Source organism: Argentina silus (genome assembly GCF_951799395.1).
Source record: "Argentina silus genome assembly, chromosome: 10".
Taxonomy (NCBI): Eukaryota; Metazoa; Chordata; class Actinopteri; order Argentiniformes; family Argentinidae; genus Argentina; species Argentina silus.
This window is the reverse complement of record NC_139664.1, coordinates 242,014-382,013: the sequence shown is the minus strand read 5'-3', so window position 1 is coordinate 382,013 and position 140,000 is coordinate 242,014. Positions and strand designations below refer to the sequence as shown.

Sequence of the window (140,000 nt, the reverse complement as noted above, 5' to 3'; positions counted from 1 at the left end):
GCCCACTGGCTCAGCTGATTGGGTGTCAGAGTGGTCGTAAGATGTGGGTTGATGACGTCATAGAGGAGTGGGTGGCAGTTTGTCCTGTGTGGTTTAAACTCTTTGGAAATCTCAGCAGTGTTTCACCTAGTTTCTTTGTGGTTAGAGAGCAACCATCTCCAAAGCAACCACCGGTGCTGCCAAAATAAATGTTTCTTCTGGAGCCAACAGACAGTCATGTTATTGATGAAATATCAGACTGGGTGTATGTTGTTATTTTCAGTAATATCATTGTGTTCTGGATCGTTTTTTTTGAAAACCTATTAGGAGAAAGACAACCCCCCCCAGGTCGGAAAAACCATATAATCTCTTTCCCTTACCAAGTTTCAAATCAAACCCGATCCTAAGTTAGATCTACAGTGACTTTGTTTGGTTAAGGGCTAGTAGTTGATTTGGATCTACAGTGAATATGTTGGGGCTCGGGGCTAGTGGTTGCTTTTAGTGGTTGCTTTTGATCAACGGTACAGTGAATATGTTGGGGCTAGTGGTTGATTTCAGAGTGGTTTTAGCTTTAGTACATCCAAACAACACCCTGTTGTCACTGCTCAGTAATGTTAGAATGCTGTGTTGTCATCGAGCGTGGGGAGGGAGAGGGAGTAGAAGGTCTGATCTCAAGGCTGAGGGAGCTCCTCAGACAGGAATAAGGTCAGGGTCATCACCGTCATACAGGGAAGCAGTCAGGGTCATCAGTGTGACGCAGAGCGGTGGTCATGGTCATATGAGATAATGAAACACACACACACACACACACACACAGGAGAGTGACCTTCAAACAGTTAATTGTTGAATGATACACTATCCTAATGATGTTATCTTTATCCCCTCCTGGCGGTTTGTCTCGATGGATCTCAGTGTGCTGTATGAGATCCCTGTGGGAGTCGTTGTTGCGTCAGCTGTTGTTGCTGAGTTCTCCCAGTCTTAATGTGTCTGTTACTACGCTCTCCTTGGGCTCAAAGGACTTATGGCCTTGGTTGGGCTAAGGCGGGTGTTCCCGAACCTTTTTGTCTTGCAACCCCAAAGTGACATCAATCTTTTCCTGTGACCCCAAAAACTTGATTGCGGGCTATGTCAACACATATCAATAGCGTCCAAGTCTAAATTGGTTGGATTTGAACCCCAAAACACTGAAGTATAGGCTGCAGGTGCAATGCACAGACAATGTTTGTCTTCATACGAAATACAAATGTTTGTGTCTTATTTACCAAATCATAGAGGTTAGTTTGATCTTCTCAGGGGACCTAACATGGGGTCCCGACCCCAAGTATGGGAACTGCTGGCCTAAGGGACTGTGCCTCCTGCCAGCAGACACTGGTACTGCATCTGAGATGACTTCCTCACACTTGAGGCCAGGAGAGGAGGTTGAGCCATAGAAATGGAGTGAGTAGAACAGACATGCCCATTCAAATCAACATTCCATGGTGGGTGTACAGAGCTTCAGTTGAGCCAGGATCTTTCTGGAGATCATTTGACCCCTTGAGGCGTCTTGTTTGGACCTCCAGAAAGGCCTGCAACCGGAATCCCTGATCTGATGAGAAAATCCTCTCGTATTCCAAGCAGAGCACGTCTGCCGAGCTGTCAGTGATGGTGTACGTATGGGACACGTCTGCCGAGCTGTCAGTGATGGTGTACGTCTGGGACATCGGTTCACCATCCATTTTCTTCCTGTTGCGTCGTTGGAGGATGCAGTTTTCCCCGCCCCCAACTCTATGGAGGATATCCAACAAGACAACATTGTTGACAGCGGCGTCTGTCTGCTGGAAGCCTATGAGTGTCCGGCCCTTTTAGACGTATCGTTCAATCACACAGATGGATGTGTTCTGGGTCACAGGGGTCATGGCTGCTGCTGGGGCATTCGAACGCCCTCTGCACTCCCGCTGTGACAACATCTGTGACTGAGCTGAGGGAAGTAAGGGCTTCTCATACAAAGAGCCTTTCTAAGCAGTCCAGGGATGAAGGCAGACATTAGCCTCTTGTTTGGATTGACTCCACCAATGGGGCGGGAGAATGAAATAAACGTTTTTTTGTGTGTCACACAGGCCTTTTGGGCTCGTCTTAACATGAGCATCTTAAAAATAATACGGCTACCTGGGTCCATGTATGCTTTTCTGCAGGTAACTCAAGTCCCATGGATTGCATCTTCATAACCAGAAATTCCTTCATGAGCAAACATCCGCCATGTTTTTTGCTTTGTTACACAGGTGAAATAGTTAAGCGAACATGGTTCTCCTGAAGTACGACCCCAGACCTCCCTCTAAAGAATGCAAAGGGCAAAGGTTGCATTGTTCAGTAGACTCTGGAATCTGGCATCTGGAACATCTTAAACAGGCGGACGGGGGGGTTTTAAACAGGCGGACGGGGGGGGGGGTGAACTTCCATCAGTCTGCCTTGGTTACAAAACACTGATAATAAATGAATCTACAGAGGAACTGGTTGGTCTTGCAGAACCCTTTGCCCTGTGCTCTATCTGCAGTAGTCAAGGAATTCTACGAGATGACAAATGTTTTAGAAGCCTCAGAGGAAAGCCTGGTCAACGTTTTCATCAAAACGCGCTTCCTATTGTCGTGTAATGACTTAAGATTTCAGTATTTTATTTATTTGTATTTCTTTGACTTCTAGACAATAACCCACATAATGTGTCCCCAGTGTTAGAAATATGGTGGGATTGACTGACACGTGCACATGAGCACACCAACAAATGCGTACTAGTATGTGTACAAAATGTCCCCAAGGGTTGAATAAATTAAGTGTGTGTGCTGCTGCTGGAACAGTGTCAGCCATTTTAGGGCTGGCGTTTCACGCAGAGCTGGTCACACTGGTATATCAGGTCACGCTGTAACAGCATTGCCACATTCTACACCACAGGTGTCTTGTAAGAACCTGCGGCACACACTACTCCCCCACCCCCCATGCTAGAAGGCAGTTTCCATGGAAGAGTACTTGCAGTTATGAAATGTAATTTTTCATGTGTCTTGGCTTTGTCATGCCCCCCCCCCCGCCCACAGTTTTTGCGCAAAGTTAAGTCTTGCTGTTCTGTTCTGGCCATGCTCTGGTGTCTGTAGGGCTTTCCTGTCAAACAGCAGATATGATGTCATACTACAGAAGGTAGTCTCTCTGTCCAGCCTCACTCATAATAGATGTCCATGCCTGTGTGTTCAGGGCAATGTGTTCAGTTGTTAGCGTTACGTTGTCTCAATAAAGTTGTCTGAAAATGCAACATTCTCTCTGTCTGTCCCTCGCTCTCTCTCTCTGTCTCTCTCTCTCTCTTTCTGTCTCTCTCTCTCTCCCTCCCTCCCTCTCTCTCTGTCTCTCTGTCTCTCTGTCCCCCCCCCCCCCAGGGTAGCAGCTCTGGGTCTGGCTGCGGGTGTTCTGCTGGTCCTGCTGCTGTTCTGTCTGTACCGGGTCCTCTGTCCCCGCAACTACGGCCAGAACGGGGTTTCCCACGGGCGGCGTCGCCGTGGAGACCTGCCGTGCGATGACTATGGCTATTCGCCGCCCATCAGCGAGATCTCCCCCCTTCTGCTGCGTGGACACAGCATGGTAAGCTAGCGTGTTTTGGTGTAAGCCACACACACACACACACACACACACACACTGACACACGCACATACACACACACTGACACACACACTCACCCTAGAATACATGCAGGCACACACACACACACTCTGACAGTCACTCACTGAATTCATGAATTCATGAAGTGAATTCAGTGTTTTATCAGTACTTTTTGCGCATTTTGACATGAATGAACGCAAGTCAGGTTTTGATGCAATCCAGCGCCACACTGTTTTAAAAATCCTGGGGTGAACCCTGGAAATGTAGTTGTTGATTGCTCCTACCATTACTTCTATGTACTGATCACTCACTCACCTTCCCCCACTCTCTCTGTTTCTCTCACTAGGACATTGAGTGTCTAGCCAGCGACGGCATGCTGTTAGCTAGTTGTTGTCTGGCTGGGCAGATCCGTGTGTGGGATGCCCAAACTGGAGACTGCCTAACTGTCATTCCTAAGCATGGGTAAGAGACACACTCCACACACACACACACTCTACACACACACACTCTACACACACTCTACACACTCTCTACACACACACTCTACACACACACACTCACACACACACACACATTACATTGGCTTCTTGGGAACAGGAAGCGACCATGGTATTGATCAGTTGATTGAAGTCTGGCCATGGTAAACCCCTTGTGAATAATTAACTAAAGAGTCATTGGAGAATAGATTTCCGAGGGAGCGCTGAGTATACTTGGACAATGAAGAGGCTGTCTTCAGTAAAGACCACCTTGTAGATATTAACAGTCTCTGAGTGTCCTTCTCTGACAGCATTGTTCTCTCAGTGTCTCTGTGCTTCAACTCACCAACTGCCAAAGTATTCCGGAACTCTCACCACCTAGAATGCCAAGTGTTCTCTGTGGTGTTTTACCTAGCAACAACACTCTGATTGGCTACAAAATGAAGCATCGTCATTTATGCATTTTTGGTGAATAATAAAGTCACCCTTTGTACTATAATGTTGACAATCTGGGCGACTTTATTCACCCTCGGCACTAAATGAGTTAAACATAAACATTAGTGTTCTATAACAGGCCAAACCCCCCCTCCCCCCCAAGATATGGCTTTCTCTTTCAGGACACTAAACTTTCTCTCCCTCTCTCTCTGCTCTTCCCCTTTCTCCCCCCCCCCCCCCCCCCCCATGTCCTTTCTTCCTCGTCTCTCTCCTTCAGGTTGCGACGGAGCAGCAGTAGCAGTGGCTGCTGGGAGCAGCGTGACGGCTGGGACGCGTCGGGCCTGGCGGAACCCGAGAACCTGGGGACGGAGGGTCGGGACGCCTCGGTGGGCGGGAACGCAGGCGACGCGCCCGAGGACGAGAGGTACCCCCTGCGCAGACGCACCGCCCCCTCCCGGCCGGCCCTCTTCAACGACCAGCCCGACCTCACCCCTCTCATCGACACCAACTTCGCCTCCCAGCCCCCCTCCCACCTCCTCACGCCGCTGAGGGCCGGGTTCGACTTCGGGGGGCTGGTGGAGAGGGCCTACCTAGAACACGAGCCCCCCTCCCCATCCACCTACCCCTCCTCCTCTTCCTCCTCTCCCCCTTCGGGGGCCCCGCCCCAGAGGAGACGCAGCCTGGGGGACATCACGGCCCCCCAGCTCCAGGAGAGGCCCTCCCCGTCGGGGCGCGGAGCCCCAGACTGGGACAGCTCTGTGTGGGCCATGGAGCTGAGGGGGAACCTCATAGCAGCCGGGAGGAGCAGCGGCAAGCTGGAGGTGAGATTTGAACGGTCTAATCTAGAAAGCAAGGCCCTAACCCTACCCCTTCTACCCCCTTTGGACAATTCTTGTAGATTAGAAAGGATCGGATAATATGAATGAATATGAATTATGTCAGCAATATGGTTAAGATCTCTGGTATGGTAATAACCCTCTGGCTAGGTGCTGTGCCCTGTATTGTGCTTACACCTGGGGGGGGGGTTATGTTTGCGTTTATACCGATGTTTGCACATATGTGGATAGCTCTGGGATGCAGTCGAGGGGTCTTTACGATGCAGTAATGAAGATGGAGTGTCTGGGATCACAGCCCTCGCCTTCCTCAACAACAGGTACAATTCACACACACACACACACACACTCTCACACACACACTCACTCTCTCTCACACTCACTCACTCACTCTTTTGGTATACAAGTATATTACCATCTTGAGCTAAATTTCACATCGCTTAATTTTCTTATGATCACAGGCATATTGTACAGTGTGTGTGTGTGTGTGTGTGTCTTCTGCTGTAGGATTGTGGCGGCCCGGTTGAACGGTTCTCTAGACTTCTTCACTGTTGACATCAACAAGCCTCTGGGTTTACTGCAGTACAGAGGTCAGTCTGAGACAAATTAAACGGTTTTCTATTTTGTCCTCAGGAGTCTGTGTGTCCTTTATAAAATGTTTTGGTATTTATGAAATATATGTACAGTGTCATCAGTAAGTATTCTACCCCTACACTTTCACATGTTGTTGTCTTGCAACCTGTAAGAATACATAAGTATTTTCACTTTGATATTTATAGGGTATTTTGTGTAGATTAGTGACCACAAAAAGAAATTGATTTAATCTATTTTAAAGTCAGGTTGTAACACAACAAAATATGGAAAAAGTCCAGGGGGGTGAATACTTACTGAAGGCCCTGTATATGTCTGAAATGAGAGTGTTGTGTGAATGAATGAATGTGTGAGTGAATGAATGAATGAAAGAAAACCTTTATTGCCCTGAACAATGACACCTCAAAACACAATGCCTCCAGTGACTCTAACGAGGGCCTTCTGTCTCAGGCCCCCCCGGGCGTGGCAGCATGCCCCCCTCGCCGTGCTACAGCAGCGAGGACGTGATCAGCTGTCAGCTGACCCGGTCGGTGCAGTGTGCCCACCAGAAGCCCATCACCGTCCTCCGGGCCGCGGCTGGCAGGGTGGTCACGGGCAGCCAGGACCACACAGTCAGGGTGAGACACGTGCACCATGCACCAACTGGGGTTTGATACCATGCAGCATGCACCAACTGTGATTACCAAAATGTTTGTGTATAGCAGTTAGTGTACTCCATGTATACTCTCTCTCTCTCTCTCTCTCTCTCTCTCTCTCTCTCTCTCTCTCTCTCTCATTTCTTGTCCCTGTCTCAGGTGTATCGTCTGGAAGACTCCTGCTGTCTCTTCACTCTCCAAGGCCACTCCGGGGGAATCACAGCCATCTACATTGACCAGGTGAGCCTACGTCAGGTTGTAACTAACCCTAACCCTCTCCAAGGCCACTCCGGGGGAATCACAGCCATCTACATTGACCAGGTGAGCCTACGTCAGGTTGTAACTAACCCTAACCCTCTCCAAGGCCACTCCGGGGAATCACAGCCATCTACATTGACCAGGTTAGCCTACGGCCCTCAGAGTAGTCACATGACTGATCTGGCTGAATTCCAAACAGAATCCCTGCACCCTTTTTCTCTTCCCTTGATGAACCAGTGTGTGTGTGCACGCGTGTTTCCGTGTGTGCGCGTGCGGGCGGGCGAGTGTGTGTGTGTGCGTGTGCCCGCCCGCCCGCCCTAGAAATCAGTACCAAAGTCCAATACAAACATTGTAACGCTGTGGTGTCTCTGGAGCAGACCATGGTGCTGGCCAGCGGGGGGCAGGATGGAGCCATCTGTCTGTGGGACGTGCTGACGGGCAGCCGTGTGAGCCACGTGTACGGTCACCGGGGCGACGTGACCTCGCTGGTGTGCACCACGTCATGCGTGATCAGCAGCGGCCTGGACGACCTCATCTGCATCTGGGACCGCAGCACATGCATCAAGCTGTACTCCATCCAGCAGGTGGGTGTTAAAGGGACACTGACGTGGGGTTTTTGTTGCCGTTGGTCGTCACCAGTCCACCGTAAGCGTATGGTATCCCAAAATATAGTTGTTTTGTGCATACGAGCCCCGTAGATGAATGACAACGAAGGGGCGTTTTAACACATGTGTGGGTGTGATGCATCAAGGTCAACCTCTTACAACAGCTTTGTTTTTGAGGGGAAATTGTCAATTTACTCATTCAATTCAATCTTCCACCACTCTCTATCGAATCATCCCCTAACCCACACTTCTCGTCCCTTATCTTCCACCCCACCCCCCTTCTTCATATTCCCCCAATCTATGAACCTAACCCCTCCCCTCCCCTCTCCAGGAGGTGGGCTGTGGGGCCAGTCTGGGCGTCATCTCCGAGTCCCTCCTGGTCACAGGGGGCCAGGGCTGCGTCTCCTTCTGGGACCTGAACTTTGGCGACCTGCTCCAGACGGTGTACCTGGGCCAGAGCAGCGACGGCCAGGGGGTCCGCCAGCTCCTGGTCCTGGACAACGCCGCCATCGTCTGCGACTTTGGCAGCGAGCTCAGCCTGGTCTACGTGCCCTCCGTGCTGGAGAAGCTGGACTGAGAGAGCGCCATCTGGTGGCTCGGAGGAGATAGATGTCAATTATAAGCACTGACGATGCTGATGCAAAATGCACTCGATGTGACTTTTCTTTTTTTTGCCCTTTCTGTACTCTACGCTGCAGTTTTTTTTGTGTGTGTGAGTGAGTGAATGAAAACAGATGTGATTGGCCCATTCCATTTGCGAAGAAGGCTGTTTCTATAGCAATTTCTTTTAAAAAATGTTTAAACCTCTAGCCTGGATGAATAGACAGACAGACGGACGAGTGGAGGATGAGGACTTGATCTGCTTTGAGGGTCTGTCTGATCCCAAGTACTGTATGACCCTTGACCTTTCCTTTGCTCAGGGGGAGGGGTTTGTGTCCGATGACTTTGCGTTGGATGACGTGGGGTACAGACAGCTTGCGCTTTTTTAGACAATTTTCTGGCCCTGCCCTCTATGCTGCTGTTATGGGTTGGGCTTCTTGATGACCTGCCCATCTGGCCAGCCAATCAGTCTAGCGTGGCTATGGCAGGCTCAAGGGGTCCCTGGGCTAAGCTAAGCGTGTGTGTGTGTGTGTGTGTGCGCGTGTTTTTCGTCTTTGGATATAAAAAAAAAAAAGTACCCTTTTTATGGTCAAACACTGCTGACAAACATCCATGATTGTGTTTGAGTGTGTGTGTTTGTGTGAATGTGTGTGTGTTTGAGTGAGTGTGTGTGTTTGCGTGAGTGTGTGTGTGTGTGTGTGTGATAGAGGGAGAATTGGATACGATTACTGTAATAAACTAAACCTCCAGAGGGGGTTGTTTTTATATGTTTAAATCTATTATTTATTAGTGATACATTTTTAAATAACAATTTGTTTGAGAATTGCTAATTTTGGCTCTTACATGATAATACAATGTGGAGATGATGTCATAAATGTAAGATGATTTTTTTTTTTTTTTTAAAAACATTGGTTATGATACGATATTAATATTTGTAATATGACTTTTTTGAACTGAAAACAGTGAGGTGTTTTGTTTAATTAATTGGGGATGGTGAGGGGAGGGAGTCCTTCCTTTTACCCCAGCCCCGGGGTAGAGATACTCCAGTTTTGGGGTTACCGTTGCTGTAAGAGACTTCTGGTCCACAAGAGCCCCTATAACTTCTATAACCTCTGTAGGGTCGCCTCCATATTCAAACGTTTCTGCTTGATTTTGGATTTGCATTTTAAGTAGCGGTAGCTCTGTGCAGACAGTTGAGTTTACATGGGCTCCACTCTTTCCCTGTTCACTGTTCCCCCTGGACACACTTGTCAGACATTACTGAAGACTTTACTGTTCAATTGTAAAGTTTTGTATTGATGAGGCGAAAGGTGCCTTTTATTAAGAAGGTTTACCGTGTTTTTTTTTTTGGGGGGGGGGGGTTTGTTTGTTTTATAACAAAAAAAGCTCGACAAGTAACCGGTGTTACCTTTGCTTTATCGAATGTGATACAGACCCAAAGTGACAGTTGTGTGTGTTGGTCTTCTGCTTACGTCTTTCGTTATCTTCATTATCCTTGCTACCAGATTTCTTTCTGTAAGTTTTGTCTTTCTGTTTCTATTTTCGCCGTCTCTCTTGTGAGTTTGTGAGAATGCGGTCAGACACAAAAGGAAGGCATAGCTATCACCTAGATAGTAGCAAGGTAGGGGGGGGGGTGTTTGATTAGGATTGTACCCCCCAGGGTCCCTCTTTGGACCCTCTATTGGACGCTCTAGTGTCCCCGGAGAAGACCCACATCTGCCCCCCCCACCCCCCCCCGTTTAATAACATCTGCCCCCCCCACCCCCCCCGTTTAATAGGCCCTTTCTCTAACACACACGTCCTGAGAGAATGTAGCACTGTGGAGAGATATGTAAACAAACACACGTTCACCGGTACAACAACACAGAGAGAATGTACAGGCCGTGACCTTGGATTCTACCCAGCTACTCACAACAGACGCCCCCACAGCAGAATGTAGATCCGCGAGAGCCCGGAAGAGCAAACCAACCCACTCAACGCTTCAGCCTGCAGATATCATACAGTAATTGAACACTAACTCGTGCACTAACTCTTAACCCTCTTCAAATGCACATGCTCCCACACGCCAGGCACACAGAGACGGCCACATGCTCCCACACGCCAGGCACACAGAGACGGCCACATGTACCAGACGGCCACATGTACTATATGTGTTGCATACATGCTGAAAATACACCAGTTTGATGTCTAGAAACGCACACATCACGTGAAGGCAGGGGTGCACAGTTCCTGTCGTTTAAGGGTTGTCGTGTCTGTCGGTTATTTTTGAATCTCAGTGACATGGATTTATCAGTTTAGCAAACGAGAGAGAACACCATTAGCTGCTTCGTTTGAGTTGTGCACCTCTGCGCTATTTTAACGGTTCTAATTTATTAGCTTTGTGGATGTAAATAATAGGTGAGAAAGCTTTAGAGGAGGAATACAAATTGTGTAGCTGAAGTTTTTTTAATTTTTAGTTTTTTTTAACTTTTTTCCCCTCTTGTTTTGGCAATGTGAATTTCATTTATTGGAGTGGGAGTGGGAGTGGGGGGGGGGGGGATTGGTTGGTAATTTATGGCTTGAATATTTGGTCTCTGAGGAATGTTGTTATGTAGAACATCAGCAGTGGACTAATCTACTGTATACCAATCAAGCTACATAGCCTTTATCGGGCAATGAAGATGATGGTTCTGGCCCAATCATCTTAAAAGCCTGTTTTAACACGAGTTTTCCTCCATACTGCTTCATACGTTCCAGCCTCCACCCTGCTGTATGGGTGGTAATGGAGATGAGGAGGGTATTTATAGGATTTGGACATGACCCTTATCCCTGTGACCCTTTTCCATTGGTCCTTACAGAGAACAGGAGGGAGGGGCAGAGAAAATGAGGGTTTAATATTGTTTTTATGAAACGATTGGCTTGTCCTGCCTCCCTCACCTTGAACCTCCTTCCTTCATCGCTGGCTACACCGGTGTACGCAGGCTGTAGTGGAGGTTACTAATGTTCTGTACTATTTTCCTATTTTTAACACAGGAGCAAAACTTTGTACTAATTTCCAAATAAAGAGGCTTTGATACCTTGACACATGGTCTGCTGGTTTCCTTACTTACGATGTTGTGTGTTACAAAGACAGTGGGGTAAAAAAAAAAGAAATAGAAAAAGAATTACACACGAAAAACATTTCTGGTAGTCTAATTTTTATTTAAGATATATTTACAGTGTTAAAGACAAAGAAAATTTACTTGTTAAGACGTGCTGATTCAAATTCTGCTGTGTGTATGGTAACCATAGCAATGAGCGACACTAACGATTCAGGAATTCCGGTAGATCCGCCCCCTCCCCTTTGGCCTCATGTCTGCATCATCTTAGTGTAATCATATTATACAGTCACCATCGTCATCGTCCACATGGGGAGCCCAAACCAACCCCATGCCCATCCCCAGGCCACCAGCCAGCTGTGAGGGGCAGGGACACTGTGCTGCTAGGACAGAAGTCAGGAGTGCATGCTTGGATTGTGGTGCTGGGTGGCCAGATCTCGGGCAGGCAGGCAGGGAGTAGAAGAACGGACCTATCTGCCACAGGTAGAAAGAATAGAGAGAGGTCGACAGAGGTGCACAGTGATTTGGTCCCAGAAGCACAGGCCACCAGTGAGGGGCGGAAGGACCTCCTGAAGTGCGAGTCCCTTTTAAGCGACAGAAAAAGGCCCAGTTCCAAACCAACCCCTAGCCCTTACCACTACGCACCTCTTGGTAATCAATAGGTGTCAATCGTGTGTGTGTGTGTGTGTGTGTGCGCGCCACATTTCTTCTACCTTCCAGTCCCTTCAGTTCAAAGCAGCACTAAGAAATACCAGCGCTACGGGTCAGTTTGGCGCTAGGCTATAAAGTGAGGAAGGAAACCATAAAAGGAAATTAGCGTGTCTCAGCTCTTGTTGAGGCTCCAGAGGGGGTCCAGGCTGCTGAGGGGGTCGTCGCCCCCCTCCTCGCGGGGCCCCTGGAGACCCTGGCCCTCTGCCGGCTGCAGAAAGCTCTGCTTGGTGACCCGATGCTTCCCCTTACCGCCCCCACCCTCCATGGAGAAGGCCTCGGGCGTCAGAGAGGCCAACAGCTCCAGAGAGGAAGGGGCCGGGGCTGAGAGGGAAGGGGCGGCATCGGGGGCGGGGTCTGGGGGGTCCATGTGGTTGTTGGTTGTCGGGGGAGACGAAGGGGTTGGAGCATCCACGCCATTGGCCGGTGGGGACTGGACCTTCGCAGGGGAGGAGGAGGGGGAGAAGAGTGGCTGAGGCTCACTGGAAGGTGAGGGGTCCTGGGGGGGTGCAGTGGCTGGCTCTGGCGCCCCCTGGAGGGGTAGGTCGGTCGGGACAGCGAAGACATGGTCCTCCGCACCAGAGGGGGCGCCTTCGAGGCCGGGATCCATGGCTGGATCGGTGGCGCTGGGAGGCCTGATGCTGAGTTTGGCGATTGTGGCCTGGATGGAGCTGATGGGCATGTCTCCGCCAAGAACGATGTCTAACTGGGACTCCTGCCGTGAGTAAGGCTAGAGAGGAGGGGAGGGGGGAGGGCAGGGGAGGGGAGGGCAGTCGGAGAGGACGGCCGTCAAACAGGAAGAGAGACAATGGCGCAGTACATTGTAAACAGAGATTTAAAGACAGATGGTAGATGTTATACCTGATCTGACCACGAACCCAGCACTCCCTTTACCAGAACCAGGCATGCACAAAGTAGATGGGTAAAACATTAGACCCCAACCAACCACACAAACATTACACCCAACCAACCCAAAAGACACCCAGAGAAGAGTTTCCCTGAAAGCCTTGTAGTACTAAGATCATCACTGTATGATATATAGCCCAGACTTTGCCAAATGATAGCTTTGACCTGACTATGTGCTGCTAGCCTAAGCCATTTCAGTGACAGATGTTGGGCAAACCTTGGTGGCTGCATTGTTGGTGGTCTTGCTGCAGGGGGCGGTAGTGATGCCATGGCGCTGAAGGACCTGCTCAGCGTGTTTCAGAACCGTCTCGTAACAGAACTTCAGATGCAGCTGTGGAAACACAAGGCAACCAATGAGAGGGAGGAAACTTTATTAAAAAATAAATAATAATAAATAAAAAAGGTCAAATTCATGCATCTGCCTTCCATCAGTGTGTGCCATTTAAATGGAGAGTCTGACTTAGTGAAACACTGTGTGTGTGTGTCACCTTCTCTTGCAGCATGTTCTTCCTCTGCTGCCTCATCTTCTTCACCAGCAGAGGCAGATCAGGAATGCCATTACCTGCCTCCAGCTCCTGCACTGCTGCGTACAGCAGACAGAGGGCGCCAGTACGCCCGACACCAGAGCTGAGAGACAAAGGGAAGAGCAAGATTAATGACCCGAGTCGCACACTGAAACCTTTCACATATATTTTGGTACGGGTACCCACACCATAGTACGCGCACACACAGGCACTCACGCACGGTTGACACATTCCAACAACCCTGACCCCAACAGACAACAAACAAAACAGGCTTACCTGCAGTGAACTACAATTGGTGTGTGTAAGGGCCTCTGGTGCAGGTAGTGTCCATGAACCTCCTGGATGAAGCGGATGAGGTTGCTCTTGCTGTCAGGAAGACTCCTGCTCAGAGAGAGGGTGAGGGTTAGGGTGAAAGGAGGCAGAGTTAGCTGGTTGTTGAGTCCCATAGCTGCTCACAGCTCGGACGAGAAAGCTGTGAATTGTGGATGTATAAGATAAGGTGTATCTCAACATTCTACTATGGCTTCTTCTACTCTGTGTAAATCATGGCCTTGCTGTAAAGGAGACTCTGTGTGTGCGCATGTGTGTCTGTGTCCATGCCTCTGTGTGTGTGTGTCTATGCCTGTGTGTGTGTGTGTGTGCGTGTGTACTCACATCTCAGGCCAGGAGGTGAACTGCAAATGGATGACGGTGCGTTTGAGGCTCTGGTCGTGGTACTGGAGACCAATCATACGCTCCACGTGGGTGGGCGTGGTCTTCTGTGTGGTCAGGGTGAGCGTGATTGGTCCCTGGGTAAGCTGCTGGCCACGCTCCGTTGGAAAATACCGCATCACTTTCCCCTATGAAACCATGACAACTTCATCTACAATATATATATTTAACCCTAACCCTATGAAACCATGACAACTTAATCTACAATTTTTTTTTTTTTTTTTTTAAATCAACTGACAGTCCTAGTATCATCATTTAAGACAAAGCTTCAATCTTGCATGATCTATCGATGGACAAGCTGTTTTTCCACACTTTTCTGTCAATAGCTAGTTAGCTGGCAATAATAATAATAATAATAATAGCTAATAATGTGGACAAACGGCCAGAATAAATCAAACATCTGTTTGTGTTTTCTTTTCACAACTTGTTTTCAAATCAAATTTAAAGTGAGCTCATTAAGATTCTGCATTTGCTTTCCTGTCTTGGAAGAAACAAGTGGTATACCGTAATAAGTAATAATACTGCAATAAGACTATGAATATCCTTTATGAATATCCTTTATGAATAACCTTTATGAATAACCTTTATGAATATCCTTTGTGAATACAGAGTGCCACATTTACGGCCCCTGGGTGTACGTTCTCTTACGTACCTTGTCGAGCTCTTGCTCCGTCACCAGCATGACGATCAACGACACCTTCTGCTCGTACACCATGAGCCAGAAGTCCGCCGCCGTGCCCGTGAGCGGCGCCTGCGTGGCGATGAGGCGCGGGCAGTAGGGCGACAGCTCCTCCACGTAGCTGGCGTTGATGTAGTCGTCTTTGCCCGACCGCAACACCACGCGGTTGACGTCGTACGGCATGACGTCCTGGTGGCGGTTCTTCATGGTGTAACAGCGGGCGATGGCGATGGACAGCTGGCGGGTGTCTTTCTCCTGCTGCTCCTGGAGCTCCTTCCAGCGGGCGTCCAGCACCGAGAGGCCCCCCTCGTCCATAGACGGCCGCTCCAGGGTCTCCACGGCCGCCCGGAAGCGCTCCAGCTCGCCGCAGAGGCTGGCGACGCGCCCTGGGGCCTGGTAGGGGTCGCCCTGGATGAGCCGCACGCCCTGGGTGCTCTTCTTGCGTCGCTCCCCGTCCTGTGGGTCTGCTTTGGTGGGTTGGAGGACGTTGGCGGGTGCCTTGGGGCCTCCTGGCTGGCTCTCCGGGCTGGAGGAGAGAAGGTCGTCCGTGCTGGAGTTCTGGCGCTGGAATAGGGAGGTTGAGGGGGAGGAGGAGGGGGAGGGGAGAGGAGGGGGACCCCCGGCGCCTCCTGGTGTGGGGGCCGGGGAGGGCCTCTGGGGGGCCAGGCCGAGGGAGGACGGGCCAGGGGAAGGAGAGGGGGATGGCGAGGGGGAGGGAGGGATGGCGTTGGGCGATGGGGCCATTGGAGGAGGTCCAGACTGGGGTGGGATCATGTGCTGGGGAGGGCCCCCCGGCGGACCCCCTGGGGGGGCCATGGAAGTGGGCTGTGGTGGGGCTCCGGGAGGGACATTCGCCCCTGGAGGGGAGGGGTACATGGTGGCAGCTGGGGGCTGCTGTGCATGGGTCATGGGGAGGGGAGCCTGTGGTTGTTGGGTGGCTACAGGCTGGGGAGCCAGGGGCTGTTGGGGCATCATAGGGGCCCCCCCTGGGTAGCACACAGCCCCTGGGTGGGGTGGCTGGGACTGGGTGGGCATCCGCATGGGCTGCTGGGGCAGGTGTGGCTGGGCAGGGTGGGGCATAGCGGGCTGACTGGGGTGGGGGTGGCGCTGGGGTGAAAGGGCATTGGGGGGCATCTGGGGCAGGTGAGCCGGAGGTACATGGTGGGGCTGTGAGACTGGGGGCATTTGTTGGTGAAGGTTAGGGGGCATGGGCTGGCTGGTCGGGGGCATCTGCTGCTGCTGCTGAGGGCCAGGGGGCATTTGCGGTTGGCATTGGGGCATTTGCTGATGAGGGTGGCGAGGGGGCATTTGCTGGGCGTTGGGGTGCATCTGCTGCTGATGCGGTGGCAGCATCTGCGGGTGAGGGTGCCTCGGGGGAATGTGTTGGTTGGCAGGGTGCATGTAGGGCTGGGAAACAGGGGGCATGGGTTGGGAGGTGGGGGGCATGTGCGGGTGGGGCATCTGGCCCTGGGGTCCCCTTGGCATGGAGCCAGGCATCATATGGGGGGGCTGTTGTTGGGGCAGGTATCCCTGTTGAGGCTGGTAGCCCTGGGGCATCTGGGGCTGTGGTTGGTAGCCATGTGGGGGCTGGGGCTGGCCAGGAAACGGCTGCTGATACTGGGGTGGCATGAGTGGCCTGGGCTGGTGGGGGGGCATGCTGTACTGTGGGTACCCCGGCTGGACATGGTGAGGCGGCCGTGGTCCGGGCAGAGCCCTGGGGTTGGGCTGGTAACTTGGGGGCTGCTGCTGCTGTTGCCCCCCTGGGGGGTGGGGGTACTGTTGATGGAGGACCTGTGGATGCCCTTGCATCGGCACCCCGGGCTGGGGCATGTACTGGGGATGGTAGGGGGGCACCGCGTAGCCGGCGGACACGGTGGGCTGCACAGGGTGGCGCGGGGCAGGGCTGTAACTCGGGATGGGGGTCTGGATACTATCCACAGTGGTGGTGGAGGGGCGGACAGGGACGGGGGCCACACCTCCCGGTTGAGGGGCTTGAGGCAGGGGTGGGCCGTAGCCCGAGGCAGGAGGCTGGTGTGGCATCTGAGGGTGGGGTCCATGTGGGAAACCCTGGGTAGGGAGTGGGCCGGGGTACTGGGGTATTCTGGAGAGGATTTCCGGCTGGGGCAGATTAGGGGGGAACCGGGGGGCATAAAGGGGCGCCCCGGGGGCAGCGGGCCAGGGTAGGGAGTTGGCACCGGGCGGGAGGTAGGCCTCCGGGCCGGGCAGGCGGGCGGAGGTGGGGAGGTCTGGAGGGAGGCTGCGGAGCTCCTCGGGCAGGTCCCCTCCCAGGCTGAGGATGGCAGCGTTGATCTGGGCCAGCTCTGCATCCTCCAGGCTGGAGCAGGCAGAGTCCACGTCTGAGCCTTTATTCTGCAGGGAGGGCTTGGCTGCAGTGGGCCGCGGAGGGGGCTTCTTCTGGGTCTCCCTGAGGGGGTGGAGGGACACAGTGAGAGGGTTTAAGGACAGGATTTAATCTCTCTTGAAAAAGAAATGATCTCGATGAGACTAACATGGACAAATAAAGATTCAATAAAAAAAGGAGGTGTGTGTTTCCCTGCCAGAGAATAAAGTCTCTAGCCCCCCTTTGTTCTCTAGCCCCCCTTTGTTCTCTAGCCCATCAATCCTCTCTTTTCCTCTCCAGCCCACCCAGCCAATCCCTCCCTCCCTCCCTTTATGCCCTCCGGGGTTCACCCCTAACCTGCCCCAGACGGAAATCCTGGCCAGAATACCCCAGTACCCCGGCCCCCTCCCTCACCTGTCCAGTACAGCCTTCCTCTCCTCCTCCCTGCTCCGGCACAAGGCCGTGGCTCTCTCCAGCAGCCGTGAGGCCTTGGCCTCCAGGTCCTCGTAGAACTCCTTCCCCTCCTGGGACTTCTTCATCAGGTCCTCGTACGCCTCGTACGACGCCACCAGCGTCTGCACCGTGCTGTTCCACCTGAGAGAGGGATGGAGAGAGGGATGGAGAGAGAGGAGGGAAGGAGGAAGGGAAGAGAGAGAGTGGAATGGTAAGACTTCAGGAAATAATGATCCTTTCCCTCCAAAATACTGACTTGCACTTCTACATTCCGAGTCCGATTTCAATCTCATCGCACTGCTCAACCATAGGGAGAGCCAATGAGGGTTCAAATTGGAACCAGGTCAACATCCTTGCCAATCCTGTGGCCCACTTGTACTGGTGTTACACTCAAACCATCCCCCCCCCCCCCACGGTCCCTTCGCTTACTTGTGCTCCGTCTCAGTGAGGCCCTTCCTGACAGAGGCGTACTGCACGTTGGCCTCGGTCAGGGCCTTCAGGATGTTTTCCTGGGCGGACATGTTCTGATCGATGTAAACCTTCACCTGCTCGTACTTCTTCAGCTGCTCCTCAAACAACCTCTGGAGGGAGGGAGGGAGGGAGGGAGGGAAGAAATGAAGGAGAGAACAACGTTTCAACTCACGTCCATTCAATGCCCGATTTGGTTTGCTTCCATTTTGGTGGCTCACCAGGTATTAAAGGGATAGTTCACCCAGTCATCGGTTGGGCTTACGTAGCTAAAGGATATGATTTGTGGCCACTTTAAATGGATTAATTCAGGCAATGCTAAATGATATGCTATTGAGTCCTGTTGTTTTGGGGCTGTCGTGGGCCTATATATGCCATTTAGCTGACGCTTTTATCCAAAGCGACTTACATTGCAGTGAGTTCATACATTTCAGTATATATGGTCCCAGCAGGAATCAAACCCACAACCTAAGCGCTGTTAGCGCCATGCTCTACCAACTGAGCCACAGAGTGCCTCTGATGCTAACGTTAGCCGTTAGCCTGTACCTTCATGTCGGCCCGTTCTGTGGTGACCAGGGCGGAGGTGATGTCGTCTTGCTGGATCAGGTCCCGTAGCTGCTTCTCCAGAGAGCTCCTCTGGTCCCTCATCTCCTGCACCTTCCCCAGGATCCTCTTCATACACTGCAGCCCCGCCACTTCCTCTGTGAGAACAAAATTACTGGGTTTTTTATGTCTATGAGTCACAATGCATTTCTGTTTTGAAATGTTGCAGTATCTGTGCAGTACATAAGTGCCCACATACACTCAATCATGTTACATTTACATTTATGGCATTTAGCAGACGCCTTTATCCAAAGCGACTTACAACAAATACATTTGTTTCAGCAAGTGAATCATCTATCCATCAGTCATCATAAGATAAAGTCATCAATGCTCAGACCAGGGGCCATTGGCAGTCACAATGCTAGAAGAAGGATTTTTTTCTTTTTTTAACAGGAGAGAAACTTGTAGCCTGAAGAGACGGGCCTTCAATCTACGGCGGAATGTTCTACTCTCACAACAACGGCTATAGTCTCCTTTCCCTCGAACTCACACACACACACACACACACACACACACACACACACACACACACACACCTTCATTGAGCTGGGGCCTGGGCAGGGCCTCCCTCAGACTATCCAGCGGGCCCCCTAGAAGCCTGAGGTTACTGATGTGCAGGTTCATGGCCCTGTGCAGCTCCGTGTTGGTGAAGCTGGCCTTCTCGTGGGCCTCCATGTACTTCTCCAGGTCCCTGCGCAGCTCTGCCAGAGCCTGGGCCTGGGCCTGGGGGTGCAGCTCCGCCGTGGGGCCCACCGCCTCCTGCAGGGCGAGGATCCCAGCCGCGTCCTCGTCCAGCACGTCTCTGATCTCCCTCAGGGAGACCTCCACGTCAGTGAACACGCCAGACAGGACTGAGGGAGAGATGTTTACATTAACACCTTATAAAGATGTACCTGTGTGTGTGTGTGTGTGTGTGTGTGTGTAGCCAGTATGCCAGTGGAAGCTGTGCATGTGTGTGTAATTATTGTGTGCACATGAAACCAGTGGAGTCTATGTGGTGTTTAACGAGCAACAACACTTTGATTGGCTACAAGATGTAGCATCATCATTTATGCATTTTTGGTGAATAAAGTCACCCTTGGCAATCTGGAGTGTTGACAGTTTGGGCGACTTTATTGACCCTCTGCACTGAATGAGTTCAGTTTCACCTGCCGACCTGCACCTCACCTCACCAAACTACTGTATGGTGCATTTTCTTGTTTTTTTTTTTTTGTACAAAGAAGTATGCCACAGTCACTGACCCTGCATGGACTGGATGAGGCTCTTGACCGTGTCAGGTCGAACACTGAGAGCTGCACACTTCTCCATCAGCACAGGGGGGATGTGGCTGTACATGTCGAGGTTATCCACCGAGTCTGGCTCCAGGCCAAGAGAGTCCATAAACTGCCTGTTTTAACACACATTAACACACATTAACACACATGTAAACAGACCTATTGGTGACGACAAACGATGCCCTTAGCCTGCCGATCCAGGGTCAATGTTAATCTTTATTGGTAGTAATGCAGACAAGGGCCTGATGTTCGGGAGAGTTGTTGGCACACAGACATACAACCCCTATTACTCACTCTAGAGTCTCGTTCTTGCTGTCAATCTTGGCCATGATGTCCCGAAGCAACTTGGCCTTCTCTTCACTGCAGGAGAGGGAAGGAGGGAAGGGAGATGGAGGTCAGATATCAACATGACATTATCGTCTTTATGATACACTTGGTGCCAACATGGCGACAGTTTGTAGAACTCTGCATCTTTTGGCTCTGATATGAATAAGTGGACATTGCCCCCAAGACATATACTAGTATTGCTATAAGAACGCTAATGTCATGACACACTTGGTGCAAACATGGCAGACAGGACATGAATAAGTGGACATTGCCCCCCTACCTGTAGAGAGAGGAGGCCTCGTGGGCAGCCATGGGCACCAGCTTGGCAAACAGGTCTGGACCTGTGACACTGGGGTCGGTGGGGTTGACGGGCAAGGCCTTCACCAGGGGAGCACCTACGGTGGGTGGAGAGGGAGACGCAATGAAAAAGCTGTGCCTGTGTGTGTGTGTGTGTGTATGGTCAACATGTGAGTTTACCTTTGACAGAAGCAAGTGTGTGTGTGTGTGTGTGTGTGTGTGTGTGTGCATGCACATACATGTGTGACAGTGGGGTTAGAGGCAGCGGTCCAGGTGTGATTCTACCTTTGACAGAAGCGAGTGTCTCCAGAGAGGGAATTGTCTCATGGTAGATGAAGTCGTTGTCTTTCTTGGCAGAGTTGAACCTGCGGGAGACGTGAGTCGAGGTGATGAGTGTGTGAGAACAACTACATCTGTTACACACTTAAATCGTCAGGGTCAGGGTCAGGGGTCAGGGTTAGAGTACGGGTCAGGGACAGGGTTAGGGTCAAGGTTAGAGTCAGGGTCAGGGTCAGGGTTAAGGTCAGGGTACAGGTCAGGGTACGGGTTAGGGTACGGGTTAGGGTTAGGGTCAGGGTACGGGTCAGGGTACGGGTTAGAGTCAGAGTCAGGGTACGGGTCAGGGTCAGGGTCGAAGCGAACGTACAGTGAGAGACATAGCTACTTACTTTCCCCCGATGACGTCCATTGTGAATCTCAAGGCGTCCTGCACACTGTCTGGCTGTCCCTGCTCAAGACAGGAAGACAGAGAGTAAAGAGAAGAGAGGGGAGAACAAGGACAGAAGGAAATAAAGGATAAATCCACTGTGGTAAGCATGCAAACAGACACTTTGTTTAGGGTGAGGGTGAGGGTTCTGTAGTTAGATCGGGAGGTCACTATACCTTAGCCAACTTGATGGCTTCGTTCAGTTTGTCCAAGGAGCTCTGCAGGTAAGCCAACTGTTGCAAAGAGAAAACACACAGGATTAGAACACACAGTGGAGATGATTAGGAGATCAAATAAAAACTAAATTAAGGGGGGAGGAGGAGAAGAAGAAAGGGTCGGGGAGGTGGGGTTGTCTTACCCGCTCTCCATATTTCTGCTGCTCCTCTGCCTGCTTCCCCATGTGCAGCTGTGGAGGAAGAACAACAAACCCCAAAAAAAGGTAGAACGAAAAAAAAGAAAGAAAGAATTAATGAAGGGTCATTAAACATCAGAGCACATCCAAGATGTTGAAAACCCCTTCCTTTTCAGCAACACAAACGCTCACTGACACGATCCCAGTTCTCTCTCTCCCCCTCTCTCCCCCCCTCTCTCTCTCCCCCCCTCACACACTCACATGGGCGATAGCAGCAAAGTAGTAGATCTTCATTTGCACCAGTTTCTTCCAGTCCTTCTGGATCTTGCCCAGCATGGAGGCCGTGTCTGAGTTCTCCAGAGCCCTGCAAGCCTCCTTGTAGTAATCCACCACCTGAACAGGGTCACCAAACGCAGGGTCAGACACATGCAACTCTCAAACTGACGTACAGAGTTATACGTTGTTATACACAGACGCTTTATCTGCTATGTTGTTGTTTCTTTTTGTTTTTAAATATGATTTTATGGCATTTCTGCTTTATTGGGATAGAGACAGTAGAGACTGACAGGAAGGATGGGAGAGAGAGAGGAGGGATGACATGCAAGACGTGTCGAGGGTCGGAATGGAACCAGGAACCTTGCGATTATGTGGTATGGGTATTAGTGTGCTACGCCCCCATGTTGTTGTTCCTTAGCAACTGTCCGGTAGAACCATATGTCTCCTTCTGAGAAGTAACAGAACTAACGTAGTGAGGTGAGGGTTTACCTGAGAAGTAACAGAACTAACGTAGTGAGGTGAGGGTTTACCTGAGAAGTAACAGAACTAACGTAGTGAGGTGAGGGTTTACCTGAGAAGTAACAGAACTAACGTAGTGAGGTGAGGGTTTACCTGAGAAGTAACAGAACTAACGTAGTGAGGTGAGGGTTTACCTGAGAAGTAACAGAACTAACATAGTAAGGTGAGGGTTTACCTGAGAAGTAACAGAACTAACGTAGTGAGGTGAGGGTTTACCTGAGAAGTAACAGAACTAACGTAGTGAGGTGAGGGTTTACCTGAGAAGTAACAGAACTAACGTAGTAAGGTGAGGGTTTACCTGAGAAGTAACAGAACTAACGTAGTGAGGTGAGGGTTTACCTGAGAAGTAACAGAACTAACGTAGTGAGGTGAGGGTTTACCTGAGAAGTAACAGAACTAACGTAGTAAGGTGAGGGTTTACCTGAGAAGTAACAGAACTAACGTAGTGAGGTGAGGGTTTACCTGAGAAGTAACAGAACTAACGTAGTAAGGTGAGGGTTTACCTGAGAAGTAACAGAACTAACGTAGTAAGGTGAGGGTTTACCTGAGAAGTAACAGAACTAACGTAGTAAGGTGAGGGTTTACCTGAGAAGTAACAGAACTAACGTAGTAAGGTGAGGGTTTACCTGAGCGCTGATTCGGGCAACGAGGAAACTCTTCCTGTTGTCCAGCATGGACTTCTCCAGGAGACATTCCTGAGCCTGGCCCTGTGGAACCCAAAGGAAAACCATGAAGTGTGTGTGTGTGTGTGTGTGAGAGAGCGTGTGTGTGTGTGTGTGTGTGTGAGAGAGAGAGAGATCATGTGAGAGCATGTGTGTTCATAAGTATGAGTGTGTGTGTGTGTGTATGTGTGTGTGTGTGTGTGTGTGTGTGTGAGAGAGAGAGAGATCATGTGTGTTCATGAGTGTGTGTGTGTGTGTGTACACGTGTATGGATGTATGTGCAGGCGCGTGTGTGTGTGCGTGTGCGTATGTCTGATGGTTACCAGCATGAGGTTGATGTTCAGGTTAAGGATCTGGTGACTCATGTCCACACTGTAGTTGTGGCTGAAGTGATCCCTCAGGTAGGAGAAGGCCCCGGCTGAGCACTGGAAGTGGGTGCAGGACACCTTCATCCCCTACAGAGAGACATCGACAGGGGGTGTAGGGAGAACGAAGCATGGGAGGGAGGAGAGAGAGAGAGAGAGAGAGAGACAGACACACACACACACACACACACACACACACACACACACACACACACACACACACACACACACACACACACACACACACACACACACACACACACACACACACACAAAGTTTAGTTGCACTTCACAATTCAGGACAGCAACACAACAAAAATGTTGATCAGTAGAATATATAGTATAGGCCTTGGTTAGAGAAAGACAAATATATAGGGCTGTATATGTTTTTCGAGGGAGAGTAAGCCAGCGGTGCCTTTAAAGAGACTGATGCTACATAAGGAATAGGAATGTGAAGAGGAGAGAGCCAGTGTTGTCTGCTCACCTCTTCAGACACCCTGTTATCCATGGCCCCCAGCATGGAGTGGAGCGCCCCTGCAGAGGAAACAACAACAAGTGGGTCTACTTGGTGCAGGACGAGGTTTACGGTCAGTTCTGATCTGCGGTCAGTTTTGCATGTAACCAGCCAACAGTTCAACCAAGAACAAGGTAGGATACGGCTTATCCTGGATATTCTTTGGAACAACTTTTATCTTGAGGTACATTGTACAGTGTCATCACTTCATATGACTGTGTTATTACTTATTACCGTTAGGGACACATATTACAATGAACGCCACCCACCCAGGTTGTAGAGGATGCAAGCTTGCTCATAGCTGATGTCATCGTGGGTAACTGTCTTTCCAGAGAAGATCTCCGTCCTGGGTGAGAGAGATGGAACACTTGTCAGTACATTGTGTGTGTGTGTGTGTGTGTGTGTGTGTGTGTGGCAGGAAGAGTTAACAAAGGGGAGTGTGTGTACAATAAAGGTCTTGTGAGTGAGTGTTTTGTGTGTGCGCATGTCTGACGGTCACAGAGATAGCATTACTCTGTGTGTCTATGATAAAGATCTTGCGGATAGCGTGTGTGCGTGCGTCTGTGTGTGTGTGCGTGCGTGCGTCTGTGTGTGTGTGTGTGTGGTACCATGAGATGGGTACAGCTGCCTCCTGCCCAGGCCCCAGGGGCACGCGGCTCTGGAGGTAGTGCAGCTGACCAAAGTACTTCCTTAAAGTGCTGCAGCCCTCAAAGTCCCGCGTCACATTGACGGCACCCTGCCAGACGGAGAAACACAGATATAACAGGCTGCATGCAAATGTACCCGTCGTTCTGCTTGTTAATGTGGGTGTGTCTGAGGGTAAGATAGACGCTAGGGAAATTCACTTATCCGTCTATAATAATGATACTTTGAACAATGCCTATAGTTGTTTGGAAGTTGAGGGCCTAAAACATTTTTCTTTTATACAACAGTTTGTTCAGAACGAGCATTAAGATTGGCCGAGAGGTCGTTCAAAGCCGTGCTTTATTCCTATATCATATATAACATGTCACAGCCTGTGACGATGCCTACCTGTCTTAGTGTTTCCAGTTTCTTCAGCTGCTCATTGTAGTTGTCCGGATTCTCCCCATAGTTCTTCAGGATGAACTGAGGGAGGAGACACAGAGGAGGAGGAGGAGGAGGAGGAGGAGGGGGGGGGGAAAATTAGTGCACTGAACTAATCTGTTAAGTGTCTAAAGTCAAGTCTGTATCAGACCAGATTAATATTGTTCCATAACTGGGACATCTGATAACAGCAGTGTAAAAAAAATAATGTCAAATACAAACTGACAAACAGAATAACATAACAGACCAGAGACAAAGAGATGTTTTACTAAATGTCGCAGTTTTAACTGTACATTCATTCATCTCCAGGCCTGGGATGGATTTGGCCTCCTAATGACTCTGGATCTATCCCAGCATGCCCTGCTAAGGATCCATCTCCCGTCCTGATGAGACTCCCTAATGAGTCTCTCTACTTCTAGTCAGGAGGTAAACAACCCCAACCCTCCTGCTACAGACACACACAGAGACAGACAGACACACACACACACACACAGAGACAGACACACACACAGAGACAGACACACACACACACAGAGACAGACAGACACACACACAGAGACAGACAGACACACACACAGAGACAGACAGACACACACACAGAGACAGACAGACAGACACAAGCATTTAAAAACACATTTCTCTCACCAGCATATTATAATTATGCCAACCTGATAGTCACACGGCCGTAGCAATGTGCAGTGACAATGACACAGGGCTGAAACTGTCCTGACTCCTGTTACCAAACTCAAACCAAGCTAAGCTACACAATGAAACTCTGTCTATTCCTCTCCCATCCCATCCATCTCTTCCCTTTCCCTGTTCTTTTCCTCTCCATTGTTTTAATCTCTATTTGTACCTTCCAAGTTAATGTACAGTACCAGTCAAAAGTTTGGACACACCTTGCCAAGAGTGTGCAAAGCTGTCATCAAAGCAAAAGGCGGCTACTTTGAAGAATCTAAAATATAAAACATATTCTGGTTTGTTTAACACTTTTTTTGTTTACTACATAATTCCATATGTGTTCCTTCATAGTTTTGATGTCTTCAATATTAATCTATAATGTAGAAAATAATAAAAATAAAGAAAAACCATTGAATGAGAAGGTGTGTCCAAACTTGATCATAATAATAGTGAGGAGGAACTAGTGGTGGCTGGTGGAGGTAGAAATCGGAGGACGGTACTATACTCTCCCTCACTCTCAATTTGATATGTCAAATATGCTTTATCTGCATAATTGCTCATTGTAAAAATTTAGCCCAAACTATTTGTCTTAGTATCAACGTGAGAACTTCTGAAAATCTCTCTCTCCCTCCCTCTCCCTCCCTCCCTCTCTCTCCCTCTCTCCCTCTCTCTCTCTCTCTCTCTCTCTCTCTCTCTCTCTCTCTCCCTCTCTCTCTCTCTCTCTCTCTATTGATCTGGGCAGGTAGAACAATCTGGTAAGAGAGGAAGCAAGGATGGGCAAAGGTCATTTAGGAGGGGCATGAGAAAACAATCCATTAGATACTAGTGAGTGTGACACATTTATTACACAGGACATGGTCCTCTGTGGCTCAGTGGGTAGAGCATGGCGCTAACAACGCTTAGGTTGTGGGTTTGATTCCCACTGGGACCATATATACTGACATGTATGAACTCACTGCAATGTAAGTCGCTTCGGATAAAAGCATCAGCTAAATGGCATATATTCTATTCTATTATATTACATGGGTGTGTACAACATCGTCCTGTAAATACTATGTGGCCCTCAGAATGTGACCCTTATGCCTCAATGGCTCAGCTATTCTCTCATTAGGCTAATACTCAATCAGTAGGCACTCATTTCTGAATGGCCTCCTCCTTCCCCTCTCCACCTCCCTCCCTTCATACACGCAAATATACGATATTACTGAACAGCTGTCCAGTATGTCCATTGCCTGCATGTCCTATCAGGTCAGTAAACTCATAGGGGAGCAATGGGCATGAGGACGTTTTCTGAAGACTGAAGCAACTCTTGAATCTCTTCCTTCTAATAATCTCTGGGGTGGCGACTAGCGACTTCACTCGCTCTCCTAGTCTACACATCCCTTATATGTGGGTGGTAGGTAGGTAGAGCCCTGCGGAGGTCTCCTGCCCCCCTGCCCTGCTACCTCCTGAGCAAACTGCTCCAGGCAGGCGCATGTGACAATGACATCATTCATGCTTTCATCTGGCCTCCTCTGGCCTCCTCTGGCCTCCTCTGGCCTCCTCTGGCTTCCTTGGCCTCCTCTGGCCTCCTCTGGCCTCCTCTGGCTTCCTTGGCCTCCTCTGGCCTCCTCTGGCCTCCTCTGGCCTCCTCTGGCTTCCTTGGCCTCCCTGGTCCCTTCAGAGCAGAAAACAACCACTCGTATGCTGATGAGCTGCTCCGCGCCGCTCCTTTTACCAATCAACGCTGACAGCAAAAGATGTCGAGCTAATTGTTAACTTGGTAAGTTAGCCTGCTAGCTAGCTGTAAACAGCCCGGTTGTCGACTATGTTGACAGATAGCGAGCCAGCTAGCTACCTGTATCTGAAGTGAGGCTAGCTACCTGTATCTGAAGTGTGAGGCTAGCTACCTGTATCTGAAGTGAGGCTAGCTACCTGTATCTGAAGTGAGGCTAGCTACCTGTATCTGAAGTGAGGCTAGCTACCTGTATCTGAAGTGAGGCTAGCTACCTGTATCTGAAGTGAGGCTAGCTACCTGTATCTGAAGTGAGGCTAGCTACCTGTATCTGAAGTGAGGCTAGCTACCTGTATCTGAAGTGTGAGGCTAGCTACCTGTATCTGAAGTGAGGCTAGCTACCTGTATCTGAAGTGAGGCTAGCTACCTGTATCTGAAGTGTGAGGCTAGCTACCTGTATCTGAAGTGAGGCTAGCTAGCTGGTCGGATTCATGGGCTAATCAGGTTATCCAGTCTTCCGTGATCCTCGTCTAGTTGACTTCCGACCTCAGCCCTCCCCGCTGCCCCGCTCCGCTCCCCTCCCCGCTGCCCCGCTCCGCTCCCCACCCCGCTGCCCTGCTGCCCCGCTCCGCTCCCCACCCCGCTCGGCTCCGCTCCGCTCCCCTCCCCGCTGCCCTGCTGCTCCGCTCCCCACCCCGCTGCCCCGCTCCGCTCCCCTCCCCGCTGCCCTGCTGCTCCGCTCCGCTCCCCTCCCCGCTGCCCTGCTGCTCCGCTCCCCACCCCGCTGCTCCGCTCTCCGCTCCGCTCCCCTCCCCGCTCACCTGCCGCACGGACGGGCTGAACTGGAACTCCCCAGCCTCCTTCAGATCCAGCCAGATCATCGGCATACGGGGCACCGCCTCCATCGCGGTCAGCGACGACGCCGAGCCCGGACGAAAGTGACTTCTCTTCGGGTATCACCTCGGTGGTTGAAGGGCGGTGGATGTTATTGTTTTCTCCAAAATCCCCAAACTACTGTGTCACGTCCCCGTTTACACTTCTACAGGAAACTATGGATGCTGGGGACGTGACGTCAGAAGGAATGTTCCAGTGCGCAAGCGCTGCTGGGAAATGTAGTTCAACGCGACAGTTAAAACTCCAGTCATCTACGCGGGAAAAGTCCAATGATGTAAATATGTGATTTTGGTGTCATGTCAACATGTGGGTCAAGTTATAACAGATATGTCTATACAAATAGAGACACTTAAACAATTATAGGGCACTACAATGTATAATGTTACAAGTCAAATATGTGCAAAGACGTTTAAAAAAAGAAGTGGTTGTTGGAGAGGACTTGGACAGGGCTTTGCCTATGGTTGAAAACACCCTGACCAAGAAGGAAGGCCTGCGTGGTTTCTCTCTGGAGGATCCACTGGATGAGCTGGAGGGTTCACTCTCTCCCTGGGAGGTCGTCGAGGTGCCTGGATCTTTGTCCAATGCTGAATAAGAAGGAACATTTGGACGGTAATCATATTGGCCTTTGCAATAACTGTAATTTATGTCATACTCTATACAGTGCCCTGTGTAATTATTGGGAAGCATTGAAGTAGTTTCTTCTTTTGGCTCTATACTCAAACAGTAAGTATGAGGTGAAAGTATAGATTCTCAGCTTTTATTTGAGGGTATTTCTATACATATTGGTTTCACGATTTAGAAATGACAACACTTTTTATAAATAGTCCCCCTATTTCAGGGCAACAAACGTATTGTGGCAGATAAATATAATGTCCAAACTAAGCACTCATGCTTAGTATTTGGTCGCAAAGCCTTTGCATGCAATAACTGCCTGAAGTCTGAGATCCATTTGCCCCACCAGACCTTGGGTATCTTCTCTTCTCCACACCTGCAGTGACACCAATGGTGGTATGTCCGAAAAACCTTGTTAATACATATTATTACATAAATAACTTGTCAAAGTACCCTATTTTGACTCCCAACCTGCTTTACACACCAAGTATAACGATATAACACCAAGTATTCTAAATGTCAGTGTCTGACCATTCACCAACTTTAGTGGACTCGTTAGTGTGTCTACATGTGATAGAATGAGAAGTGGTGAGTGTCTTCTCTTTTCCCACAGTGCAACTGGCTACAGAGTTCAGCTGGCCGGGCTTCACAGTGGTGATGTGCAAAGACAGGACCAAGGCAGAGATGCTTCACAGGGCTTCACAGGGCTTCACAGGGCTTCACAGGGCTTCACAGTGGTGATGTGCAAAGACAGGACCAAGGCAGAGATGCTTCACAGGGCTTCACAGGGCTTCACAGGGCTTCACAGTGGTGATGTGCAAAGACAGGACCAAGGCAGAGATGCTTCACAGGGCTTCACAGGGCTTCACAGGGCTTCACAGTGGTGATGTGCAAAGACAGGACCAAGGCAGAGATGCAGCCCATGCTGGAGCTCTGTGCTCCGCTGAATGATGTATCTGAGCCGAGGAAGGCCGGTGTTCAGGTGTGGGCTGGCCGTCAGTTCACTAAGCTGGATGTGCTTCTTAAGCATGGCGACGCCTTTGGCTGCTGCATTCTGAGTCACGATGGGAGGAAGGGTGTTAATGGCATTGACGATAAGCCAATCCCCATCAGGCATGTCACCTCACCCTTCAATGGCCGGAAGTGCCCCAGCCTTCTCCACAAGCCCAAAGTGTTCTTCATTCAGGCATGTCGGGGTAGCAAACCGATGCTTGCAGCGAAGGCTGATTCGGGGGAGAGTGGGTGAGTGGGTCTAAGATTAGAGTGATGTGTATTTTATGTTCCTCAGAACAATAAATTGATAAAATAAAATGTTTTCAAAGTTTGGGTCAATTCGATTTCAATTCAGAAAGTGATTTGAATGTATAATAAAGAAATATAAAAAAAAACTTGTTTTAAAAAGCTTCTCATTTTCAGTTTATTGAGAAATCATTGAAAACAATCGCCCTATTTGCTATCATTGCATTGTAATTTAAATATACTTCCTTTATATGCCATTTAGCTGACGCTTTTATCCTAAGCGTCTTACATTGCAGTGAGTGCATACATTTCAGTCTATATACTTCCTGGATGGTAAAAATAGGCTGAGGCTGAGGTGGGGGCTGTGACTCCCTTATGCCATGTTAGTGGTTCTCATGGTTGGGATGAGGGCTGTGACTCCATCTTATGTCATGTTAGTGGTTCTCATGGTTGGGATGAGGACTGTGACTCCATCTTATGCCATGTTAGTGGTTCTCATGGTGGGTATGAGGGCTGTGACTCCATCTTATGTCATGTTAGTGGTTCTCATGGTTGGGATGAGGACTGTGACTCCATCTTATGTCATGTTAGTGGTTCTCATGGTGGGTCTGAGGGCTGATGGTTGGGATGAGGACTGTGACTCCATCTTATGTCATGTTAGTGGTTCTCATGGTTGGGATGAGGACTGTGACTCCATCTTATGTCATGTTCGTGGTTCTCATGGTTGGGATGAGGACTGTGACTCCATCTTATGTCATGTTCGTGGTTCTCATGGTTGGGATGAGGACTGTGACTCCATCTTATGTCATGTTCGTGGTTCTCATGGTTGGGATGAGGACTGTGACTCCATCTTATGTCATGTTAGTGGTTCTCATGGTTGGGATGAGGACTGTGACTCCATCTTATGTCATGTTCGTGGTTCTCATGGTGGTCTGAGGGCTGATGGTTGGGATGAGGACTGTGACTCCATCTTATGTCATGTTCGTGGTTCTCATGGTTGGGATGAGGACTGTGACTCCATCTTATGTCATGTTCGTGGTTCTCATGGTTGGGATGAGGACTGTGACTCCATCTTGTCATGTTCGTGGTTCTCATGGTTGGGATGAGGACTGTGACTCCATCTTGTCATGTTCGTGGTTCTCATGGTTGGGATGAGGACTGTGACTCCATCTTGTCATGTTCGTGGTTCTCATGGTGGTCTGAGTGTCGCCGTGTCATTTGAATAGACGCGCCTCTTTGACGCGCATAACGAACGCATTCCACTTCCGGTGTGAAGCCGCCATTTTTTACACAAATGAAAAAATGATATTTCTTTAGAAAGTTAAGAAAGTGTAGTAAAAAAAATCTCTAGTGTACCTTGCTGATCCATATTCTGGTTCATATATCGGAGACGTTGCTCTTTAGCAAGCTACTGATTTACCAAGGTGAGTGGCTAGCTAGTACATAACAACTACTTTGTAGCTAGTCGTGGTGTGCTGTCTCCCAATATTTCTGGGTGTCAACAAGAGCTAGCGAACTCTAAACATGTTGTTGTAATTGGCTAGTTTGCATTTTAAATGAGCCCGCTAGCTACATGCCAAATAGAGAAACACTGACACTATCAAGTAATTATTGGTATAGCTCGCTAAAGAGTCATGTATTACTAGAATACCGTATTTTTAAAACCTGCAGGAACACAATCGACAGGACACGAACGCAGATCTTCACATCTTGGCGGATGTGGAAATAGCGAGTATTGGTGCCACTTAGTTGGTATCCGAGGTTCAGATCCGACTTCCACCGGAACAATATTAAGCATGGCTAAATATAAGCCATAGTTATATATAAGTAAAAATCTTCGATTGTTGCTTGATTGATCAAGTTGCTGGAAGAGCTAAAGGACAGCTAGCTAACCAAATGAATCACTTGACTTGAACCCTTAGACGAGTGACGATCTGTACTTGATTTGATGATCTGATATTATATTGTATATTAAAGTCGTGCAATTGGCCATTAATATAATGATGCATCCTCGAAGTGAGCTGTTATACAACCATCAACATCGGTCCTGACTTGCAATCCACACAAGCTTATTTCTGTCCCTCCACACCCATCAGAATTACACACCACTGAAACTAATCAAGGAAGGAAACCTCATGTTAATCACACAGGGCATTAAAACTGCAACCTTTGATGCAACCTACAACATTGATAACCTTTTTCAAGACATTCATTATCAGTGACTTATATTCGTTGTGCTACTGTTTCCATTATTTTTGTCACAAGCTCCAAAGCACTACTTGTCTCTCCCAGTAGATGTCGCTGGTGGACCTGGGGAAGCGGCTGCTGGAGGCTGCACGGGGTGGGCATGATGACGATGTAAGGTCTCTTATGGCCAATGGAGCCCCGTTCACCACTGATTGGGTAAGGGTCTCACTGTAGCGAATTGTACACACACAATTCAGTGTAGACACCCTCATATCTTCTGCATAGTGGTCCTCTGTGGCTCAGTTGGTATAGCGCTAACAACGCTTAGGTTGTGGGTTTGATTCCCGCTGGGACCATATATACTGAAATGTATGCACTCACTGCAATGTAAGTCGCTTTGGGTAAAAGCGTCAGCTAAATGGCATATATTATGTTATATTACATAGGCTCCGATGACACATGCGCTTTATATAGCCCAAGTCATCGGTAGAGAGAAAACACTCATAAACTACAAATGACTGCTTAGTATGTGTTCCCTCTGCTGCGTCCCAGCTGGGGACTTCACCACTCCATTTAGCGGCCCAGTATGGGCACCACTCCACCGCCGAGGTGCTCCTACGAGCAGGCGTCAGCAGGGACGCCCGGACCAAAGTGGACAGGACCCCACTCCACATGGCGGCCACTGAGGGCCATGTCAATATAGTGGAGCTGCTGGTCAGGGTAAGGGCAGCCCACTTACATATATATTTACCAGTATTTGCAATGTTAAACGTTCAACACCTGCATGACGGACTGTCGCAACTCCACCCCCCGCCACCGGGTGGCGCTGTCTGTGTTCATAACAGGGTGGGGCGGACATCAACGCCAAGGACATGTTGAAGATGACGGCGCTGCACTGGGCGGCCCAGCACGGCCACAGAGAGGTGGCGGAGCTGCTGCTCAAGTACGGAGCTGACGTCCACGCCCTCAGCAAGTTTGACAAGACCCCCTTCGACATCGCCATGGACACCAGCAACACTGAGCTCATGATACTGTTGCAGGTAACAGCGGGAAAGACTGTTTGTGTGTGTGGCATTTGTTTGGCTACTCCTTGAAGAGGCGGCCATAACAGCTGGGAAAAGCTTTCTGCTGTCTTCCTCTTAATGGCAGAGAGCCTCCAAACCGCTGGCAACCCTGTGTCACTGGGTTAGTTTGCTGCTTCTCTTGCAACCCGATGTCACTGGGTTAGTTTGCTGCTTCTCTGGCAACCCGATGTCACTGGGTTAGTTTGCTGCTTCTCTGGCAACCCTGTGTCACTGGGTTAGTTTGCTGCTTCTCTGGCAACCCTGTGTCACTGGGTTAGTTTGCTGCTTCTCTGGCAACCCGATGTCACTGGGTTAGTTTGCTGCCTCTCTGGCAACCCTGTGTCACTGGGTTAGTTTGCTGCCTCTCTGGCAACCCGATGTCACTGGGTTAGTTTGCTGCCTCTCTGGCAACCCGATGTCACTGGGTTAGTTTGCTGCCTCTCTGGCAGCGTTGCCATGGTTTCAGTGACGATGGCAGCACTTTCAGCAGTCATACGATAGGTGTTGTTCTCCAGCGTTTCCACCGTTACCCTACATTTAGATTTTATGAACACAAACAGGGAACAAAAACAGAGTGTGATTTTTTTTTTTTTTAACAAAATCGACAAGTGTTTACAAGGCTGTGTACTCCTATTAATGGTTTTATATAATCCTGGGTTGTAAGCTGTTGTGTGGGAAAAACTGTACATGTGTTAGATAACATCCTGTGTGTGTGTGTGTGTGTGTGTGTGTGTGTGTGTGTCTGTGTGTGTGTGTGTGTGTGTGTGTGTGTGTGTGTGTCAACAGGACGGCATGCAGAACCAGGTGAATATGAACCCTGAGCCCCAGTTCCTCATCTCGTCCTCTGGGGTGGTGAACCTCTCTGACCTGGTCTCCTCCACTCCTAAGACTACCTCAGGTAAACACACAACACAGCTCTGACCTGGTCTCCTAAGACTACCTCAGGTAAACACACAACACAGCTCTGACCTGGTCTCCTCCACTCCTAAGACTACCTCAGGTAAACACACAACACAGCTCTGACCTGGTCTCCACTCCTAAGACTACCTCAGGTAAACACACAACACAGCTCTGACCTGGTCTCCTCCACTCCTAAGACTACCTCAGGTAAACACACAACACAGCTCTGACCTGGTCTCCACTCCTAAGACTACCTCAGGTAAACACACAACACAGCTCAGAGGTTACAGGTCGAGGACAGGTTACATAGGGATGGGTGAATAACTGGACTACATAGGACAGGAGATGACATCATCATTGGATGGGATTGGATACATTATGTCAATGTTATTTGCTTGCTGGTTGGTACAAGTGAACCAATGGAATAGTCCCCAAATGTCTAAACTCTAAGCCAAATCAAGTTTTTGACGTATGTTTTCAACCCATGTCTCCTCTGGCCCTGTGGTCACCTTTTCAAATTGGCTGTCAGGGATTTTTTTAAATGTCGTTTTGTATTACATTTTTATTTTTTTATTTAAAAAAGTGTTGTTGGGGTGCTTAGTGGGGTAGCACACTAATGCGCTTACCACATAATCGCAAGGTTCCTGGTTCGATTCCGACCTTCGACCTATCTTGCATGTCATCCCTCCTCTCTCTCTCTCTCTCCCATCCTTCCTGTCAATCTCTACTGTCTCGATCCCAATAAAAGCAGAAATGCCCTAAAAAACATATTAAAAAAAAAAATATATCTTGTTTTCCCAGTGTGATGTATAAGGATTATGTGACCTCTGAACTGTGCGTGGTCCTTTGTCATTCAGGACACCCTGGTTCTACCACCTCAGTCCTGGCAACACTGGCAGCCCTGGCAGAAGCCTCTGGTCCCATGGGCAACTTAAACAACGCAGGTAACAGACAGGATATCCATGATCACCATCGGAATAACACTATCATTACACACAACATCAAATCAATATGATCAGTCATATAAACTCATTCATAGGATGAACTGCTTGGTTTACAGTCAATAATACTTTGGTATCATATTCATCAGAATGATGGTCTGTGGTTGGCTGCCTCTCGACGGTCTGTGGTTTTGTACTGGGGCTTGGTGGTATTTAACATTGCAGTCTCACCCTTCGCCTCAGGAAAATCGGAGGACGCCATTGCGGCAGATTCGGTGAACTCAGCCATTCAACATGTGGTGGGCGACGGAGGTCAGAGGGTCATCACCATAGTGACTGACCAACACGGCAACCTGCAGCCAGCTGGCCTCGGGCAACAGTTCTTTCTCACCATGCAGGGCCAGCAAAGTGAGCATGAAACCACCAACCACAGCCAAGTACCCAACAGGGATGTCTTGCATTATGTCAGCTAAGCTACTGTGAAGCATTGACTTGTTTCTTTATGCCTCTCAAATGCCAGAAGGCTTTTTTATGTTTTAAATAACTACAAATGTAAATTACATCCCAGGCCAACTCTGGAACATACATTGATTGTAAATGCTGATTACTGTGTACTGTCAGTCACTGAACTAAAATATGCAACAACAAAAAAATGACTGATTGTGTTTCTGAAGTGGTGGCGGTGCCCACTGGTCATGTGACAGAGGAGGTGGTGGAGGAGGAACCCCAGCAGCAGCCCACTCCCACACGCAAGAGGAGGGTAGACCCTTCACCCAACCACACCAGCCCCAAAGACAAGGTCAGCCGCCTATAAAACCACACAGCCTTAAAGTCGTGTTTTTCAGAAGCTTTTGCAACACACTGCAGGAAATGTGGTTGTTTAAACACAAGCACCACTTTGTACAATGTCAAAATCGGTCCCTGCGTCTTGATTGCCTACATAGAAATGATCAAATGTATATTTGTTTTTATGAGAGGGCTTTCACATTGATGCGTATCGATTTTGACAGTTAAAAAAGCGTTTTTTCCGTGGCTGCGGAGGTCACCACGGCCTACGGTGCGGCCCATTCCCTGCTGACATGCCCTCTCCTCCTTACTTCCTGTCTTTCCCTACTGTCTCTGTCCAATAGAAAAAAATGTTTTCCCATGTTTCTCCAGAAAGCAAAGGACAGCAGGGAGCAGCTCCAGAGGCAGCTCCAGGAGGCCAATCGGAAGGCTCAGGAGTACCGGACGCAGCTCCGCCAGAAGGAGCAGGAGGCCGAGCAGTACCGCCTCAAACTAGAGGAGGCCATCGCCAACAACAACATCACCACTGGCACCACCACCATGGATGTCCAAGAAGAGGAGGTGGTGATGGTGGTCCAGGAGGAACAGCAGGAGACAGAAGAGAGAAGTGGAGGGGAGGAAAAAGTAGAGGATGAGAGGGAAGGAGGAGGAGGAGGAGAGGAGGATAAGGTGGATGTAGAGGAGGACAAAGTGGAAGGAGAGGAGGACAAAGCGGAAGGGGAGAAGAGAGGGGGAGAGGAGGACAAGTTGGAAGGAGAGGGAGACGTTGATGTCATGCTTCCGGAAGACGCCATTCTGGTGAAGGAGGGGGAGGCGGAGTCAGGAGAGGATATGGCATTGGAGGACACAGAGGAAAAGGGGGTGTCACAGAGGAGGATCACAACCCCGAAACGAGGCAGGGGCAGAGGGAGGCGCAGAAGGAGGCACTAGCCAAATGTCCTCCAGTATTCATTTGTTTAGTCATGTTAACCCTTGCTTGATGATTTTATAGGAATATTATTGTTATTACTCGTATCGTTATTTTATGAGCATTTTGTGCCGATGAATTGTTATCAGGATTGAACATGATTTTTTTATACAAGACTGAAATGAAGAGGCCATTGTTTGGCACTTCCAAGCTCAGACCGAGGCCCAGTCGGCCAGAAGGAAGGACTCTGCCAGTGGCTCTGCTTCAGGCCAAACTCACAGAATGTTTGAGTTATTCATCTTAATCCACCCAGAAGGGAATGGGGAGTGAGTGAGTGAGTGATGGAGTCCGCAACCATCACTCAGTCTATATTTTTATATATATATATATATATATATATATATATATATATATATATATATATATATACGTAAATATATATATATACGTAAATATATATGCATAGTCATGTGCATGAATTAGCACTATATCTGAAAAGATACAGAAGGTCACTGAAGTAAAGTGGCCATTACTCTTATCCTGAATCTTTTAGTGCACAAATTGGTTGCATGTAACAATACTGCAATGCGAGTTTGATTGAATTGAGCCCTTGAATTGAGCTCTCTTAAGAATATGTTTTGCAAACCATTTGGAGGGCTAATAGTGTCTCTAAACCGCATGGTAGGCTCCCGAGTTCTCTTCAGTATCATGTCCATGTGAGCATTGTACATATACACTCACAGGGCACTTTATTAGGAACACCTCATGGTGGAGGTGGTGTAATGGTGTGGGGAATGCTTTGGGCCCCTTAATACCAGTCAGTCATCGCTTGAATGCCACAGCCTGTTTGAGTATTGTTGCTGACCATGTGCATCCCTTCAAGGCCATAATTGACCCATCTTCTAATGGCTACTTCCAGCATGATAACGCACCATGTCACAAAGCTAAAGTCGTCTCATACTGGTTTCATGAACATGACAATGAGTTCAGTGTTCTTTAGTGGTCTTTCCAGTCACCGGATCTGAATCCAATAGAACACCTTTGGATGTGGTTGAACGGGAGATTCACAGCTTGAAAGTGCACCTGAAAAATCTGCAGGAATTGCGTGATGCAATCATGTCATCATGGACCAGAATCTCAAAGGAATGTTTCCAACATCTTGTGGTGTCAGTGCCACGAAGAATTGAAGCTGTTTTGAGAGCAAAGGGAGGCCCTACCCAGTATTAGTATAGTGTTCCTAATAAAGTGCTAAATGAGTGTATGTACAGTATGTACTGTGTAACCTAGTCCATTATCTTCTGTCTGTCTTCCCGTTGTTTTTACTAAGATATGTTTATGTTACGTAAGAAATATGTTCAGTTAGAATCAGCATTGTTAGCCATCGTTGGTCTTCCTCATCTTTGCCAACCCCCAACCTCCCTGGAAAATGGTGGCCACGTTGATTCCTGTCCTTCTGTGTAGTCCGCAGCATTGAGCACCAGGCTACAAACTCCTCTGTGACCTTCTCTCCTCCTGCCGTCGTCCCTGAGGTCATCCCTGAGGTTGTCGCCACGTTGTTGCTTCTGCTCGCTCTCGACACAAGGAATGGTCCATAATACTAAAATGAGCAAAGTTATCGGACTGCATTTTGGTCAGATTCCAAGTTTTACGAGCGTGTGTGTGTGTGTCTGTCTGTCTGTCTGTCTGTGTGTGTGTGTGTGTGTGTGTGTGTGTGTGTGTGTGTGTGTGTGTGTGTGTGTGTGTGTGTGTGTGTGTGTGTGTGTGTGTGTGTGCGCGCCAGTGTTTTGAACATGTGAGTGAGGTTGAGGTGTTTAAGGTATATGATGTTTCACCACTTAGGTCACATTTAGATTAACATTATATTTTTGTCGATTTACCTCATATTTCATATTTCACGTAAGAATTGTTAGATTTTACATGTATTTAACATATGTAAATTTAACATATGTAAATATGTAAATTCTAAGCTTTTGTTTTTCCAACGTATTTTGTTCTTTTGCTTGATGCGATTTCAAAACGTTCTATTCTTAGACCAGCGTCCGTGAAAAGACAATGATCTGTGATCGTAGTCTCCAAACTAATGCTCTCTCAGAGAAATATTGTTTACACATTGCACTCTTTTAGGCTGGTTTGTTAAGCACTACAACATTGCATCCTCTCTGTGAACCAAGTTCTCCTGCTTTTGTAATTTTTTGTAAGAAACACTATCGAGGGGAGGGGGGCGGGGGGGGGGGGGGCGGTGTTATCTTCCCGTTGGTTTGAGAAAGACTTTGATACAAATAATATTCTTAGATGTAAAATAGTTTTCTATGTGGAATATCCTTTTCTTAAGAAAAAAAATATTTTTTAGAATTCAATAAATATGCACCTGTTGTTATTCTACTGGTGTCTGGTGGTCCTTGTCCTTGAATATTCATTGTTATGATTTCATCATGGAGCATGTACGTGTATACGCCCAAGGACATGCTGAATAATGAACAAGCATAATTGTTAATGCATAAATCAAATAGAAAGTAGCAATTCAACAAAATAAAAATAAAAAGCCATTTAGCTGACACTTTTATCCAAAGTGACTTACATTGCTGTGAGTGCATACATTTTTCAGTATATATGGTCCCAGCAGGAATCGAACCCACAACCTAAGCATTGTTAGCACCCTGCTCTACCCACCGAGCCACAGAGGACCACAAGACCTACAGACTACTGTGTCTCACTAGATCATTCGGTACACCAGCTTGTTTTTGGTTAATACACCCCAGTTGTTCATTTTACGTAATCGAGTAGGTCAATCATATTAGGACTTGAGTACAGAGAAAAATATTCCTGCTACACTTTTTGATTATAATGTATGCTTAAAGTGTTGCTATTGTTTTGGTTCTCACCACCACCCCCAGCCTCCACCTCCTTTGGCTCTGCTCCGTCTGAATCAATCAGGGGTTGATAAATGTATGTGCTGTGGTCGTTTATAACTCCCAGGCAGGCCGCTCTCAAAAGAGTGGAGCCATCCAAGTACGCCTAGCCTAATTGTATAACCATTTTATACTCAATAAATTGTTAAATTAAGATGTAAGTGTTCCTGACTGAACTGATGCTAGTTCAGGAAGACGAATGGATGGAGCTTCTCGGTAGAGGAAACAGAGAGAGAGAGAACCAAAGCGTATTCATTTCAACACATTGCTAGCATTAGTTGTTGACAAAGTAAATTGATTAACTTGGACTTCCCTACGTGGTATTACCCTAACCCTAACCCTAACCCTAACCCTCTAACCCTAACCCTACGTGGTATTACCTTTTCCTCTGTAGGGTCTCTCATTTATAGGAATCGCTTACACTGCATTTCTAAAATATATTTTTTTTATGCATTTTCTGTTTTTGTTTTGTTTTGTTTTTATTTAGTTATTTCATCATCTTAGAATATGACTGGTGGGTTAGGGTTAGGGCTATTTTAGGGTTAGGGTCAGGGCTATTTTAGGGTTAGGGCTATTTTAGGGTTAGGGCTATTTTCCAAAATCAACACATTTTACATTTTGACATTTTTTGACATTTAGCAGACACTTGTATCGTTTGTACAACAAGTACATTTGTCTAAAGTAAAGTCATCTATCCATCGGTCATCATAAGAAAACTGCTAGGAACAGGAGCCATCGGCAGCCACAATGCTAGAAGAATCAACACCAACATATTCAACAGTAAAAGGAAAGGAGGAGAGTGGCCTCCAAAGCATTTTACCTGACAGTTCCCTCTCTGTTAGGGTTAGGGTTGTAATGTTACGTTGCAGTTCCCTCTCTGTTAGGGTTAGGGTTGTAATGTTACGTTGCAGTTCCCTCTCTGTTAGGGTTAGGGTTGTAATGTTACGTTGCAGTTCCCTCTCTGTTAGGGTTAGGGTTAGGGTTGTAATGTTATGTTACAGTTCCCTCTCTGTTAGGGTTAGGGTTGTAATGTTATGTTACAGTTCCCTCTCTGTTAGGGTTGGGGTTAGGGTTGTAATGTTACGTTGCAGTTCCCTCTCTGTTAGGGTTAGGGTTAGGGTTATAATGTTACGTTGCAGTTCCCTCTCTGTTAGGGTTAGGGTTAGGGTTGTAATGTTACGTTGCAGTTCCCTCTCTGTTAGGGTTAGGGTTAGGGTTGGGTTAGGGTTAGGGTTAGGGTTGTAATGTTACGTTGCAGTTCCCTCTCTGTTAGGGTTAGGGTTAGGGTTGTAATGTTATGTTACAGTTCCCTCTCTGTTAGGGTTAGGGTTGGGTTAGGGTTAGGGTTAGGGTTGTAATGTTACGTTGCAGTTCCCTCTCTGTTAGGGTTAGGGTTAGGGTTGTAATGTTATGTTACAGTTCCCTCTCTGTTAGGGTTAGGGTTCGGGTTGGGGTTAGGGTTGTAATGTTATGTTACAGTTCCCTCTCTGTTAGGGTTAGGGTTAGGGTTGGGGTTAGGGTTGTAATGTTATGTTACAGTTCCCTCTCTGTTAGGGTTAGGGTTAGGGTTGGGTTAGGGTTAGGGTTAGGGTTAGGGTTGTAATGTTACGTTACAGTTCCCTGTTTGTTCCCTCACAACTGGTTTCCTCTCCTTTTCCTCTCCGGAAGCCTTTTCTTCCTGGTGACCATTTCCATGTGGCTGTTCTCTCGTCTCATCTCATCCGTTTTCATTTCCAGTCCTGCCCCATCCTTCTCTCTAGCAGCCTCGTCTTTATCTGTCCAACAAAAAGCATCACGTTTGATCTCTTTTATGCTTCTGGTACATTTACAGATCCTTACCACTAAGAAACATCCAAAATGGCACCTCTGTAGGTCTCACTGAGGATATTTTATGTAATAGCTTTCATAAGAAAAGAGAGGTACATGTGTCTTCTGGCTCAACGGGAAAGCAGCTGGGGTTCTCATTCCAAGTGAGTTGGTCCCTCAGGAACAGTGCAGTATTATGGTGACAAGGAGTGTTTGATACCATTCCTCATGCCATTCCGTGCATTACAATGAGCCCATCCTCTCTACCTCCACCAGCCTCCACTGGGCGGGACCTGTTGTAAAATGGCCTCCCTTACAGCTGGATTATTCATGTCCAGAGGGGTCGGATTCACTCTCACCATCTGCCTTTTCACTGGCACTTACAAATACACAGTCATGAGGTAGTTAGAATATTTCTACATTTGTAAATTGTTTTCATGAATGTTATTGAATAAGCACTTGAGGAAAAACAGAGGGGGACAATTAAAACTTGTCGTAACACATTTGCTGTGTGCAAAATGAGTGGAAGCCTCAGACCGAACAATGCAATTAATGCAAAATTAACTTTGAATCTGCATAACAGATGTGCCATTGTCAGAGGCCTGATACAGTGTTTTTGCGCACTACGAGGGTCAAATTATGATTAACAAGTTTTTTTTTATATGAATGTGGTTGTCAGTCATTCAGTGGTTGTTGAGTGGTCCTCAATGCAAACAATAAAGGAGAAAATAGTACTGCATTTTCCAATCAATCTCTGTTTATCACTTTGGTAGCAATTGGAAATTCAAACTCAGCACTGTAGCAAAAGAAGGGAAGCTTAATTGCACAGGAAAAATCCTACCATCTGCCGAAGTCACTGCAAGCTGCTGCACATATTCCATTGGTATTATCTGGCTTGTTTACATTCCAGGATGTGAATGAAGAGTCACTCCGGTCTGACCAATAAGTCCAAGAAATACAGTATGAGATGAGATTTAAACAAATAAGCTTTATATAAAGTGATGTGATTGCTTAGGGATTAGATATGCAATCAAAGTGGTCACCATGGTGACAAACATGGTGCGCTGTTCATTACAGCACCTTTAGCCTCTGGTGGGGCTCATTGCTGGAGCCACCACACTTACTGTGAGTCAGCAAGATTCACTGTGGTCTAAGATTCACAAACTAGAAACAGCTGCACACATATTAAATAAAACACAGATTTTAAAACTTACGAACTGAACAGTTCTTTCATAATGCAATCGTAGACATCTAAGATTCACAAACTAGAAACAGCTGCACACATATTAGATAAAACACAGATTTAGATTTTAAAACTTATCAAGTCAACAGTTCTTTCATAATGCAATCGTAGACATCTGTTAGATGGCATTAAACTACTGAATGCTGTTATACTCCTGACAGTATCATCTCAGACATCTGTTAGATTAAACTACTGAATGCTGTTATACTCCTGACAGCATCATCTCAGACATCTGTTAGATTAAACTACTGAATGCTGTTATACTCCTGACAGTATCATCTCAGACATCTGTTAGATTAAACTACTGAATGCTGTTATACTCCTGACAGCATCATCTCAGACATCTGTTAGATTAAACTACTGAATGCTGTTATACTCCTGACAGTATCATCTCCCTCTGGTCGTTACATGGGTTAGGGTTAACCCTAACCCTAACCCTAACCCTAACCCTGTTATACTCCTGACAGTATCATCTCCATCTGGTCGTCTGGTCGTTACATGTTGTGCTGCATATTGAATCAATTCATTCATTTTATTTGACAATTTTGAAATACATATAGTACAGTTTCTCCATATGGTAAAAAACTACAGCAACAATACCCACAGTAAAAGAGCATTGCCTGTAATGCACAATAAAGTCAAAGGAGTCATTTCCATTGTGGTCTTTGTTGTCAGACAAGCAGCATTATTGTCTAACAAACACTGCCTTTACCCTTCCTGTTAGACAACATATGATTTCTGCGTCAAAGTCAAAGTGTCCAAAGCAAATTACTATAATTGGGCACATCATATTTCACAAACTCAAAGTAGGTTCAAACCCGGATTATGGAAAATGAAAAGATACAGTTGATACCACAGACAGACAATGCCACTTAATCAACCAGCTCAAACTTTCCTTCAGCTGTCGCTGCCCAAAGGGTGGGGCCAGAAGGCCTGGAGAAGTTTGGGGATGATCTCTACCACCACCAGTTCAGGGCAGGATAGGCTCAGGCTGGGCTCCTTGCTTACGTTTTCGGTAACGGTCTTGAGGGCTTCTAGGACCAAGCCATTGATGTATGGTTCCCTAAAACAAGATTGTAACCTATCACATCCATACATTTCCAGAACACTGTCTTCCATTACTAGATGTATCCATTTTTTTTTTTTACAATTAAGTCATTTAGCAGACGCTTTTATCAAAAGTGACTTACAATAAGTACATTTTGCTAAGTCAGTGAATCAAGTATACATCAGTCATCGTAAGTAAAACCTTTGATAAGAACAAGTGCCATCGGCAGTCGCAGGGGTAGAGAAAGCACCCTACAGAGAGAGCTATCCTCACTAAGGCGGCAAATGAATCATGGAGGGAAGGACAGGTGTGGCCAGGCCCCATGCTCAGCAGATCTTCAAGAGCCTCGTGTTCCATATCAGGCCTGACACAGGAACCAGGATGCATCATTAGTTTCCATAGAAATGAGGACAAAAGATTGTTTTAGAGAATAGATAGATAGTAATGGAGAATTGATCTACTTCTGATGGCAAATGGAAACACAAACTGTCTTTATTTTGGCACCAAAACTAGTATTATTTTTGACATTCTCAGTTGAATTTCAGAGCAACTTTGGTGCTACTGATGCACATTGATATTCCATTCATCAAACAGAGCTTGCCAAACTCCGTAAATCTATGGCTTTGACTAACAGTCCTTATGACGTTACTCTTATTAATTTAACTAGGTCGTTGCCCTCCTCCAGAGCACTCCTCCATAACCTTCAAATAAAACACAGAGCAGCGTAACTCTCTCTACTTCACAATCCCCGTTGTCTTTGATCAATGTTATCTTGAATGCCCACGGCAGAGAATGGCAGTGACCTGTGTATGTGTCCATGAGGTCACGCGCTGTACTCACTTCTCCCTCAAGGACTATTTCCCTCGAGTGACCAGCCAGTCGCTCATGTCCTCTGGGGTGATATGGGCTGGGATGTGGCCCTCTCTCTGGAGATGGAGGAGATGCACCATGCCCCTCTTCCGTAAGACAAGGGTTACACGAGACAATACGGGACTCCAGGGTTAGGGTTAGGGTTAGGGTTTGGTTTTGTAAACATTTCAGTCCTATGCTCGTCATGACATTTTAATTACACGCATCACACACTGTAGTGTGTAGAGCACTATTAATTTCGTTAGATTGTCTTTAGATATTTTGTTTTTTTTGTGATTTGGTCACCCTGAATATCAATGCTACTATATTATTCTACTATATGTGGTGTTCTTCGTTCTCTATGGGTGAGTCTTACCTGTGATTCATGGTACTTGGGCTGCCAGCAGGTCTGCAAGGACTGCAGGTACAGGCTGCTTTGGCAGAAGCTCTTTAGGCAGAATAGATTAACCAGATTGACATATCGTATCACACAGGCACTTTGGACTTGTACAAACATGATCATCTTAAAATAAATCCCTGTAGGGTCCAGACCTCCTGGGGATGCTACTCCATTCCATGGCTCAGTTTGAGAATAATAGTCAAAGTGGTTGAAATTGAGATGTACTGTGAAACAGGTGTTAAAGAAGATAGTTACAATGATAAACTGAAGGGGATTCTAGGAAGAGTGGAATGTTTACATTCCATTGTTATGGAAATGGGATGTGTACATTAGTGACAGACATTTAATGACATAACGACCTGAATTCTATCCTGATGTCATTAATAACGAACAAAGTATAAACATTCCATTTCCATAGTAATAGAATGTTAACAGTCTAACATAATGTAGTGCATCATAGCCTACAGTTCTACTTTGTCATAATGGAGTAGATTTAAATGTTCTAATAATTGAGTTTTCATTTGTAGAAACTCAAAGTTTAGAGCCAGGTTTATTGAAAAACAAACAATACACTAAAAACAACAATGTAGACTACAGTAAGGACAGTCTAAAGGGGTGAGTTTTTAGGCCTGATTTAAAGGAGGACTGGGCCACAGATGGAACAACTGTTCTTCTCTATGCTCTGGCTGTCTTGATGACCTCCAGCAGCTCATTCCAGAGGCGGCGGGTGGGAAAGCAGAAGGTTCGGTCACCTATTGAGCACAGCTTAGTCCTGGGCACATGGAGCTGGAGGCTGTGTCCAGACCTCAGACTCTGGATGAGGTCTGAGGTTCTATTAGTTCCTTCAGGTGTAAGGGGAGCGATTCCACAGACACATTTGAAGGTCAGCAGCAAGACTTTGAAGACTTCCTATGGATAAAACAACCTGATGCATTCAATGGACAAATCTCAAAATGTTAAACACATATCCCTCTAATTTTGAAGATTAAGTAAATAGTAAATATTAGTAACCTCAATTTGAAAGATGCACAGCTACAGGCTTTAATCAAAAATGCATCCACTTTTCACAGATTATTCTTCAGGGACATTGATGTTTGAAAGTAAAAGGTAATAAGGTTGAGGTGTCCACACCTAGAGATTATTCAGCTGTCCTCCTGAAAAAATCCCAAATAAAAAAGTGTTGTCAGGCTCAGAAAATGTTCCATTTTGCCAATTACTTGAACACTCAACGCCATCCTCCAAATAGCTGTTCTATTAACTTTAAATCCAAACTGATGAAATGAGTGATTCAGTGAGAGCTGGAACATTCAAAAGATGTTTTTATATTGATGTGATGTTGACCTGCAACCCCCTCATTAGTCAGAGCCAGATTTAAAGAGTTTAGCAAGCTCTGTTTGATAAATGCAATTTCAATGTACGCCATAAGCACCAAAGTTGCAATGATTAGGACATTCAACTGAGAATGTCAAAGATAATACTAGTTTTGGTGCCAAAATAAGGACAGTTTGTGTTCTCCAGAAGTAGATAAAATCTCTATTACTACCTATCTATTCTCTAAAACTATCTTTTGTCCTCATTTCTATGGAAACTAATGATGCATCCTGTTTCCTGTGGCAGGCCTGGGAGTTGAACACGAGGATGAAGATGTACATTGATCGTACATTGAAAAGAGAGGAAGGTAAAATATATCTTCTCGGCTTTCAGATCCTGATTGAAGAGATCATCACAGAGCCAGGGGGAGAGAAGCATACTGATACCAGCTGAGGTGAACTGCCAGTACTGTCATTATATTATATATCATTATAGTAGGGTCTCCCTTTATTACAACACTATACTAATACTGGGTAATACTCCCTTTATTACAACACTATACTAATACTGGGTAATACTCCCTTTATTACAACACTATACTAATACTGGGTAATACTCCCTTTATTACAACACTGTACTAATACTGGGTAGGGCCTCCCTTTATTACAACACTATACTAATACTGGGTAGGGTCTCCCTTTGCTCTCAAAACAGCTTCAATTCTTCGTGCATTGATTTGAGAAAGATGTTGGAAACATTCCTTTGAGATTCTGGTCCATGATGACATGATTGCATCACGCAATTCCTGCAGATTTTTCAGGTGCACTTTCAAGCTGTGAATCTCCCGTTCTACCACATCCCAAAGGTGTTCTATTGGATTCAGACCCGGTGACTGGGAACGCCACTGAAGAACACTGAACTCATTGTCATATTCATGAAATCAGTTTGAGACGATTTTTGCTTTGTGACATGATGCATTATCATGCTGGAAGTAGCCATTAGAAGATGGGTAAATTGTGGCCATGAAGAGATGCACATGGTCAGCAACAATACTCAAATAGGCTGTGGCTTTCAAGACATGATTGATTGGTATTAACGGGCCCAAAGTGTGCCAAGAAAACATTCCCCACACCCTTACACCACCTCCTCCATGAGAAGGTGTACAGGTGTTCCTAATAAAGTGTTTGGTGAGTGTATATCATGCATCCTACCCTTTAAATACTATATTGAGTCTTGCTGTCTTAGCTGTGATGGCTACAGCAGTGCAGCCCTCCAGGGGCAGAGTACCTGCATCACTATGGGGTGATGCTGGAAGGAGCAGTGCCCCATGTTTGAACCCCAGATACAAAGAATAATTAGTAATATATGTTATCATATTAATATCAACACATCAATCAAGAATCTAGCTTTTTTGCATTTTAGATTTCTTTCCATTATGGCCAGTTAACCCCAGTGTGTCAGCAAAAATGTAGCTACTGTATGCTAAATGTTATACCTCAAGGGAGAAGTCATTCCCCAGTACTGCAAAATCAATTGTGCAATACCAATTTCCCTTTTAAGTCCTCCTCTTGGCCATTCACACTCACAGAGGAACATTCCCCAGAAACCTGTTCACAGACCATTAAATTAACTTGAATAGATTACGGCTGAAAACTGAAACGGGACATTTGGGAATGGAATGAATTCAATTTGACAGTGGGTCTACAGCATGTGTTCATGGTCATACACTGTACAGTATATTTGAAAAACATTGAAGGGTGCAGAGGATTATGCAGAGGATTATACATAACCAAAGCCGTTTAGAAAAATGTGTGACAATCATTACAACATAGACTTGCCAGTCTTGTGAAAACTACATGTTTTGATAGTGCAGTCCTGCACTGTATGTACTCAACACATATCCAAAAAAGGCTTATCACCCCCCAAAAAACTGTGGGTACAATATAAACAAAAGATTGCTCATTGGTACGAGACAAGCCCTTTTTTATTTTCTTAAAAGTATTACACGTAATTGTTTCTATTTGAAAATGAATCGAGTGTTTTCTCCTGCTAAATAAACTTGAAATAAGGCAACACACAAACACAAATGAAATAAATGTTTCTATTTGCCTGCTGGAGATCTATAATCATACTTGTTGCCCATCACTGTCTCTCTATGATAATTACATATCAAGGCACCATGTCGGTGTCACGGAGTGGATTGTTATTCTGCATGGTGGGTATTGGATCCGTCTTGCTTGAAAGAGCAGCCCTGGCCTGCGGCTGGAGCAAAAGCAGGTGTGTCTATTGGTCTGATGAGAGCCAGACAAAGCGTCTGGGTTCACACAAACGATCCAGACGTCTGCGAGCCACCTCTGTCACCAGCTGATAATGTGTTAAAGGGAAAGTGCTATTTTTCTCACATATCGTGAGCTTGAAAAGGGCACGATGAAACAACGATTTTCTGTACTACTGTACGTCATTATCCCCCCCCCCACCACCACCACCACCCTCCCCCACCCCACCACCCTCTCTCCTCACAGCCCACCACCCTCTCTCCCACAGCCCACCACCACCCTCCCCCACCCCACCACCCTCTCTCCCACAGCCCACCACCACCACCCTCTCTCCTCACAGCCCGGTATTAAAACAAAACACAGAAAGGCAACGCATTGTAATCACTTTTAATACTAAAGGAGGATGGCTTCAAGCACAAATACATGTTAAAAAAGGCTGAATAAACGGCAGTGACTAGCTGCCTCAGCAACAGAGTAATAGCTGCAACAACTGTATTTAATACTCCACAATTACCACGAGCATGCTTGGGAGGGGACACTTAGTTCGCAAAAACTGGCAACAACACTGAATGCACATTAGCACTTACTACCACTACCAAGCAGATCCTCTGCGACAGGAAAAGGCCACAGCATACACAGTAACGAGAACAGCACGTCAGAGAGTCTGAAAGCACGCTCCGAGCCCGAGCCCGAGCCCGAGGATGAATGTCGGAAAAAGGCAGGGTTTGCACTTGATTTGGTAGTTGTATGACATCTCTGTGAAATGCATGACATCTTCTGCTCAGCCCTGGGCTGGGTGGTCCATCACCTATTGATTATCTGTAAACAAACTACTCTATAAGGCGTACGGTTGATGACTTGCCCAAACAAAGAGCCACATACAAAGTTCATAAAGGGATTGATGTGAAAATACATCGTCATCGTCGTCGTCATCGTCATCATCATCGTTTGTGCAGTCCTGGCAGACCGACTGTGAACATGCCAGATGCAGGCAGGAGGATGATGTATGGTTCAGATCAGAAACACGTTCTACAGAGAAGTACACCGAGATTCTACGACCTAAGAGGTACGATCCCTACTGATTCAGTCACTAACCCTAACCCTAACCCTAACCCTGACCCTGACCCTGACCCTGACCCTAACCCTGACCCTAACCCTAACCCTAAAACCACAATGTCAATGTTCATCATTAGGCACACGTTACAGCACAGTAAACTCGTTGATATCTATGACTCCTTTGACCAGACAGGGTCTCAAGCCATCGAAAATGACCAGTTGTCATAGTTTCAACTGCAGACATTTAATAGTAAACACTTATCCCATTGCTGACATAGAACAGATAAGGCCCATTTAAGCCATCCCAAAAACAATTAAAGGGAAGGTTCACCCAAATGTAAGAATTTCATTTTGGCAGATGGTTGAGTAATGACAACAACCTTAAATTAGGTTTTGATTACTTGGCTGGAGCCACCACATGCTAATGTTTGCAATGATTACCCCCTTAAAATATACCTAAGTCAACTCAAAGTAACTTAAAGCAAAGTTTTAAGGTTTTGAACCTATGTATGACCTATGAAACGTGGGTGGATTATAACTTTGAAGCTGCTTTCCGTAAGTCATAATTGGTTGGCCTACCATTCCAGGTTAACGATGTAGAAAACATGGCACTGCGCATGGTAACCAGGGAGACAGTTTATCAACACGACAACCCTGAATACTTCAGGTTTATAGCCACATCGTGGAGCGATAGCAATGTATAAGGTTACCTGATTGCATCTTCCTTGCTGCTCGCAGTCCGAGAAGAGTGTAGACAACAAGCGGTGAAGATTAACCATGTGCTGCTACTGTAACCTCAAACCTTACTATAATTTTTACCTCAGAACTAGCCGTTTAGGGCAGGCGCTAGCAAAACTGTCGTGGTTCTTTCCCAGCCGCAGCGCCATGCTTTTCGCATCCTAAACGAAGCGGTGGGCCGGCCAGTTACGATTTACGGGGAGCAGATGTATCTTTAAAGGATGTTTTAAAGAAACATTGATTGTCTACCACTTCTTCCAAAAAGTTATCCAAATGACCGGGTACTCAGGGGTCGCTGTCCCCTGGTGACACGGTGGTTGGGGCAGAGGTAGCACAGGGTCTTGCAGCCAGGGGTGATCGGAAGGTGATAAATATGGTAGTTGTATTAGGTACTCAAGTTGACTTTGGTGGTGTAACTTGAAGCCGTTCCACAGGGCACTTGGTAGTTGGTGTTCCTTCTGTCTTGTGGTGGTTAGGGCCAACAGTCACCGCTGCATGAAGGAGATGCTGTATCGATGGAGATGCTGGACCAAAGGGACTGAAGCAACAGTGTTTCCACGGCGACGCGCCGGATCAAACTCCTCGGCCGAGGGCATGCCGGGCACGTCAGACGATGCGGTAGTCGAAAGTGTCCTTCTCCGTGTGGTCTGTCCAGTTGGAGGATGGCATGCTGCGGTAAGGATCTAGCAGGATGCGGAAGCAACGCACGATAAGCAGGGCCAGGAAGATGAAGAGCAGCAGGACGAAGACGAAGGCGGCCTTCTGTTCCAGGGGCAAGTAGGTCTGAACGTGGTGGCCTCCGCTAGAGCCCTCAGCCATCCTCGGGACATCCATTGCTTCAGCGCTCCCGGCCTTCTCAGGACACTCACCCGGCCTTCTCAGGACACTCACCGGAGCTCTGGTCTGGGGGACTTGGAGACTGGAGGCTCCTGGAGGCTCAGAAAGAGTAAAGCACATTTGATAGAATACTGTGCCCAGGCCTGATGATGACAAAGCCAACTCCTCGGTCGTGGTCACAGAGGAGGCAAAATGGCTTTGTCAAAATGTACTGTAGGCCATTAAGTTACTTCCAGTTTAAGCTAAAACATTCTATTCATTCAGATAGCTAATATAAGCATTGTGTTAAACATTTCTTTTCCAATACACTATGAAAGTCCCGTACGTCGCAAACTGCAGAATGTAAACAAAACCGGCAGGCAGCAGTGTTATGATTGGTAGCTGGTAAATCACACAAGGGGTTACAGTAAAGAAAAGTACAAGACTAGCCAGGGGGCAGCGAACACAATTCAGGTACAGTAATGTGCTACGGTTCTAGAGATGGTGCTGGTTGGCTCCCTGCTGCTTTAAATGGTTTAGGCTGCAGGCTCCATTGTGTATGTCTCAGTGCATGTCTGCTCTCTGGATTGTGAGATTTCGGGGAGACTCTTTTGGGGGCTGGATTTTAGAATCTTGGGATTTCAGTCATGGTTCTGTAAGCGTTGTCACAGAGAGTGAGAATCCCACCGGGGGGGGGGGGGGGTGGGGGGGGTGGGTGTGTGTGTGTGTGTGTGTGTGTGTGTGTGTATGTGTGTGTATGTGTGTGTGTGTGTGTATGTGTGTGTGTGTGTGTGTGCGTGCGTGCGTGCGGCGGATGGCAGAGCTGGTGTTATGTGATGTCTTAGGGTGACGAGACAGACGGGAGTGGCCTTTGTTCTCCACAGATCTCTGCCAGTCAGTCTCGGGATAAAACCCTTCAACCCTGCCTCACCGTGACGAGGTCGGGACTGAGCATCCTGTAATCCATCACACTTAGGGATCAAAAATTATATTTCATCGTGGTGACTTATAGTCGTGGAGAGGTAATGTGACAGGTGATGTGGTTGTAAGCACGGCTGAAGGAGAAAGATAGAAAAATGAGTTTTTGGTGGCTTAGAGTTATTTATTTATTTGTATCAACGTGATGTAGAATATTAAGTTAGGACACGTATAACAGGGTTGTGAGAAAGTAGTCAGTAATTCCCCCCCAAATATAATTTGGGGCAATTTCCATTCATTCACGACTGTATATTGTAAAAGCAACACCTTGCAAAATCATCAGGCTGTGTTCGACATTAAGCCCATGAGTGTCAGTCAAAGCAATACTTTCATTATGGGGTTTCAGTCAGTTGTCATATCACAGAATAAATAGTTGTTTTTTTTTCATGGTAAAAACACTCGGCAGATCACACATTACAGAACAGGCTATATTGTTGTTTAAGGCTGTTGTACACATATGGACAGACACCCTTTGAAACAGCAGTAACGAGAGGTGGAATGTTGTTTTTTAGGTCGTTCTTTTTAAGGCAAATATGTTTATTGTATAGTTGCCAGAGGGCAAAAAAGTATTTTAAGGTAAATTAATCTGATATTATATTTTGAGGTCCAGACTTGACATTTCTTGCCATTTGTTTGTTTGTTGTGACAGCTTTGCAGGGGTTCAAATCCTTACTTTACCATATATGTTTTCATGGTTAACATGTTTGTTTGATGGTTGAGTATGAAGGGAATGGTGGCATTATTATAAGCTGCAGTACCACGTTCAAAATATGTAGTCTTGAATCAAATTGTTTTAAGACAAGACAGCCAATAATATGAAACTGCCTGGTACCAGGTGAACAGGTCTTCTGTAATACTCAAGAGGAGGGCAGGGTCTTGGTGAAATTCCTAAAATAACCGGAGTAACACGTTTACGGTCTCTCACGTGGCCTAAAATAATGGAAGTGTAGTTATTTAATCTCAAAGTGAAAACAATATGGGTCACAAAGTACCAAATGTTCTGTAGTGGAGAGATTACAGTCATAGGAAACCATTGGCAGTGAGTGACGTATTTGTGTGGCGAAAAATGTCGGTTCTTTGCAAAGGGGGTTTAATTTCGACTGCATAGGTGTAGAAGTAACCAACGTTAGGTCAAGTGTGTTGCTGAATGTATCACTATTATGTATTTAAGATAGAGCTGCCAAAATGCCAATACATATTTGTATATAAGGCCTTTTCTCTCTTTCGGTCGACAAGGAGCTGATTCAGTGTGCCGAGGCTCCCCACGATATCAACAGATGGCAAACCTTACATACTTTATTGTTTTCACTCTACTGTACAACTAGGCCCTATATAGTATTCTGTATGTTGTTTTGCAAGCCTTCTAACACAATTACCGGTAGGATAATAAAATCAATAGGACCTAAGAGTGTTCACAGGTGAAAACTATGCCTATTCAAACCTGTTAAAATAAGATGTACCGTACGTGTTGCGCATTAACACGACACCATTTTCCACACCTTGGAGGCTATTATTGACAAGATGCCGAGAAGGTAATTTACACATTTTAAATAACATATGGCCACACCCTTCTTGTCTTACTTTTCGGGAGTGATTCATAAGAGTGTAATTGTATTGTAAGAAGTAGAATGTTATGGACACATTGTAACATTGATCAATGCATCTTAAATATGTCTCACCTACCGGCTATCAGCGCGCACGTGCCAATACACAAACTGGCAAGTTTCCGTTTGATATCATCATGGCATTCATTGGTAAAGTACTTGCACGTTGGCAAATTATATCAATAACGTAGGCCTACCTGAAACATTGCATTTATTCTCTGTTTAGGCTAAAGTAAGGTGGTGATCCTTACCTGTTTCAGAAGAGCGCAGGGAATTCCGTCAGCGCGAACCCGCCAACTGGCATTGACGTATTAAGAGTATTTTCTGTATTTTTGCTGAAAAGGAACAACAAACATTTGATGTACCCGCAGCCTGCTCTCCGTTTCATTACATACACAGTGTCTATCAATATTTCTCCACGCTCATCCTCCTCCTCTTTAGTCTGCCTTAGTCGTCCAATTGGCCCCCTCACTCCCACCAAAAACGATGTAGTGGTATCTCGTCGCTAATGGCAACCTGTTGCCATAGTAATCCATCCATAAATGGATGATAGAAAGGTGTGGTTCTCTCTGACATGTCTGTGGGAATTGAGGCAGGTCTATGGATGCTGTTTGTGATGGATACAGTGAATACGTTAACAAAAACAACAAACTGGAACAAAAGTCATTAAACATATTATGTGCAAAGCCTTCTTCTTCTGATGCAAATTCCAATTCTCGTCATTAGAAAGGGATTCATAACGTGCAAATGCATGCTCAAAGATGAGATTGTCTTGCGTTTAACCATATCTTTTAAGGTTCAAACAATCTACCTATAGGAGGTTATAAGAGGCATTTTGAATTGATCTCAGAATGTTTAAGATGAGCACATGCATGATTTAGCCGACATATGCATGTACTTACATTATTTACTACAATTGATCATGCTTTTGCAAAACAAAGATCAATGCAACATATCTGTTCAAATCAGTAGTTCTGGCTATAATCTATAACCTGAGGTCAGGTGGCTGATACCATACACACCAATCCATGTACTCCAGAGCCCTCTGGTGGTGGTGGGTGGGCATTAGATGCTCACAGTACACAATGGAGATGTCAAACGTATTTCAATACTTTTGATCCAGATTATTGTTTGCTGTCCAGGGTCAGATTGAGCTGTCCAGGGTCAGATTGAGCAGTCCAGGGTCAGATTGAGCTGTCCAGGGTCAGATTGAGCTGTCCAGGGTCTGATTGAGCAGTCCAGGGTCAGATTGAGCTGTCCAGGGTCAGATTGAGCAGTCCAGGGTCAGATTGAGCTGTCCAGGGTCAGATTGAGCTGTCCAGGGTCAGATTGAGCTGTCCAGGGTCTGATTGAGCAGTCCAGGGTCAGATTGAGCTGTCCAGGGTCAGATTTACTGTCAGTTATATTTTCAGTATTTTCCAAACACTGAATATATAAAACACTTGTAAATCCTATTATGAGAGTAGTACAACTGTATAACCTTATCATAACCAAAGCAATCAGGACTGATGACTACATTTGTTTTTGTGGTTTTAGGAGACTTTGTAAACAAGTGGCATATAGCCTCAAATTATGTTTTTAAGGAGTAATGGTGATCTTATTTAATGTCATACCTTTACCACTACAGCCATGTCATAGACACGTGCATGTCACAAGAAAAGTGCTATTTGCATTTCGAAAGTAATTTGCGCTACTGTTTACATTTTGTTGGTGGCCCTCAGTAACAGTGCTTTTGAAGGTCCAGTATGTAAAATTCAATCTTTCTAAAAGCCTCCTAATGGTTGTAATGATTACAGATAATGGTTGTAATGATTACAGATAATGGTTGTAATGATTACAGATAATGTCCGACACAGCAGGTCCATTTCGGGGGTCATGTCATTATTAAAGAGGATATTATCGTTTGGAACTTCTAACTGAATTTCGCCTTGAAGGCCAGATGGCAGTTTCCCGACAAACGTACAAGAAAGAGGGTGTGTAGGGTGTGTATGTGTGTAGGGTGTGTATGTGTGTAGGGTGTGTATGTGTGTAGGGTGTGGGTGTGTGTAGGGTGTGTGTGTATGTGTGTAGGGTGTGTATGTGTGTAGGGTGTGTGTAGGGTGTGTAGGGTGTGTGTATGTGTGTAGGGTGTGTAGGGTGTGTGTATGTGTGTAGGGTGTGTATGTGTGTAGGGTGTGTATGTGTGTAGGGTGTGTATGTGTGTAGGGTGTGTATGTGTGTAGGGTGTGTATGTGTGTAGGGTGTGTATGTGTGTATGGTGTGTATGTGTGTAGGGTGTGTATGTGTGTAGGGTGTGTGTAGGGTGTGTAGGGTGTGTATGTGTGTAGGGTGTGTATGTGTGTAGGGTGTGTATGTGTGTAGGGTGTGTATGTGTGTATGTGTGTAGGGTGTGTGTATGTGTGTAGGGTGTGTATGTGTGTAGGGTGTGTATGTGTGTAGGGTGTGTATGTGTGTAGGGTGTGTATGTGTGTAGGGTGTGTAGGGTGTGTATGTGTGTAGGGTGTGTAGGGTGTGTATGTGTGTAGGGTGTGTATGTGTGTAGGGTGTGTATGTGTGTAGGGTGTGTATGTGTGTAGGGTGTGTGTAGGGTGTGTAGGGTGTGTATGTGTGTAGGGTGTGTATGTGTGTAGGGTGTGTATGTGTGTAGGGTGTGTATGTGTGTATGTGTGTAGGGTGTGTGTATGTGTGTAGGGTGTGTATGTGTGTAGGGTGTGTATGTGTGTAGGGTGTGTATGTGTGTAGGGTGTGTATGTGTGTAGGGTGTGTAGGGTGTGTATGTGTGTAGGGTGTGTATGTGTGTAGGGTGTGTATGTGTGTAGGGTGTGTATGTGTGTAGGGTGTGTGTAGGGTGTGTAGGGTGTGTATGTGTGTAGGGTGTGTATGTGTGTAGGGTGTGTATGTGTGTAGGGTGTGTAGGGTGTGTATGTGTGTAGGGTGTGTATGTGTGTAGGGTGTGTAGGGTGTGTATGTGTGTAGGGTGTGTAGGGTGTGTATGTGTGTATGTGTGTAGGGTGTGTGTAGGGTGTGTAGGGTGTGTGTAGGGTGTGTATGTGTGTAGGGTGTGTATGTGTGTAGGGTGTGTGTAGGGTGTGTATGTGTGTAGGGTGTGTATGTGATATATCCCTCAGCAATATACATAGCTAGAACTCTGTTAGCTGGCTGCCATTTAGTGAACTGCCATTTCTCAGCATTTTGATCCATTCATTGGAAATTAAGATGTTTTTTAACGTGTTAAGAAGAATCAAACATCCTCTAAATAGGGAGTTCCACTGTTTAGTATCAGACTGTTCCTGTTGTGGTGGTGAAACCTGTTCCTGTTGTGGTGGTGAAACCTGTTCCTGTTGTGGTGGTGAAACCTGTTCCTGTTGTGGTGGTGAAACCTGTTCTGAAGAGGCGGTTGGAGACTGTGGTATCACGGTGGCAGGATGCTGTTGAATATTCAGCCTCAAGCACTGATACAGCAGCGCCTGCCTCTGATGAACATTGGAGTATTTGTTGCTGCAGGCTAGTTGTTGTTTTTCCCCCAACAGAGAACTGTCCTATCGGAACCGTCCTGATTTAATCGACATTACCTCACATCCTTTTTTTGTGAATTGATTTAAATACATGTGATCGATTCAAATGATTGCATTAAGATTATGCCTTTGTATCGCTTATTACTAATTTAATATGAATTGGACATGAGGTTGACAATGTGGTATGAACCTTGTTCAAGACCAGTACCAAGGCAAATAAATGCAATCACATTTATTCTGACTTAACAAAAGGGTCAGGGGAGGGACTCACCTTCAACCAACATACACAGATATGTCGAGTGTGGCCATATTCACACTAACGCAGGCATGAAAACACGTGACAATGATACAAATACAGTAGTGCATAACGCATAGAGGCAAAATGAAATATGAGTTTATTTATTTGTTTGAGCAAAACAGTCAAACAAAACAAAACAAAACATTTGTAGCATGTCATTGTTTAGTACTGTAAACAGTAAGGCTTAAAGGGACAGTTCACTCAAAGTACAAATTAACACGATTTCCCATGTACCTTGGCTGTAGTCATTTCCCCAAGACAGTTTTGTGATATTTAATTCTGTTACATAAATACTGCTTGATTGCCTGTCTTGGTGTATCTACTGTTGCAGACAGGATTGTATTTCTGCTAAAAGATCCCTTTAGGACAGACCGTATGCAATTTGTGAAAAACGTTCTTGATGATACCACTTTAGTTTGCACCAAAAGCAAATGATTCATGTTTTAGGATTAATCTGCATTTAAAGGGTATGTCTTCCACTTCACCCCTCAGCTTATAGAGTGCACTTTACTCAGGGGAAATGGTGGTTGCAAGTTACCCAAACGTGATCAAACCCTTGACTTTCAGAGCTTTAACTGTATATTCAATTCCTAATAAGGAAGAGGAAACACACAGTCACTCTCTCTCTCTCTCTCTCTCTCTCTCCCTCCCTCTCTCTCTCTCTCCCTCTCTCCCCCTTTCTCTCTCCCTCTCCTGACTAAAATTGATTTTCTTCCTTTACTCTAGGCATTTCTTGCTAAGACGTACTTTGCCTGACACAGTCTTTATTTTTTACTCAACAGCTCCATCACTGCTGTGTGGACTCATTGGTGCGTTCTCCCCAGCTATAGCCTATAATTAATAGCTTTTGTGCTCACTTCAACAAATCCATTCCCCTGTATTACCCAGACTAATTGCCGGCAGCACCAACCTCACTAATCCAATTTGGAGCGCCTTGTAATCGTCTCCAGAGCCGTTCACATATCATTCAGTATTTGTTTGCCTTTGAACTGGGAATCAAATACCTACTATGTGTGTGTTCCACATACTCACAGGGCATGCCTTAAGGTTTGACAAGGACATCCTGTCACATAACACTCGGAGATTTGTTAGTGGTTAATTTAAGAATAACGGTTTTGGCTTTGAGGGACTGAATGTGATCAACAGGATCGACTATCCTGAAGCATATATTCCTATATCCCGACAGTGAAAAGTAATGCATGATATTTGATGGCCAGAGTTGTTCTGTTGTAATGTGGTCTTTTATATTTAATGTTCACCATTGAATCCTGCACAGGACAGTCAAAAATAATGAGATTTCCCCCAGTGTTTATGCAGCAGATATGAAAACATTTTTCCACCAGAGGCCGTTTAAGGCCTTGGAGCCACAAGATGGCAGTATACTACTGTACATCTCCTGTGTTGCTAAAATAAAGACAGTGAAAAAGCAGAGTCAGATGCCATACAAGTGTATAACAAGTCTAAAATGGTAGGTGACTGTTGAAATGATTGAGAACTGTACACACGCCGTCATGATAAACATACATCTATATTGCCGCCCGGTTCATTTCCCGAAATTCACAACGCTGGCGCTTAAAGTGGCTTTTGTGCCTGGAAAATGTCTCGGCCAGTAATGCACAGGAAGTTGTACAAGTGTTTAATTTCCTGAAGTGACTGTCTGAGAGACTTAAAGGCGCTGCACTCACAACAGCACTGCAGAGAGCCCTCTGTCAAAGTCCCCCCTCCTCCTCCTCTCTCCCTCCTCTCCCCCCACCCCATCTCCTTCTCCTCCCCCTCCCTTTATCCCTTTCTCTCTCTCTCTCTCTCTCCCCCCCCCCTCCCTCTCCCTCTCGGTCTGTCTGTCCGTCCGTCCGTCCGTCTGTATTTGAGTTATTACATCATGTCTGATAATCTTCCTTGCCAGTAGAATTCACTCTGCTCCCTCTCATCTTCAAAGGTATTGTTTTTGAGTGGCCAGTCCCACTCTCATATATTAGTTTTATTTTGATTGGATAGAGATAGTAGAGAAGGACAGGAGAGTAAGGAGGAGAGGGTGTGTCAGCAGAGCTAACCCATGCCAACATCGCCATGTGTGTGGGCACTGTAGGCCATGGTGCTACTACTGGACCATTCCAACCCCACCCCACCTCCACCCCACCCTACCCCACCTCCTCCCCACCCTACCCCACCGAACCCCACCTCCACCCCACCGAACCCCACCTCCACCCCACCCCCCCCACCCCACCTCCACCCCACCCTACCCCACCTCCACCCCACCTCCTCCCCACCCTACCCCACCTCCACCCCACCCTACCCCACCTCCACCCCACCGAACCCCCCCCCCCCCACCCCCCAGATGTTACATTCATGACCAGGCTGGATGCTTTTGTCTTCATCTTGTTGTGTTTACAGTGCAAGTGAAGGAGATCCCATTAAACACATTAGGCTGGGTTGAGGTGCGTGAATATTTGACTGTTAATTAACATGATTCATTAACCTTTCAAGTGCCACATCATTCAGGATTCCTGTTGCTTTGCATCATTTGAATTAATGAGGCAGGGTGAGGAGAAATTAAACGTAAACAATCTGATAGAAACAGACAATGACAGAAACAGACGATTCTTTCCACACAATGGTTTCCCCGTGGTTCATGTTTTGTTTTGTATAACTGAACTCTTTGGGGAATCTGTTGCAGGCGATGTTCTGTACATATCCAGCGAAATATGACAGAGAGCTTTTGAGTCTCATTGTCAGACATGACTGTATGATACATGGCTACCTCTGCATTACCGAGGCCGCAGATGTTTTAAGTCAGTGTCATCAGACATTCGTACAGACAGTCATGTTCCCTCCTATTAGACAGCATATGCACTGTCAAAACACATCAAAACATAACACTAGCCCTTGGTCTGTCGGGGATGCAGGACATATTGCATGTGATTATGAAAGCAAGGTCATTGCATCTCAGAAGACACCGAGGACCTAATTCACTAAACGTTTGCACCAGGGTACAAATCTAAATGAAATTAAAACACACAAGGTATTGCAAAAGGGTAAAATAAAGATTTCATGTTCAGTTTTGAGGACTGTAACAGATTGAACAAAAAGCACTGTTGAACAAAAGCACTGTAACAGATTGAGCCCTGCGGTAGGTAGTTGGCTAATTCAAATAGTTAGCAAGCTTGCAGACATCAGCTTTCAAATAAATGTATGTTCCGATAACCGGTTTGCATGCTAACTAGGCTAACTAGGCTACTCCATAACTATTAATGATATATGGGTGCACATGTACTGCACATATCATCCCTGTTGCTAAACACACAAGGAATATGGTCTTCTGTGGCTCAGTTGCCAGAGCATGGTGCTAACAACGCTTAGGTTGGGGGTTCGATTCCCGCTGGGACCATAGACACTGAAAAACGTATGCACTCACTGCAATGTAAGTCGCTTTGGATAAAAGCGTAATCTAAATGGCATATATTATTATTTGAATAAGGGTGATTGGCTTTTCAAATGAAGCCCATTTCTGACGTCAAGACAGGGGCCTAAGCCACACCTTATAGACACAGCTAGAAAAAAACATTTTTTTTTCAAATGTAAGCTTTGTAAAATTGATGGAGAGCATCAACATTTAAACATTTAAACATTTTCCTAGTGTTTATTCAATAAACCGCTGTGTAAAGAACATTCAAAAGACAGGGAAATGGGCCTTTAAACTGAATTTTGTTTGGATTGTTTTTTTTTTTTTGTCAGTTTAAGAGAATCTGAATCAATTCATGAACTCACAGATATGTATTGAAAGTATATATCTTGACGACAGAACTTGGCAGCGAAATGGAGATTAACTTGTTCAGAAACCCCAAGGTTGTTTGTTTTGAGTTTGTTTTGTAATGAATCATTGACTTTCTTTCTCTCAGAACTCCAATATTATAGTTATGCTCCCTTAACAATTTTGGACCAGAGCCCACTTCTGCCATTTTGTACAAAGCTTATTTAACCATGAAAGGTTCAGAGACCAGGACATCTATAAAACGTACCTCCTTCCTTTTGCAAGATATTAAACATGCATGCGTCCAGTCTCTATATTGAATTCACACACAAAAAAAAAACAAGTTGAAAAATCAATGAGGTGCTTCTGGTCTCCACTTTCCTCATCTCTCATTCTAACCCTTTTACCTGGTGGAATTCTACCAGAACCTGAAAGTAGCCAGACTCATTTCCAATGACAAAGACTAAAATGTTACTGCCTAGAAAAGAAAATCTGCATTTCTCAAAACTGTCAAGTCCTCAATCTCCAACAGACAGTAATGGTTCTAGAGCTCTGTGGCTGTTCCATTTTGAGTTGTGCAATTTAAGAAAAAAATGAAGAGGGGGGGGGAAACAAAAACAAAGAATGATGTCTCCAGGAAAGGCGGTGGAGGGGGGGGAGGAGAGGAGGAGGAGGAGGTTCTGAATCATTAGCTCGGTGGAAGTGGCGCTGTTAGGGGACTAATTGCGTGTCCGCGTGAGCCATTGCTGGACGCACTCAAACCACCAGTCAGCACAACCAGGTGGGCGGCTGTGAAGTCTAAAGTGAAGTCTAAAGTTAGGAAATTTAAACCTCACTTCCTCACTGCAGTTTAATAAGGGCAACTTTGAGGGATTCAGTTGAGGAGCAGCGGGCGGAGCAAGAGGTGGTGAAAGGTAGGCAGGGGGCTGTAGGGCGGAGCAAGAGGTGGTGAAAGGTAGGCAGGGGGCTGTAGGGCGGAGCAAGAGGTGGTGAAAGGTAGGCAGGGGGCTGTAGGGCGGAGCAAGAGGTGGTGAAAGGTAGGCAGGGGGCTGTAGGGCGGAGCAAGAGGTGGTGAAAGGTAGGCAGGGGCGTGTAGGGCGGAGCAAGAGGTGGTGAAAGGTAGGCAGGGGCGTGTAGGGCGTGTAGGGCGGAGCAAGAGGTGGTGAAAGGTAGGCAGGGGGCGGTAGGGCGGAGCAAGAGGTGGTGAAAGGTAGGCAGGGTGCGGTAGGGCGTGTAGGGCGTGTAGGGCAGAGCAAGAGGTGGTGAAAGGTAGGCAGGGGCGTGTAGGGCGGAGCAAGAGGTGGTGAAAGGTAGGCAGGGTGCGGTAGGGCGTGTAGGGCGGAGCAAGAGGTGGTGAAAGGTAGGCAGGGGGCGTGTCGGGCGTGTAGGGCGGAGCAAGAGGTGGTGAAAGGTAGGCAGGCTGCGTGTCGGGCGTGTAGGGCATGTAGGGCGTGTAGGGCGGAGCAAGAGGTGGTGAAAGGTAGAGAGGGTGCGGTAGGGCGTGTAGGGCGGAGCAAGAGGTGGTGAAAGGTAGGCAGGGTGCGGTAGGGCGTGTAGGGCGTGTAGGGCGTGTAATTGAGGTCAGGTCCGCGCGACTTAATTAGACTGTGCAAACACCTGGGCCGAGATTAAGGACGAGGAAAAAAGTATTTGTACAATTGCTGTTGATTTAAAACTGGTTCATTTCAACAATTGCTTTGGAATGCAGATCACGCAGACCTACTATGACAATAGAACACGGTGAATAATGGTTGAATGCTATTATCAGGATCTGATAATCTTTCTCTACTCTTACTGCCTGGAGTCTCAAAGTCTCAAAGCAACATCAATGCACATATGGGTTGAGGTTTAGAATTGTAAATGTCCCCTCGGGACAGATGCGATATTACTCCCTTGTTTCACATAACGCAAGTCACGTACCCTAAGCAATTAAAATTACTCACTGTTTTACATTACACTCTTTTTCAAGGGCAGAAATTCAGACAACGTAGCTTTCCCAAAGAGCTATCTTGGGCAAAAGGCCACGTTCTGACAGGATATTTGTACCAGTCAAAAAACGCATGGAGCCTATTCTTTTCCAGTGGTTTGAAGGATGGCAAAGATGACTGTTGGCCCCTAATCCATAATGGGTTCATCCATTTTTATATCCATCAAAGGGAGAAATGGGTTCAACTTTTGGAATCCATTCTGTTTCATCTACCACTCCAATCCTCTGCAGGGTGCACTGTATTGGCCCTGATTCAGCCGCATTCCTCAGCTATCAATAACAGAAGAGGGGCGTTTTATAGCACCTCTCCTTGTTACTGTTTACAGCAATGCTAACCTGGGTACCATGGGAGTCGCTAATGGTCCGTGATGCTAACACTCAACCTGTCACATCCTGTTTCCTCTGATCACCTCTCTGTTTACTACCACCTCCCACAGCAGAGGGAACTTCAGTGGGATCCAAACTAACAAACAAACAATAATCAACACTGTAAAGTTTCCAAAACCAGGAGGTGTTCACAACATTGCAAGGCTAGACACTCACAGGCTTTTCCCTGCCGTGTGTGTGTGTGTGTGTGCGTGTGTGTGTGTGTGTGTGTGTGTAGAAAGCTCATTTCTGCGTATCAGTGTCGGTTATCGATTGTGGTCCTCTTTCGCCTGCATCAGAAAATCTCAGGTTTGTCTGAGGACACAGTCTAAATATATGACTTACTGGGCAGCTGTAGGTCAGGTGGTGCGGAGGGTGCTGTTGTTTGATGGGTATCACTGTGGACTGGATGAGGGCTGTTTGGACTGGTTGTGCTGGGGGACTTCCAATTGGCTGACAATACTCTGGCAGGTCGTCCACAGCAAGTGGTGCTGCTAGGGGGGTAACTGGGACGGGATGTCCTGGTCAGGACAGGTGCAGGGTGGGCAGGTTGGGGCAGGCAGGGAACATGGCCACAGATGGGAAAGGGGGGAGGGCAAAGAGTGGGTGAGGTAGGGGGAGAGGCAGAGGAGACTCTCAGAAAACGGACAGGCACAGGTGGCTCCTTGTCTCCGGGTGAAAGTGTCAAAAGTTGCTGAGTTGAGACCTCTGCTGTGCAGGAACGGACCAGATTGAACCAGTACAAGGCCCCTGCCCCCCCGCCCCCCCCCGCCTCCTCCACCTACTGTAGCATTGGGGGTGTGCCGCGGGCCACAAGTGCCAGACGTGCTAGGCATGCCAGCCATACCGCATAGCTCCCTGCTGACCTAAGCCCTTATTGTGGCTGAGCCCAGTGCAACAAACCCTCCTCGTCCTACGGCGTAAAGGCCACCGAGCTGGAACAGAGCGAGGGCCACCGAGGAGACGGGCATACGTTCCATTTTCCCCCCATTGACCTTCCAGAAAGCGAATTCTTTCATACGTTCCAGGAAATAAGGACCTTTGCAGAATTATTCATAGAAGTTTGCTAGATAACTTGTTGACCTACATACTGAAAAAAAATAACATTGTTAAAGGTGAAGAAAATATGAATGTCCTTTTCCAATCCTCTCTGTTTCTACCTTCACTTGTTTAAGGCAGCAGTTTTCAGATTTCAATTGAGAAAAAAACAAAAACGGGGCAAATCCAGTTTGTGTGAGAACTGAAAATATACCCAGTATTGAGAAAGGATAATACTCCAAAGAGAGGGTATTCAATCCATCACAAAAAGTGCTGACAGAGAAACAGTCTGGTAAACCGCTGCATTTTTTGTGGGAGACTTGGTAGGACGTGGTTTGCTACTTAGTGAGTAGGACAGAGGGTAAGAAAGGATGGATGGTGTAAAGCCATATGAGGCTACATCAGTGTTGGTGTAAGAGGTTACCTTATGAGACCCGACCTTGCCAATGGGATCCTACACTTTTAACCTAATTATAGTTATTAGCTACATTTTACATTTACATTTACATTTATGGCATTTAGCAGACGCCTTTATCCAAAGCGACTTACAACAATACATTTGTTTAAGTGAATCATCTGTCCAACAGTCATCATTCGACCAAGTAATCAATGCTCACACCAGGGGCCATAGGCAGTCGTAATGCCAGTAGGCTAGTTTTTATTTATTTTTTATTAGCAGGAGAGAACTTGTACAGGGGGGGTAGCGGGGATGAAGAGGTCTCTGGGGTTGGGGTTAGGGTTAGTATGGGGGGTAGTGGGGGTGAAGAGGTCTCTAGGGTTAGGGTTAGTACAGGGGGGTAGTGGGGGTGAAGAGGTCTCTAGGGTTGGGGTTAGTACAGGGGGGTAGTGGGGGTGAAGAGGTCTCTAGGGTTGGGGTTAGGGTTAGTACAGGGGGGTAGTGAGGGTGAAGAGGTCTTTAGGAGAGACAGTTAAGATGTAGCCTGAAGAGATGCGTTTTCAGCCTACGGCGGAAGATCGGAAGTGACTCTGCAGTCATGACAGTGGTGTGAAGCTCATTCCACCAGCGGGGCGCCAGGACAGTGAAAAGCCGTGACCGAGAAGCGACCACTGCCTCCACGTAGAGGCGGCGGAGCCGGGCGGGCAGCCGAGCTGGACGAGCGGAGTGATCTTCACGAAGTCACTATACGATTTGATCCCTGAAATTCAGGCGTGACTTTTGAAACAACCTAGCAACTGAACAGTGCAACCTAGCAACGCATTACAAAACATTGTTTCTAACTGGCTAAATGGACGAACGGACTGTGAAAAGTTCAACTCCTTCTAATCTTTTTTGTCCGTAAAAAAAAAAAAAAAGGCAAAACATATGAAACGGACACGGACAGATCCCTGCCATCTCTGCTGTCTGTCGACAGACGACTCCCGTAGAGAAAACATTGGCTCAATCCGTAATTAGCGAAGAGCATGGACTTCTGTGGCCAAGGCCTTACAGCTACATTTGATTAGTTAGGAGGAATTTCAAACGTACAATGGATCCTATGATCTCTCTGTGGTCCAGACGGAGTATTACTATAGCAATTTCTCCCCTCATTCGCTTCAGCAGCATGAATAGCCCTTTCATGAAGAATATGGCTATAAAGGAGGAAGGGAAGCATATCAGAAAAATAAATGTAATACGTTTTCATTGCAGCAATTTTCGGGAAAATGAAATGGTTTTCAACGTGGTAGGAGGGAGTGTAGTATCGGCATATTGTCTGCGTGTGTGCTGAAGCTTTGTGTGTTTCTCCTCTAGTGTTTATGGACCATTTAAAAGCCTCCAAATGTGCTGTGGTTTGTGGCCTACTAGTCCTCCCAAACTCCTCTCTGGGAGCTCGGCCAAAATGGCCTCAAATACTGTAGAAACAAAGAGGAGTTTGAGTTATGGACACATTCGTTTTGGGTGGAGAGAGATTTTTTTGGCTCATTTTCATATACACTCCATCTTGCTGATATCTGTTTTTACCTGTAATATGTAAAGAGTTGATATCTGTTTTTACCTGTAATATGTATGGCTTTTACCTGTAATATGTATGGCTTTTACCTGCAATATGTATGGCTTTTACCTGTAATATGTTTGGCTTTTACCTGTAATATGTATGGCTTTTAAAGAGTTGATATCTGTTTTTACCTGTAATATGTTTGGTTTTTACCTGTAATATGTATGGCTTTTACCTGTAATATGTTTGGTTTTTACCTGTAATATGTATGGCTTTTACCTGTAATATGTATGGCTTTTACCTGTAATATGTATGGTTTTTACCTGTAATATGTATGGCTTTTACCTGTAATATGTATGGCTTTTACCTGTAATATGGATCTGTTTTTACCTGTAATATGTATGGCTTTTACCTGTAATATGGATCTGTTTTTACCTGTAATATGTAAAGAGTTGAGAACTTGAACTGGTCAATATTTATTGGTGCAAGGGGGTTTAATGACGAACAGTCATTCAAGCAAAAAACTCTCCTGAAAACTGAAAGAATATTGTACAATTTTGTAAAGCTTGGATGTACAGTCGTTTATGGCATCTTGATTATAAACAGTTCAGGATTCAATAGGGTAATCTTTGCATCCATGGCCAGAAGAGCAAGAACAAGCACAAAGTGCATGTTACTGGACCCGTCTAGTCATTTCAATATCCTCCCTCTCTGATCAATTGTGGACACATACTTCCACCGGGCTTCAAAGCGTACCAAAGTTCATTCAAAACTTACTTTTAAACATGTCAGCATGGTTTCTTCATCCTCTCGCAACACATTCTGACAAGAGAGAGTGTGACGCAGACTTTTAAGTGAAAACCTCTTTACTGTCAACTTCAGCAAGAAGTTTCTGTCACAAGATGAGATAAAAGTCTTGGTAAAGTATAGAACAAGCTTAAATGAATATCCCGCTTAATGAGGAGCTTCTTTAGATCCTTTAAATCGAGTCTTGGGGGCAATCATGAATGCAGTCCTTGCATACTGTACTACTCTCCAGAATAAGCTCAACATTGATTTTTACCCTCAGAAGATAGGCCAGTGTCCTTTAATCACTCAGACGAGCCACACATGCACCGACTGAATAAAACACTCTGGCACTCATTGTGGCTACAGCATCTAGCCTCTAAATTACTTATAATTCACGAAATCCTCAAATGTGCAGTCACATCAAATGTGTTGCATCAACCACCTGCTAAAACATAATAATGTATATCTAACTTCTCTGTAGAGATGCTATGAAGTCATAGCTCAGCAACCTTAATTATTCTACCTACGGTGTGTGACGGTGTTGGGGCGAATTCCTTTCCAATTCCATCGATTTGGGAAGTGTTTTGAAACTCCAGTTCAATTCCAAACTTTTCATTTTCAATTTATTGAAGAATGCAAAAGAACAACACAGTTCAGTGGCTGTCTATTGGAACATACAGTGTACCCAGATACTCTTTATTTGTTCAATGTATTGAAAAGCCATAAAAAATGAATGCCCTTTTTTCCAATCAAAAATTGGAATTCAATTCACTTCCTGAATCAATTATATTAATTAAAAAAGAACTGGCCCCGACCCCGGTACTGTATGTAACTCTCTGGAACAAATTTCTATAAATTACACCAATCAATTACCTTATCGTTTCATCTAGTTCCTGATAATCTTATCTAAGCTTACCTTCGGAGTACAAGTGAGCAGAGCAGGAATTTTGGAGATGTCTCAGTTACAACTTGAATGTATTAATTCATTATGTGACCTGTCGAATACCGGCCGTGTAGCTGAATGGTGACAGGTTCACTCAGCGCAGCCTCTGTTTTAGGCGACTGACAGCTGATGAATGAGAGTATTTGAAAAGGGCCACAGAGAAACACATGAAAGGTGATGGAGAGGAAAGCATGACTATAAGTGAAGGGACAAGAAGCGTAACGCGTGTTCTGAAACCTGGATCGATGTTTTTTTATTTTTTTAAGGATCGCCTATTTTTGCAGGGAAAAAAACTAAAAACCTTGGCGACTTCTCAGTGACAGTGATTATTTCACTGACAGCTTGTGGTAAAATGGCGACTTCGTCTCCTCGGCCTTTCAGGCTTTCCGGTGGAGACATAATGAATTCTTATGCCACCTGTCAGTGAGCTGTCGCAGAGGCGGACACATCGGGAATAGGAAGTCATTTTAAGCCGAGTCCCATGACTCAGGAGCTGGATTTCTTACGGGGGGGGAGGGGGGGTTGGGGGGGAGCAGGTGGGTCGCGGTGGAATAGCTGACAGCATATAAACCTATTTAGAAAGAAAAAAATACATGGTTTCTGAAGTCAACGGTCAGGCGGATTAAGGGAGGTGTGGGTCCATGCACAGTAATTGGAAAATGTATTTTTCTGTCAATCATACGTGGCGTTTTCTTACCTTAGTATTCTATTAGTTTTTCGTAGATGTAGAAAGTTGAAGGACCAGTCTAGTTCTTGAATTTGCCAGACAATGACATATTTCAGGGAGGCTGCGTTCGATTTTTCTTATCATCAGGTGAAAAAATTATAGATCACATTGAGATCAAAAGTGTTTCATGTGAGCTCCAAGGGGTGAAACTATTTTAGTTTTAGGTCACCAGAGCTTTTTGATTCTCTTCAGTACAAACAGTGTACAAGAAAAACACAAACTTGCATCGAAGTAAAGAACAAAAAGACTCCCACTATGCATTCAAAAAGACATGACAGACTCATATGTAGGTACCTCACATCAGATATTGTAGTCAGTTTCCTGGATAACTACGTATATACAGTATTCTGTGGACAGAATACCGAACACTGTGGCTTCTCAAGCCATGCAGCAAAGGGACTCCCTCTCCTTAAAATCAGATTTGAAATACTCACCCCAACACTAACATGCGCCTCTAACCTTATTACTAACCCTAAATTAAAACCAAAGGGCTAATTTACTTGCTCATCCATTTTGACTGTGCAGCATGGCCCGATGGTGAAAACCAAGCAAACAGAAGCACTGCCTCCTACCAGGGTTAGTGTGTATAAACAAACATCTAACCCCTGTGTGGGCAAGACATTAGTATTTATTGGAATCCATTAATTATATGATGTGCGTCATCACAGTCAATTAGTCATCCTGGATTCTCCACCATCCCCCCCCCTCCCCCCCCCTCCCCCTAATGCTGCTGCAGTCATAATTACCCAACGTAGAACGAGGATAATTATAAGCTAATCAATACAGGCTTGTCAAGAGGAGGAGGATGGCTGTAGAAGGTCAGTCAATACTGACTGTAACAGTATTATATCAGTTTCATATTTTGAGGAAAATGCATTTTGTGAAGGTTTGATGCTCACTAATCTGAAACCAATCTGATTGCATTCACTTTGTAAGCATAACAAATAGTTACAGTTATGCCTTTAGCAGCAACACACTCTTCACCACCTGAAGTCGTTGTCCGCACATGAACGAACGCATTTGGCTTTCTGAAAATGATAATACTTGAGAACAGATGTTCATACTGTACTTGTTGAATATTGTGTGGTAATGTGACACAATCAAATCAGTGACAAATGTACATAGTAGTATCATTTATTTCTATTATAAGAGACATACAATGGTATTCCGTGAGACCATTCATAATAGCTCAAGAGCCTTAGCCCGCAAACGAGAGACAGAAGCGTAATACTGATCAATGAGAGATCCGACCCATAGAGAATGTATTTACACTCTATTCTAATACTGATACCTATTAGAGAAGAGAGACCCATGCCCTTTCCTATACAATCTCAATTCAAAACTGAAATAAACTACACTTCAATTCACCAAGATCAACTCATCAAGAAGTACTGTAGCTGCCCCATTCCTCATTATGAGATGTGGTCACATTCTAAATTAAATATAGGGTTAATGGGTTATGTTATGACCTTATGGTATTTAATGATTCTACGTATGCATACTGTATGTTGCATGTGATATCCAAATAACTAATTAGCTTACAACACAAAATTTTAGCCATCTAGGAATAGTTAGTGTTGTAATGTACTGAAGGCTATGGTATTCCTCTGTTAGCTTGAGGTGCATTCAAGTGTGAACAGTTAACTTTGGGTCAAACCAGCTCCAGGAATCTAGGCAATAAATACCATTTTTCAGATACAGAATAGTGTTATGTTTTTCATAGAATGGACCATGATTCCAGTAACCCATGCTCAGAATGACTTTGCCAGAAAGTGCAACAGCAGAGTTCTATAGTGAGTGATATTTCCAAGGTGATCTGCCTGCTTCCCCATTCCCTGCGGAAAAACACCAGGCGTCTGTTCCCAATGCTTCGAGCGTTGATCCGAAGACATGGTGTCTATCCCTTTGAGTCCTAGCTCATTGGATCAGACAGTTCATCCTTTTCTCCTAAAACAATTATCACACCCCCTGAATTGACAAAAAAAAACAAAAAAACAACAACTACTAAAGGCCCCAATTCCCATTCTCTTTTACTACCTGTTGTGGTTGAAACCAGGTGATATCTTTGAGTATCAGAGGGAGGGCCCTATTGTTGTGAGCAGTGGGACTTTTGTTCCCCCTTTAGTCTATAAAGTTGCCTGCTAATGCTAACAACAATATACAGTGGCAGTCAGGGGAAAGAAAACCCAGTGAAAACAGACATGAAAAGGAGGCAAACTGAAATTCTGCAGCCTCAAGCTGTGGTAGTCACTATGCCAAACCTAACAGGCTCACAGTTCAGGGATATCAAAAACCCCAGAAATACAAATCTACAATAGATATGACACATACTGAAGACCATTAAAAAAACCAAAAAACACCTATTAGAATAGCATCTTAGCTCCTTGCATTAAACCCCTACCCCATATCACATACTATATTAAATAAGGCACACATTTACACATACAATTAAAATTTGGCTAGTAATTATTCCTTTATTTACAACCAATAGCCACAAAGTTAATACTTATAATAACTGCAGTCCATACTATGTTAAGAGTGTTTTTCAGATGGCATGGTCTGATTTTGATCCTGATTCTTTGGGGGTTATCTGTCTGGTCATCTTTGGGTTATGACTAATACATGAAACACATCTTAATTTTCATTCCAGAGGACTGTGAAGCACCAACGAGATAAAACATTCTTTAGGAACTGACCTCTGAACTCTCTCATCTTAAGGGAATTCCTTGCATCTGCTTTTCAGACCTTAGGGAGTCCAATTTCCAAAAACAGAGAATAGCATAGTTGCTTTGAGTAGTTTCCTTTCTCTTCCGCCAGAATTTAATTTTGAGTTGTCAATTCACCATGAACGTGTTAATACTGTATCTCACACTCTTGAACTGTCCACTTACTTACCATGCTGTGGTCGGCAGGTCCTTGCCTCATTCGTGAATCTTGTGTCTGAGATGCCATACAGTACATCAATGGGTAAGGTATTTCAACAGAATAGTTTTACTTTCAGAATAAGGCAAAGACAGAGCTACCTTCAGTAAAGTTTGTTGATTTTGCTCCACAGTATATATACTGCATATGTATACATATAAGGTGTAGATATAAACACACATATATATACACACACATGCATATATATATGAACACATTGGGAGATCAGGACTGTTTGCCGACACTACATCATAAAAGGTAAGCAAAAGCAAGTCCTGTAGGCATCGCAAGAGGCTCTGGCTTGAAATCTTAAGATGTCCAATGTTTACCTTAAAGTCTCTGATGCAAATCTCTTCCATATCTATGTTGCATTGTAAATCCACACTGAGGACATGGCAGCCTAACACACTGTAAGGTGATCGCTTTCGCCACCACAGTACCTCACCTCTCTATAAGCAAGTAGCTGAGCAATACCAATATGGTACAAAGATATTCATTGGACAAGAAGGGGGGGGGGAAACGAGTTTGCTTGGGGTTTGTCAACAGTGACAATGGCTGTCACATAATCCAAGGCAAGTCTTTTTGAATGAAGGGTCATTGACCTCTCACCCTCTGCCTTCTTCTTCTTCTTCTTCTTAGGGAGTTCACTGAGCAGAGGACGAGGTACAGTCCCCATAACCCTCTCTTGTCCATTTATCCTCCTCTTTTCACCTCAGTAGTTGAACTTTCCCTGTTGGTTGACTGGAGAAGTGGCGGGGATGAACAGAGGCTTGGGAGGGACGTCGGGTTTAAGGGAGGTGGTTCGGCGGACTATGGCCCCCCGGTGGAGGACCTCCTGCTGCTCGCCGTTGTAGCTGTGCTGGCGTGTCAGGTACCCGTTGGGGATGAGCGGGTAGTGGATCTCGCAGGCGCTGCCGGTGGAGTTCATCCGGGCCAGGAGCGGGGGTGGCTGGTGGCCTCCACCGCTGCGCTGGCTGAAGCTGTGCTGCCGGGGCACCATCCCTCCGCCGCCGCCTCCTCCTCCTCCTCCATTGGACATCTTTGTGGCGGCAGCAATCAGCGAGTGCCTTTGGGACGAGTGCCTCCGCTCCAGGGTGGACTGGTGGTGTGGGGGCATGTCTGGGGGCACGTCCATGCGGCGGGTGAGGCCATCTCGGGGCAGGGTGGAGGAGCTGTAGTAGGGTGCAGACTCAGTCTCTGGGATCTGTGGCTGGATGCGGTTAGCGAAAGCTAGCTGGCCCCCGCCGCCGCTGGCCAACAGGCCAGATGAGGTCATGACCTGGGCGTTCTTGCTGGCGTTGGCCTCGTGGATGTGCTTGAGCAGCTCATCCAGCGAGGTGACCTCCATCACTTTGTGCGGGTAGCAGGGGTACGGCTGCTGGGCCAGAATGCGCTCGGTGTTGTGGATCTTGCGCTCCTCCAAGTGCATGGGTCCCCCCACCATGGCTTGGCCGTTGCCCAGGCTGTGGGAGTAGGGGAAGATCTGCTGGTGGAGCAGGCCCGAGCTGGGTCTGGAGCCTGATGGTACCATGTTGTGTGACTTTGGCTCCTTGGCGTTGTTGCAGTTCTGGTTCTTCTCCCACTGGTTCTTGAAGGCCTTCATGCTCTTGATAGGCAGCTCTGGGGTGGATTCCGGAGTGGGCAGACCCGAGAGCTCAGACGAATGGTGTAGGTGGTGTGGGTGGACCAGGTCTCCCATGGTGACCCCACTGTGATGCCCGATCCGTCTGGGTGGATGATGTTTCTTCCCGTTGGAGAATAATGAGTTATAGAGCTGGGGCGAGGACACTTCCAGCTTTTCCTCTTTGTTCTGGTTGTCCAGCAGGCCGTTGAGCTTGGCAAGGCTGCGGAGGGACAGGGCGTGGGGGATCGGGGCCTCTGGGTCCTTGGCCAACCTCTTAGTCTTGTGGCCCGTGTGGTTGCAGTAGCAGGAGACCAGGAAACCGGAGAGGAAGGCGCCCAAGACAAAGGCCACCAGCACACAGGCGATCAGGAGGGTGTAGTGGACACTGTGGTTGGTCTTCTCCACCTCAGGAGGCCGCCGGACACCTTCAGAAAGAAAACACCACAGAGTGAGAGAAGCTATCTTTTAGAGTAAAGAAATCCAACAGCAAATTTACAAGAGAGTTACATTTCCACGGCTAATGTAGGTCAAACGGCAGCTGGAAAAGACAGGTTGTGTTTACAGAAGCTCTGCTATGTGGGAAGCGGCATGGCAGAGGTGTTTGAACTAGACTGTTGGCTTCCCGCCCTCCTCTGTTAATGAATCAATAAAGTCTTTCTTGCCAGGCCCTCAGCCGACTAGAGAGAATGGCAGAGGGCAAAATCTCCCTAGGCGGTGAGAAATCAACTCCAAAATGAGCTTGGGCTTTTAAATATTGATGGGCACACCGGCAGGGGTCTGATGTCATTTTCACAAGCTGTGCTTTCCAAAACGTGTTTCAGGGCGGGCGCACCTGGCGTGACGAACTTGCCAAAAATAACAGGTTGACTGACCAACTCACGGAACGCATCGTTCTCGCCAATTTTGACTTGAATAAGTTTCTGAGTTTTGTTCAAAAGGAAAATGATCTGCGCTACAGCAACTCAACACCTCAAAATCTCAAGGTTGTCGTGACAAAACGGCATAAAACCCCCCCGGAGCAATGTGACCCTGCCACTGTATTTGGCTAATGGAATGCAAGGAGCGACAGGAGGAGTGATACTTGCCACCTCTCGCAATCAGAGCTCATTTGCAAAGGCTGCTGCCATCTGTGGTGTCAGGCCCTTTTCCACCCTTAATGACAGTCTCGATGAAATTGATTGGTCTGGGGAGGGGATGTGGGTCTACAGCGGCAGGAGAATGCAGGTGTGCCAAATGGGCTAATTTAAACACATAATGAAAGTTTGGGGGCCGTAATGGAAAGTGATGGTGCCAGGTTCAACCTAAATGGTGGTTTAGAAGGTATTGAGGAGGAGGATGATGATGATGATGGGGAGGAGGAAGGACAAGGATTTAAATGATTATGCCTGGGAGACACTGTCTAGCGTTCCTCTCTTTTGATGAAATGAAGAGCTGCCACTTGCTTCAGACTTGACAGAGTGAGAGCTCTTCATGCTGCGGGAATGTTACCTCCAGGGAATTTACAATAATGTGTTTAGCAGAAATCTCTTTCAAAATTCAAAAATGACAGAAATGTGTCTCCCACTTCACGGTTTTCTTCAATGGGGTTTGTTCAATGAGTTGCCAGGTACATCAAAAAGGCTTTTGTCCATGTGAATTAGAGACATATTGCAAGACTGTGAGGGTAAATTCCTTCAATATACCACAAGTCACAAACTCACATTCAAAAGGATACTAATTCATTTATAAGGAATGGGACCTGTGTATATAATCTCATAGCAATCTACATGCTGGACACAGCACAGGGTCACCTTGGGATATTTTGAGGAAAAATGTTCTTAGGACTCACTAAGTGTGTGTGTGTGTGTGTGTGTGGACTCTATAGACAGATCAATGCTGATGTGCAGGCCAGGTATGCAGTGCACACACATTTCAGACTGAAAGCATGGGAGTGTATTGTACAAAAGCGCCGCAGCTTTGAGCAGAAACTCATCATGAATTCAAAACAGAAATAAAAGCAAAGCCAGGCATTTTTTTCTACATTTATGCATCGATAGAGCAACATGACAATCAGCATCAAAGCCCCTGGCACTTTGATAACTCAAAAACGTAAACCCAAGATGGAGAAAGACACCTATTGTGTGTTGTCATCACTACTGCCTTCCTTTGACAGGCTCTTAATACAAATGAGGAAAAAGATATGGCAGAATTAGCATCAAACAGGGCCGGGTTTCTTTAGTCTTGAAGGAGCTGCCTCCATGTGTGTCTCTTTCCCCGACTCTGATGGAGATAGTTAAACAGTATGTAGGTCATGAAGTTGCTGGGAAAGTGTTTGAGTCTCTAACAATACTATCTGGAAGAGAAGTTTTTACATGGCAATGTGAGGCTAGCTCTTCCTAAGTCAACAGCCCATGGGTACAATTTGACTGCATGTTAGATCGGCCATACTGTGTGTCAGTTCTATTCTACTCTACTACTTTGGCGGTTGCAACGCCACCCAACGTTCCTTTGTCCTGGGCCAACGCGTCAGAGTGAGCTGAGGAAGCATGGCAGCAACATGTGGGGTTCTTTTGAATAAAAGAGAACGGATGACCACGTCTCTGTGTGGCTTCACCCAGCCTCCCTGTGGCTCTGAGCTACCTGTGACTCATCTGGTGCCCCCTCAACCACGACCCCCGGGTGGCCCCATGACTTATTGAAGGGTTCCACATGGCCGAGAAGGTATGAGTCAAGCGCCACAGTGGGGGGAACTGCGCAGGGGAGGTACACAAATCCCAACCCCACGCACAACCTGTCACAACACGTTTGGGGGGCCTGGGCAGATGTCTCAATCGGTGCGTATGCATGACATATGGTGGCGCAGTCACAGTGAAATTAATACCCGGTGAATCATGGGGGAGGACTTGTGTACTGCTAGATGGCGCACAGGAGGCGCACTGTACAGGCATACTCTCGGATGGGTCTGTACAGGCATACTCTCGGATGGGTCTGTACAGGCATACTCTCGGATGGGTCTTAGGCATTTGCCTCTATGGCAGTTTGGATTAATACAACTCTAAAAGAGTCAAATAGTCAAGAGTTGTTATTATCAGACATTGCGATGAAGGAAATATGACATCTAACCCTGAATTTGAGATTGTGAATTTCGCGTCGTCTGTCGAGTGACAGCATCCTAAGGAGGGTGACTGAAAGGTGTGTTTGTGTTATTCGAAACCACACGGCACGGGTGGCATGTGGAGGTGATAATCGGAGCTACTCAAAGCAACTCAACATCGTCTTGATGTTTAACGACAGAGTTTCTCCTGTTTTTACCCCCTCCCCGTCACTTTATATTTTTTCCATAAGTGTCACTTCAACATGGTCTCCTGATATAGCCATAATGTGCGAAGAACAGTGATGCGGCATTTAGGACCCTCAGGTCTGCCAAAAGATAAACAGACAGATGGGCTGTGAGAGGAGAGGAGGGAAGGTGGAGAGCCGGATGGTGACGGAACGGGAGAGCAGAGAGCGAGAGATGGGGGGGAAGAAAATGTAACTTCAGTTAGAAGCTGACAAAGGAGAAGAGAGGGAGGAATGGAGGAGCAGACAAAAGAGAAAGAAAAATAAAAGAAAGCAGCACAGGACAGGAAGCTAGCAGGGACCCGAAAAGTGACAAAAGAAAGTGGAGAAGTCAGGAGAATGTGCAAAGAGCAGATTGTAAGAAGGAGGGAGGGAGGGAAGGAGGGAGGGAGGCAGAAGATGGAGAGATAGACGTGTCGGCAGTGAGTGACAGATTGTCAAGTCTGGTGGGTTTTGAAGCCTGGCTCTCAGAAGCAGCTGTGTTGTGGTAGGAGGAGAGGCTGCCGCTCGACTTCTTCATAGCACGGTATGAGAGAAACACTGAGCGATTATATCCGTAACGTTAAAAATAGACGGTGGTGCAGTGAGTTATGTAAGCAAGCTAAAGCACAAGCTTGCGTCTGTTCTGCATCTCACTAATTGGAGATGGGGTGAAGTTGAGAACATCTAGCTTTTGTTGTGTGAAATGTTATTTCTGCAGGTGATAAAGGTGCTTGGAAAACCAATAACAACAGGAGCGTCACACAAACACTTCCCAAGCAGATGTTTATACCGTAATATAAATGTCTCAAGTCACTAAGATATCTTAAATTGATGGGGAATTAATGATAAAGATGCATGGCCTTGACACTCCATAAATGCTCAACTGAACCAAGTTAAGGTTTTATCTGCTCAGTCTTTCGGTTTTAACCAAGCAATTAGTGTTTTCCTCTCTGCAGTTGAATGCAAAAGGCTGAATAAAACACCTCAAGGGTCATTCAAAGTGAGGCCACATTGAAGCATTGACGTTTTGGAAGGGAACAGTACACCCAAAATTAGAAATGTGGACTTTTGTCCGTATTCCAAAACATGTCTCCCATACACTGTAGATACAACTAGCCATCTGCAGTCTTGAGTCCCTGGTGGACAACCAGGCGGGAAGAACTTGCTTAGGGATAAGCTTTTGGAAGAATTGGACATCAACTGATTATTTTGTGGATTTTGTGAATTGCAGGTTAATTGAACTGGGATGCCAAATCTGTTTTGAATTGTTCTGGGAATCATGATTGCAGATGGCTATATGGATCTATGGGGCCCCATGCCATGGAGCATATAGATGTAGCTCGACTTTGAGACACTTCAAAGATACGAAAACAGAAAACTTTAATTTGAAAAAGGACTATACATTTTTTCATTGCGTCTGTACTCAAAAGCGTACTTGAGCACTTCTGAACCTAGAGACTTCTCGAGTTCTATTTTTGCATCAAGTGAAGATGCTCCAAAATAGTCTAATTAGTTCCTATTTCTCTGAGTGGAGGAGAGTATGTAATACTTCCATTAATGAGTACATTCAATCCATTGTATGGCAATGAGTCAAAATGGCCCTAGGCACCTCAGGCAAGCATTACCTCGTCCTAATGCTACAGATTTACTTTTGTGGGAGAAATAACAACAACTTAACTGCTGCAAGACTCCCACCAAACCGAAAGTGGAAATAATGAACTAGGATGTTTTTGTGCGTCTTTCCCCCCTCCAAAAAGAGACACAAGAAGAAGCTACTTCACCCGCTACCTTGAACCTTGAGTAATCTGACAGCTGAAATACCTGATGTCAGTGTACTGACAGACATACTTCACTGAGTGTGTGCGCATGTGTGTATATGTCTATATGTGTATATGTATGTGTGTGTGTGTGTGCGCCTCTGGATGTTGAGTGAATGAATTCAATCATGTACTCACATTATTAAGAATTTGCATAATATTCCACATCAGTGCGCAACCAATTGGATGCAGCTTGATTTATGCACATGAGGTAATACGGGCATGCTATAATGGAACTGGTTTACTCCAATTGAAAAATACCGCTAATGGAGAGAGCATTTCATTATGAGTGTGATGATGCGTGTTGAACATCAACGGGTTTCATTAAGATTATTGTTGAATAGTGGTAGAAAAGCAAGGAATATACTGTAGGGAACTGGCAAGTAGAGAGACTGTGCATTGCCATATGTCTCATTTTACCACTCAACGCTTGCTTTGAAAACCAAGATATTATCTGTCACAACATGGGAGATAATGCAAAGAGAGATTATTATTATTGTATTTCAAACAGCTTTGGAACAGACAGTATAGTTGAAGTGGTGTCTGATAGGCTCTTCATACGTTATCACATAAGGCATGGCGCTACATGCATTACCGTTGTGACACAATTGGTACATGCAGTTGCATCAGAAGTCACATAAACAAGGCATTTGCGATTCTGCAGCCGGTAAAGCAAAGGTATTCCAGAGCCATCTTCAACATCGTCAACTTTGATGAAAACCGGCTCTGGAAAAACTATAGCTTTACCAACCCTTGCAGGACCTAAGCCATTGCGAAACTGCTTGTAGGCCACAGAAACACACAGAGCTCAGTTTCAGTTAGGCTCTGAAACTGGACTGAGAGGTCGGAAGGGTAAAGGGGTCGAGAGGGAGAGGATTCAACAAAGAAGGCAGGTTGCTAGGGGTTAGTCCAACCGAAAAAACAGGCAGGTTAACACAACTATTCCCAAACGGTCAAGGAGACAGAAAAGGGGTAAGGGGTTAGGGTTAGGAGTACCGACAACTGCATAGATGGATCTTTACACTGTGGGCCCCAAGGTTCACCGTGAGACTTTGATGACTGTGAGCCCCGAGGTTCACCGTCAGAAATTGATGGCTTGTGCCAACTAACACTTGATTATCACCATTGTAACACTGAAGATATTGGAAGGCCATGGTGGGTGTTACACAACAAGCCACAAACAAGTCAAACACGTCGTGTATTTAGAGGTGTTTGACGGTGTGCCTGACTTGATAAATGTCAGTTTACTGGTTCACTTGCATATGGAAGGACCGGCACTCTGCATGTCCTGCGTGTGACCTGCGAAGGGGTTAGGGTTAGGGTTACAGTCTCACAGGCAATGCTTTCAGCGTGAAATATGATGTCATTCATAACTGTCGTAAAAGAGCTGGTGAGCTATGGAGAGGAATTAAAGGGAAAAAGTGATCTAGTTCGAGTGACCTTTATTAAGAGCCATTACGCCACGACTATGAATAAGTGACACAACTTTGGCTGAAACGGTCCGGCCTGGGGCAATTTAGTGGGGTGCTGGCCATTCTTTTCCAAGTTATGATGAATTACTACACACCCATCCTGGGCAGGGTGCCTCATAGTTTTTTCCCCAACATATGCCTCGAAAAAGTTCTGAAGGTTTTGAAATGTCTAACTGCACGATTTCAAATAGATGATGTCGCAATGTAAGGGTGACACAGGAGTTAAAAGTCGTATCTTTGCCCAGACAGGAAGTGATGCAACTGGTGTCTGTGTTACTGTGGCCTGGCTGAGGTATAAATAAGTCTTAAGGAACTGGCGCTGTTCCCCCAAGGACACCAACCCCTCTTCAATGGAAAATAATAGTTCAGTAGGAGTTCACTCTCTGCTCTACGGGGCTTTAATGAGTTTCAAAACCCAGCTTTGCCTGCTGCCATTACCGGGTTATCTCCTCGTGCTCGTCAGCTAAATCAGATGCTAGGGACGTTCTTTTTCTTTTTTTTTTGGGTCGGGCCTCACCCACACAGGTTCATTTGGATGTGTGAACCACACTGAACAAGGTCTATTTAAAAAGGCAGGAAATGGATGGAGAAAACAAAACAGCAGCGAGGTCTAGAACCTGATGTCTACATAACATGGTTTTTGCAAACGTGTAGTTTAGAGCGTTTTGACACCATAAGGGAGTAGGCGTTAATCCCTGGATGGCAACAGCTTCAGTTAAACCTGGTTGCTGAAAACGCTGATAATAGAGAGGTCTCACTAGAGACTCTTGCACTTGTATTTTGGTTGGTCCCAGCCTTTATATAATACATTGAATATACAGATACCCGGGTGAATCATATCACCTTGTATTTTTATCCTCATAGGCCTATGTTGCATAAAATCTAAACACAGGAAGTGAGGCAGTATCACTATCAGAAGCTTGTGTTGCCATGGGATAATTACTGTAATGCCGGAGGCCAAATTAGTTTCACACCTGCTTCAGAGTTTCTTCTTGGCCCGCGTCAGTAAAACATAATGAAACACATTAATCTCAGCCCAGTGCTGAATAAGTTCTTCGGTCTGGGATAACGTGGGCTAAAACGTCCAAGTCTAAAGCTGGTTTGTTCTGATGCCATCACATAGTTTCAGGGTTCAGTGGAACTCTCTTCTAGAAGGAACTAGTTTAATGTTTTCACAGTATTTCTTGACTGACGCTTCCTTCAGGACAACCACTAAAGTGTACAGTACGCCGGCACAAAGCCGGGAACGCGAGGCGCTCCTGGAACTGCGATGCTGTTACCTCCATAACGGTTCCTCTCCCGTCTTATCAGACGCCCGCGCTGTGCTTCTGATTGAACGGGCAGCCCGACGCCACAGTGGAGCAGCTGAAATAGATTGCGTTGCCGAAGTTTCTATTATGGTTTCCCTCTCGTCCGCCCGTTGGCCCCCGTCGCCCCCCCGCCCCCGTCGCCCGCCGGTTATTTATTTGTTACAGGCTTTTCTCATTTGAGCCTGAGTGGCTCATCATTGCAGCCAGAGACTCTGTTGGCCTGAATGGAAGAAACCTCTCAGTACTGAGGATTTATGGACTCTTGACAACATGCCAGAGGTGTGAAGGGAAAAGGAGGAGGGTAAAATAAATCGCATGAACAAGAACGGGTCTCCAAATCTCCCTGAATATTCAGAGCTTCAGGCGGTTTCCTAGGGAGTAATCGGAGGATGACACTCAGGGAAAGCGGTGGTCGAGGCAGCGTGAGCAGAGGGGGAGATCTGCATGGTTTGTGTTTGATTGTTAACGTTTGCCCACTTGGATAAACTAAGAGGCAGTTAGTGTGTCTAGATCAGCTAAATAAGAGATGCAAGGAGAGAAGTGGTAGTAGTTTTGTTTGGACATGCAGAATGAATTTGATTTAAGGACCTAATTAGATCGGATGCAGTATCTATCCAAGTGTTTATGCCTTTCATTGAGCCTGGACAGATGGATGGTTAAATGTGAGGTTGCAACTTTAGCCTCCTCTATAACCTGACTATCACTGACAATCACACTGATTATCAATGATGTCATGTTCTGTTAGAGATTAGGTCAAATGCATGGGGTGTTAGTTCAGTGTTCTACACACAGATAAAAGAATGTTATCAAACTTTAGCCATGTTCAGTGCCCTATGGGCAGATTAGTGAAGTGTTAGTTGTCAGCCTTGTTAAGAGTAGAGTGGAACACCAGGGCCCATCAGTGCAATCCAATGCAGGTCAAAGTTCAGCAGACACAGACACCCCACCCCCTTACCCTCCATCTCCACACTGATTGGCTCCGAGTCAGGTGACCCCGGGTCCCCCACTGGAGGACGGCCATCAGGACCTGTACCTCTTTCAGGGTCACCTGCCACCTTTGGGAATGCCGCCCCCTGATTGGTTGTGCTGGCGATTGTGGGCGTGGTCTTCCCTGTTGTTGTACGGGGGGAGTGGCAACAAATTGACCCGTTAGTAAAATGCAGCACAAAACAACCCTGGATATAAAGTAGTTCTACGACAAGGACAGAATTCCAAGTACCTTGGGAGAAAAGGTAGATAAATCCAGCTTTTAAAAAAAAAAATTACTGCCATAAAACAACACAAGCTGTTACACATAAAGTTTTCCTTGACGACAGTGAAGACATCAACATAAACAGCATTCATGAAATTCAGCGTAATTTACACAGTACTTCTCTCGATAGGTACGTCGTGATTGAGCGCTTTGGAACCCAAGTCTCTCCAGCGGTTTAAAACCCTTAATAGATAAAACATTCCTGAGTCTCGGCAATTACAAGTCACTGGAGAAATACGTTCGTGCCCAATATGGCCGAGATTTGGCTGCCGTCCTGGCCCTAAATTTCCGAACTGGCTGCTTTTGTTTGTTACCGAACTATTGAAGAATCTTTTGCCCCTGGCATTCCAGCACATTCTACAGAAAATCCCTATTTTTAATGGACTTCGCCAGCTGGCAAAAGCTCCCATGAATGACTCTTCCAACACAGACACACTCATACCTCCATTGCATGCTTCAATCCACGTCTGGTCCTCTTCACCAAGTGGTTTTGCACATACATATAAACAGATACCAGTAACTATGGTAGGTAATACTCTAACTTTCTTTTCTCTCCTTAGAGAAAGGTAACTTTCTTTTTTCTACTTAGTAGCTTCCTGTCGCGGCTGCTGTATCTCTATCCGGCTTACCATACCTGGTCCTCTGTGGCTCAGTGGGTAGATCATGGCGCTAACAACGCTTAGGTTGTGGGTTTGATTCCCGCTGGGACCATATATACTGAAATGTATGCACTCACTGCAATGTAAGTCCCTTTGGATAAAAGCGACAGCTAAATGGCATATATTATTATTATTATTATTATTATTATCTAACCCCCTAAAAATCTCAATCACACTATTTAATTAGAGACGACTGGTTTACAGAAAACGTGACGATGGTTGAATATTCTGAAAATATCCCCAATAAGGGTCCGACCATAAGAGACCAGGCAGGATTTAAGACGTTGCTCATCTCCATGACACTCTCTAGAGTGTACTCTTAATTATCTGCTGGTGGGTGTCCTTGAGGCCTGGTGTGGGGCATACTGCTACCGCTAATAAGCCGGCCATAATGTTAACATACTGAGAACTGCCAGTCCAGATTGAAAGTGAAAGGCTTGTTCTCTCGTTTCCTCTCTCAGCCAGTTGACAGTTTTTGCTTCAAATAAGGTGCCGCGTCAGAGAGCCATCTGTGCCAGGCAAATTAAAACGGCCTACCGGGGGAGTTCAGCCTTGGCACAGCCGGACAAAAGCTCCAGGGCTGTATTATTAGTTCAATTTATCACAATTGTGTGTGTCTATGTGCATGTGTGCTTGTTCATTTGTGCTCTCTCTCTCTCTCTTGTTTTTATTTTTTATTTTTTCTCTTTTACGGTTGGAAAATATGAGGAGGGGAGGAAAAGCACAAAGGAATCATTTGATTATCCACACAGCCATATTTGTCTGGCCGTGTTCTCTCCATTAGAAGAGATTGTTGGACAACAGGGAGGAGGAAGAAAGGGAACGTCTGCGTTTGGTGCAGTTCGAGCGGGTACCAGTACCCACCAGCTAAAACGGCTTTGTTCGACATACGGGGTGTTTTACTGTTGGGAGAGCTGATAATTGATCTTCAGTTTGGACGCTTTAAAGGCTTTTGTAATTCCGCGAGAAGGAGGGGCGTCTGACAGTGTGTGAAGTACTTCAAACTGTGTGCCGAGGAATAGACGCGCTAAAAACCTGTGAAATAAACCAGTGGGGTTGCTAATCAAGTCCCACTGCCCACTGAGCTGCACTTCCTCCAGCAGAGCGAACAAAAGCACTGTGGGACTGTGGAGTTTCTGGGGCTAGGTCCACCAGCAGACAGCGTGGCCTCTGCGCTCCTGAAGTAAGCCGAGATGGAGCGACGGTCTGGACACGGGATGGATGGTATCGTGGGACATAATGACCAACATCTCTCATGATGATAGTTTCAGTGCAGCGCTAATCACCCCTAGAGACAAACGGCCGCCATTAGCTCTCGTGTCTAATTTGTCAGGGGACCAAGTGATTCGTTTTGTTACAGACGTCTACCAACTTAACTCTTTATGCATAATTCCCGCCGACTTCGACTCAACAAAAAAGTTTGGCGAGAACGAATTGAAGTCTTCTGACTTCTTCAAGGAACTCTATTACTGAAAGCTGTTGGAATACGTGGTGGACGATGCTGTTCTCTGATAAAGACCATTTCATATACAAATACCCCCCCCATCTAAGACATGGTCCCTGGATTTAATACCTTATGATTGTCTTGTACCAAAGATACGGTCCTCCTCAGCTGAGAGCAAGCGTTAGCACTCCTCTTTAGAAACCTATCCACTCACTGAGCTCTGTGACCACTCCACTCGGTGGCAATGGGGGAGTAATGGAACGTGACAGGGATGATGATCCCCCCCCCCCGATACAGGGAATTAGGCAGCTTGGCCACTGAGGCTGCTAGCCTGTCAAAGAGTGATGGTGCTGCTGGTTTTGGACAATAGCACGAATGTTAAAGCTGTCTGTCTATTTGTTAGAGAGATGGTGCTGTTGCTGTTGTCCCCACAAAAGCTCCTGAACAGCTAGGGTTGCAAAACAAGCACAAAGGGGGGGGGGGGGGGGGGTAAAGATGTTTACCAGGCTCTGCTTGCTAACAGTTAGCCTTTTCTGAAACTTTCTCAAACCGTTCAGACAGTTTAAGAATAACATTTAGAAAGATGTCAACTGACCATATGCTAAATCAGCAGCAGTGTTTTGCTTGCGTGTGGTCGCCAGGACGTCTGGGGAAGAAAAAGGGAAGAGAAAAACAACATGTTGAAGGACAACAGACTATTGTGCAAGCCTGAGTAGTAGCTGAACAATCAACACAATGTTCCGGAAGATAAAGAGCAACTGACTGCTTAATTAACATTGATGAAATTGGCACAATTCCCGTAGGAATTCCCACTGCAATTTTGAATGAGGGCTTTCCTTCCCATTCACAAATGATAAGCCCCTTCAACTTCAATTGAATGCTCTGCCCTTTTGACAGGGTTTATGAAACAAATTAATTGTATTGCATAACCAAGTGTCGCGATCACCTGTAACCTCTCTCTTGGTCATGTGGGACAATTAAAAGCTCTTATACTGTTTTTGTGGACATGCTCAAGAGCCATTAGAATAGAACAGGGACTGTTCCACCTTACCGTGACAGCTATCTGGGTATTGAGGGTAGGCGTTCTCGACATCCTGTTCAAATCCGCCTCTGGAAAAACAACAACACAAAAGGACAAATAGCTTGTCAGTGAATTCACTTCCTGCGTCATCCATTCTTTATCACTTGAACAGAACCTCCGCTGTTTTTAATTGGGTACATTGTCAAGCCTTTCAAAATGCAATTTTTGGCGAGTCGTAAACAGAAAATTCAATGGATGGATGGATGGATGATATTATTATTATTATTATTAACAATAATAATAAATTACATTTATAAAGCGCTTTTAATTATACAAGAATAATCTCAAAGTGCATAAAAAAAAAAAAAAAACACATGTAGTCATATCATAAAAGCAGCAATCAAAGTCCAGGAGGAAGGTAGGATGTTTACAGAGGATACGAGGTCACTCATGAGTCATGGGATAGAATCAAACTTTTTTCCATTGTGACTTTTCTTGCACTAATTTTGAAAATGTCACTGAGCTTAAAGGAAGGATGAATCGACAAGTCCCCATCATCCTTGTTCAATCAGACGCCATTTATTGTGCTGTGCGTCACAAATGATGTCAAGAGTTGATGATCATCACCAGTTGCCACGATCCTCCGTTCTCTGGATCTCTCACTGAGTTCCGTAACGAATCACTGCATACATACGAGACACTGCATACATACGAGACACTGCATACATACGAGACACTGCATACATACGAAACACTGCATACATACGAGACACTGCATACATACGAGACACTGCATACATACGAAACACTGCATACATACGAGACACTGCATACATACGAGACACTGCATACATACGAAACACTGCATACATACGAGACACTGCATACATACGAGACACTGCATACATACGAATCACTGCATACATACGAGATGTTTTGTACCTTTAGTACCTTTGAAATACATTTACATTTAGTATGCTGATCTCATCTCAACCTACAGTATGAGTCAATCAGGAATCAAAGGAGACACATGCACATTCAACAACACTCATTCAACAACACTCAGTCACGGTGAATAATCTGACTGCTTTGATACACAGCAGAGCGAGTGCCCCTTAGTCGAGCATAACATCACATCAATGACAGCGTATCAAGCTGTATCGACCAAGCATTCTATCAAAGAAAACAACAATAACAGACACGCATTCACAAACACATACTCATGTATGTAGTTATCACAGAGAGGGACGTATAACTGAAGCACGCATGCACACACACACGCATACACACACACATACTCATGTATGTAGTTATCACAGAGAGGGACATATAACTGAGGCACGCACGCACGCGCATACACACACATGCATACACACACACGCACTACACACACACGCACTACACACACACACGCACTACACACACAGTTCAGTTGCTGCCAAAAACAAATGACGTCTAAATGAAAAGCAGGCCGAGATGAGTGAATGCAGACCCAGTGAATGCAGACCCAGTGAGCAAATCAAGAAACCGAGAATTCAGAGGGGAGGGGGAGAGAGGGGGAGAGAGGGGCTCAAAGAAATAACAGCTTCACTTATCTCTTTATGCTCAGCAGAGGGCCTACTGACAGCCAATAGCGTTGTGTTTACGCAGCCTTGTGTAGGTTTCAGTGTGAGTGAGTGGGCCTAGGATTGTTGATCGTGTGCGAGTGCGTGCGTGCGTGCGTGCAACTATTAGACTATCCAACCTATTTGTCTGCTCCTTTACATTATTTCTCCTTTACAGACAAAGAGAGATAGTCATGGGAGAGAGTAGGGAGAGAATGAGAGCCAGAGAGAGAAAGAAAGAAAGAAAGAAAGAGAGAGAGAGAGAGAGAGAAGGAAAGAGAGAGAGAGAGAGACACTGGCTTCCTTGGCACGCCATGTCCCAAAGCGCTGACAGTGCAGGGAGAGAGACAGGAAACTGTGGAAACACTTCACCTCCAGATCAACCCCCCAAAGCAGCCAGCAAAATTTATGCCACCTCTGGAGAGAGAGTAGGGTTGGAGAGAGAGAGAGAGAGAAAAAAGAAAGAAAGAGAGAGGGAAAAGAGAGGGACATGTCCCCTGTCGCTCCCTAGCCCAGCCCCATTACTGGCTTTATGAGCTGCTGCATCTGGAGGCATGGCCATGCTCGGGTTCTACCTCTTTCACACCATTTCCTCTCTCTCTCTCTCTCTCTCTCTCTCTCTCTCCCTCTCCCCCTCTCTCCCCTCTCTCCCTCCCTCCTCTGTGCTTGACGGAGGCAGGGGGTAATGGCTTTATGTATGATATTTGCCAATCTCTCAGGTTCCCCTTCATTGGTTTGCTGTGTGGCTCTGTCCTGCCAGTTAAAAATGTGTCATAAATCAAACCTTGGGTGGGATTCTGATTACCTCCTCAACACACATGCACACACACTGACTCTCACTCTCTCTCGCACACACACACACACACACACACACACACACACACACACACAAGTAGTGCACACACACACAAGTAGTGCACACACACACACGCACACACGCCTACACAAACACACACATGCATGAAGACACACACATACTCTCTTCAAAAAATTCCATTAGCCTCTGACTGTGAGAAGGTATGGCAAATAATGCATATGGGTGGCCAAGCAAAGGATATGCAGTGATTCAAGCCCTCTGCGTTCACACATCAAAATAATCCATTTGCAGCAGTCGATAGGAGTGTTTGGACAGTGGACCTTTGCTGTGATGTCGCTTTCCACTTCCACACACTAAGTTTATAGCCCACGTTCGCGAAGGCAAATCCCTAAAGCAGTGATTCAGGGCCAAGTTGTCCATCAGAGAAACAGCGACGCAGAGTCCCTGAGTGTCAGATGTCAACACAGGTGGAGAAATAGTGCCTTTTACCACCTTTGGCGTCTCCCCCCTTCCCCCTCCCCCCCTCTCTCTCTCACCCCCCCCCCCCCCCCCTCTCTCTCTCTCCCCCTCTCTCTAGCCCCCCCCTCCTCACTCTCTGTCTGGTACAGTCGTACACACAATGTGATTGAAACCCACCCAGCTGAACATTACTTTCGATTCCATGCAACAGGGCAGAAAGAGAAAGACAGTGGGTCGGGGTGCGGGGAGGGGGGAGGTGGTTTGGAATGAGATTGATTGGCCTTTTGCTTGCACACACACACACACACACACATACACACATGCATACACATATACACATATACACACACAAACTTTGGCTGCCCGGTCAATATCTCTAAGTGTCAAATGGCTCCCTTCCAGTTCATAGGAATGGATAAGTAAATTACATTGAGGTCATTCTGATCGATGGCTCTCAGTTCTATCCCCGATGACTGACGTGCCTAACCACGCCACCCCTCGAAATCCAGATCTCAGGGGTTTAATTTCAGAGTGATCGCAGGCGTGACGTATGTCCGCCACTTAGAAATAAACAAGATGGATGCATGTTCCATATGTGAGCTGGAGGCGACAGACCAATGTTTTGGTGGGATTTAGAGGCCCATATTTATCACCTTGACAACACAGGCCAGTCAAACTCTTGATTAGGTATGGATTATTGAAAGACCGTGGTCTACGCAGAGGCATGCGACTAGTTCTCTCTCTCTATTTCATTGCTTGCTGTATGTTTTAGTACATGGTCTTCTATACGGAAATTATGTTCTTTTGTGTCGACACATTGTTGGTGAAATAGTATTTTTCCTGGTACATACGGTACTCAAAGGCTCAGTAGTACACATGACTCGAGCTTCACATATTGGGAGCTCATGAGCGACCAAGTGGTAGGGGGTCTAAGCGTGGGTTTGGGAATCGGGATTGGGAGACGGGATTCTTTAACAGGAGCCTCCTTTCTCCTGAAAGTTGTTAAGCAATGTGGTCCTATTGTGGCGGTTGTGTGTGACTCACTTGAACCCGGGCGCCACCGTGGCACAGCTCCCCGACCTCAGCCAGACACAGTAGGGGTCCCGCGAGGACAGGCAGCTCCTGTGAGACAGAGAGGAAACAGACAGACAGACAGTCAGACAGTCAGACAGTCAGTCAGGGCACTGTGTGTGAAGAATGTGTCGACTGTCACCAGATGTGCTGGCTAGCAACGCTGCTTCATTCACACCGAAATACACCAGTGAGGCACATCTGCTTCAGCACCAATTGTTGCACAAGCACAGTCGCCATTGAGCTAAACCACACTAATGAACTTGCATTCATTGTTATTCACAAGATGTCCCAATCCTGAGTGTACAAACCCACATGGGTAAACAACAGCATAACACACTGGTGGACTGGCGGAGAGGTTGTAAGCATCAAAGAGAAAAAAGAAATGTTTCAAAAGTAACAACTGCAAGGACAATAAAAGTTTTAATGAGGACCCTTGCGACCTGATGTGACATCTGGGGACATCTATTCACCTATCAACACTCCGGGGCTGTCAAGCTTTTCTACATTGTAGATGAACTATGAAGGAACACAAATGGAATTATGTAGTAAACAAAAAAGCAGAATATGGTTTATATTTTAGATTCTTCAAAGTAGCCGCCTTTTGCTTTGATGACAGCTTTGTACACTCTTGGCAAGGTGTGTCCAAACTTTTGACTGGTACTGTACATATATAGATCTCAACAGAATGCAACATCTAGGCTTATATCAAAGGGAATATTACACTTAAATATATATCAGACCGGAAGAGACAGGCCGTCATTCCACCTCAACTTGTCTCTATCTATACCCATGTAGTAAGTTGAATTACTCTAGTAACAACATTGTAATAACATTGTAATAACATGCCACGACATAGAGTAAGACATCTGCAGTTGCTTTGTGATTTGCATGGTAGAGGAGTTGTGCAGTTTGTCACGGTTCCTTACTTCACTTGTGCAATCAACACCAAACTGCTCCACTCCATATGCCAGGCAATTACCTAATAATGTGTAACAACACACATATGGTGTTACTCAATGTAACTGACAGCTTTAACGTAGCTACAGGGGGCGACGTAATGTGAAGTGTTACCATGTTACCATTCTCAACTGACGTGTGAGCCTAGCTCGTAGCTATACAAGAGAGAGAGAGAGAGGGACAGAGGGAGAGAGAGAGAGAGAGAGAGAGAGAGACAGAGAGAGACAGGGAGAGAGAGGGAGAGAGAGAGAGAGAGACAGAGAGAGACAGGGAGAGAGAGAGACAGGGAGAGAGAGGGAGAGAGAGAGAGAGAGGGACAGAGGGAGAGAGAGAGAGAGAGAGAGAGACAGAGAGAGACAGAGAGAGACAGGGAGAGAGAGAGACAGGGAGAGAGAGGGAGAGAGAGAGAGAGAGAGAGACAGAGAGAGAGAGACAGAGAGAGACAGGGAGAGAGAGAGACAGGGAGAGAGAGGGAGAGAGAGAGAGAGACAGGGAGAGAGAGGGAGAGAGAGAGAGACAGGGAGAGAGAGAGACAGGGAGAGAGAGGGAGAGAGAGAGAGAGAGAGAGAGAGAGAGAGAGACAGGGAGAGAGAGAGAGAGAGAGAGAGAGAGAGAGAGAGACAGAGAGAGACAGGGAGAGAGAGAGACAGGGAGAGAGAGGGAGAGAGAGAGAGAGAGAGACAGGGAGAGAGAGAGACAGGGAGAGGGAGAGAGAGGGAGAGAGAGAGAGAGAGAGAGAGACAGGGAGAGAGAGAGAGAGAGACAGGGAGAGAGAGAGACAGGGAGAGAGAGAGAGAGAGACAGGGAGAGAGAGAGAGAGAGACAGGGAGAGAGAGAGAGAGAGACAGGGAGAGAGAGAGACAGGGAGAGAGAGAGAGAGAGAGAGACAGGGAGAGAGAGAGACAGGGAGAGAGAGAGACAGGGAGAGAGAGACAGGGAGAGACAGGGAGAGAGAGAGAGAGAGACAGGGAGAGAGAGAGACAGGGAGAGAGAGAGAGAGAGACAGGGAGAGAGACAGCTGCTATAGCAGTATAGTTTGACCGGCTGTCGCTCTGTGAGGCGGCAGACAACAGTCTTTGGTGACAGCCCCCAGGTGTAGCCAGAGGCAGTCTGGTGGACGTGGTGACACAGCCGAGCTGACAGGCCAGCAGGGGGGGACCCGCTGTGGAGGAGACCAAGCCCAGCATGGTTAGGACCACAGTGTTCTCTGTGCTGGTACAGTAGGTGCAGGGAGGTGGGAGGAGGGAAGTGGAGGGCTGCCGCCATTGACAACATGTCAAAGGTAATGGACCTTGTATTTTTAGGAAGACCTGATACAACCCCTTTGGCTCTGTCCTCAGTGCCTGTCAGAACATGATGAAAAACACAGGTGTGCCTCCCAGCCATAAGCACTATGGGACCATCCGTTAGGGTACTTTACGGAGGCAGGATCTCTCCTGCCTCTGTGGCCTATCCCCCGTGGTGGTCTGTCAGTGTCCTGGCATACTGAAAAATATCCACCTTGAGCTTTGGGGTTGAGGCAGATCTACATGACTCCTGGCTCTGTCTGTATATCAACACAGGTCACCAAGCTGAGTCACAAGACAAGAGAAAGTTGCTATGAGTCGAAACAGATGCTTATGCTGATATCTGTTTTTGTAACTGAAGGAGGGGAAAAATACAGTATATGTTGAAAAAAAAAAACACTGTATGCCCGTCCGTATGAGTGGGTGGAGGATTTCTTGAGGCAATGTTTCTCTTTCTCTACTTCACCATTTCACCTTTCCCCATTTCACCATCTTTCTCGAATCCCTGTCTCATTCAATGTGTTGCCGGCCGCTGTCCGAAACATTGCAATTTCTCAAACCTTAATAGCAACAGCAGCAGCCGCAGGAGCTGAGGAGTGTGAGATAGAAAACCTACTTTTGCTTCTGTGAAAGATAGAGGCTACAGCAAAAGGGGAGGACGGAAGGAGGGGGGGAGAAGGTGAGAGAGAGAGAGAGAGAGAGACCAAACCTCATTTGGAGGTAGACAGATGGGTCTGCGTGAAGAGTGGGATATGGAGCTGACACCTGACCCCTTGCAAGGCATGATGGGGCTTAAGGGGCCCCTAATCCCTGGATGAGGTGCGCTGGTGCAGGTTCTAAAGGATCCAGAGAAGCAGGCGCTCTAAGCCCTTCCAAAGTGAGACAGGCCCTATCCCCTTTCTCCTCCTCTGGGCTGAAGCGCTGGCCACACTTGGCTCTCAGCCAATCAGCTGGTTCCAATTTGTGCGTAAACGCTGCTGAGCGTTTTCCTGGGCCCGCAATGAGGGTTTAGCATGCTATGGGGGGATACGCGTCCCTAACCCTAACCCTAACCCAATGAGGGTTTAGCATGCTATGGGGGGATACGCGTCCCTGTTCCTATTTAATACAAATCTTTTCTCGAGAGGTTGGAGGAGAGGGTGGGAGGAGAGGGTGGGAGGAGGGGGTAAGTGAGGGGTAACATTCCTCACAACCCCAAAATAGAACATGAGATTCAAGAGTACAGTACATTTGCTCCGACAACAACAGGGCTGACAAAACAAAAGGAACTCTGACTGTAAGTAACTGTAACTGCAATGGAACCTCTCCCGCCCAGCCGTGCAACAACAAAGTCAGTATCTTCAAGTCTATAAGATACACTTTTTTTGTTTGTATATATTTCCTATTACATACAATATATTCACATTTCGAAATTGACAAACAAATGGCAAAGAAATGGTATAACTATAACTACACATCACCATAGTAGCCCCAAGGGACACAACTGGGTGCAAAGTAACAGATACATCAGAGTTCCACGACAGTGAGAACATATGTAGTAACACATGTAGTAACAGTTACCACTGCTGTTACTAACAGCTCTATAAACAGAGTGACACTCACTTCTTGCAGGAGCCGAAGTCGGCACAGCGACTCAGGGGGACTCGGATGACACAGCTGGAGAAGGCCACAAACAGGGCATGATGGTCCCGGTCCAGCTCCAACCCCAGGATCCTCCTGTCTTCACCACGGACATTACATCTAGGGACCGAGCAAAGACCACTGGCTATTTCAGAAAACAACACAGAGGAACGGTGACAGCAACATCACAGCATAGTGTGCATGCATGAATTTTTTATAGTTTTTCTTTCGTGGGCGAGGAGTTCATGTGAATAAGAACTGGCAAGCTGTACAAGGCAAACATCCCTTCAAGCTGTACTGGGTGTGACTCAAAGGTTGCCTTTGCTCTATTCCTTGCAACCTCACATCCTCTCTCCTTGTCTCCTTCTCCAAAAGGGTTGGAGGAGGACATCTAAAAAGGGAGGAACCTCGGATGTTGTCCTCCAATGAGAAGGAAGCTAGGAAGGATGGCGTAATGAGAGACTAATGGGCAGGCTTGAGAAGAGAGACAAGAAGCTCACTTGGTGGGGTTGTAGACGTCGAGGTCCTCCAGAAGTTGGGTGCTGAAGGAGGCGTTCGGGTGGGTGCTGGCCAGGATCTTCAGAACCCGGCCGTTCTCTGCGCCCAGGAACAGCACAGTGTGGTTCTTGTAAGGCCCGGCTGACGTGTCCACAGCAATCTGGGTCAACTTGAACCTGAACGGAAAAGAAGAATAGGGGAATGATGATCAGAAATACATATACACCCGAAGTTTACGATGGATAGACAAAGCAGCTAAAAATTTGAATTTGTACGTGGGCTGCATACATAATATAACCCTGTGTAATACGCCCATGCCAACGACTGTTTAGCACTACTAAACCATCTCTCAGTCCCACACAAGTTGGCGTGTTAGAATGTCACTACAATAAATCAATGGCTTGATGTTAGGCCGTGATGTATCATTATCGTTAGACTTCAGTTACTCTGTTCCTCTCCGGGGAGTTATGAAGCAGATGTGATGTTTGCAGGCAGATGTGAGACAGAACGGACTACCCTCCGCTCCATGAAGCCGCCTGCTTGGTTGTCAGCCTCGTTCGGCTTCACAACCTAAGTCACAGCAGGGGGAGCCAGTTGGGGGTCGGGGGGGGGTTGGATAGGTAATTTCACTCTAGAGATAAGTTGAGCATTGACCTACCCATATCTGTCTGTCTGTCTGTCTGTCTGTCTGTCTGTCTGTCTGTCTGTCTGTGTTTGTTTGTTTGTGACTGTTCATCCATCCATCCATCCATCCATCCATCCAACCTGCTTGTGGTACGGGTGAAGCAGGGCCGGTCATTGACGGAGGGCACCGCCTCGTCCATGAGGGGGTAAGACTTGATGAAGGTCAGGGTGTCATCAGGGAAGGTGGTGGAGGACTTGTAGGCGGCAGCAGAACCATCACCAGCACAGCAGCCTGGTCTGAGGGGCACGGAGGAATGGGCAAAAGCAATGTTGGTAACACTTTAGCATGGGGAGCACTAATTTGTAGCTTGTAAGTATTTAAGAAGAAGCTACATTAGGACATTTTGGGGTATTACTAGCCATTAATTAGGTCTTTATTCAGTGTTTTCTTATTCTCATGTAGTAGCTGGCCAGTTAGAACACAGCTCTCCAATCACAGGCTCAAATCTGGGGATTGAACCAGTGACCTAGGGGTCACACCCTCCCTAACCGAAAGGCCAACCTTGCCCCCAATAACATTGTTGTGTGTGTGTGTGTGTGTGTGTGTGTGTGTGTGTGTGTGTGTGTGTGGTGGGAGGGGGGTGTCTTGAGGGGCTAGGTAGAAAGCGAACACTCATAGGCTGCAAATGAGTGCCTAATATGTGTTTACTAAAACAAAGTGTTCCCAAAGTGTGTGTTAAATAAAAAAAGTGTCTTATTATTACTTTTAAAAGTATGTTTTCATTCTATCATCCATTAAAAAACAACAGGTGCAAACTTTTGTTTTGGTACAAACACTGTAACCCTTTTCTATGGTCGGACGGAGGGTGTCACAACCTTACCTGGGCTTGGGCACCTGCTCCTCAGGGACTGGTGTCCAGGCAGACTCGCTGTTCTTCTGTTCTTTGAACTTCCCGTTGAAGGCCTTCTCGATGTCGTCCATGTAGAAGGCACACACTGCCGAGCCGGTGATACTAAGGGGAACATTGAAAGACATTCTGGTCACTGAAAAGCCCTTCAATCTTAGTCTAGATTGGATCCTATCTTCTGAGCAGACATCCTTTTCCTTCTTCTCTCAAACAACAAACTGCTCAGAGTGAACAGATACGACATTATAACAATGCATCTCTGCGATCTCTTATGACTCAGCAGCATTTTCCACAATAACAGCTCATATCAGAATATCTGCAATCTATGATGCTGCCCCCTGGTGGGCTGGCTGACCTGTTGGCCTGAGTGGTGAAGACCCCCAGCACGGCCGGCCTGTGGTTGATCTGGAGCACGTTGGTCAGCGACTGCAGGACGTCAAAGTAGAAGAAGGAGTCGCCCGGGACCGAGCAGTTGAGCCGGGCCTTGAGGAACGATGTCCAGTAACGTTCTAGAACCCTGGGAGAACCTCCGTTGTCATTCTTACATACACGAGCCACTCTGGAGAACACCACCTGAGGAGAGGACAGAGGTTGGGGCAAAGGTTTTATAAACATTGTCATATTCATAAGGTTAATATTTACCAATGACCAATAGGGACTTTGTTATGACATAGCTATGTCTTATGGGCTGTCTTGAGTTATTGTCCATTGCTACAGGGCTTTGTGCAAGGACCAAAACATACAGCGATATGGCATTGTTTCACACAAGTCCAGGACCAATTTTCTGTGGTCTTGAATTACAACTCTCTCACCTTGCCAAGTGTGGTGTACTCTACTGCAATCTCACTGAAGAAAAAGTACACGTAGTTCCCGTACTCAATCGCATGCAGGAAATGAGGCTCTGGGGAGACAAGAGGAGAAATATGACAGAGTAACACAGCATGACCTGATATTCACAACAATGCCTGTGTGAGTGTTTGATACAGTAGGAAACCCACATATTGTTGTAGGATGAGTCACGTCTATAAATACGTAGCATACAAGCTATGTCCATGTAATACACAAGCACAATAATGGTATTTGACAATGCAAAACAAAGATTTGGGATAAACAGCTTTCTATCACCAATGCTAAGACATGAATAGCATATAAATATATGTAATTCCAATGGGAGGTCAAAGGTCAGGCGCTCGTGGGAGTTCAAAGGTTAGGAGCTCACCTCTTAGCCACTTGGAGTCATACTTCACGGTGCGCAGGACAGGGCTGCTTTCTCCGAGACTACGGTAGATCACGGCATCACTGGCCAAGAAGTCTGTCATGGTGGCTGAATAGAAATCGCCACCTGGGGAAGAACAAAGCAGAATCCATTTTTTCCAGTTACAACACCAATGAAAAACCCATTGATCTCAGTAGATATTTTTGGTCACACTCGAATTTCATCAACCTTTGAGAGACAGAGGAACAGATGTAGAGGGCTGTGCAACCCTCAGCAACACCCGTGTGAACTTTGTGTAAATGTCACCGGAAAATTGGCAAGATTGTGGTCCAGGTTGAGCTATCGTGTTGCTCTCTGCCCCAGCTGACACGTCCCTCTGCCCACACACACTCACCAGCGAAGAGGCCAACATTGGACTGGCGCGACTCGAAGGGACAGCGTGCCTGGCCCACCACCTCCTCCCCATCTTGCTCCAATGTTGACATCTGGGAAGGGGGGAAGGTGGGAGGGGGGGGGAGGGCAAGACAGAGAGAGAGAGAGAGGGGGGGGGGGGTTATAGCTATTTATAGGAATGTAATCCTAACGCAATGCAATTTGCAAATGCAATTCAAAACAACGTTTAAATGAAACAAAGCTTCTATTGTAAATATACGCTCTGAAACAAATGCATTTGTGCAGTTGTAAATGTTTGAGGTCACCATTGTCCTCCCACTGCAAAATCTATTCATCATTAACTGAAGAGTTCTCTTATCATTTTAGCGTTTCTGATCCCTGCAAAGCCATGAGAGACTCACCCTGTAAAGTGATGGCAGAATGTACCTAATCAAACCCCTTTGAAGAAAAAATAGTGGATGCACTATAAAAGATTAATTTAATTTGATGCACTTTACCTCAGCGAGGTTAAACATGGAGTTTTAGGAGTAACTGTTGTGTCATAAAGGCACCGAGGGTACAGTAGGCTGCCTCCTGACCACAGATCTTCAGCAGCTATTCCTGCCCCACCGTTAACAAGGTTGTAAACCTCGGCTCTGACAATACTGTGAGTGTGAATGCTGCCTTCGACCCGAAGGGGAGGTCATACTCTGCAGCTTCTACACGCTCCGGCAAACAGCTGCCTTCACACCACGCGTGGCGACAGCCCGTTAACGCGGGTGTTTGTGTGGGTATGAGGCTCTGTCACTACTGCTCGTGGGCACAAACACATGTGAGATAAAAAGAAGGTCTGATAACGTTGTTCTAACGTTCTGAGGATGAGAACTAATGATTCACACTTCCTCACGCTATTCCTAGTTCTCAGAGCAGCCATCGTTGTCTCTGCTTTCTCTAGAGCGGGCGGACGGCAAGAGAAAGAGAGAGAGAGAGAAAGAGAGCGGATGCATCCGTTATGCATAGAAGTGTAAATCAGAGTCTTTCAGAGTCTTCCATAGGGAGTCTATGGAGGAAACAATGCTGCAGTCTCTGCCTCGGTCTGTGCAGATTTAAGTTGGCTGGCTCCCCAGTGACGTCTCCCCGCACGGTTAGATTTACCGACTGCAGACGTTACGTTCCCCCTGTGATTCGGAAAAGCATCACATGACCGTGAATCATGGCTCAGGACTGTGATGTCATCTGGTCAGCTCATCCAGACTTTCAAATTTATTCTGTCCAACTGAAGTTCAGACAGCACAGGTCTATCTGCACCACTGTTGTTGCGATTACCGTACGGGTATTTTTCCAAGCGTACGTTTTCACTTAGCTGACAGCTCTTTCTGGCACCCTTTGCATTATTAATCATTTTAACAGTCAGATAGCGAAGGAGACTTCGTGGCGTGAGTTGTTCCATGGAACAAAAGTATTGGTCCCCCTGGGATTCTGAATCGAGTTTCCTGGCATGTTCTTCTCTCTCTCTCTCTCTTTCTTTCTTTCTTTCTTTCTTTTCTTCTCTCCCTCTCTCTCTCTCTGCCCCCATGTCCCTCTAAAGATGGCGTTTATCTCAAATCATTCGCGGCCGAGTTTATCCCTCAGATTTTCCCTTCTGCTGGTGTTTGGTTATTGGCAACATCAACAGGGATCTGTGTTCAGTCAACAGATCGCTAAGTCCTCTGTTAAGTAAACATGTGACTCCATCAACAACAAGCCTGACGTCACTCCTTTGAAGTTGTTCTGCAATCTACAGACACATAGGGGTCTGTGCAGAAACAATCCAGACCACATGATTTCTGACAAGGAATGATCTTCAGGGTGAACTTAAGTTGGAGCACTTTGTCCCATACAGTTATTTTCCGAAGTCCTTGCTTAGGGACCAGCTCACAGAGGCATGCTCTTGTTTTGATAAAAAAATGTATGTTTTTTGTATTGTATTTGTATTTTTTTTTATAAATATGTTTTTAGAGCATTTCTGCTTTATTGGGATAGAGACAGTAGAGATCGACAGGAAGGATGGGAGAGAGAGAGGAGGGATGACATGCAAGATAGGTCGAGGGTCTTGTATTTGTATTTCATTGTGTTATATATCTAAAGTGTTGTTTTGTAAATCGTATTTGTATTGTAGACTGGGCACACCTCATTAAAAAAGAGACCTCAGTCTCAGTGTGTCTCCCTGGATAACTAAAAGTTAACAAAAAAAAAAAAAGAAGAAAATATAACAGAAACAGAGGCGAATTTCGCATTGACTCAACACCTTTTAAACCAAGTCATTTTCACAACTTTAACTGAAATAGCTTTCATACCTTGTAGTTGCGGCAGGTGGGGTTGAATGCGTTGGTACCACAGGCGAACAGCGTTTCATCATTGCGCGGCACAAGCACTTTAATGTAGTTGTAGCACTCATCCTGTCAAAGGCACACAGCTGGTTTTAGGGTTAACACAATTACTAACTACCATCACTCATCCTGTCAAAGGCACACAGCTGGTTTTAGGGTTAACACAATTACTAACTACCATCACTCATCCTGTCAAAGGCACACAGCTGGTTTTAGGGTTACAATTACTATGCTAACTACCATCAGTCACGCCGCAGTGTCACTGCACAGAGCTGCACTCTGAGTAGCATGTTGCTGAGGCATGGGTTGGGTTAGGGTTAGGGTTGCACACACACACACACACACACACACACACACACACGTTATACTCTAGTCATTATCATAATCTGAATTATGAATAGCATGTTGCTGAGACACACACACACACACACACGTAATATTTTTGTCATTACCATAATCCCTCTGCTGATCCCCATAGTTTCACTACTGCTCTAACGCTTTCTGGCGCTGATGCCAAAGCCTGGGGTCTGTGTCTCTAGAGATACCTGTGGCGCTGATTTTGAGAAGCAATCTGCACAATAGCTGGTGGCACCTTCTCACATGACAGAACAGGCAGTAGAGGAGAGAAAAAGAGAGGGGGAGAGACAGACAGAGACATACACGAGACAGAAGGAGAGAAGGAGAGGGGGGAGAGAGAGAGAGAGAGACAGACAGAGACATACACGAGACAGAAGGAGAGAAAGAAAGAAGTGGTACTCACGCTGTTTTTCCCCCTCACTGTGCATTTCTCCACATCCTTTGTCTTCCAAGTCAATTTCTGAAACGGACAGACATCCAACTGTCAGCGAAGACCCTTTTTTTTTTTTTTTTTTTTTTTGCACCCAATCATTCAAGTGCTATTAGAAGACAGCTGTGACGAAAATCTCATTAACTTCAATACCCCGTCTGAAAACAAACAAACAGGCAAACATCTCCAAACGCCCGAGGCGGTGTGCCCAACGCTGTCAGCATGCAACTAATGATTATCATTCCTCGACAATACAGTAACATCTTCCAAACAATACATCAGAACTTCAACAATGCATCACTATGGCGCAGATAAGACAAACGAGAGGATCATAGAATCAAAGGGAATCGGCACTGCTTTGTATTCAAGTCCGGACAGTGGACAGGCTTGATACCAGCCAGAGGCTACGACCCAATTCTCTGCTCTTCCCTCTGAAGTATATTTTTTTCTTCTACTTCTTTTTCCTTTCTCTTTTGTCTAGCATTGTGACTGTTTTTTGGTACTTGTTGTGTTGGATGGAGAATGTACTTGCGGTGACTGAGATGTACAGTTGATTCACTTACTTTACATGAATGCTGTCGCTCTGAATAACTACAATTATGAGGAAAACACCCTCTTGCTAGCCGATGCAAAACGGTAAAAGAAATCCAACGCTTTTAAACGCACAAAGAGGAGTAATGGGTAAGGCATAGAACAGGACTGCAGCCCCAGGTCTCTTTCAGCCTCCTTATTTCAAAGCCATGGCCACCCAGTGTGGCAGTAATAGGAAGAAATCCATCAACTTGTTAACAAGGTCGCACGGTTGAAGGTTTAATGCACTGCCCACCAGCCCAGATCCACTGACACCTGAGTGGGTGATTTAGTGACCTTGCAGTCCTCCCTACGGGAGCGCCATGCTCATCAACACCATGGAGGATGCTGGGAGCGAAGGTGCGGGGAGCTACGTTCCTCACAGACTGAGGCTCCGGTCTGGCTGCCAGAGCTAAACCGGCGAGGCCCCAAAGTGGAGGAAAATGCCTCCCCAAGCCCTTTTTGCTTCCCTCTTGAAGATCTTAAAAGGATTATATAGGTGTCAGCATTAAGGCAATAGTTCCCCCTAGCCCTCTGACAAGCTAATGCTGGTGGGGATCTCTAATTTGTTGACTAGATATCTATCCAGCTCTTATAGATCCCTAAGGGGTATGGGGGGGGGGGGTTGAAGCAAGGTAATCAAGGTAAGCAAAGATCTATGTTGAAGCACTCTCTGCTTTTGATTACATGACTCATATTAATGATGTTATGACGGTGACAGCGGTTATTTGCATGTCTACAATGTGACTCCAAAGGTCATGACCTTCACAGTAGAGAAGGCAGACTGATACTCTTTAAACTAGATCATGTTTACATCCATCATATTCTCATTTCCTTCAACTGCAATCAAATACAAATCAATACTGTAGGTTGGGTCTCATTGATACTGGAGTTCCTGAAGTGGGTCTCTTATTATGGGAAATATGCTGTAGATGGTAAATCTAAATACAACAGCGACAAGAAAACACAAACCCATGTCTTGAAGAGCTTTTTACTTAAGTGCAATCATGTTTGAAAAATGAGATTTGGATAGGGGAGCGCAGCACTTCAAAACCAGAAGTGCACACTGTGACAGCTATTGGATATCTGTCTCAAGTGGGATGAGTTACGTCGTGCATGAAGAGACGTCTTGCATGAAGAGCAGCAAAACATTTTTTGTACACTTGATTCTTCAGTCACCACTTTATCTAGTAGTTACTTCTAACCTACATGATTCTTAGGTAATAATTACGTAGTTCTGCTGTTACCATAACTACATAATTATTCCCTAAGAATTACTTATACAGTAGTGTACTTTGGGGTGCGCTGTGGTAAATACCATTTAGGACCAGTTGTTACCAAGAAGTTACCAATTTCGTTACATAATTTTAGGTAGTTACCAGAAAGTACCAATATTGTCAAGTTCAATTCCAGGTAAAAAAACTGTGGTACTAGGACATGTAAAGTAGACCCATCATATTATAAAGATGTTGCTACTGTACCTAAAAAATATTATTTTTTGGCTTACTACAATACTCTGTGGAGTCTGTCCTATAACGTCCTTCCTTCCAGCCAGCAGCAGTGATTACAAAGCGTTCTTATAACCGAGGTGACCTTGTATGACATCACAGAGGTTTGCTTACCTGTTGTGGGACAATCTGCTCAGAGGAGGCGCTGAGATTGATGGCGAACACATTGTCCCTGTAATAGGTCAAAAGGTCAGTTAATGTTCAAGGTGTGGATTCCAAAAAACAAACAGATCAACCCTCACCCAACTTAGAGCTCTCTGAGATTTTGTAAGAGGTAAGGGTATGGGATATGCCAAGACTAATACTCCACCCAAGCATCCAGTTCCTCCAACAGTTGACTGTGTGGGTTATGAGGATAATGAGTTGACTGTGTGGGTTATGAGGATGTTGAGTTGACTGGGTGGGTTATGAGGATGTTGAGTTGACTGTGTGGGTTATGAGGATGTTGAGTTGACTGTGTGGGTTATGAGGATAGTGAGTTGACTGTGTGGGTTATGAGGATAGTGAGTTGACTGTGTGGGTTATGAGGATAGTGAGTTGACTGTGTGGGTTATGAGGATAATGAGTTGACTGTGTGGGTTATGAGGATAATGAGTTGACTGTGTGGGTTATGAGGATATTGAGTTTCAGCATTGCTTGAATGTGTAACCGCTTTGACTTGAGAAGAGAGACTAAAATCGAGAGACTTATTGGAAATTCAACAAAAGGCTCTTCAACATCGGCATATTGTACTGGACCAGTTGTTGTAGATCTGCACATTCTACCCGTGTCTTTAGAAAGCTTGAATAATGTATCTGCCCAATCAAGTTAAATATAAGAAAGTGTAATCCATAGACTCTCCATAGTGTTTTCGGACACGGTTTCTGTCCAAAGTAATATGCTGGCAGTTTCATCCTTGCCAGAAACAGTGAGATAATGAACTTATGTAATGAAACTGGCTCATGAGGGTTGGGCTTAATCCTTTTAGATAATTAACCTGACAATGCCAAGGTTGAGAGATGCAATGAAAAATTGATTACAAAGGGATTCTCAGAAGTACAGTAAATACTGAGTTAATGTAAGGCAGTCTGAGTCGGGCTGGTGGTTTGAGGGGTAATGGGCTGACCTGGCTGCGATGTAGAGCATGTGATTGATCCGGAGCATCCTCTGGAAGTCCAGGCCCAGTCGCACTGTGTCATTGTCGGACATGAGGCCCTGGAAACTGGGGTACAGGTAGGAGTCTGTGATGGAGGGGGAAAGGAGAGAAAGAGTCAGAGGCTTCATTCATCCGTGTGTTTAACCAATCTAAGTAAAAGCATTTTTCATGCCTTCCTCTTCATATCCACAGACACTAAAGAAATCAAGTGTGTGCAGTCTTTTGAAAATAGGGTGTATTCATGCACACAAAGAGAGATGATTTGAGAGAGTGAGTGAGAAAAAGAGGGGGAAAAAGATTGCAGTACACTTTTGAGTGCCCAGTATCTTCTCCTTCTGCATCCTCAACCTTCCCCCAACATTTGCTACAGATACCCGAGATTTCACTTCGTTTCACTTGTCAGGTGGTTGTTATTATATCCCATGACTCTGTGCTGTGCGGCTACTGATAATACATTTAATTGTATAACCTAGGAGGGGGCAGGGTTCGTCTGACCATAAACGAATCACAAGGGCTAGACAAAACAAAAACACTGCAACAAAAGCACGTCTGATCGATCTGCCTGGAAAAACTCCAGGGTCCATCTTGCTGCATTTACTGCTCTGGGCCTCCCTCCGGGCGGTGTTGCTGAATTAGCAAGCCACCCTTTAAAACTCCACACTATCTGAAATGACTATCTATCTCCACAGAAAACCTCTATTCCTCCACCAGCAGACTCTTGCTGTTTAAAGATTTAAACTCCGGCGCAATCGGATGAGGGGGACATCCCGGTTGCCCTAATGTCCCCTCGGCGACCGGGGGGCTTTTAATTACTCCTCAGCACTTTCACTTCCTTTAAAGTTTTTCGGGAGCTACGCAACAACCTCTAACCCAGTTCCCTCCAATTAGCAGGAGGGAGCCAGAGAGACCGTTTCCTTCAGACGGGGCCTGGATGTATTACCATACATAATGGACATCCTGGGGAGTTGTGAGGGGCTCTGACGCCCTGTCACCTGCTAGAATAGGGTTGACAAATGGCTCTCATTACACCTGGGATGGGGTTCCACATATAGGACTATTAGCGTGGCTATATCTGCTAATGGCCTTGGTTGCACTCCTCTGGATAGATCAATTACAGTGCTGACCACAGTCTCAGTCAACTCTGAAATCAATTATGGGCCAGCACATTTACCACAAGGGCCTCCTGAGCAGACCTCCTCATTGATTAGGTGTCAGTGATTGGCTCCTCGTGTGGTCCAATCAGACGTTGTGAATGGTGTCACTGAGGTCAATAGTCATTGTGGCCAATATATTATTGTATTTATTATACCCTTATTTTATTTCGAACTTCAAACGGGTCACAATTTATTTGAAGAGTCAGCCATGCAGACACTTGCATTACCAATTCAGTGGCCGGGTTAAGAGTGTAGGCCCTGAGATGGGAAAGTATTTCACACCAAATACTAAATTTGGGACTCGATGCTTTTCTGCTTGGCACTCAGCATCAAGGAGATGGATTGGGGGTAGTAAGACCCTGCGACAGACTAGCGTCCTGTCCAGCGGGTGTACTTAACACTGCCTCTTGCTACAGAAACAGGAGATAGGCTCCTGCCCTATGGGCGCTTGTACGTTCCGGTACACTTTACTGCCATAAGAGAAACTACTAGAGTAGGAGAATTTTTGCAACACCAAAGGCTTGCACCACTCACATTCTCTCCCCACAATGCTGATTGGTTCCAAGTCTTGGGGGAAGGGCGTGGCTCCGGAGGACAGTTGAGGTAATATGGCGGCGAGGGCGAGAGCCAGGACTGCCACCAGCAGGGGCCGAGGCGACCCAGGCACTAGCCTCATCTTGGCAGGGGTTCACCAGACCTCACCAGAACAGCATGGCCAACAGCAGGCAGGCCACCACCTATTAGAGGAGACAAGAAGAAGAAACTGCTTAACATGGGTACCGCACAGATGCTCATAAGACCAATGCAATCATCAACATGACAATCAATTGTCTCTGTATCTGGTGGGCGAATCTAGCTACGAAACTGATTAGCATTTGGCTCTATTCTCGTCTTAAAACTGTCAAACGCCAACAACAGCATGGTGCAGGTTACATTATATCAATAACCAGGTATAGCTGCTGTAACTTTTGAGGTTGCATGCTAAGCTCTCATTAGCATGCAGTGCTTGGTGCCAGTGCGGCACTGTGATTGAGTGTTGGCTGAATCGCAGTGATGGGAATCTGTACAAAGACATGGAGAGAGAGAAAGAGAGAGAGAGAGGGGGGGGGGAGGAGGGAGTGAGTGAGAGAGAGAAAGAAGGAAAGAGAGAGAGGGAGAGAGAAAGAGAGAGGGAGAGTGAGAGAGAGAGAGAGAGAGAGAGAGGGGGGGAGAGAGAAAGAAAGAAAGAAAGAAAGAGAGAGAGAGAGAGAGAGAGAGAGAGGGGGGGGGGAGAGAGAGAGAGAAAGAAAGAAAGAAAGAGAGAGAGAGAGAGAGAGAGAGATATGTGAGGCCACCAGTGTCCTGGCTGCTGGGACACCTGGCTCATTTACTCACAGCCTCTAGTCTTTCACAGGTGACTTAACACAATTAAACATCACCCCCATTCGGGGGGGGAAACCGTTTCACTCTGTTTGCTATGACACCCAACCCTGGGGTAGGCGTCAGCCACCAAGTTTCACTGGTGACGGAGAACAAAACAAAACGTTGTTCGACGAGATGAGCCAAGGAGTGACTTCTGTCAAAAGGTGGGACATTAAGTTTGAGTAGTCTGCTCTCTGAATTATTAATATCTCCAGTAGCAATGCATCAGAACACAATTGTCTAGAAATGCTAATTTACATATCTGCTTGATATCCGAGGCACAGGATGGGGACAGATGGATGGTGCTGGGATTTGTTAAAGCAAAACTCCAAAACGCTGTGACCTGTGCTTGGCGTTAACTTAATAAGGGCAACGTGTCCTCCAAGGGTTTCCTCTGAGCAGCCGCCAGGCTTATGCACTGTAATGTTTAGCATTGAGACCCAGCCGCCCGGTTTTAAAACGGGAGCAGAAAACAAAGTCAACAGAGATATGAACTGCCATCAATATTGATAACGGGCCTCGTCATTTGGATTCAGAGGAGAGGGTTGCATTTAGCGATGAGGTCAAGCGATGATCACGGTTCCATAAATCGAAGAGGGGGGGGAGGGGGGGGTGTCTGGGTCCTGTTTACTTCATGAATTACAGCCTCCTGTGTGTCCTGCCTGGACGATATATGAGGACATTACGCCTGATGGATTAGACTCACGCGCCGATTCCGCTTTTCAGCTCAGAGGGGGCCGGCAGCTAGAGCAAACAGGATGTGTGGTGGCGGCTTCCTGCCCGCCCAGACAAAACAGCAGGTCCTCGGAAAACCAACTGTCACCCCATCTCACCCCAATCTTTCATCTGACCTTCAGATCACTGTACATGATCTGATGGGCTCACGGGGCCTACGAGGTAAAAGCTCTAAATCTGGGCCCACATTTATGCTGCAGCTGCTTATGCAGATGCTTGAAAACAAAAGCAAGAAAAACAAACTACAAAGAAAACTTGGCTTAAAAAGTAAAGTTACCATTCAAATATGCTAAATGAACTCAAAATGGTAAATATTGAATTTTTCACATTACTGGCTCTCTGATCTCATAAATATGCAGAGTGTGACACTCAAACCCATATGCCTGTGGAGGGCCGACGCCTGAGGTAATCTGCCCTCCAGAGAGTGCAGAGATCAGTTATCGACAAGACCAGTGTACTTTCACTAATGGCAGGAAGCCATGAGAATGTAAGGATGACTCACGCACAACAAGACAACCACAGTTCGTGCGAGACCTTACGTAACACCAGGCTAGATGCACTGAATGCCGAGCCTGGAGATATTTTCAACATATGCACACAAAGGCATGGAGAGGATGAAACTCTTGGCGTGTTTATTATTACCCCGATGAGTCGCTTGTTTGTGAAGTCAAGCCTCACAGCAGGGAGTGGAGAAATATGCTATGTTATGCTAGGCTATGACGAACCACGCAACGTAATCCAATTCAGTCAAAGCAACAGTAACGTTCTGTACACCAACATAACCCTCTGATCTGCTGCTGACATTGTTGTCCCAGGGTTTGCTTTAAGATCTTTGATGGCGGGGATTTGGCCCGCTTTCTATCGAGGGCTCAGCGACAACATAAGAATAAGCATATTAATCATACCACATCTCATCACATAGATCTGTGAGGCACGTTCACTTGTTCATGCTGACTGAGTAAGTGGCTGACGTGGTGGAGCAACTGCCCACATAAGAAAGGCAAGAAACGCACATAATGCGTCCACATAAGAAAGGCATGGCCAAGCCACATTGAAGATGGAAAAAGTTAGCTGATTTGGTCTGTTGAACCCAAATGACCTAAATAATTCTTCAGTGATGATTTGTCCTTAACCACAGTCAGTCAGGATGTGTATTTACAAACATCATTGTGGTCCAGGGAGCAGGGATCATGTGATGTGTCCGTCCGAGGAGCCTATTCAACCTGGAATTCCTTCAGCCTCATCTTGCTGGGATCGGCGCAAAGTGTCAAGGGCATGATCTGAAACCCAAACCCAGCCTCCAGCTGCCCCTGCCACACCTTAGGCTGCCCGCCAAAACTTGAAATGTTACAAACACACCACACCCTCCCACGTACACATGTGAACGATGCAGCACCCTTTTGGAATTCCAGGCTCGTGGGTTTTTCTTTCACTAATCAATCGCCCTTTTCTACAGGGAGACTGGAGAGGGGACTCTGATGCGCTGACAGCTGTCGATGGGAAATAAGCCACTGCTTATCCCCTCCCACACTCTCTCTCTCTGTTCTCGGTTTTGGATGGGAGGGCTGAAATCGTTTTGTTTTTAATGAACTGGACTTGTTAAGCCATCTGGGAGACACTGGCAGTTGGGCCTCTCAGCAGGGCAAGGGATTGTGGGCCGCTGGGGCAGTCCCATTGATTATCTGACATTCATTTGGATTAGCCAACAGTACTGGTTCTGTGGTTATATGATATGTCCTCAGTCTTGCTCCTTAAAGGCTTTTCACAGAACTGTGGAACTGGAAACTTAATAATGAGAAAATGGGACTCTTTATTATGGGGGGTAGAGGAGGAAGAGGCCATGGTATTATTATGGGGGGTAGAGGAGGAAGAGGCCATGGTATTATTTTTTACAAAGGGATCCATTTTCATTCATACATAAACTTTCACGAGTCAATCTTTATGACCCAGCCTCGGTTTTGGCCAGGGACCACTGTTCCATAAAAAGACACAATTAAATCCTAAATGCCAATTTTATCCTCGATCAACTGCTTTATGCCCCTGTCTACTCTGAGGACGTCTATTTTCTCCCAACACCTGTCTCACAAACTCAATATAGTTGCATTATCCTAATGCAGAATCATCCCCCCGGATATGCTGTGTCCTTACAGAACACCACTGTCAAACTGGGGTTCAGCCTAATCCACTCATTGTTTTTCATACCAGGGGAATACCAAACACCTCTCACCTCCCACGTCTGAGCATTGGGACGCCGCAGAGGCCCATGGCAGTGGAAATTGAGATGAGCCCCCCGGTATACATTGGGTTGCATAATGAGGGTGCATGACCCTGGCCTTTTCTGTCATTTCAGACACGATTAGCCCCATTAGCCTCTGCTCTCCACAGACCATTACCCACCCAGGGCTCTTTTGGGGGCTATCACATCACCATGGCGATGAGTAGGGACAGTGGCCAGACAATGTGTCTGTGACGGCATGTTTCTGTGTCTCTTCCTCTCATTTGGGAGGGGTGGTTCTGTGAGGTCTGTTTTGGTCTTCCGCCATAGACTAAATGACCCGTCTCTTTTGGCTACACCTGGGCTCCTCCTCCTCAGACCTCTCCACCCCCTAACACCCTACTGTACATTACCTGAAAAAAAAATAAAAAAAATAATGACTGATGTATAGTTGATTAACTTACCTTAGACACATACGCATGACACATGTAAGTCGCTTTGGATAAAAGTGGTCTGCTAAATGACTTAAATCTAAGCAAAAACTAAATATTCTTCCTACAGCTACTGTACAGTGACTTTGCTTTGGCTTGTTTACATCCAGTGACCCAATGATAATGACTGTAAATCAGCCATTGCTCTGTCCAATATAGATCTAAGATACTGCTCTGTGAACAGAATAAATAAGCACACAATAAATCAGTCATACAGCATAGATTCATTTCTTAATATTTTGTGTGATATCACAAATTAGGAGATCCATTCTTGGTAACATGACAGATTAACTGGGCCAAATAATAGATAACTAGGTAAAAATAAGATGAGGAGCTAAATCTTAGATGAGGAGCTAAATCTTCAAGGCTAGGATTGAGAGTCTCAGCTTGCTTCCCTTCCTGATAAACAAAACAAGCTTGACTAATACCACACCAATGTTCTGTTCATGCCAAAACAACTTCATGGGACCTTGGAGTAGTGGTGGTGGTGGGGGTGGGGGGGGGGGAACAAACCCGGGACATGCATCTTGTGCGTGACTTGGTGGCATGAAAGATCCCATTGTTTAGCCTGGCCCGCATCGTCCCTGACCTCCGGTCCATCTGACCGCCAATATCTGAACGCTGTCCCATGATGCAGCTCACATGGCCGACGATTAGCCACAGAGAGAAGCTTGTACACAGTTTTCCAGTAGCGCGTCTCTAAGTCTCATCTCACCCCAGCTCCTCGATATAGGGTTAGGGTTAGGGTTAGGGTTAGCTAACCCTAACCCAGCTCCTCCATATATATCTCCACAGAGTGAGATTCTGTCTCTGACTCACATAAATGAAGTTTTCAGGAAGTTGTGTGCCCATATTACCTATCCAAGTCCTCAAGTATCCTGTAGAGATTGTGTGTTAGACACTGCTTTGCAACAAGCCACTCTTCTACCCGGCGGCCATTACAACTCCCTACGCGACCCCCTCAGACAGGGGAACATCGCTAATTAGATTTCCACTGGCTAACCACACAGACGCCGCCAAGGCAAATTGGAATTGGGATCAAGGAGCATTGGGCAATAATTGGGGAACAGCCCCCGCAGGATACTGAGGCGATTTCTATGGGTGATTCAGACGAGCGCTACATGTGGTGCAGTAGGAGTTCATCCCACTGCAGCGCCTAAATTAACTTAGTTTAAGCCTAGCACCAATTAAAGCGTCTTTGAAAGCACCTCTACCAGCTCACTAACATCCATCAGGGCCGGGAAGCTTTAGGCTGTTCACAGCCCCTGCTGGTAAGACTACTTTAACTGTAGTTTTAAACACTTTATTAGTTACTTTGGATGTCTATGTTCTTTCTAGGGCAGAAGTGCTGCAAAGTTGGGTGTCAAGAGTTAAGAGTTAAGAGTTGCAACATCGTCTAAGCTTTGACCAGTTCAAGTTATGTGAATGAAGTCTTGACACTTGATCAAGATGAGGGGAGAAAACTTGACTGGCTGTTGAATAAAAACATGTCAGATGAAGCAATTTAGTATTGCAGAGGTCCTGCAGTAGCTATTTCAGAGCGGCTCAAGGGGGACCTCTGTGACAACATTTTGAAAGCTCAATTAGCATGCAGGGTCAAGTAGGAGTGACGGCTAGCTCTTTTCTGTTGGCCCGACAAAGAAAAAATCCATAGTCCCAATCGTCCGATAGTTCTGGGATTAGCGTGTCAAACTGACGGTGTCAGTGTCATGCAGTCCATCCTTAGAGTCTTTATCTGGGCAGTAGCCTATGCAGAGGGCAGCAGAAGACACTTGGCTACGTGGCGTGAGGGTGAGATGTGTCTGCCAGTGGAGGTCGGAACCCTGCCTGCCAACAATGCCACTCAGCCTGCCCCCTAGGGATGCTGTGATCCCCTCTACGCCCGCATAGTTCAGACGAAGTGATGGGTCATCCTGAGAGAGTGGTCATTGATTGTCACCATACGTCAGCCTCCTCTGCCCCCTCCACATGGAAAGGTCCCCACGGATTAACACCTGTTTTTACCGTCACCTTCCCCAGGGCGATGATTCTGGGCTGAATACAATTGGTAGGAAGAAGTGTCAGGATGGTTATGGATGATTAATGAGAGAATCTCATGAGAGAATCTATGCCACACAAATGGCTGAACACTACGAGCTCCTGAGTGTGTTTTCACGTGCATGTGACTTTTATAATTGAAATAACTTTTTAAATCCACAATGTTCATCCAGCTAAGCCAATCGAAACTACATATGAAAACTAACACAACACAACAGAAGGGCATGATTGAATTGAGAACAATTGTGTTATGTGAATAATGGGCGGTCGAATTCTGGGCGCTCAAGTGTGTGAATATAGGAGCGACTGCTCTCCCAGCCGCGGCTGAGCCAAGCCCCGCTTGTTTTAACAAAACATATGCTTTTATGAAATGCACATCAGCTCTTACTTGTACCTCTTTCAATCTACAAATAAAATTCATTAAATGTATGAAATTGTGATGTAAAATCAATCAGTAAAATCAATTATATCCATGAATATGTGATATTCAATATGTAAGCCCTTTAAAACACAAAATGACATAATATAAAGTTACTCTAATGATTCTTGACAATGATTCCGGCATTTGTCTAATTTATTGATTACTCTGTTACAGTCCTGTAAAAAAAAAGAAAATCATGCCAAAAAAACGCTACTCTGGCGCTGATCAAGAAGAGTTGACAGATGGTAATGATTCAGATATACAATATAGTAGTAATTCCCTGTGAGAGAGCTGGCACCCACTGTCTTGTGTACTGGTGTCCTTCTCTAATAAAAGTGTCTTTGACTCTAGTCTGGCCCTAAACCGGTAAGGCACCCCACCGTAGTGGGCGAGCTGGCCAGACTTCAGAGAGAGGGATCTATGCGAGACACAGACACTGAGACGGTTCTCCGATCGATCGGGAAAACCGCTGAAAGCGTCATCCATCGTCTTTGTGTCTACTGCTGAAGAAAAAAAAAAACCAAAGGCTATCAGTGAAAGAGGGATCGGCCTGCACTAATGACATCCTCTTCATTTGTCTGCCTCATGTTCATTATTTAGGTGCATCTTCGGAGAGGCCTGTAATTCACTGGCAAATCCCTGCTCTCCGTCTATCAATCTGTATCTCCTTCAGACTCATCCTTCCTTCCTTCCTCCCTTCCTTCCTTCCTTCCTTTTCTAGTGCCCCCGGGTCACCTCATCAAACATGATGGAAAAAATATGCGCAATGTTATTTGAGCTCCACGTTCACCGCCATTCGTTGGTGTGTGCCTCATACATAAAACTGAATGTTAACTACACCTCCTCTCAATCTCCCTATCATCAATAATTCAAAATGTTATTGAGAAACACTACCTGAACCTGTATTGACAGAAACCCAAGCACTGCCATTCCCTCAAGGGCGTCATAATTGGATACCCAGAGTCGGCTGCTGCGAGACTCAGGCAGAAAAGAAGTCTGTGTTGTTGTTTTTTTTCTGTTGAGGTCTCTGTGTGTGTGTGTGTGTGTGTATCTATTTTTACCTTTCTATTTCAGTACTTCAAACTGGCTGCCTGTAGACCCAGCAGCAGGAGCCATACCATAGACAGTGACTCGGCCTTCTTAGGAAATTACCCCCGGGGATGTTTAAAGGTGGGCGGGAAAGTGGTTGGGTATCTAACACCGTGGAGAAAGGATTGTGAATGGAGTAAAAGGAGGAGACCTGGGAGCTTGGAGGAGGGTAGGGAGGCTCTTTATCAACTGCTGCAGTACACTTTGTGAAACATACTGCTGAAGTGCTTTGTGGAAATAAAAAACAGAAAAGTTATTTATTATTTTATAAAGATTTCGAAAGTGGAATATGGACTGTTCCTAATGTCTTATGACAGGTGGCGTCGTTCCTCTGCGACGCTCAGAGCCTCGACCGACCTGTCATGTAGGATGTGGAACCAATCTTCAGATCTGAGAGCATCCGCGCTAAAATAGATCCTAATTGTGAGATTCATGCGCCCTCCCGTTGCTTTCTATGGGACTGCTCCCTCGGTAATAAAACCATGAAACTCTACTCAACTTTAGTTTCTGATGTTTGAAGTCACTTTTAGAATAAGTTACAGTAGGCACAGCTATGTTGGAACAGCTGTGGGTAAAGCGCCCGTTTCAATGTGAAATGTGACTTGCTCAGCTGGTTGGCTCATTGAACAATCTATGGTACTTTCCATCTACATTTCAAACGAAATCAAAGTCCTTTGCCACCAAAGTCCTTTGCCAGTTTCAATGTCATGTAACTAAAACATTTACTGGAGAAAAACATAATTGACAGACTGATTCTGGTTCAGTTATAAGTAGTCTACACATTAGAGCCAAGATAACCATATGATGGACTACTTCTGATCAATCCCATGACTGTTTGCAAGATAGGAGACAGGTCAGTGCAGACAGAGTCGCGCTATCTGACATGAGGCAATGGGACTGTCCCTGATAACGCTACTTGTGTAATGACACAAACCACTCAACTCCATATGCCGTAGTACCATGCAATTAGCAAATGACTGCATCAACATTTTACATTTACATTTATGGCATTTAGCAGACGCCTTTATCCAAAGCGACTTACAACAATACATTTGTTTAAGTAAGTGAATCATCTGTCCAACAGTCATCATAAGACAAAGTAATCAATGCTCACACCAGGGGCCATTGGCAGTCGTAATGCCAGTAGGCTATTTTTTATTATTATTTTATATTATTATTTTTTAAATTTTATTTTATTAGCAGGAGAGAACTTGTACAGGGGGGTAGCGGGGGTGAAGAGGTCTCTAGGATTGGGGTTAGGGTTAGTATAGGGGGGGTAGTGAGGGTGAAGCGGTCTTTAGGAGGGACTGTTAAGACATAGCCTAAGATGTAACATATCAACATATGTTGTTTCTAGAGTAATCACAGCATTACTACACAGGTAGAGGGGCAACTTGATGTCTTGAGAGGCTAGGTAGAACGCAAACACTTACGACCTACAAACAAGTACCTAGTATGTGTTCACTGAAGCAAAGCGTTAGCACAAAATTAAAAATCACAGTATTCACACTGTAAACGTCCACGTAGGTTAGCAGTTCTCAAAGCTTCCAACGGTATCTGCACCATAATACACATGCACTCAATGCTGCTTTTGTTCAGTGTCCTCTACTCTGACAGCTAGACAATGGGAACAGAGATAGTCTCCCGTCCCGCGCGCTTTGTAGACTATGATACCGATGGAGCCTGTCATCGTGTCTCCAGAACTGCCGACCCCCCTGGGGGACCGTAGTGAGGCGAGCAGCCAGATGAAGATGCTGTTCACCACACTCCTGCTGGGAGGATGAAACGCGCCACACCGCTAGACAGAGCGAGGGAGAGAAGAAAGGGAGGAGAGGAAGAGGTGAACAGGCAACGCTGTCAGTGCTCATCAGGCAGCCGATCGCTCAGGATCCTCTAGTGGGCCTTTATTATTACTGGGGGGGGACGTGCCCCCCCCCGGACCCCACTATCACTTAAGACCCCCCACGAGTTCGGGCTCGGAGGTACAGTACAGTAGGGGGTTGGAGATGTGTCTTTCTGCCTTTGCCAGACCCCCTTGGTTGAGGAAACAAGCTCATGGGTGGATGGGTAGAGCTAAGTGGCCTTCTTTTGATTACATTTGGACTCTTTGTGTGTGTGTGTGTGTGTGTGTGTGTGTGTGTGTGTGTGTGTGTGTGAGATGTTGATCCACCTAATCACACTGCTCTGATTAAGCACCGTGGATGCTTCTCTGGCTTGGTGAACCCTCCTCCTGCTGCCAATGCAGAAAGCTTAGGAAACCCACCCATCTGCAGCTCGGTGCGAGGCAGATTTGAAGGACAATGGTAAGTATTCTTATCACTGTTACTGTTTTTCCTCTCCATCTTCCCCATGTCTCATCACAAACAGAAAGGACACTGAAATAGGAATAAAAGAAGTGAAGCCCTTCACAATTTCCTCTACCTTTTCTGCAATTCTCTCTCACACACACACACACACACACACACACACACACACACACACACACACACACACAGTCAATAGAATAAAAAAGGCTTATAAAAACATCTTGAAAGCAACCTTTCATTACAGGCCTGAAAGGTGCATCAGCTGAGGGCCGCCTTTATCATGCATTCATGCAGCCTTTGCATCCATCTCAGCTGTTGAGGGGTAGAATAGGGGAGTGAGACTTCTCTATTAACAGAGGGTTCTTTGATCTTCATCTCCCAAGCTTTCCAGCAAATGGAACCTCCCGAAGCACCAATTAGATCGGTGTACCGTTTGCACTTCAATCTCCTCACTCCAATCTTGAAATTGTCGACACACGGTATGAATTATCCATGTTGTAGAACTTTCAGTTCCCATTTGATAAAAAGTGGATTATGACTGTTGAAGTGTTCCGGCGTTGCATTCATTCATTAATTTGTGAGTGAACTTTACAGGGAATGGAGGAAGAAATGTCAATCCGACATTCACTAACGCCTGCTGCTTTGTGCCCATTATGAAAAAGCTCTGTTCTATTATGTTTAATGGCCATGTGTCCCGTTTGGGTAGTCTTATGACGTACACATGGCACCTACTCAAACACAACACAGAAATAGAGTAGCTTACAATTGATCAAAGGAAGATAAATAGCAGTGACGATCTTTCCCGTCGCCTTTCCTCCCTGTTAACGGATGCAATCACACTGCCGTCACCAACCTGATCCATCCTTGTCACATTACCCGAAATAATAATAAGAAGGAAGAAGCGTGTGCGTGCACAACAGGCTGATGTGACAGCAGTATGTTCAGCGCATCTTTAGCAGGCGGGGGACAAAAGGGTTGCCCTCTTTCTTTTTTTTTTCTTTCTTTTTTTTTTTTATAAATGAATGATTTTTCCAATCTGAGCAGTCGATGCTGATGAAGGGAAATATAAATCAGGGGAACAGCGGAGGTTTCTAGAGGAATGCTCCTCGGAGGTAATGGCATCATCATGCCTGCGTGCCTCACTGTTCCTGGGGAGATTAAACGCTTCATCATTGTCCTGGGTACAAACAGTCCCATTCCGAACATATATCCCATTATCAAACATCTTCCCATTCAAACCCACCATCCTGCATCTCTTAACAGCACAATCACACGCTTGATACCCCAAGGGGAGGTGGGGGCGGGAGTCAATAAAGAGGGAGTAAGGTTATCAGGGCATCCCTGCCCTGAAGGGTGGTGTGGCCCATGGCTGTGGACGACCCCGCCATCATCACTGCCATTTCACACTGGTGTCATGGAGATGCATCTCAAGGCGCTCCGGAGGCTTTTTGCTCCATTTACCGACATATTATTGCTGTTGTGCTTCCCTCTCACTCAGGAAGAGTCAATGGCCAGGGGCAGCTCATACAAAGACAGTGAAGTGTGGCTCCTCTCAGCCTGCTGAAGGCCACGTCGTGTCAGTCTGAAGAGCTATCAAATTCTGGCATTGGTGTATGTGGCCGTGTCATGGCCTGGGGACATGGAGTCGAGATGTGGGAGAGCCGGTTGCTGTAAATGAGGAGGGGTGATGTCGCAGCTCACAGCTCAATGATCTGGAATCAGCCACACAATCAATTGGCCTACTCTGTCTCAGTCCAGCAGGTCCACTGACAGCCAAACTGAACACCACCGATTATTGTCAGTGTGCAAGATTATGTAGCCATTTAAAAAAAAAAATAATAAAAAATGAAAAAACCCACATACACACAAAATAGTGCTTGCTGAAGAAAATGTAAAAACAGGATACATTTCCTATTCACAGGTCACATTTTCTATTTTGATGGAGAATTCCTAAGTAATGGTTCCCAGGTAAACTGTGTTCATAACCAGATGACATAGCCAGAGAAGCACTGAAAGACAAACAAGTCTCCTCCGTCAGGTGTCAATAGAGTGACCAATGAGAGCCTCTGCACCTTGAGCCTTCACAGGATGGAAGTCACTACAGTATTCTCCTTTTAGCGCACGGAGCCAACACTAGGTGGCGCTCTTTTGTCTACAGATGGTAGACCAAGCTTGGTAAGAGTGAAGAGACTGATGGTTGTGTGTGTGTTGTGTGTGTGTGTGTGTGTGTGTGTGTGCGTGTGTGTGTGTGTGTGCTGCTAAAGCGAGGCCTTGATCACAGTGTAGATATTATAGATCCTGCAGCACTTAAGGAGGATAATCTGTTATCTTCGGCTAAATCCCCAAAAGTCATTAGGGGCCATGGAACTGCATAGTCCAACTAATTACGGTTTAAACTATTCTTCTAGAGTTGGATAACTGGAAGTTAAGGATACAGTTGGGGTATTCAGAATGCTGGTGAGAACCTTCTGTTGTGGTTTATTTCACAACCACAAAGCAGGACCAATGCGTTGGCCAGCTTTCAGAAAAACACACATCCATATTTCCAATTCATAAAAGGCATAACTTGGAGGAGACAGAGTGTATTATTGACTCCCTCCTCTCACCAACCAGTACTCAACTGTAGCCTCTTTTAAGACCATGCAAACGTCCCTCTTAAGAAAGTCTGCTGGCTAACTCACTAATCAAGCTGACTTCACGCTGTCCTGAAATAACACTCAGGTTTATGCCCTTTACAGACATTTCTTTTATCTCCTTTACAGACATTTCTTTCCGATTTCGAGATAAAGTCGCTTGAAAACAGAGCCACTCCGCCACAACAAACAAAACAGCTCATGAATCAAAGCTCATGTAGTATTTATCTGTCGAGTCTCCCGCTGTTCCCGAGACGACGCGCTCCCCCCTCATCTGCATTTGATGTCCCGAAAGTCAGAACTGAAGCGGCGCGGCGAGCACAAAGAGACCGACGGAGTCGAACAGACGAAGCCACGCACAGAAGGCCAGAATGAAAGAGGGACATAAACAAAAGCTCTCTGTTGCTTCCAGCATGCCTTCCAACTCACCACCACCTACCGTTTACTCCTCCTCCTCCTCCTCCTCCTCCTCCTCCTCTCCCTCTTCATTCCTCTAAAGGTTTGAGCTAGCAGCCATGATAATGGGCACGAGAGGGGAGAGAAACAAGCCCATCTATAACAGGGTAGATAGTGGTGTACGCGCGCCGCTGAGCCCGGGCGGCGGTGTCATTAAGTGAGAGAGCGTGATAAATGCACTCTGCTTGTCCGATTTGAGATTCTCATTAGTCTGTGTGCCGGAGAGAACCAGGGGCCATTACTCTTGTGCCTGCGGTGACACGAGGCGGAGTGTGTCTGCGTGCGTGTTTGTGTGAGTTTGTGTGTTTGCGTGCGTGTTTGTGTGTGTGTGTCTGCGTGCGTGTTTGTGTGTGTGTCTGCTTGCATGTGTGTGTGTGTGTGTGTGTGTCTGCGTGCGTGTTTGTGTTAGTTTGTGTGTTTGCGCTCGGTTTGTTTGCTGTACTGTACGCGTGCGTGATGGGAAAGTGTGTTCCATCATGAGTGTGCGCGACGTGTGTGTGTGTGTGTGTGTGTGTTTGAGAGATGGACTGTGCTACAGACGACATGTTGATAAGCAGCCGCAGACTGGCCTGTGTCAGTATGACAGTCGTCTGGACGTCTGGTCCAATCAATACTTGGGAGATATCGTCTCCTGTTACCTCAGTGCCGACGCCTCCTCTCTGGTCTGCAGGCGGCCCGGTGTTGGCAGTCAGTCATCCTGTGTCACCGGCACAGGGCCTATCACAGACCATCGCAGGAAATGTGAGAACAGCCACGCACATGCTGGTGACACTTTAATTTGTCTCAGACGATAAGGTTTGTCAAACTATTTCTGGGCCTCATCCCACCAACCTTATTTGCTCACTTGTCGGATGACTTTCAACCCTCCTGAGAAATCCCACCATGCTATTCCTTTGACCTTGATGTGGGATAGCTACAGTAAGTCATTTTCTTTCCACAATGGAGAGCTTTTACAGTATGGAGGCTATATTGTACTGTACTTCAAGTGTAAATGAGGCAGACCATGCAGGATAATTGCTAGACAAGGGGTTTGTTCTCTGTCCAATTTTTGACGTCCCCCATTAAAGTAGGGGGTGAAGAGGTCGGTGTGAATCCCTTTTCAGCCTGAGACTTGTAAGATACCATCTGCAAAGACGAAAGTACACAAAACAAGAAAACATGCATTAAACATTGGATCAATGTCTTAAAACAACCTTCCTCAAAGTGGCTGAAGAAGAGACTTTACTACTGCTGTTTTTGGTGCAGTAACTGCTGTTCCAATAATCAGGTTTAGCCTAATTCAGAAGTCAGATACTTAGAAAACTGTCTAGGCCCTGACAGAACGACACTCCCCTGCTTGGAGAAAATAGCTGTTCCAAATAAAGGAGTGCTTCAGGACATGTACAGGTCGACGGAGAGACAGTCAAAATAGCCTTTAATGTATTAGGAACTTGGGATCTTATTTCAAAAATATCTTTCTCATGCTTTATTTGTTTTAGTGCCTGTCTAGAAAGGTCTTACCATTGAGATGGAACAGTATCCTATATCCAGGGTTCTCCCCAAAGAATGTAATAGGGTGGGTAACGAACGAAAGTGAAAGCATTATTATGTTCCTCAGTTAATTCAGCGTTTTAACTGTATTTTTTGCGCATTTGGAATTAATGGCGAGTCGGTTTTGATAATGCAATCCTTTTCAGAAATCCTAGGGAGAACCCTGCTATATCAAACAGTATTTTATATCTATGGGATTTACACTGAGTAATCATGCATACTATAAATTCTTTGGATGGTAGATATTGCATTAAAAACAAGGGGACACTGATTAAAAAACAAGGCATAGAAAGCTGGTTTTTTGAACTCTTCACCCTGTGCAGGGGAACAGCTACTTTCCCCTATTCACTTTCACTAGCAACTGTGGACACTTTTAAAAGAGCAGTCAAAACATTCCATAAGGAGGGTTAGTAAAACCTGAAACTAGCGGCCGACGTCTTGTAAACTGACGGTACACTTTGTAAGTAAGGTCTCTTACACCGTAACCTCAGAAGACATTTGACATTTTTGACATTTAGCAGACGCTTTTCCCCAAAGCGATTTACAACAAGTACATCTGTCAAAAAGTAAGTGAATCATCTATTGATCAGTCATCATAAGAAAACAAATCTATGCTTGGACCAGGGGCCATCGGCAGTCACAGTGCCAGAAGAAGCAAGACATGTAGCCTCAATCAAAATGGACTGGCATCTCTAATGGGGTCTAGGTCTCCTAGGTTACAGCCAAAATACAAATCATTCAATGTTCTGCCAGTTTGTTATCCAGCTCAGGTTTACGATTATAAAGACATGTTTGAGCAAGCGGAGGTACACCTGACAGTCGAACCAGATATTAAATAACTAATTATAAGCTAAAATGGCAATGTTACCTTCTATTTTTTTCTTGAAATACTTGCCAATTAAAAAAGGCTGGCACTGTCAGCTTGCGACGACCACCTTCCATTATAACCCTTTGCAAATCTAAAATTAGCCGTGCTCAGGATTCAGGCTCTCGGGTAGAGATCCACTTTAATCTCAGTTATTCTCCCCCCCCGCCCCCCCCCCCCTGTTCCTGGGATTGGCGGATGCAGATGTCTTTTCTGTGTGCTAAAGCTCTGCAGCCATATCCCATGCCGCCATGTCCGTAACTTGTACGCTTTTTAATCAGTGGTCTCAGTGATGGAGCACATTGTGTCCCTTTATAACCAGAGCTTTGAGGTCTGTGCTGATACAACTGCTATACTCTGAGCTTATTAGTCAGGCGCGTCCTGAGATTCCTCGAAAACCCATTTCTGAGTAGCATAATGTAGACTTCATACCAGTGAGCTATTCCACCTACAGTGTGTGAGGACTGTGTACAGTACATTACAGAATAGCTCCTTCTCCATGTGTCCAATGGTGAGATGCTTATTGGAGAAGCCCAAGAGTTAATCACAGCATCCTTAGTTAACTGATCATTTATAAACTGTCAATACAGACAGTATGAGGGAATCCTTGTTTAGCCCAAGGCAGCTTGGGTTAGGGTTAGGGTTAGGGTTGGGTTAGGGTTAGGGTTAGGCAGCTTGGGTTAGGGTTAGGGTTAGGGTTAGGCAGCTTGGGTTAGGGTTAGGGTTAGGGTTAGGCAGCTTGGGTTAGGGTTAGGGTTAGGGTTAGGCAGCTTGGGTTAGGGTTAGGGTTAGGGTTGGGTTAGGGTTAGGGTTAGGCAGCTTGGGTTAGGGTTAGGGTTAGGGTTAGGCAGCTTGGGTTAGGGTTAGGGTTAGGCAGCTTGGGTTAGGGTTAGGGTTAGGGTTGGGTTAGGGTTAGGGTTAGGCAGCTTGGGTTAGGGTTAGGGTTAGGCAGCTTGGGTTAGGGTTAGGGTTAGGGTTAGGGTTAGGCAGCTTGGGTTAGGGTTAGGGTTGTAGTCAGATTGATGGCAGCTTGGGTTAGGGTTAGGGTTAGGGTTAGGCAGCTTGTAGTCAGATTGATGACAGCTTGTAGTCAGATTGATGACAGTTTGTAGTCAGATTGGTGACGATGTTGACAGAGAAACACAGATGAAAGACTACTGTTCCACTGCACTTGTTGAAAGACTAGACGATGCAACCGCAACTATACCACATCAAGACGGGTACTAAAAGAGCAGTATAATGTTCTGAGAAAGGTTAGGGTTAGGGTTAGTGTTTGTGTTTGTCCATCAATTATATAGGTTTTCTTTTAATTATTCTATGTTCACTTTGGCCATCTTCAAAAAATAAAGAAGATACTCAGACAAGGGGCAATGGGTTAGGGTTAGGGTTAAATAAAATAAAGAAGAGACTCAGACAAGGGGCAATGTCAAGATGACAAGTGCAAACAGCCAACAGCTACAAAGGGATGTTCTATTTTGGGCGACAGCCAACTGTCCAAGTAGATCAATTTTAATTTGTTGGGGAGTTATCTGAAGGGTGAAAGCTACGTAACTTTAATGAGCAAATATGAACTTTATGATAATGAATTAATTTAGATGTTGGCCTCAAAGTAAACATGATCCAATAGCTGAACAAATTAACATACATTAAGTTCAACTTAGGAACCATACCATAAGAACTATACAGTAGATGTCTTAAGCCAAATAGCAACAACAAGTTCCATGACCTTACAAGGTCAGATTAAAGGCAAACATACTAATATATAATATATGCCATTTAGCTGATGCTTTTCTCCAAAGCAAATTACACTGCAGTGAGTGCATACATTTTTCAGTATATATGGTCCCAGCGGGAATCAAACCCACAACCTAAGCGTTGTTAGCGCCATGGTCTACCAACTGAGACACAGAGAACCACCTACATGAAATTTCTGCTTTATCTTCTTCCAGTTGCATTGTGGTGATAAACAACATACTTGAGGAGGTATAATGGGGCTAACGAAAGCAAAACCAGCTTCTAGCTAACTAGGCTTCTAGCTAACTAGGCTTCTAGCTAACTAGGCTTCTAGCTAACTAGGCTTCTAGCTAACTAGGCTTCTAGCATGTAGTCTTCACCTTGGTGAAGCCCTTCTGGAATGGCAGAAGGTTGTGTATTTATGTAGACGTCAAATGAAGAGGCCAGGATAGAATCACCCTGGGAGGTGGTTTAGTGGGGTGTAGCAAACCACAATCACGAAACCTGAATTTCCTCCCTGATATCTGATGTCTTCATCCAGGAGGTCGGGAGAGGAGAGGAGAGGAGAGGAGAAGAGAGAGAGGGCGGGCGGGGGGAGGGGGGGGGCTAGGGTAGGGGAGGTCAGATGGTCTGTAAATAACTTGCCTTGTTGTTCACAGTGTTAGAACTCATTTGGCGGTTTTTCGAGGCATTTTGGAGAAAAATATTTATATACACACGTCTGGCTGCAGCTTTCATTTCACAGAGTTTTTCCGGGTGTTGCTGTGTGTGGCAATGAGTACAGAGTCAAAGTTACGGGGGAGTAACCTAAGGCCTGCAGATTGTTTGTGCTGACAGTGGAGGATGAGCTGTCATCGCCTAGAGGGAGTGCTGCTTCCCTCCACCCAGCTTCTCTCGCCTGTGTGTCCGGATCCATCCCAGTATCCTGGAGTGTCTACGAGTGTGTGGACACCTCATAAAACATTCCATGCCGGTTAAGGTTCATATTCTTTTGATTGGAAAAGTTTAAACTGGCTTAAGTGGTTGCATCACTTGGTATAGTGAGCCACTATCCATCTGAACAGAGGAAACATGTTGACGAATGATGATGGAGCTTGGCACGGTATGAAAGCCGAGGATTCTGGGGAAGGCGGAGGCTAAATCCAATTTTGTTCATCAAAGTTGCGCTGTTTTGTCCTCATTCATATTGCAATTGGAATCATAACACTGAATTACTCCTGAATTAAACATGAAAACCCAAATCAATAACAAAACCAGTCAGTCAGTTGGGTGAGATTTTCATCTGTTCAGCAGCAGCTTTGTTCTGCCATTCATCTACTCCAGGTATGAAAGCAGAGGATTCTGGGGCTGAATCCAATTTCGTTCATCAATGTTGTGCTGTTTTGCCCTCATTCATATTGCAGTTGGAATCATAACACTGAATTAAACATGAAAACCCAGTCAGTCAGTTGGGTGAGATTTCCGTCTGTTCAGCAGCAGCTTTGCTCTTCAAACCCCCCCAATCCCCCCCCCAGTCTCTAGTGATACGGAGAGGTTGGAGAGCGTCAGGATCCTCCCACATAGAGGATCCCACAGATGCTTTCAGGGAAGACTCCCGACAGGATGCATCCCATTTGCGGATCGATATCCAGAGCTTAACTCGGTGTGTTCATGGAATATATTAAGGCATCGTGGGAAAGTTCCCGCATTACATTCCAGGTGAAAGGAGCCGTCAATTATCCCAACCAGCCACCCACATGTGTTTAAACGATTGATGAGAGTCATCAATAAACATAATCAAAGACATCCAGTTGAAGGAGCTACATCTTCCCTGTACATATGGCTGCATAACAGTCTCTAAAAGTTTTTGACGATTACAGAGACACGACATGAAACATTTACATTTATGGCATTTAGCAGACGCCTTTATCCAAAGCGACTTACAACAATACATTTGTTTAAGTAAGTGAATCATCTATCTAACAGTCATCAGAAGACAAAGTAATCAATGCACACAGCAGGGGCCATTGGCAGTCGTAATGCCAGTAGGCTATTTTAAATACAAATATTTATTTTATTAGCAGGAGAGAACTTGTACAGGGGGGTAGTGGGGGTGAAGAGGTCTCTAGGGTTAGGGTTAGTATAGGGGGGGTAGTGGGGGTGAAGAGGTCTCTAGGGTTAGGGTTAGTATAGGGGGGGTAGTGGGGGTGAAGAGGTCTCTAGGGTTAGGGTTAGTATAGGTGGGGTAGTGGGGGTGAAGAGGTCTCTAGGGTTAGGGTTAGTATAGGGGGGGTAGTGGGGGTGAAGAGGTCTCTAGGGTTAGGGTTAGGGTTAGTACAGGGGGGTAGTGGGGGTGAAGAGGTCTCTAGGGTTAGGGTTAGTACAGGGGGGTAGTGGGGGTGAAGAGGTCTCTAGGGTTAGGGTTAGTATAGGGGGGGTAGTGGGGGTGAAGAGGTCTCTAGGGTTAGGGTTAGTACAGGGGGGGTAGTGGGGGTGAAGAGGTCTCTAGGGTTAGGGTTAGTACAGGGGGGGTAGTGGGGGTGAAGAGGTCTCTAGGGTTAGGGTTAGTACAGGGGGGGTAGTGGGGGTGAAGAGGTCTCTAGGGTTAGGGTTAGTATAGGGGGGGTAGTGGGGGTGAAGAGGTCTCTAGGGTTAGGGTTAGTACAGGGGGGGTAGTGGGGGTGAAGAGGTCTCTAGGGTTAGGGTTAGTACAGGGGGGGTAGTGGGGGTGAAGAGGTCTCTAGGGTTAGGGTTAGTATAGGGGGGGTAGTGGGGGTGAAGAGGTCTCTAGGGTTAGGGTTAGTATAGGGGGGGTAGTGGGGGTGAAGAGGTCTCTAGGGTTAGGGTTAGTACAGGGGGGGTAGTGGGGGTGAAGAGGTCTCTAGGGTTAGGGTTAGTACAGGGGGGTAGTGGGGGTGAAGAGGTCTCTAGGGTTAGGGTTAGTACAGGGGGGGTAGTGGGGGTGAAGAGGTCTCTAGGGTTAGGGTTAGTACAGGGGGGGTAGTGGGGGTGAAGAGGTCTCTAGGGTTAGGGTTAGTACAGGGGGGGTAGTGGGGGTGAAGAGGTCTCTAGGGTTAGGGTTAGTACAGGGGGGGTAGTGGGGGTGAAGAGGTCTCTAGGGTTAGGGTTAGTACAGGGGGGGTAGTGGGGGTGAAGAGGTCTCTAGGGTTAGGGTTAGTACAGGGGGGGTAGTGGGGGTGAAGAGGTCTCTAGGGTTAGGGTTAGTACAGGGGGGGTAGTGGGGGTGAAGAGGTCTCTAGGGTTAGGGTTAGTACAGGGGGGGTAGTGGGGGTGAAGAGGTCTCTAGGGTTAGGGTTAGTACAGGGGGGGTAGTGGGGGTGAAGAGGTCTCTAGGGTTAGGGTTAGTACAGGGGGGGTAGTGGGGGTGAAGAGGTCTCTAGGGTTAGGGTTAGTACAGGGGGGGTAGTGGGGGTGAAGAGGTCTCTAGGGTTAGGGTTAGTACAGGGGGGGTAGTGGGGGTGAAGAGGTCTCTAGGGTTAGGGTTAGTACAGGGGGGGTAGTGGGGGTGAAGAGGTCTCTAGGGTTAGGGTTAGTACAGGGGGGGTAGTGGGGGTGAAGAGGTCTCTAGGGTTAGGGTTACTACAGGGGGGGTAGTGGGGGTGAAGAGGTCTCTAGGGTTAGGGTTAGTACAGGGGGGGTAGTGGGGGTGAAGAGGTCTCTAGGGTTAGGGTTAGTACAGGGGGGGTAGTGGGGGTGAAGAGGTCTCTAGGGTTAGGGTTAGTACAGGGGGGGTAGTGGGGGTGAAGAGGTCTCTAGGGTTAGGGTTAGTACAGGGGGGGTAGTGGGGGTGAAGAGGTCTCTAGGGTTAGGGTTAGTACAGGGGGGGTAGTGGGGGTGAAGAGGTCTCTAGGGTTAGGGTTAGTACAGGGGGGGTAGTGGGGGTGAAGAGGTCTCTAGGGTTAGGGTTAGTACAGGGGGGGTAGTGGGGGTGAAGAGGTCTCTAGGGTTAGGGTTAGTACAGGGGGGGTAGTGGGGGTGAAGAGGTCTCTAGGGTTAGGGTTAGTACAGGGGGGGTAGTGGGGGTGAAGAGGTCTCTAGGGTTAGGGTTAGTACAGGGGGGGTAGTGGGGGTGAAGAGGTCTCTAGGGTTAGGGTTAGTACAGGGGGGGTAGTGGGGGTGAAGAGGTCTCTAGGGTTAGGGTTAGTACAGGGGGGTAGTGGGGGTGAAGAGGTCTCTAGGGTTAGGGTTAGTACAGGGGGGTAGTGGGGGTGAAGAGGTCTCTAGGGTTAGGGTTAGTACAGGGGGGGTAGTGGGGGTGAAGAGGTCTCTAGGGTTAGGGTTAGTACAGGGGGGGTAGTGGGGGTGAAGAGGTCTCTAGGGTTAGGGTTAGTATAGGGGGGGTAGTGGGGGTGAAGAGGTCTCTAGGGTTAGGGTTAGTACAGGGGGGGTAGTGGGGGTGAAGAGGTCTCTAGGGTTAGGGTTAGTACAGGGGGGGTAGTGGGGGTGAAGAGGTCTCTAGGGTTAGGGTTAGTACAGGGGGGTAATGGGGGTGAAGAGGTCTCTAGGGTTAGGGTTAGTACAGGGGGGGTAGTGGGGGTGAAGAGGTCTCTAGGGTTAGGGTTAGTATAGGGGGGGTAGTGGGGGTGAAGAGGTCTCTAGGGTTAGGGTTAGTACAGGGGGGGTAGTGGGGGTGAAGAGGTCTCTAGGGTTAGGGTTAGTACAGGGGGTCTCTAGGGTTAGGGTTAGTACAGGGGGGGTAGTGAGGGAGAAACACAGGAGACGTTGATGTTGAAAACTAGTCTCTCGTAGCCGTACCTCCAAATCATGTTGTTCTCACGCCTCCTTTGGAGGTCTGAGGTTGGATTGAACCTGGACAGAGCGTTGGGAGAATGTGCTCGCAATTTCATTGGCTGTTACATTCCGAGAACCCGTTGTACATGCCGTAGATGATTGCTTGCTGTTAGGTGCATCGTCTTGACTCTTTTCATGAGGTGTCTGACTGGTCTGACGTGCGGACGGGCGTCTCTTATTTCAAATGGGTCTCCAACCCTTCGCAGATACTTTCCGAACAAGGTAACGAGGTTAACCAAACACCAAACACCAATCCTACTGGTACAACGTCAACAATCGCAGCGCAAAATAGGCCATCTCCTTCCCTGACATGTACACAGTGCAGCTGTGTTGTTCCTACAGTGCTGAAACCCCAGAGTCCCCTAGGTCTACCATTAGTCTGAAACGCGTCTGTCATATGCCCCCCATCCCTCACTCCTTTTCTCTGTTAACCCCCCCCCCCCATACCTCACTCCTTTTCTCTGTTAACCCCCCCCCCCATCCCTCACTCCTTTTCTCTGTTAACCCCCCCCCCCCATCCCTCACTCCTTTTCTCTCTTAAACCCCCCCCCCCATCCCTCACTCCTTTTCTCTGTTAACCCCCCCCCCCCTCACTCCTTTTCTCTGTTAACCCCCCCCCCCCCCCATACCTCACTCCTTTTCTCTGTTAACCCCCCCCCCCCATCCCTCACTCCTTTTCTCTGTTAACCCCCCCCCCACTCCTTTTCTCTGTTAACCCCCCCCCATCCCTCACTCCTTTTCTCTCTTAAACCCCCCCCCCCATCCCTCACTCCTTTTCTCTGTTAACCCCCCCCCCCCCCCCATACCTCACTCCTTTTCTCTGTTAACCCCCCCCCCATCCCTCACTCCTTTTCTCTGTTAACCCCCCCCCCCCACTCCTTTTCTCTGTTAACTACCTCACTCCTTTTCTCTGTTAACCCCCCCCCCCCCCCCCCCATACCTCACTCCTTTTCTCTGTTAACCCCCCCCCCCATCCCTCACTCCTTTTCCGGGCTGTCACAGTTTGTTGGCACCTCAGCTGCACACATCATTGATAGCAATGGGGAGGGAAAGGGGGTGTGGAAGTGGTGTGTATGTATATGTGTCTGTCTGTGTGTGTGTGTGTGTGTGTGTGTGTGTGTATGTATATGTGTCTGTCTGTGTGTGTGTGTGTGTGTGCCTTTGTGTGTGTGTGTGTGTGTGTGTGCGTGCGTCTGTATGTGTGTGCGCCTCTGTGTGTGTGTGTGTGTGCGCCTCTGTGTGTGTGTGTGTGCGAGTCTCTGTGTGTGTGTGTGCCTCTGTGTGTGTGTGCCTCTGTATGTGTATGTGCGTCTGTATGTGTGTGTGCGAGCCTCTGTGTGTGTGTGTGCGTCTGTATGTGTGTGTGTGTGTGTGCGTGCCCACGTGGGGGTTAGCAAGTTAGGATTACACAAGCGAGCATGTGTGGCGGCTCGGCAGCTTGATCAATTCATGTCACAGCCGCAAACGGCGTGACAACCAGTCCCCTCCCAGTCCCCATCTGCTTCCTCCCCCGTGCCAATTTGTCACAGCACATCCGAGTGTGGCCGTGCCCTCGTTTAACATTGAGGAAGACGCCTCTGCGGCGAAGGAAGGAACGAAGAAACGAACGGAACGGAGGAAGTAAAGGGAAAATAACGGGCACTGGCAGAGAGAGAGAGAGAGAGAGAGAGAGAGAGAGAGAGAGAGAGAGAGAGAGACATGGGCCCTGGGAACAGAAATGAGAGTGCAGGAGGAGTTGGGTGCAGAGGGCATACCAGAAAAGGATGCCAGGAACAACTGTCAGCATATCACAGTAATTAGCCAGGCAAGTGGTTAGTAGTTTTGGGTCAGTGTTCCACACGTTAGGCCCCGGAAATACAGGGAAGGTGTCAATGCTGGTAACTGCTGATTTGGTGTCAATGCTGGTAACTGCTGATTTGGTGCGGTGTTGACTCCAAGAGCCCACCAGTGGCAGCGCAAACTGCATTGAAGTCGTGTTCTAAAAGAACTGTATTGGTAATGCGTGGGACAGGACAACAGACCCTGCCAACTAGGGCACGGAATGCATGTCCGTTATGAATCGGTCGAGCCTTTTATGTTAATAGAACCGCAGTGAAACAACAAGGTTTGGAAACGAAGCATCTGAGATACGAATAGAATTTCACACATTTGTGCCAGTATGTCAGTCCAGTGGGAGGGGGACAGCTGTTTAATTGTCTAGGGGAGTGGGTGGCACGCACGCACGCACGCACGCACGCACGCACGCACGCACGCACGCACGCACGCATACACGCATACACGCACACACGCACACACACTATTGGCGTGACAGCCCCTCCTTTCAGCTCGCTGGTCTGATCATGTTTCACGTCTGTGCTCCGAGTGGTGTTCTTCCTCATTTTACCCTTTGAGATGTCACTGTGGCATGAAATAATACAAATAAAACCATCGTCTACTGTACGTCAGGGCCGAACCACAGACACAGGCGCACCACACTGCCAGTGACCCCATTCACCAGGGCACCAGGGCCCTTCTCCCCGTCCCCTTTATGCATGGCCTCCACATGGCCAATGTATTGTTTCCTTGCTAGTGCTTAACCACAATGTAAGTGGCTGGCTTGCATTCACTTTGACTGCCGCACAATGCTACACAATGGCCCGCGGCGTACGTATACATAGCCAGCCAAAGGAGGGATAACAGTACAAAGGCTACGCTCATAAAGGGAATTCATGAAAAGAGAGGCGTTGAACATCAACCCCTCATGTATATCAGGACGCCATGGACTGAATACGGCGGCAGCAACGGGGACAGAAAAACAGATGTGTTGTTGTTACACAATGAATTTGGGTCGGTTTTCCGTCAGAGCCGGGCCCATACAGGTAAGCTTTGAATGAAAGCCTCTGAAGAGTCCTTTTTCCCCACAGTGGAAAACACTCTTATGGCTTATGTGATCAACTATGGGTGTTATCCAGAAAGCCATTAAAACATCACAACAAGTGACGAGGACCACTCTCATCTAGTTCATCCATTACTGTGTCTAATTCAAGCATCAGGCTTGCGACACTTGAGACTCTTGAAGGACCCATCGGATATACACTCATCTAACACTTTATTAGGAACACTACACTAATACTGGCTAGGGCCTCCCTTTGCTCTCAAAACAGATTCAATTCTTCATGGAAATGATTCCACAAGATGTTGGAAACATTCCTTTGAGATTCTGGTTCAAGATTGCATCACGCAATTCCTGCAGGTGCACTTTCAAGCTGTGAATCTCCCTTTCTACCACATCCCAAAAGTGTTCTATTGGATTCAGATCCGGTGACTGGGAAGGCCACTGAAGAACACTGAACTCATTGTCATGTTCATGAAACCAGTTTGAGACAACTTTTGCTTTGTGACACGGTGCATTATCATGCTGGAAGTAGCCATTAGAAGATGGGGAAATTGTGGCCATGAAATAATGCACATGGTCAGCAACAATACTCAAATAGGCTGTGGCATTCAAGACATGATTGATTGGTATTAACGGGCCCAAAGTGTGCCAAAAAAACATTCCCCACACCATTACACCACCTCCACCATGAGAAGGTGTACAGGTGTTCCTAATGAAGTGCTCAGTCAGTGTATGTCAGCATTAATTATTCAACCTCCACAGTGTTTTATAGAAATTATTATTGATCCTCAATAATAATAATGATTGATAAGTGTTATCCTGCATGTTTGATGGAGAACAACGTTGACTAATCTTGTGTGTTACAGAATGTAATGTTTTTTTTGTTTGTTTTTTTAAATATATTTTTTGGGCATTTCTGCTTTATTGGGACAGAGATAGTAGAGATTGACAGGAAGGATGGGTGAGAGAGGAGGGATGACATGCAGGATATGTCGATGGCTGGAATCGAACCAGGGACCTTGCGATGATATGGTATGCACCTTAGTGTGCTACGCCACTGTTAATCTTAGTTATGTTAATCTTTGGCTTCACCACTGTACCAATCTCGCGCCACCAGAATCTTGTTGACTCTGGTTTAACAATCCCCCCAAAGTTGGCCTTGCCAGTTTTAAAGCTCGTCTCTTTTGAAGACACACCTAGCATTCGTGTGGTAAGTCAAGTTGAAATTATGCTAAATGCCTTCCTCAGTTGGGTTTTGAGTGATTTTTGTCCAGGCAAAATGCAAGGCACGATCGCCAACGTACGAGGTTACCACTGTACCAACGACCGGATGTGGAGCAAAAAAGGTAAGAGTACTCCTGTTGACACACTCTCATGTATAGTATTTAGCCTGCTGTGATACCATATCTGATACCAAAGGCATCAACAGGTAACAGTTGAAGAAAAGCCTTTGATCTTGTTTTCAAACCAATTGGACGAGAGAGAGAAGGGGAATCGTGACAGTACTTACTTTCTGTGTCAGTAGAGATGGATGGCAACGCTGCAGGATGGCCCTCGATCGATTTTCGCTTCCTCCCAACAGAGGAATTCACGGGGGCGGGTGAAGAGTGTGGGTGGGTGGGTGGGGGGGGATGTATCTAGGGGGTCCGGGGGTTCACCCCCCTCAGGATCTTTTTTGTTTTCTTTAAAAAAAAAAAAAAATCAGCAATCCTCAGCAAACTTCCTGTTGGAGTAAACAGAGAGGGGAGACAACATGAGTGCTCTGCAACACACACACACACACACACACACACACACACACACACACACACACACACACACACACACACATCCTGGCATGCTCTAGAACCCCCCCCCCCCCCTGTCTCTGTATAACAACAGGAGACATATCCTCAAAGCACAGCTGTGGCGCAAACACATTGGCTAATAACCTGGGGTTTATAACCACGAGGCACAAGGAAGACGTGCAGAGGGGAAGGGTGGGGGGGGCAAACCTCCTCTTAGCGTAATCTCCTCGGTCGCTTCGCTGTCATAACATCATGGCGAACACAAGCAGAGGGGCTTTAAATAGAGCCAGATGTTCGGGGCTCTGCAGGGGTAGAGGTTGGAGATGGTGGGGAGGGGATGTTGGGGGTATATAGCTGGTCTTTGTGAGTGTATTTCTGTACGTACCCCCATCTTAAATAGCTTGTGAGTGTATTTCTGAACGTACCCCCATCTTAAATAGCTTGTGAGTGTATTTCTGAACGTACCCCCATCTTAAATAGCTTGTGAGTGGATTTCTGTACGTACCCCCATCTTAAATAGCTTGTGCCTGTGGCGCCCTAACCTGTTGTTTTCACAACCCAACACGGATATATGTCACACCGAAGTACCGAAGACTCTTTTGCCGCAAGGTTGTTCATTAAAAAGTAATGTTCATTAAAAAGTAACATCACATAAGTTCTATGTAATGAGTACTTAAACTTTACTTTTAGAACTTTTAAGAATTCCACATAGTTTTTTAGTTTTTTTTAAAATTCTGATTCACTGAAGTTTGTTCATAAACTCCAGAGACTCATTTCCTCCCGTCTGCAGACGGCTTCCTACTGCAATTATTCCATCACAAGTCGGCTCCTCTCACTCTGCTGTCACTCTTCATCCACTCCTCGCTGTGATGAGAACTCATGACAGATGAACTCCTCTCTAATCAATTTCAGCTAGGTCAGCACATTCTGACTGACCGTCGCTAACGACCAGTGGTGACTAATGGCTAGTGGTCAATGGATCTTCTTCTGCGGCAAAGTACACACACACACACACACACACACACACACACACACACACACACACACACACACACACACACACAGGGGTCGTGACCACAGAGCAATTCCTCACGTCCTCAGCCATTGCTAAAGTATGTCCCACTAACTGACTGACTCCCAGCAGAGCGGATGGAGTGGATAGCTCTCCCGACCCCCCTGGATGTGATCTCTCTCCCGACCATTGGGTTTTAGGTGAGCTCCATTAACCAAATGAGCTTTTCACAGCACAACCCTCCCATAAGCACCCTTCATAATTCCTCATCTGCCCTCAAATCCCCATCTTTGCTTCCCCTACAGGCTCACCCCACAATCTTCCTCATCTTCATTCTTCATCAACATTTCTTTACGATTTATACCTTCTTCCCCCCCCTCCTTCCGTACAAACTCTCACTCCCACACCGCTACTCCACCCGCCCCCCTCCAACCCACCCCCCTCCCTACAATCCATCTCTCCGATCCTTCCCCCCCCCCCTCCAGATATCTCCTAGCGAGCCTTGCGGTGTTTAGCTCTGCTGCGGTGGTGATCAATGGCCCCTGGCTGTGGGCGCCGGGGGGGCTGTGGGCGCCGGGGGGGCCGTGGGCGCCGGGGGGGCCCCTGGGCTCCTGAAATGGAGGTATTAATAATGCAAGAGCCGACGCTGTCATAGCCTCCATTAGTGCGAGGGAGGCGGGGGCCCCGACGGCTGATTGATTACTAATTGGATTAATTGCCGTCTTTTAGAGAGGGAGGAGACTGTAATACACTGGAGGGCCTGGCGTCTCCTGAGCTCTGCATTCTGGGGCTAAAAAAAAAAAATTGCTGAGATGGATAGAAGGCGGTGTTGTCGCAAGGGTGCGGTGTAGATGACTGGGATTGCTTGTTCTCCGACTTTAATAAAATGTCAGGGCTGAGAGAGAGATCGAGAGAGAGAGAGAGAGTTTTACGGGGATAACATACAATGTGTGTGTAAATATCTGTTTTGTCGAAACAAGAAATTGATCAAGCAGCTTCTCAATAGAGGATTTTCTCTGTGACCACACTAATCTGTGTCTGCCGAAATAAATGAACTGGAATGGATTCGGCACACTGCTAACCCCGCCCTGCTAACCCCGCCCTGCTAACCCCGCCCTGCTAACCCCGCTCTGCCAAAATCATTACTTTCATTCAAGCCTGTTTCCTACCCCTATTAACTTGGAAGTATTTTGTTAGCCATGGCCATCTGGCAACTCATTGTGATTAGCCAGAGCTCCAGGTTTGGTGTGATACGTGTGATCATGGTGCTGAGCGACAGCGGCATTCGCTGAGGTGCCTAGAGATCGAGTTCCACTTCATCTTATAGCCCTATTTTGAGATGAAGCTAATAGGCCACACAGCTAAAAGACCGTCATGACACTTTTTCACAGGTTTGAGCCTCAGAAAGAAAAAGAACCCAAATCTGCCCAATGAAGGCCCTTTCAGCGTATTGATAAAGAATAAATATTAAGAACAAAACGTGCATTCATGTCAGTCAGGAGATTATTCCTGGTTGACCTTTTGGATGCAGACTGCTGTTGCAGTGCATGCAGGTTAATGCGCCCGAGTCTGTGTCTGTTTGGATGTTTTCCCAATGTGTCGCCCTTGGTAACAGGTGGTCAGACATGGAGCGGAGTAATCACTTTGTGTTTGTGTGTGTGTGTGTGTGTGTGTGTGTGTGTGTGTGTGTGTGTGTTTGTGTGTGTGTGTGTGTGTGTGTATGAAGAGGGGAAGTGTGCAGGCTTGAACAAGGGCCAGGTCGGTATGGTCACACTCATTATGACATGAGATCCAACACAAATCAACAATTGTGTGTGTCCACGTGAAAACAAGACAAGTCATATCCTGCCCAGCTGGGTTGTAAAAACCTCATGGGAAGGTTTTCGGCATGCATGTGCATGTGCATGTGTGACGTATGTGTCTTTGGCGCGTGATTAATACGCTAATCCAAGCTTTTTGTGTATTGCTGACGGTGCCATTGGGTCACATGCGATGGCCAAACTGACGAACCACAAAGGCAGCTCATTACCCGGCAATGTAGCTTCTTCCTCTAGTCCATCATAATGATGCAGTCTGTCATGGGAGTCAGAGAGACGACAAAGAGATTTATGGAGGTCCATCTTCCCAATGCCATTCCTGCTCTTTCCCCCTCACTGTCTTGGAACATGAATCATTAGGAGACAATCCCCTATCAGGACTTCCTGACAGTGTCGAGATGTCGTAACGTTTTTTTTTTTTTTTTGGTCACGTTGAGGCTCGCAAATGAGATCTGTTGAGGTTGTCGACAGGGTCTTGAACATTAGGCTTATCTATTACTCAACCATGTGGTCCTACTGACAGGAGTGACCCCTTTAAATCTGGTCGAAGCAGTAAATCTGCCCTTCTTCATCTATCCCACCAACTGCACCCCCACATTTCGCGGTCCTACCCAAAACACACCCAACAGGTGAAAACAGGCTAAAAGTGCATGGAAATGTTTATGCAGGAGACACATGAGTATGCATTATGGATCACACGGTACTTCCAGCCATGCAAAATAGTTCCTCCTTCGGCAGTCAGAGTTCCCCTGACACACTCTCTCTCTCCCTCTCTCTCTCTCCCTCTCTCCATTTCTAGCTCTGTGCTGCACCTGCTCCTACCCTCTCCTTTCCTCACCCCTTAGCCGCCCCCGCCCCCGCCCCCGCCCCCTCCTCCCGGCGTGCTGCAGTGACGGCACGCTGTGCTACTTGAAAGCGACCCTGACTCGTCCTTTTTCCCAGGCGATCCGGCCGATGCCCCATTGTTCGCCTCCGCCGGCGGTTGACAACTGGCCTTTCAGCCACGACGCTCTGCGGTGCGAACTCTGACCCCGGTGTTCTGTCCTCTCACTTCAACACGCCCTCCCCTCCCCCCTCCCGCATCAGGCCAATGGTGAGATGAGGAAACTGCAATGCTGGCATTTTATTTGCCTTTTGGATTTTTTTTTTTTGCCAGGCTGTTTTTTTAGGGAGGACTGTGTTTGTGAAATAGTCCCACAGTGAATTCTACAGTATTTGATTCAATGGAAGGAGACTTTTTTTGGATCGCCTACTTGTGGGTTCCAGCAATCCGACAGGTGAAAGCAGTACGCAATGGCACATACTGTCTTCTTCGTTTGAGTTTCAAAGCTGACGAAGGCAATTCATTACTTTTTCTTGGCAGCCCTCCTCAAAAACTTAGAGAGGGCTGAAAGAAGAAAAAAAAAAAAAAAGAGAAAAAAATCAATTGCGTCTTTGACCCACCCAACAACAAGGGTGTTGAGATCTCCTTCAAACTGAACACCTCCCTCTCTCGACGAAAACAACCGGACACAGTGATTTCCTCCTGAAATGATGGGCTCGGCGTTGCCCATGGCGGTGGGCTGTTCTTATCGTCTGCAGAGTACAGGGCTGGAGCCTGTAGTCTAATAGCCTCACAGCACACTCATAAATCACAACAAGAGGCTGTATGCTGCGCACGCTGACACTCCCAATCTGGCATCCTGTATCTTTATTAAAGAGCATATTATACAGGAGAGACTGCCCTCCCCCCCCGCCTCCCTCCCTCCCTCCCCCCCCGCCTCCCTCCCTCCCTCCCTCCCCCCCCCGACCTCATCGCCAACCCAACACAGCACTAGTGCATGCACACATACGCAATACTGTATGAAGTGAGAAAGAAAGAGAAGAAAAAAAAGAGAGAGACTGTGTGTGTGTGTGTGTGTGTGTGTTTGTGTGTAATCATATGCAGGTTTGTGTTTGTCTATCTGCGTGGGTGCAATTGTTTGTTTCTTTCCAGTCACTTTGACAACTAAATTGGAAAATGTCCATGTAAACACTGGAAGTGACAAAGGAAAGCAGTATAGGCTGAAAAAGCCATTTTGAGGTTCCCTTGTGTTTCCTTTTTTGAAGGTAATTACAAATGCACGGAACAGGGACGCAGAGAAATGACGTTTGTCAAATAGACCTACTTTCCCTCTCCATCTACCAGAGTACCTTTCTCTTTTAATGTTTACTGCCATACCTGATTCACTGTGGACCCATTTTATCTCAAACAGAGTAGTTTTACTGTTTAAAAATCACTGAATTGTTGAAAATATCCACCAAATACATATCTTACTGGAGCTCAAAGTTTACATTTACCAGCTCGCTTTGCTAATACTTAAAAATTGTGCCAATTTGAGTATTACAAACCTCAGTGGAAGAGCCTAATAGGCATGGTCTTATTTTAGAGGGAACATCATTGGCTGCTTAACTTGCTGAGCTACAGAACAGGAAGCAATTGTACCAACCGAACGGAAAAAAAACTAAAAAACAAAACTAGCTTTCTCTGCCCCGGTGCTTCCAACCGAAATAGTCAGACTGGGGAAAAACTCCCAAATCCCCTTTTCCGATTTGTGCGCACACAAGAAGCGCTTGGTAAACATTGCATGAGGAACACTACCTCCAAACGGAGCCTAAGCCCACTGTGGAAAGATGGAGGACGTAAACAAAGCAATGAAGACATACTGCTTGGATGGAAGTTATTATGCGGTAGCAATATACTCTCTAAAGGAAGTGGATTCCACAGAGAGACACGAGTCAGGGAGTTTTCATCAAATCCCTCTTACTGTAATCTGACCTGTGACTGTGGACCGCAAGACACAAGCCTCTGAAGGCCTCTCTCTCTCTCTTTCTCGCTCTCTCTTTCTCACTCACAGTGTAGATTTTTTAATACATCCTGGTGTGCTCTAGAACCCCCCCCCCCACCACCCCCCACGGCTCTGCACCTCACTGCCCCTGCTGTACAGAGGTTGTGGAGCCTACATCACAGACAAACAGTCCCACACTCCCACACAGCCAGGGCCTGCCTGTCTGCCTGTCTGCCTGCCTGCCTGCCTGTCTGCCTGCCTGTCTGCCTGCCTGCCTGCCTGTCTGTCTGCCTGCCTGCCTGCCTGCCTGCCTGCCTCGTTATCTCGTCTGACTCAAGCAAAAGACACGCGAGCACACAGGCAGAGAGAGATGGAAAAACCAGACGACGACGACAACGACAGGTAATCCTGGATTACTGCCCAGACGTGCCATATTCCTGGACGTGTCATTTCCTGCGGGGCCTCCATAGCAACGCAGGGCGTTAACCTCGTCCGTCCCTCCCATCCTCTCTTCTGGCGCCCATCAACGGAGCACCGTGCCACTGCATAGACGGGGAAAATAATGAGCTCCTGTTGCCTTGTCAACGCTGTCCCCATCTACAGAAGAGCTTTAAGCTCCCATTTTCCTCTATGCTCTGAGGCTCTTTAGTAAACATAAGATCCAGAAGGCAGATGAAATTTCATATTTTCTGAAATCTCTCCAAATCTCGGCTTGGCAACCAGCAACGGACAGCTCTCGTCTGATTCGGCGTGGGTGTTTCCAGGGAAATGTATTACTTACGGCATAACAAGGCATGTAAGATGGCTTCTCCACACAGGGAGTGATGTCAAATGCTGCCCAATGTAAAGGTCACGTTTTGCCTGGGATCTCGAAACGAGCAAACTGGTAATAACAATGATGACAGATTGAGCCTTTTATACAAGAAGACCAAAGGGTGCTTTATTCAGAGCGTCCAACTCACTCGAAGCAACACAAATTGCCCCGGCACCCAATTGGGTGACTCACAGCAGCTATTTTACACCAGAAAGCTAGCCACGCGGTCACTGTGTTAAGTATGAGGAATTACTTGCCAAATGGATGTCCACACTCCACTGTACTGTACACAGCAAACCTTTCTTAAGTCGTACATCATGGGAGAGAGGACGACACTGTTTATAAGAAGTAGTTCACTGCCTGTTTTTCTCAAGCACTTAAAAAAGGGACAGTCCCCGTGAAAACGACGACTTATATATATAAAAAAATAAAAATAAAAAATATATAATGTTATTCACATTTGGACAAAGGCAGATGAAATTAGCATCGCCAAAATATGAAATATCATCAGACGATCGTGCGTTTGGTAACGTTACGTTCATGCTGAATATTCAGTGAATACATTCATTATATTACCACGGCCAGCCGGTGGGGCGCGCGCCGTTTTCCAGATAAATGTGGGATTCCATAAAGCTTTGCATCGTGACGACTTCACCAAGAAATAATATCACACTGCTTAGTTTGTCGCTACCTGGGGATCAGTGTGAAACTGAAATCAGAGCAATTGGAGTTGGCTGGACTGCCCCTGTAACGTCAGACTGCCCCTGTAACGTCAGACTGCCCCTGTAACGTCAGACTGCCCCTGTAACGTCACCGGCTGATGTGACTTGAGAGGAGCACAAACCACATTCCTCAGCCAGGGTTTAAATATGTACTGTGTCATTTCTACGGGCGGCATCTCCCCTCTACCATGTGCCAGGGTGGTGTCAACCACTTCCGAAACAACCTGGGAGGCTGGTGGAGGTAGGAATCGGAGGACGGGCTCATTGTAATGATGGAATGGAATGGAATGAGACATGTGACACGTGTTTGACACCATTCCTCACTGCGTTCCATGCATTACAACAAGCCCGTCCTCCGATTTCTACCTCCACCGGCCTCCTCTGAAAACAACGCTGATGATCTAGACATGAACTATAAAAGTATGTGTGACATATGAAGTCTGCCATGTCGACACAAATGCCTTTAAAGTTTAAACAAAGGTACTTCGTTTTTTGCCTTGACATTTCTGATCTCAAGTTCCATGT

The 140,000-nt window shown here is 46.5% G+C and overlaps 5 protein-coding genes across 9 annotated transcripts in view; 2 read left to right on the top strand and 3 right to left on the bottom strand.

Moving 5' to 3' along the window:
- The window catches only part of scap (SREBF chaperone), a 30,034-nt gene extending 18,946 nt beyond the window's left edge, over positions 1 to 11,088 (top strand). For 2 of the 3 annotated variants that reach the window (XM_083679696.1, XM_083679695.1), the window contains exons 15-23: positions 3,375 to 3,576; positions 3,941 to 4,056; positions 4,783 to 5,326; positions 5,573 to 5,658; positions 5,846 to 5,928; positions 6,380 to 6,546; positions 6,724 to 6,804; positions 7,200 to 7,406; positions 7,759 to 11,088. In XM_083679696.1, coding sequence (XP_083535822.1) covers positions 3,375 to 3,576; positions 3,941 to 4,056; positions 4,783 to 5,326; positions 5,573 to 5,658; positions 5,846 to 5,928; positions 6,380 to 6,546; positions 6,724 to 6,804; positions 7,200 to 7,406; positions 7,759 to 8,004 — 1,732 coding nt within the window. In that variant the 3' untranslated portion in view covers positions 8,005 to 11,088. The remainder of the gene's footprint in view (positions 1 to 3,374; positions 3,577 to 3,940; positions 4,057 to 4,782; positions 5,327 to 5,572; positions 5,659 to 5,845; positions 5,929 to 6,379; positions 6,547 to 6,723; positions 6,805 to 7,199; positions 7,407 to 7,758) is intronic. The other variant, XR_014554473.1, reaches the window with a different exon arrangement.
- Positions 11,089 to 11,186: 98 nt separating this feature from the next.
- ptpn23a (protein tyrosine phosphatase, non-receptor type 23, a) lies at positions 11,187 to 28,741 on the bottom strand. 2 transcript variants are annotated; one of them, XM_083678418.1, is made up of 25 exons: positions 28,071 to 28,741; positions 24,822 to 24,896; positions 24,398 to 24,525; positions 24,059 to 24,135; positions 23,760 to 23,809; positions 23,234 to 23,365; positions 22,875 to 22,955; positions 21,715 to 21,846; positions 21,460 to 21,507; positions 21,278 to 21,334; positions 21,064 to 21,125; positions 20,681 to 20,760; positions 20,379 to 20,493; positions 20,066 to 20,131; positions 19,739 to 19,884; positions 19,034 to 19,348; positions 18,441 to 18,595; positions 17,856 to 18,007; positions 17,388 to 17,567; positions 14,606 to 17,057; positions 13,897 to 14,081; positions 13,519 to 13,623; positions 13,207 to 13,345; positions 12,936 to 13,049; positions 11,187 to 12,542 (listed from the first exon to the last, which is right to left on the bottom strand). In XM_083678418.1, exons 1-25 carry the CDS (start codon positions 28,152 to 28,154, stop codon positions 11,928 to 11,930), a joined length of 5,745 nt encoding a protein of 1,914 aa, XP_083534544.1. In that variant the 5' UTR covers positions 28,155 to 28,741; the 3' UTR covers positions 11,187 to 11,927. The 2 variants fall into 2 exon arrangements, with proteins under 2 accessions (XP_083534544.1, XP_083534545.1); XM_083678419.1 differs by having other exon boundaries at positions 21,064 to 21,122.
- A 2,542-nt stretch (positions 28,742 to 31,283) lies between these two features.
- On the top strand, positions 31,284 to 37,030 carry LOC310810602 (GA-binding protein subunit beta-2-like). Of its 2 annotated transcripts, none has more exons than XM_083678422.1 (9): positions 31,284 to 31,418; positions 32,290 to 32,397; positions 32,734 to 32,901; positions 33,027 to 33,221; positions 34,032 to 34,143; positions 35,003 to 35,089; positions 35,330 to 35,494; positions 35,761 to 35,885; positions 36,245 to 37,030. In XM_083678422.1, exons 2-9 carry the CDS (start codon positions 32,290 to 32,292, stop codon positions 36,800 to 36,802), a joined length of 1,518 nt encoding a protein of 505 aa, XP_083534548.1. In that variant the 5' UTR covers positions 31,284 to 31,418; the 3' UTR covers positions 36,803 to 37,030. The 2 variants fall into 2 exon arrangements, with proteins under 2 accessions (XP_083534548.1, XP_083534547.1); XM_083678421.1 differs by having other exon boundaries at positions 35,312 to 35,494.
- A 13,991-nt stretch (positions 37,031 to 51,021) lies between these two features.
- LOC310810603 (cortexin-3) lies at positions 51,022 to 51,249 on the bottom strand (the record flags this gene model as incomplete). The annotated part of the gene is made up of 1 exon (XM_083678423.1): positions 51,022 to 51,249. One exon carries the CDS (start codon positions 51,247 to 51,249, stop codon positions 51,022 to 51,024), a length of 228 nt encoding a protein of 75 aa, XP_083534549.1.
- Positions 51,250 to 70,288: 19,039 nt separating this feature from the next.
- sema6cb (semaphorin 6Cb) lies at positions 70,289 to 119,431 on the bottom strand. The gene is made up of 19 exons (XM_083678420.1): positions 119,360 to 119,431; positions 105,472 to 105,674; positions 103,754 to 103,868; positions 102,763 to 102,820; positions 100,544 to 100,600; positions 99,751 to 99,852; positions 97,437 to 97,527; positions 97,046 to 97,168; positions 96,639 to 96,727; positions 96,182 to 96,399; positions 95,800 to 95,931; positions 95,060 to 95,215; positions 94,297 to 94,470; positions 93,779 to 93,916; positions 89,904 to 89,981; positions 86,010 to 86,068; positions 85,554 to 85,604; positions 82,559 to 82,714; positions 70,289 to 74,129 (listed from the first exon to the last, which is right to left on the bottom strand). The coding sequence occupies exons 2-19, from the start codon at positions 105,611 to 105,613 to the stop codon at positions 72,793 to 72,795; spliced, it is 3,276 nt and encodes a 1,091-aa protein (XP_083534546.1). The 5' UTR covers positions 105,614 to 105,674; positions 119,360 to 119,431; the 3' UTR covers positions 70,289 to 72,792.
- Between the last annotated feature and the right edge of the window lie 20,569 nt (positions 119,432 to 140,000).

Excerpts from the sequence above, each read along its gene's own strand:
- LOC310810602 (XM_083678421.1), top strand. The coding sequence starts at position 32,290 with ATGTCGCTGGTGGACCTGGGGAAGCGGCTGCTGGAGGCTGCACGGGGT. Across the intron at positions 32,398-32,733 it reads CCCCGTTCACCACTGATTGG|CTGGGGACTTCACCACTCCA; the intron begins GTAAGGGTCTCA and ends GCTGCGTCCCAG. Across the intron at positions 32,902-33,026 it reads TAGTGGAGCTGCTGGTCAGG|GGTGGGGCGGACATCAACGC; the intron begins GTAAGGGCAGCC and ends TGTTCATAACAG.
- ptpn23a (XM_083678418.1), bottom strand. The coding sequence starts at position 28,154 with ATGGAGGCGGTGCCCCGTATGCCGATGATCTGGCTGGATCTGAAGGAG. Across the intron at positions 13,050-13,206 it reads AGAACATGCTGCAAGAGAAG|CTGCATCTGAAGTTCTGTTA; the intron begins GTGACACACACA and ends GTGTTTCCACAG. Across the intron at positions 12,543-12,935 it reads CCAACAATGCAGCCACCAAG|CCTTACTCACGGCAGGAGTC; the intron begins GTTTGCCCAACA and ends CCTCCTCTCTAG.
- sema6cb (XM_083678420.1), bottom strand. The coding sequence starts at position 105,613 with ATGAGGCTAGTGCCTGGGTCGCCTCGGCCCCTGCTGGTGGCAGTCCTG. Across the intron at positions 99,853-100,543 it reads CAGTGAGGGGGAAAAACAGC|GATGAGTGCTACAACTACAT; the intron begins GTGAGTACCACT and ends TGCCTTTGACAG. Across the intron at positions 95,932-96,181 it reads TTCACCACTCAGGCCAACAG|TATCACCGGCTCGGCAGTGT; the intron begins GTCAGCCAGCCC and ends TGTTCCCCTTAG.